The following is a 144,179-nucleotide window of genomic DNA, read 5'->3' as shown; positions in this document are numbered from 1 at the left end:
ACTGTCAATAGAGGTACTTATAGGTTACTTTCAGCTGAGTTCAGCTCAGCTCTCAAAAATCATCATTTAAGCGGTGGATAGCTTCTGCTCAATACCATTTATTTAAGTTTAATTATAATAAGTATATTCTAAGCTAAGCACTCGTTTATTACCAAGCATAATATATTGACTTCTGTGTTAATTATCACTGGTCTGTATCCTACTCATGAAGGTACGGACAGACGTGCTCATTACTAGCACGAAAGCATGCTTTTATTGAGCAAGTGCTCACTAGTAGCACGTTTGTAATGTAATGAGCATGCTTATTTAGAGCGTGCTCAAAAATCAAACGACGTTTGATTTTCGAGCATGCTACCTGAGGCGCGGGTAGGTGGGGGGCGTGCTCCGAGCACGTCTGAACATGTTTGCTTTTTAGCATGCTATTATCCATTTTGTCTCGATCTGCGGCGGACGACTGTTTATGCAATTAATAAAATTGATGTAATTAATTAAAATTAAACCCGCAATATGTCGCGTTGGGGAGAAGAAAAGATTTTGCTTTTTGTGTCACATTATAGAAGTTACGAATGTCTGTGGAACACACATTCTCCTTTATATTAAAATAATATTGCTCGTAATAATGCTTATGAGGCTTTATTAAAGGACATGAATGATTCAAGTTTAACAATGAAAATAATTAAAACTAAAATTAAAAACCTAAGATCACTATATACTTGTACTACTACATCCATTTTGGCCGAGAGCCTGGTGCCAAATAGCACGTCTGTCCGTACGTTTGCTTTGAGCATGCCTATTTAGGAGTATGCTTTAAATCAAGCATGCTTATTTCTCGCAAATGTGAACAGTTTGCAGAGCATGCTAATTTTAAGCAAGCTTATTAGCATGCTTTTTTTGAGCACGTCTGTCAGTACCTTGAATAATATTTATGTTGCTAAATCTTTTCATGGTCTGTTTTGATGTCTACACTATACGTGTCTCTGGACCCCTGACATAAGATATTTGTTATACTACCGTTAAGAGGAAAATGTATTTACAGTGTAAAATAAAATATATTTAAACTAATTAAAATAAATTTCTATGTTTTAAACGTTATTCTCTATTTACCACGTTTTTATTAGTTTGGGTTGTATGTATCTTTGAGCATAATTTTCACCAATTTCCAGAAGTTTGATTAATTTGAAACTTTGCACACGTATCAAGGACCGATGACAATGCAATAATTCAACAACAGTTTCCCAATATTCTTATTAGGACCGCCAGGATTAATAAATTCTTTCGTGGATCCTCTGTAAGGAAGTAAGATAAAGCTAGCGCGCGATGTGCGCATGCCTGCAGTTTCGGACTTACTCTTTCGCTCGGGCACTTGGCACAGCACAACAGAGGCAGATACTTTTTCAGGCTAGTTGCATTTTTACCTTGTTTATTCCTTACTAGCTGTTCCCGCCCGTTTAGCGTGGCGTAAGTTCTTGGTTTCGCTCCGCGCGTAATAGTTATTCTATTCGGATTGAAGAACTTGATTACTCTAAGTTAACAGAGTGCCTAGTGTGAGTTTTGTTTAATCCGTCTCGCAATAACGGGCGTAAATTTTAACTTCATTTTTTCCTAGTTTTCGCGTTTGCCACTAGATGACTCTGTTTCAATTGTATCGTATACTATTCTTTATCGTCTAGGCTGCACTGTTTAAATTCCTATACAAAATAGTCTTCACGTATAAACGCGTTTCTGTGAATAAAGCTCGCACTAGGCACTCAGGAAAAACCCCATGTAACAGTGAAGCTTTAGACGAAATGACTAGATTACGAAATAGTTCGTAAAGCATTTCACTATTATCACATGTCCGCAAATAATTAATTGAAAAATCGAATAATAAAATAAATATATAAAAAACCAAAAAAACCACGCTTTTATAGATATTAATACATTAAATGTAACAATTATTCTACTTACAATCTATGTGCGAGGAGTTATAAAAACATAGTAAAAAGTTATAAAAATATAGTAAAATGCACCCCACGTTTTTTTACTCTGAATTGAATTATTCTCTTAATAACTTAAATTTCATTATAATTTTATTTTGAAGTAATTAATTATGATTGATTGTTCGATTTTCTACTACTGTAATGTAAACTGTTTGTAATTAAAAAATATTTTCTACTTTTTTGTTCGATTAGCTATAAAAGCGTGGTTTTTTAGTTTTATTTTAAACTATAATTTATTATTCTATTCATTCTAAGTCATTGTAGGTACAATAATTATTTGAGAAATACTTACTATGACGTCAAAAAAAAGTTATTCAAAAACCTTATCCATGCTAGAAAATATTTTGTAACAACGCAGGTATGTACATCTTATATTTAAATTATTTATGTTTCAAAAAGGTTGAAGTATGTACTATGCTTCTTAAAACAATTGGTTGGAAGCAATTTGTAAGTCAAGTGTACGTAAAACGCAAATAGATAGACGTGACTCATAACAAAACTTGCATTAACCTAACTTGCAGATTTAAGAGTTCACACGATATTTAATCATAAAAACTTGTAAATGTTTCATTTATTAAACAAAAACAATGGAAAAATGAGTGCATTTAAAATCAACGGAAATTTTTGACGAGACTGGTTCGTTTTCATTGGAATTGAGAACTTGTCAACAATTTCATAACTAATTATTAACAATTGCTTCTAAGAAGTATACAATCGTTAAAGGAAAAAAAGTCTTAAAACGTTTCGAGACACAACTTACCTAATTATTTTCTCGTCTACGTAAACAACTCTTTCGTGTAGTCGAGTTATTTCTATCGTCATAACCCAAATCGTGAGACTCGCACGCGAGATTATGAGATAATTGTTATTTTGTTCTTTAATTATGTAAGTTAAGAAAAAATAAATAAAAATAAATAAACGAATTATTTTGCGTATTTTATCATAATAATTTAATAGTGTTGAAATAATGACAAAGTTTTTTGTGTGTCCTCATCGTTTTTCTTACCACTGAATGTTGGAGTGAGAAGCAAGAGTGATGTGTTTATTTAAGTCAAGTTTCTTTATGTGTTAAAATCTTAAAAGTGTATCAATGCTATCACGCATCATTGGTTCATCCGATTATTTTAAAAATTGTACTGTGGTACTTTTGAATCGTTATTTCGTAACTTAAAATTATAATTCTGTTTAATAGTTAAGGTTATTATTTCATTTTGTATTATAGCACAAACCTTACCCTTAACAATCAGACAAGCAGTCTTTCTGCCCCAACAAACAATTTATAAAGTCGTTTAGAGCCCAAGATTATAGCTGACAACAGTTTCACCACATGAATATTAATAAACATCAACATACGTCTGTTTTAGATAACATAGACAAATCACACTTCACTTGAGTTTGAGTCATCAAAAAAAATTTTTTTTTGATGACTCAAACTCAAGTGAAGTAAAGGTGATGACAATGAATTAAAAGGTGATGACAATGAAAAATCCAGTAGTGACGGTTTTTTGTACAGTCACAAATGTCATTTTTAGTAATAGTTGATAGTAATTTTTTTTTTAATTTAATAGTTTATTTTTGAAGAATAACAAAGCAAAACCGGCAAACAAGCAAACGGTACACCTAATAGTAAGCGGTTGCCTATGGACACCTGCAACATACAGCTTATTAGGCAAACAAGACAAAACAAACGAGTTTCTGACCATGCCCAATCTGTTAATACAGGGCTTCTTCAGTAATATTGAAAACTATACACACCGCAGGAATGCAATAGTACTTTTGGTCACTGAGCTTCGGTAAGGTTAGGGTACTTACCCATTCGGACTCCAAATCTTCAAGCAAGATCTTTCCTGCTATGCGATGCCTCATAAATATTAATGAGCCAGTAGATACTGCGAAATTGCGTTCAAACATTGCAGTGTAAACACTTTAACGACTCTAAGAACCTGGAAACATTTACTCGTAAAATATTTAGTAAAGCTTTCGGTTCAGAATCTCATTCGTTGTATTTCATCTTCATCCTCTATAAACATGTCTTTAAAAAGTAATAATTACTTTGTAATTGTATTCCCATGGAATAATAATATACGCAATATATACTTATTGCGTATATTATTATTCCATGAGTAGGTAGGTGCCAGTAAAATTAAAAAACAAAAAAAAAACAGTAAAAAGGTTATGCAAATAAGCATTGTATTTGCTATATCGACAAGTAATATACAACGTAAGTAGACGAAAAAAATTAACAAACGCACTAGTTGTCACTACGATCATTTTCGAAGATTCCGTTCTTTTTCTCTGGGATGCCATTATCAGATCCTGGTTTCCTTATTATATATAGAAAAAGGCGGTTAAAATGCATCCTAAATAAAACTAAGAAACCCTATACATATATAGCATTTTATATCAATATATGTAACTACTAGGTACCTATTAACAAAATATACAACTCAGAATTTTATTTAATAATTTACTCATTTGCATACGTTTATTTAAAAAGTAACTTTAACCGCGACTTCCATTCTAATTACAGTCCATTTGATAACACTATTAAAGATAATAAATAAAGTACCAATTAATATGCGCCAACTTAAAAATTATCTTAATTTCAAGGATAATAGCAGGTAAGGAAAGGGTTTGAAGATGTCTGGACATAATAGGCTATGTGGTTTATAAAGACCAAAAATAATTTACCAAATCGTACTGAGCGACAATGAAACATTTTGATTTTGGATCTTCTCTTTCAAAGTGACTGTGTTAAATTACATCATAAGAACTATATTCACTCACGTAGTTCATAGAAGTAACTCAATTCATATCATGTCAGATGGCTTAAGCTAACAATTGAAAATGAAGACTGAGGATAAACTGCGAGTCTTAATTAATAACATTCATAGGTGATTCCACAGGTTATCTCACGTGATGAAGCCTTTATATAATACCAAAAAATAAAGCGAACATTATGTTATTGACAATCACCAATTGCAATATTATAAGTTTATTCTTATTTCCACGAAATATTATTGTCAATTTCGCCGTCGATTTCGTATTATCGGACACCGTCTATTGATGTGAATATGAAATATCAGATTTAATATTTTCTGGAAAAGTTTTTAATCTAATTTTTTTGCGAGCAAAACTCGATTGCACGGGTTTTAGTTAGTATATCTATAATTGTGTTTGCTCATACATTAAAAACGACTTCAATTTACAGTGACAAGTAATACAACGTAGGTAGATGAAAAAATAATCAATAAAATACACATTAACTCACAAGGAATAACTCAAAAAGTACTCATGAGATCTTGATTAAATGTAATTAGGACAACACGACAAGCACTCGATACTACAGTTTTCGATTAAAAAAAGAATCATCAAAATTGGTATACCCAGTTAAAATGTATGGGGATAACACAAATATAAAGTATACAGACTAATTGAGAACCTCTTCCTTTTTTTTTTTTGAAGTCGGTTAAAAGAAATTGTAGGTCATCGCGCGTCACATTAAAATATTGTTGCGATACTACGCATTGCTTCGCGTCATATTGTATCGTCCTGCACATATACTAATGCATAACCATCATTATGACATAATCAAATGGGACATCAGAGCCATCTATTTGAACACAGTATAAATTAAGCCATAGTAAATTTATAATAACAAGAGTTTAGCTGCAAAGTTAATCTTAAAAACTAAAATGATATCTTAATAAACGCTTTTATGACACATATATCAGACTTTGTTACTCACATAAACTGCGATAAAAATACCTATTCTGTTCCAGAATATTTATATTACCTAACCAATAATAATAATAATTGCTGCATTCGTGTTAATAAAAAATTACCTTGGAGCAAGATTATATGAGCAAAATAATTATGCGCATAATAGAACCATTATGTCAAAGGAAAAAAATACAACCTTTAGATATACTTAAAATGTATTTAGGTTTGTATGTTGACATTTATTTTATATATTTATAATCAGACATGGTCCATGTGTGAAAATTAAATCAAGTTGATTTTAATGTCAGCATCTTCTATACAAATAAATAAAATTGAAGTGTTGTTGTTGTTTGTAATATTGAAATAACCGCTTTTTAATAAATGCATATGGATGTATATACACGGTACATATATCAAAATAATATTTTTTACAATTTTTTTCTAGTATTTTGTTAAAGCGGACGAAGTCGCGGGCACAGCTAGTTAAAAATATAATGAGTAACATAATGCATACACAATAAATTACAATTAATGTTAAACTCGCGCCCGAAGTGGTTGCCACAAAATTTTATTTAACGAAGTTGTATACCGTCGTTGAAAACACGTCTTTGAATTTGCTATCGAAATCACAATTAATAATTGTTTAACACCGAGTCAGATTTAGGACATAACAATTACTTTTTTTCTGAGCTAAATTGTTAAGTTATAAGTTTATACTATTAAGTTCTTTAACTGATTGTTTAATTATATTTAACACTAGCTGCGCCCGCAACTTCGTCCGCGTGGAATTTAACAAAAAAGTTATTGTTCAGTTCGCAGTGTTGTAAAATAAATAAATTTCTAAGTTAAAAGTATTCACACTGCTGGCTGGCGAGGAATCGTTTCACTGCTCGTAGTTTGTCTTTAATCGACAAAACATATGATAAAAGTACTACTCGCTCACCACTATGAAACCCTAAAACTCGCTTATAATCGAGCTTGCTAGCTTGTTTCCACATTCTAGCCCTACTTATCACACGTCCATCGTTGTCGGTTGAACAACTGCCTAATTATAGTGTAACATTACAGAACAAACATTTTAATCAACGATTGTAGACAATTGACGTGCCCCACGGTTTTATTTTAGTCTAGTCTATGCATATGTTTATAATTCCCACGACTGTATCTATTTTATTATTTTTTGGTTTTTAGTACATTTATCTTAAACATTGCAATGTATGTTTAACATAAAACCGTTTAACTTAAAAAGTTTTTTTACCTATTTTTATTTACCATCTGTACAGTAGTACAGACTACTAGTTTTTGGAAATTGAATTTCTTTTTTACAAGTGCTGTTGAAATAAATCACTGCTGACTATCTGCTTCCAATGTCTTTTGATTAAGCACTTAAACACTGTCAATAGAGGTACTTATAGGTTACTTTCAGCTGAGTTCAGCTCAGCTCTCAAAAATCATCATTTAAGCGGTGGATAGCTTCTGCTCAATACCATTTATTTAAGTTTAATTATAATAAGTATATTCTAAGCTAAGCACTCGTTTATTACCAAGCATAATATATTGACTTCTGTGTTAATTATCACTGGTCTGTATCCTACTCATGAAGGTACGGACAGACGTGCTCATTACTAGCACGAAAGCATGCTTTTATTGAGCAAGTGCTCACTAGTAGCACGTTTGTAATGTAATGAGCATGCTTATTTAGAGCGTGCTCAAAAATCAAACGACGTTTGATTTTCGAGCATGCTACCTGAGGCGCGGGTAGGTGGGGGGCGTGCTCCGAGCACGTCTGAACATGTTTGCTTTTTAGCATGCTATTATCCATTTTGTCTCGATCTGCGGCGGACGACTGTTTATGCAATTAATAAAATTGATGTAATTAATTAAAATTAAACCCGCAATATGTCGCGTTGGGGAGAAGAAAAGATTTTGCTTTTTGTGTCACATTATAGAAGTTACGAATGTCTGTGGAACACACATTCTCCTTTATATTAAAATAATATTGCTCGTAATAATGCTTATGAGGCTTTATTAAAGGACATGAATGATTCAAGTTTAACAATGAAAATAATTAAAACTAAAATTAAAAACCTAAGATCACTATATACTTGTACTACTACATCCATTTTGGCCGAGAGCCTGGTGCCAAATAGCACGTCTGTCCGTACGTTTGCTTTGAGCATGCCTATTTAGGAGTATGCTTTAAATCAAGCATGCTTATTTCTCGCAAATGTGAACAGTTTGCAGAGCATGCTAATTTTAAGCAAGCTTATTAGCATGCTTTTTTTGAGCACGTCTGTCAGTACCTTGAATAATATTTATGTTGCTAAATCTTTTCATGGTCTGTTTTGATGTCTACACTATACGTGTCTCTGGACCCCTGACATAAGATATTTGTTATACTACCGTTAAGAGGAAAATGTATTTACAGTGTAAAATAAAATATATTTAAACTAATTAAAATAAATTTCTATGTTTTAAACGTTATTCTCTATTTACCACGTTTTTATTAGTTTGGGTTGTATGTATCTTTGAGCATAATTTTCACCAATTTCCAGAAGTTTGATTAATTTGAAACTTTGCACACGTATCAAGGACCGATGACAATGCAATAATTCAACAACAGTTTCCCAATATTCTTATTAGGACCGCCAGGATTAATAAATTCTTTCGTGGATCCTCTGTAAGGAAGTAAGATAAAGCTAGCGCGCGATGTGCGCATGCCTGCAGTTTCGGACTTACTCTTTCGCTCGGGCACTTGGCACAGCACAACAGAGGCAGATACTTTTTCAGGCTAGTTGCATTTTTACCTTGTTTATTCCTTACTAGCTGTTCCCGCCCGTTTAGCGTGGCGTAAGTTCTTGGTTTCGCTCCGCGCGTAATAGTTATTCTATTCGGATTGAAGAACTTGATTACTCTAAGTTAACAGAGTGCCTAGTGTGAGTTTTGTTTAATCCGTCTCGCAATAACGGGCGTAAATTTTAACTTCATTTTTTCCTAGTTTTCGCGTTTGCCACTAGATGACTCTGTTTCAATTGTATCGTATACTATTCTTTATCGTCTAGGCTGCACTGTTTAAATTCCTATACAAAATAGTCTTCACGTATAAACGCGTTTCTGTGAATAAAGCTCGCACTAGGCACTCAGGAAAAACCCCATGTAACAGTGAAGCTTTAGACGAAATGACTAGATTACGAAATAGTTCGTAAAGCATTTCACTATTATCACATGTCCGCAAATAATTAATTGAAAAATCGAATAATAAAATAAATATATAAAAAACCAAAAAAACCACGCTTTTATAGATATTAATACATTAAATGTAACAATTATTCTACTTACAATCTATGTGCGAGGAGTTATAAAAACATAGTAAAAAGTTATAAAAATATAGTAAAATGCACCCCACGTTTTTTTACTCTGAATTGAATTATTCTCTTAATAACTTAAATTTCATTATAATTTTATTTTGAAGTAATTAATTATGATTGATTGTTCGATTTTCTACTACTGTAATGTAAACTGTTTGTAATTAAAAAATATTTTCTACTTTTTTGTTCGATTAGCTATAAAAGCGTGGTTTTTTAGTTTTATTTTAAACTATAATTTATTATTCTATTCATTCTAAGTCATTGTAGGTACAATAATTATTTGAGAAATACTTACTATGACGTCAAAAAAAAGTTATTCAAAAACCTTATCCATGCTAGAAAATATTTTGTAACAACGCAGGTATGTACATCTTATATTTAAATTATTTATGTTTCAAAAAGGTTGAAGTATGTACTATGCTTCTTAAAACAATTGGTTGGAAGCAATTTGTAAGTCAAGTGTACGTAAAACGCAAATAGATAGACGTGACTCATAACAAAACTTGCATTAACCTAACTTGCAGATTTAAGAGTTCACACGATATTTAATCATAAAAACTTGTAAATGTTTCATTTATTAAACAAAAACAATGGAAAAATGAGTGCATTTAAAATCAACGGAAATTTTTGACGAGACTGGTTCGTTTTCATTGGAATTGAGAACTTGTCAACAATTTCATAACTAATTATTAACAATTGCTTCTAAGAAGTATACAATCGTTAAAGGAAAAAAAGTCTTAAAACGTTTCGAGACACAACTTACCTAATTATTTTCTCGTCTACGTAAACAACTCTTTCGTGTAGTCGAGTTATTTCTATCGTCATAACCCAAATCGTGAGACTCGCACGCGAGATTATGAGATAATTGTTATTTTGTTCTTTAATTATGTAAGTTAAGAAAAAATAAATAAAAATAAATAAACGAATTATTTTGCGTATTTTATCATAATAATTTAATAGTGTTGAAATAATGACAAAGTTTTTTGTGTGTCCTCATCGTTTTTCTTACCACTGAATGTTGGAGTGAGAAGCAAGAGTGATGTGTTTATTTAAGTCAAGTTTCTTTATGTGTTAAAATCTTAAAAGTGTATCAATGCTATCACGCATCATTGGTTCATCCGATTATTTTAAAAATTGTACTGTGGTACTTTTGAATCGTTATTTCGTAACTTAAAATTATAATTCTGTTTAATAGTTAAGGTTATTATTTCATTTTGTATTATAGCACAAACCTTACCCTTAACAATCAGACAAGCAGTCTTTCTGCCCCAACAAACAATTTATAAAGTCGTTTAGAGCCCAAGATTATAGCTGACAACAGTTTCACCACATGAATATTAATAAACATCAACATACGTCTGTTTTAGATAACATAGACAAATCACACTTCACTTGAGTTTGAGTCATCAAAAAAAATTTTTTTTTGATGACTCAAACTCAAGTGAAGTAAAGGTGATGACAATGAATTAAAAGGTGATGACAATGAAAAATCCAGTAGTGACGGTTTTTTGTACAGTCACAAATGTCATTTTTAGTAATAGTTGATAGTAATTTTTTTTTTAATTTAATAGTTTATTTTTGAAGAATAACAAAGCAAAACCGGCAAACAAGCAAACGGTACACCTAATAGTAAGCGGTTGCCTATGGACACCTGCAACATACAGCTTATTAGGCAAACAAGACAAAACAAACGAGTTTCTGACCATGCCCAATCTGTTAATACAGGGCTTCTTCAGTAATATTGAAAACTATACACACCGCAGGAATGCAATAGTACTTTTGGTCACTGAGCTTCGGTAAGGTTAGGGTACTTACCCATTCGGACTCCAAATCTTCAAGCAAGATCTTTCCTGCTATGCGATGCCTCATAAATATTAATGAGCCAGTAGATACTGCGAAATTGCGTTCAAACATTGCAGTGTAAACACTTTAACGACTCTAAGAACCTGGAAACATTTACTCGTAAAATATTTAGTAAAGCTTTCGGTTCAGAATCTCATTCGTTGTATTTCATCTTCATCCTCTATAAACATGTCTTTAAAAAGTAATAATTACTTTGTAATTGTATTCCCATGGAATAATAATATACGCAATATATACTTATTGCGTATATTATTATTCCATGAGTAGGTAGGTGCCAGTAAAATTAAAAAACAAAAAAAAAACAGTAAAAAGGTTATGCAAATAAGCATTGTATTTGCTATATCGACAAGTAATATACAACGTAAGTAGACGAAAAAAATTAACAAACGCACTAGTTGTCACTACGATCATTTTCGAAGATTCCGTTCTTTTTCTCTGGGATGCCATTATCAGATCCTGGTTTCCTTATTATATATAGAAAAAGGCGGTTAAAATGCATCCTAAATAAAACTAAGAAACCCTATACATATATAGCATTTTATATCAATATATGTAACTACTAGGTACCTATTAACAAAATATACAACTCAGAATTTTATTTAATAATTTACTCATTTGCATACGTTTATTTAAAAAGTAACTTTAACCGCGACTTCCATTCTAATTACAGTCCATTTGATAACACTATTAAAGATAATAAATAAAGTACCAATTAATATGCGCCAACTTAAAAATTATCTTAATTTCAAGGATAATAGCAGGTAAGGAAAGGGTTTGAAGATGTCTGGACATAATAGGCTATGTGGTTTATAAAGACCAAAAATAATTTACCAAATCGTACTGAGCGACAATGAAACATTTTGATTTTGGATCTTCTCTTTCAAAGTGACTGTGTTAAATTACATCATAAGAACTATATTCACTCACGTAGTTCATAGAAGTAACTCAATTCATATCATGTCAGATGGCTTAAGCTAACAATTGAAAATGAAGACTGAGGATAAACTGCGAGTCTTAATTAATAACATTCATAGGTGATTCCACAGGTTATCTCACGTGATGAAGCCTTTATATAATACCAAAAAATAAAGCGAACATTATGTTATTGACAATCACCAATTGCAATATTATAAGTTTATTCTTATTTCCACGAAATATTATTGTCAATTTCGCCGTCGATTTCGTATTATCGGACACCGTCTATTGATGTGAATATGAAATATCAGATTTAATATTTTCTGGAAAAGTTTTTAATCTAATTTTTTTGCGAGCAAAACTCGATTGCACGGGTTTTAGTTAGTATATCTATAATTGTGTTTGCTCATACATTAAAAACGACTTCAATTTACAGTGACAAGTAATACAACGTAGGTAGATGAAAAAATAATCAATAAAATACACATTAACTCACAAGGAATAACTCAAAAAGTACTCATGAGATCTTGATTAAATGTAATTAGGACAACACGACAAGCACTCGATACTACAGTTTTCGATTAAAAAAAGAATCATCAAAATTGGTATACCCAGTTAAAATGTATGGGGATAACACAAATATAAAGTATACAGACTAATTGAGAACCTCTTCCTTTTTTTTTTTTGAAGTCGGTTAAAAGAAATTGTAGGTCATCGCGCGTCACATTAAAATATTGTTGCGATACTACGCATTGCTTCGCGTCATATTGTATCGTCCTGCACATATACTAATGCATAACCATCATTATGACATAATCAAATGGGACATCAGAGCCATCTATTTGAACACAGTATAAATTAAGCCATAGTAAATTTATAATAACAAGAGTTTAGCTGCAAAGTTAATCTTAAAAACTAAAATGATATCTTAATAAACGCTTTTATGACACATATATCAGACTTTGTTACTCACATAAACTGCGATAAAAATACCTATTCTGTTCCAGAATATTTATATTACCTAACCAATAATAATAATAATTGCTGCATTCGTGTTAATAAAAAATTACCTTGGAGCAAGATTATATGAGCAAAATAATTATGCGCATAATAGAACCATTATGTCAAAGGAAAAAAATACAACCTTTAGATATACTTAAAATGTATTTAGGTTTGTATGTTGACATTTATTTTATATATTTATAATCAGACATGGTCCATGTGTGAAAATTAAATCAAGTTGATTTTAATGTCAGCATCTTCTATACAAATAAATAAAATTGAAGTGTTGTTGTTGTTTGTAATATTGAAATAACCGCTTTTTAATAAATGCATATGGATGTATATACACGGTACATATATCAAAATAATATTTTTTACAATTTTTTTCTAGTATTTTGTTAAAGCGGACGAAGTCGCGGGCACAGCTAGTTAAAAATATAATGAGTAACATAATGCATACACAATAAATTACAATTAATGTTAAACTCGCGCCCGAAGTGGTTGCCACAAAATTTTATTTAACGAAGTTGTATACCGTCGTTGAAAACACGTCTTTGAATTTGCTATCGAAATCACAATTAATAATTGTTTAACACCGAGTCAGATTTAGGACATAACAATTACTTTTTTTCTGAGCTAAATTGTTAAGTTATAAGTTTATACTATTAAGTTCTTTAACTGATTGTTTAATTATATTTAACACTAGCTGCGCCCGCAACTTCGTCCGCGTGGAATTTAACAAAAAAGTTATTGTTCAGTTCGCAGTGTTGTAAAATAAATAAATTTCTAAGTTAAAAGTAGCCTAAGTTACTCCTTATTACATCAGTTATCTGCCAGTGAAAGTCCCGTTAAAATCGGTCCAGCCGTTTCAGAGATTAGCCGGAACAAACAGACTGACAGACAAAAATTGTGAAAAATGTTATTTTGGTATATGTAGCGTGTATACATACATATGAATTTAGTTAAAAGCGGTTATTTTAATATTACAAACAGACACTCCAATTTTATTTATTTGTATACATATTTGAATAGTACAGTTTTCCTAAATCATTATGATGCCAGTGACACTGCTGGAACAAATGTATGTCGAACATGTCAAATACAGATAGTGTGAATTTTACGGCATTTTGATATTTTTGTAATAAATAAAAATTTGCAGCATATTCTTTGGCACCACAGTAAAATAAAACGTTCTTAAACACATACTAATTACACATATTAACGTTTCCATTCATTATATGTTAGGGAAACATCGTAACATGGTTGTTACATATGTATATTCCATTGTGTATGTTTCTTTTTATTCATCATCTTTTTCGTTGACTGTTAATAAATTATCTAAGCGTTAGGTTTAAGTATGAAGTTGTAAAAAAGGTACTTAACAAAGAAAGTTATTTCTTTTTAGGTATATTAGAAACAATATTACAAATTAAAAGCTAATCTCATGAAGAAAATATATGTATTCAATGTTTCTTAACTCGATAATGATAATGTGTAATATTAATCGTTATAGTACCTACTACATTGTTCTTCTTTTAAATGTCCTATTGATATTGTCTTCGAGGATGTATCTCGGTTATCTATAATTAATTATAAAACATCTACTAAATGCGTAATATAAGATCAAAGATAATATATTCAATAAATAGATCATGACAAAGTACACTTATATTATTTGAAATCATTCGTATCATTAATGGTCGAGGTAGTTACTCACATAGGTACGTATAAAAGTTTAATGTTCTGTTATATTATTAATTTGTTCTTGCTTGCAGTACGAGCATATACTCGACGCAACTCGGAAACTTATAAGTCAATGGGAAAAAATATTCAGATTATTGTATTCGTATATTAATACTTATAGGTATAACAGTGGAACATAAATTGTAGGATAAAGGTTATGAAGCTCGAAGCTTAAATAAATGTGGCTTAAATAAATGGTAAATGTCATGTGTTATATAATTGATGTAGGGAACAGCAGAACATGTCTTTATCAAAAATTTTTGCACCCTAATTAGGGATTACCTCGACGTTGAAGATCACAGCTAAACGATATCTATATCAAGTGTTCCTGTGGCAAGCCAGCCAAAACAAGTTAGCCAAAGCTCTTGGGAGAGGATTTCTGGGGTTGCAGGTGTCATCATGCGGACCAGTGGTGTAAAAAATGCTTGATCTTATATCGAACTGTGTATGCAAATAAACTCTAGAATTCATAGTATTAGCCTTAATAAATGCTTCTGATACAGAACTATTTATAAAATATGTATCAATAGCAATTAAGCTAATATATACGGATATCCAACTTTAAGAATTACAGAATTCTGCATTATAGTTTTACATAATATTTGCATTTATTTCTTTAATTCAAAAACTAATCAATAATTCATTTTTAACTAATACGGCGTAAGACGGAAGTATTGTCATAATAGAATTCTAGTTAAAGGTTTTATTCGTAGTCTTTACAAATAGGCGCTATTCAAATCTCTTCCCGGATAATTAAACGGGATAATATTAGTATGTTATTATTGTTTATATATGGGAAAAAAAATATTGCTTTATCTTATATTGATAGTAATAAAAAACATTCTTTAGTTCCAAAACAAGTACAAGTAATATTTCAGATTTATATAAATCTTTAGGATGATGCTCCTTTTCCACACACATACATTCCACGAATCCGAGAAAGGATTATGTAGGATTTTATCCACTAAATCCGCAAAGTATCGTAAGAAGTCGTGGTCTATAAATATCTCACTCTTAACCCACAAAGTTTAACTTACAACGAGTCCATTCCTTATGAAAACAGTTGCACTCCACTATTCTCATGCTCTCTAAAACTTTAATTAGGTTATGAAAGACTTTGGATGACTTAGGAGATCTCTGAAAAATTAAGAGGATGAAAGAATTAAATGGTTATATTTCGATAAACCTATTTGAATGGTCATGTTGAATTTTTCTCAGAAGAACAAATGTTAGGTACATTTGTTCTTCTGAGCTCAAGCTCAAGTTTTTTCTACGTGTAAAAAAATTCTGCATTAGTATATAATGTATATTTAAATAGTAATAAACTGAATTCAAATACAGAATCATTTCCTCTTTAAAACGCATTTGCCATCGTTAGTTTCTACATCTGAATTTAACTGAAAAAACATGTAAACGTCGCACTGCTAAGCGAAGGTTCTTCGGAGATTCATGTCACGCTGCTTCACTGCGCATTCGTTGATACTTTTTATTTCAAGGCAACGAGAATTTTGTCCCCAAATGGAAAGCGAAACTTTAAAGCGATTAATTACCACACGACAACTATATAATTGTCAGTTGGTGTCACGTTCCTTACATGTTATGCAAACATACAAAATATTTTTTAGAAAATTCTTGCCATTTTTTCTGCTTGAAGTTTGAACCGGTAAATTTACATTACTCTTCTATGCGTATAAAAATATCGGATAATAAGGGACAGCTAAAATAGATGTGCTATTGTATTTTGTAAGCCAGATCATTTCGATGAAATTATCAATAACACTTTTTTTTCCTAGCTGTTTAATTTTTAATATTTATAACAAAATTAAATTAGCATTACGCAACAACTTTAAGTGTTTGTTTCTTTGTGTCAGAAGCAATGCATTAAATTCTATAGTACTAGTTCCGCTTACTTTATATACATAACAATGTATATGTATTATAAATTAACAAGGAACTAGCGAAGTCAATACAATTACTGAAGGGCATTAACCCAGAACGTATAAAACTAAATTACTTAGCAATGACTAATAATAATATGATGTAAGTGCAAAATTATTTTTATCTAAAACAAATGTCATTCATTCAACATCACGTCATATATCTTTATTAGTGCAATATTTTAGTACACCTAATAAGTATTAGCGTAAAATTTTGTTACTTTTTATGTGTATCATTTTATTGATTGACTGTGGCATAATTATAACTAGGTACTTGTAATGATATATTACACATTATATGTGATTTATCATTGAAAACTGGATAGCAACCCATGACATCGTAAGAAAAATATAATAAAATAGTCTATAACTTTTAATGTTGCTGTGTGGCTATGGTAGTTAAGAATATAGCCACCCCCTCTCTTTCCGTGGATGTCGTAAGAGGCGACTAAGGGATAATACAGTTTCACTATCACCTTGAAACTTAAAAAGTCAACCGATTGCGGAATAACAATCCAACTGCTGGCTTTGAAATAAATACACAGGCCAAAGACGGGCACGGTTTCGCTTGCAGATCGATCTGACAACTTCTATTGCCGTCTTTATCTGATTGTTGATAATTATTTATACCTAATAGAGTTTAAAATGTCATGTATAATAATGACGTATAAATACTTATAAATTAGATTTACGTCATTATGATATGTCTCTTTCAGTAATATATTTTAATAATGAACCTTGTTGTAATTTTCGATGACCAGGAAACTAATTCAAAACTGGCACACCACTTTCTCGGCCTACCGTACTTACTTTAATTTTTATTGTTACAGATTAAGGGTAAACATAAAACTTTATGTTAGTACTAATTTCAAAAAAAGAATGTAGTGCAACACAAACTCCTTTGTCTATTTCTCCATATAAGTAAATTGAAACGTTCATGGAGTTTGGCGTTACATCATATAAAATTAGTACTCCCTATTCTTAATTATTTAATTAATGATAATTTGTTTCTAATCTTTAGTTATTATGATTAAAATATCCAATTGTTTAATTTCATTAATGTAAATGATAATAATATGTTCTTTATTTTTGATTTTGATTATTTTGGTTATGATGATGATGGGGTGTCACTTTCTTTTTTTTTTTGAATATTGTAAGTGTTGAACTGTATTAATGTAGGTATATCTAAAGTTCAAATATTTTAATTTATTTTTGCATCGTATCGTTAATCCTAGAGATTAACGTATAGACCCATATAGCCCTTATATTGAAAGATACTAAATTGAAAAATTTTAGAGTTTCGTCTATCGCCTATGTATTTGATATTAAGTAAAACTTTTTTACGCACGCTTGACTTGGCGAGTAAGCTGGTGAATGCGTGACGAAAGTTTTACGAAAAGAGTGTGATCGGACGAGGCGAACGGGATAAGAGAGAGAGGTGCGAGCACACATTTTTTGTCTATTTCTCTCATAGCCAGTTACGTTTCGTATATCTAAGACACTGTGGAGGCCTATTGTGTAGATGTCTTACTTCAGTCGTGTGGTCTAAAGCACGCTATTTTTTTATTTGATTTTCTCACAAAATAATTTTTTTAATGAACGTCACGCATAGTTGGCATCTAATGAGCAAAAAAATAAAAAATAAAAGGTAAAAATATCAAAATTCCGCACCGAACCAGCGTGATGATTTAGTTCCTCTCCTTTTTAAACAAGGAGAAAGAGGCCGTTGTTATACTACAAAACGGTCCCTTTGTACTTACCAATCGTTCAATTTCGTTTATGTCCTGTACTTAGATGGAACGGAAAGCAAAACGAACCGTTTTCTGAATAGCAACCGGGCCTATAACGTTGGTATCAGCTACGGCATTATTTACAGGTAGCGGAGTGGTGCGAGACTCCAGCTTACGTCCGAATGGTGTCTAACTTCGATCTTCCCATCGAAATATCACTAAGATTGCTGTTCAGAATGTGACTGTGTTTTAATTTAAAAGTGTATCAAAAACTTATCTGTTGGACACCGTTACCCTTCAGATACCCATAGCAGCAGTCAGCTTGTCTATATTTTTGGGTGACAGCCGACTAACACATTTTTTTAACTGACTTCAAAAAAGGAGGAGGTTACTCAATTCGACCGTATATATATATATATATATATAAATAAATAAATATATATATATATATATATATATATATATATATATATATATATATATATATATATATATATAAATAAATAAATATATATATATATATATATATAATGTATGTTCGGGGATAACTTCGTCGTTTATGAGCCGATTTTGATAATTCTTTTTTGTTGGAAAGGAGATATCCCTGGTGCGGTACCACGATAAGGTAACCAGGTTCTGATGATGGGATCCCAGAGAAATCGAGGGAACCTCGAAAATCCGCGTAACTTTTTACTGGGTGTACCGATTTTGATAATTTTTAATGTAATTGAAAGTCGATGTTTATCATATGGTCGAGATCTGATTACAACTTTTGGAGTAATCTTTGATAATGCGTATTTACTTGAATAATTTTTCGTCTACCTATATTGTATTACTTGTCGATATAATTGAAGTCGGTTTTTTTTCGTTTACCTGCAAACACAATTATTATCATTGTATTCCAAAGTGTTACGTACACTGTATGTGACACGCATATCAGATAGGTACTTCGTTATTATATATTGTTTACTTTTAAATTTTTTATATGTATGTTGTAAGCGTGCTTTTGAAATAAATAAATAAAATAACACACTTCGACCGTAACGAGTAAATATTTATCAGATAAAAAGAGGAAGATCGTTTGGTGTTCGTACAAATTTTTATAAAAATATTTTTGTTGTTTCTTTATTTGGAAAGGCAATAAGGCTTCTAAAGTTTAGACTTTCTATGTTTCGATAACAAAAAATTAATGAATTCACTAATACTTACCTACAATAAGTTACAAACCAAAAATTCTTATTTCTTACTAGCGACCCGCTCCGGCTTCGCACGGATATAAAATATAATTATAGCCTATGTCATTCCCTGAAAAATGATTAAAATCGATCCAGTAGTTTTGATTTATTCATTACTGCCCGTGGCCCGCACGCCGGCCGGAACCGCCGCAAACGCTACGTACCGCGATTTTTAAATCTGTAATATCTTCGAAAATATTCATTTAAATCATATGCTGTAAAGGGCCATATAGATCTATATTAAATAAAAAATATATTTAAGGTATTTAATTGGATAAGGATTAATGCTGTATTGGTTAAAATCGCTTCGAAAATTAGCCATTATTTGTCGTAAAAAGTAAATGACAAAAAAATGTTATTGTGGGATATCCATAAGAGATAGGTATATACCATCGCGGAGTTTTCTGTAGACCTTTTCAATGTGTACAATACTTAGTACATTATTTTGATAAATCTCGTAGGGTTCAGCCTGCGTTTGCAATTTAAGCGAAAAAAAATATAATAATTTACGACATAACATTAGAAAACTCAAAAATAACAGTATTTCTCCACTATTTAATGGATGTTATTATACATATAAACCTTCCTCTTGAATCAATCTATCTATTAAAAAGAACCGCATCAAAATCCGTTGCGTAGTTTTAAAGATTCAAGCGTACATACATGTGCAGGGACAGAGAAAGCGACTTTGTTTTATACTATGTAGTGATTTCTCAATAGAACATGGTAAGATTATTTTGTGTACAGAAAAGTAAAAATACACAAAAATTTTCTATTATAACATAAAAGGCCTTAAGGAATTTAAAAATTATAACACAAATTCAAGAAACTTGTAGGTATAGCTTCGACGTAAACGCCTTTTGTACTTTTATAATTTATTCTCTTATTTGTTCAGACATAAAACTCTTTATAAGTTATTTTGGTTTTCAATGCTAAACTTGTTCATTTACTCATCATTTCGTTACAATGAATATATGTTTTAAAGAATATATGTTACATAATTTTGTACTACATGAAGTTAATAATTTTCTTCAAGGGATGTAGAACGTAGATGTAAACGTAATGTCTTTGTTTGAAACTAAATCAACGTTTATAAAACATAGTCTTCGGCAGCGTATTGCTTTACTGTATTATGTATGAAGAAGATAGATGGACGGCTTACAAACACATATGAGGAACACATATATCATTCAATACGATTTCAATTATAAAAAATCAAGTTGATGTTTTACATTCTGACCTATTATCCGTTATTGATATAAATCTTAAACTTACTTATCCGTTATTTCTAATAAAAATTAAAATAATTACACCTAATCAAATATTTGAATAATTAAAGACGTGTAAACTAAGTTATGGCTTAATATATTCAATTAACTCTAGTTAATTTATATCAACTTAGCACGTTTTTTTATCTCAATTGAAATTACAATTTTGAAGGATCGCAACCAGTTTCTATTAGCTTGTATGACAGGTATTTTAATGAGAATATCATTAACTAGTTTTGCAGATTGATTAAAAAATAAAAGATTTAGAAACATACTACTATACAAAAAAGTCGTTATTTATATAGCGCGATTTATTATAGAATCAGGAAATAAGGTTAGTTTTTATCGGTTGGCACGCGTTAAATGTAACTTATGATATAATATTATACCAAATAGTATTCAAACGTAGAACGGGATATAATATTCGTCGTTAAGAGCCTGTTACACCGGTTGCTAATAAATGGGTAGATATAAAAATAAACGATATATTTTTTTTTAATTTGAGAAAATTTAGTGACAAAATGGTAAACATTCCGTGTTCGCCTTGTTGTGTCCGATTACAATTCTTGATAGAGCCTGTAACTTCCCACTACTGGGCATAGGCCTTGTTGTCCATGTAGGAGACCTCGCTTTCCCTAATATGAGTAACGATCGCTATCAGGTGTATATGATAACAACCGGGACCGACAGGAGAAGAAAAAAAAAACCCGCAAGAACAGACAAAAAGACCGGAAAGAAATTTTGTACTAATACAAATAACCATTCCGAGTGGGAATCGAACCCCCAATTGAGTGCGAGTGTGTGAGCGCCTACACATTATACGCACACTACACCAGAGCGACGTCAAAATATTAGTATCCATAAAAATTTAATATGTTTTTCAAACTAACAAAAGATTGAAAAGTAGCTCATACATTGTTCTTGTACGTAACAAATTAATAAATAATTAACAATATTACTTATTGTAACCTTTTTTAATAAATGTTTTTCTGCTCTATTTTTGTTTTCCCTTACTTAAGCTATTTCTTTTATATTACCCTTGAACAAATTCTTTCACCTGAAATACTACAATCGTTGGAAGTCCAAAAAATTAGATCTAGTGATGTATCTTATAATGTGGGTTATGTCGGTTAATTTCTTTGAGAGAAATCTCAAGCACAGCCCGTCCCATTGCACGTTGAGCAACTTTAAAATTGTCGGTGTAGGCTGGATGAAGATTGTGGAAAACCGGGATGTGTGGCGTGAACTTGGGGAGGCCTATGTCCAGCAGTGGACTGCAATAGGCTGAACTAACTGGCTGAATGACATGATTATATAAATAATGCGTGCAGTGTGCTGACATCGCAAAACAATTGTATATTTAAAATTGCCGATACATTCTTAAAGTAACCCTAATTTGTTATGATTTCACGCATAAATACTGACAAATTAGGTAACAAAATGAAAATTCAATATATTACTAAATTTTATCTATACTATTGGCCTCTAGCACCGATTATAGTGACCCTGCTTTATAATTCAGGGGTTTTGTATTCGATACTCCCAACGAGTCTGGATGAAATGTATATTTATTTATACATATATTATTTTATGTAACATTATACCAAAAAATGTGTATTTCACATCCGGCCTTAAACTACGTGCAGTAATTGACTACCTTATCTAACCATCAAAATCGATCAACCCAGTAAAAAGTTATGCGGTAACACAAGGATAAAATAATACAGTCGAAATGGGAACCTCCTCCATTTTTCCTCGTTGTTTAAAAATAAGTTCAAAAAATGAATATCTTCAAATGTAAATAGGTGGTCATACTATATATATATATATATATATATATATATATATATATATATATATATATATATATATATATATATATAGTATGGCCATAAATAGTGTTACGATTAAAAATAAGTAAAATATTACATTTGAATTTGGAATATGTCATTTTTAAATGATTGTTCATTGTGTTTTCTCATTTTCGCGCCATTGCATTTTAAAATATTTTGTAATATTAAAATGGAATGGTGTGACAAAGTGATGTTTTGTCCTTTTTAAAAAAATAATATAACTAAATGTGTGGAATTTGCGTTTACTATCAATTCGTTTACTAATTGTATGAAAGAAAAAACGCAAATAAACATCGGCCAGCTATGTCCTTAGCTTAGTCAATCTTTTTAAGCATAAGAATAAGTATGTGAAAAACTTGGCGACAGGTAAGTTCAAACAGTTCGCAACATTTAATTAATGCTAATTAAAATAAATATGAGATTAAAATTTGCATTTTCTACAAGTCCAAAGCAATGTAATTGTCACTTACACGGTTCTTGTATTAACTTGACATGGCATTCGATTACCTGTTCTTGCTGAAAAACATACCAAGATATTATTTATTCCTTCAGTGGAAATTCTTTTAATAATAACATTTGCGATTCTTTACCAGTTTAGTTGGTACAACACTTTCTCATTGCATTATACATGGCAATTAGCACAGATGAAGACCTTATCCCGCGGCCAGTGCAGCTATTCATTTTAAATATTCATCTAACGATGGTATTGCATTAGTGACACACTGGTATCGGTACGCTGCTGATACTGGTCAGTATACTCAGTTATATTTTAATACAAAATAAAAGGTATTTTATTTTGGAGAATTGACACTGGAATTTACCTTGTGTATCTGTTAAATAATTATTTATTGTTTTCTACACCCCATACCTAATCCATAACCTTACACAGTAATCAAGCACTGTAACGTTAAAATAAATTAAAATTATTTAAATTAATCACGAGATTTGTCCAAATCAAAAATTAAACTCGTGAGCTCTATTAAATTAATAAAAACACGAATACAAAGTCGACGTTGTATTTTTTTTAATAATAAGCATAAACAAAAAATTCACACCGCTCATAGCACGTGACTAACTGCTCATCTTTAAAATGATGAATAAATTACATTAATGACTTTGGATAAAATTATTCATATTTATATCTATAAGTATTTTTTTATGAAACTGTTGTTGGTAATTAAAATTCGAGATAAAACGTGGAAATTAACTTGTCCAGAATAAGTATTTTTGAGTTAAATTTTATTAATCATACATTTATTTGCTAGTCTAAGATCGGAACTAGACGTGATTCCGTCTGCTTGGTGGTTAAAAAAATGTAATAATTATTTTCTTTAGTATGTTAAACGTAAATCACGAAAGGGTTGGCTCCAAAATTTCTGGCCAAGTTATATAATATTCGGCAACCACTAATAAAACCAAAATTTTAGCAGGCATTGTATTAGCAATGATACAGCTCTCATTTTTATGTAAGAAATATTTATTAAGCTCAGGGGGGGGGAAGTAACTAGAACAATATAATATATTGATATACATGTTTATACCTGCCAATCCAGTAGTTATGTCAGGAAAATAATAAACAACCCAACGTTTGCAATTTTTACAGGCTTCATACTGTTGGTAGGTATTAAATGTATTCTTTAAACTCAAATGTACATGTTGAAATTTTATTCAACTTATTAATTTTCTAATGTACTAAAATAAATACAAAGGAATTTCCATCCATTAAGCAGATGAGTGAAGTTCATTCCTAGTTCGGGTCCTTCTTTATGTAATATTAAGGATTTTTAGGAGTGTTTTTGTTTACTTATTATATTGAACGTATTAATTTGTACCTGTTTTAAAGGCTTGTTATCTAAATAGCTGATAAAACTGCCTGGTATATAACTGTATTCAACGATCTTTATCTACACTTTTTCTTATGCAGGACTTAGCGCGAGTATCATTTCGTATCTACCGATATTTCGGCATTGTTCATATCGGTACCTATATAAAACCTGTGAATCTAAAAGTTGTATTTTATTAGTTGAGTACCTCTTTCACCAGCTTAGTCAATAACTTGCGTTCAAGACAAACTTTAACGACAGCCGTGTAACAGGAGGTTCGATTAGGATTTGAATTTAAGTGTCGTGGCGCTGAACAAGCTTTAAATATTTTTTTTGGGTGTGATAGTAATAAAAAAATTGTATCTTGAACTATCGATTTTATTATTTTCTGTTTTTTTTTTTTTTCATAAAATTGTCCTTGCATATTTTTTTTTTCCTTAAGGTATTTTGATGATGATCCATTTCTTCTCCTGTAAACTAAAAACATAAACTGTGTTATTAGTGCAATATACCCATCTACGTGCCTATAACACAGGGGTTTGTGATGAAGAAGTAATGAAATAATTACGAATAATTTAATAAGAAATCGATTTTTTTGTATCCTATATTTAAAATGGGTTTTTATAATAAAGTTCTCGTGTTGAATTACAAGATAATATAAAATCTACAATAAATGTTAAAAAAATACTAAATTTTGTTTCAATTCAATTATACAAGATTTTACTCAGAACAGTACACAACAGTATAGCCACCAAGTGCGATGTATATACAGTAAAGATCATAATCAAAAATTTTAGTGTAAACAAAATCTTGTGTCACGGTGTGAAATAATAATTTAATCATCAAATGCACACTTCGTAAAATAGTCTATGTACTTACGGGTTTGTTTATCCACAATACACGGCTCAAAATTAGTTGCGCGTGCGGCCTTCTCCGCACATAAATTTTACTTTATTACGTAGTTGTGTGATTGAAGATATTAAACAAAAGTGATCTAGAAAGATCTATTTCGATAAATGAGCATGTCGCACTTAATAGTCTGGTACCTACTTTTTTTAAACAATAAATCGTAATCCAACATTTTAGTGTTTTTGAAGTTTACTACTTACCAAAACAATATAAGGCCCGTGGGACTGAAAAATAGGGGGAGTGCAATCATGTGAAACAGTGACGCCTGAGAGCAGCAAGTCCCGAGAGACTTTTTACTGCGTAACGTAACGCTCAGCACGCGGAGAGGTAATCTTAACATACCTATATAAATTACGTGTCACGTTGTTTCTCCGCGATGGATTCCTAAACTACTTGAAACCGATTTTAATCAAATTTGCACACCGTGTGCAATTTGATCCAACTTGAAATATAGGCTATATTTTATTTTGATATGTGTAATTATTCTATTTAAGAAAAACAAATAAGGCGTTACGAAGTTTTCCAGGTCACCTAGGTTATTATTATTGTTAAAAGTGAAGGTACCACTGATTCGGAATAGGGTCTTGTAATCTTGTAATACATTAGTTCGCTGTTATTTCGCTAGGTGGCATTAGTTGTCTTTTACATCGCGCCAACGTTTCGTTCAGAGCATATTATGTATATGCTACCTTGATTATCACCTCTATGGGTGTACATACCAACGTGTGTGGTTGTGTGTGTAAGTTACTAAGTTATTTGACAATTTTTGAAAACGGGTTCGGTTCACGAACCCATCTAAGTTAAAAATATAAGCGCTCCGCATAGCGCCTTCCTCCACTCCGACAACGCTCTAAGCCGAGGTCCGATCTCGCTACACCCTTAGGACGAACGTCCCCCGTGCCCTCCAAAAGGGCCCACATCTTCCTTCGCGGTCGATATCTATAGTACCCGGCTCCTCTCACCAGTGACGCTGTAACAGTCATTTCCAAAAAAAAAAAATCACCTGTTTGAGTATAACACATACAGCAGAAACTTAATATTTATTTTTGCATCGTATCGTTAATCAATTTTACAGAATTTTTAAAAACGGGTTCGATTCACGAACCCATCTAAGTTAAATATATAAGCGCCCCGCATAGCGTCTCCTCCATTCGCGTCGTGTGTTGGACCCCTAGTGGTTTTCCGAGTTTTAAATATGAATATTATTAACAACTAAACATATGCTATAAAACATTACATTAAGTTATTACTACTTTTGGATTATACTTATATGCATAAAGTAACTTACCTACTCTTGGCCGCCGAATTCCGTCGTTAAAAACAAACATCAATTTACAATAACTTTTGATATACCTTAATTAAGCAATTTTAATGAAATAGACTAAATGTTACCTGTTGTCTATGCTTTATGATTGCCATACCTACTGATTTTTACCTGCTTAGTACTTTAGTTATAATGCGTATTTAGAACAGTAAACAGAATTATATTTCTCCAATTGAACGGTGTAGGTATTTTGAGAAGTATTTTGGACTTATATAATAATTTGCATTAAGAAATTAGAATAAAAACAAAAACGTGAAATTGATTTTTTTATTATTATTATAAGTAGGTACTGATAAACATATAAAAAATATTGATAAGTAACAGAGCTAAGATTGACATAATTGCTGTAATTTTTGTTCTTCTCTTTAAATTTTGTAGGTAACAAATAGGATCCAAACTTAAATGTATTACTGTCTTATTATACATACAAGGTCGTCTGTTTCTACAGAAAGCAACGTAACGCTTGTATTATAGGTAACAGCTGTTATAGTTAGTTTTTTTTTTAAATATACATAGAAATAAAACAAATATACACATATATACAAATATTACATTTGACAACGCGTTGGCGCGGCGGTCATAGCACTGGCTATTACGCTGGCGGTCGCGGGTTCGATTCCCACTCACGACAGACATTTGTATCGGCCATATACATGTTTGTTGGGTCTGGGCATTCTGTTTGTGTATTGTGTGTGTTTCCGGACCCTCAACACAGGAGAATATCCTATTGGGGAATCCGTTGAGTGTGAAGCGTTAATAATGTTAAGCGTATTTATTTATTTATTATACACCCAGACTCATGCGGGAATCGAACTTGCGACCTACGGAGCAGAAAACAGGGTCACTAAAAATTGCGCCAACGCGTTCGTAAAAAAATGGTAACTTTTTAACTATAGAATGTCAAACAAAGATATTTTACTTACATCTAAAACTTTGACAATTTATATAAAACAAAGCCATTGTTAATACAGTAATGTTACAAGTATCTTTTATTTCTATATACCCCGTTTTACAAAAATTGCGCGGACGGAGGAATATGAAATTTCGCACAATTATAGTTTACATAGAAAAGGAGTGCAGAATGCTAATATTTTTTTTAATTATGCATAAAAATACATAAAATAAAAATATAATTATTTTAAAACTTATAATATAAATTAATTGTGGTCGAATTTCGACCACTGAGCGACCACATAGGTATACATTTCTGTATATTCTATAACAGCACTAATTTTTATAAGTTTACAATATTTAGAATTAAGTTATTCGAAATATGTGTATGTAAGTATAGTTTTGTTATTTTCGCTCACGCTAAAAGCAGATCTGCCGACATGATTTTAAGACTTTTCTTAATTTGAAATTTCGATTCTTTTGGTTATAATCTCTCCCTCCTTTTTGAAGTAGGCCAATTAAATGCCTACTTACATAATTTAGAAGCATAGCAGAGTTGTAAGTAATAAAGCAATACGTGTGTAGCCTTATTAGATACATAAAATTGATTAGTAAAAGGAAAACTATTCTGCCTGATCGAAGGACCCATCATTTAAATTACCAACATTGTCATTCATAATAAAATTGTACTTGTTTGTACTTACAAATCAATTACCTTATTCATTTGTTTTACAAGGATACTCTCATTTGTTTTTTTTTTTCTTTGTTAACCAACATTTTACGTCTCGTTTGTTCTAAATTTTAGTCCACAACATTTCTGTTTGTGTAAGTTGCAACTTTTGGTCAAGAAATCTATTACTTGTTCCACGATAAGTTTTGTCCACAAGTATTCTATTTGCTTTACCCACAATTTTTCTATTTGCCCCACTTACAAGTTTCGGTCAGCGAATTTTCAATTTGTTTCAGTGAACAAAAGTCTACAAATTTTAATTTTTTTTTTGATTTCCAAGTTTTGTTCAACAAGTTTTCTGTTTATCCCAGTTACAAGTTTTGATTCATTAGTTTTTTATGAGATAGTTACAAGTTTTTTGTCTCATTAACAAGTTTTAGTAAACAAGAATTCTATTTAGAGTACTAACAAGTTTTGGTTCTTATGTTTCCTATTTGTGCTAGATACAAGGTTTGCTCTAGAAATTTTTGTTTGTGCCAGTGGTAACTAAACAATTTTGATCCAGAAGATTTCGGTTTACCAGTTACACTTGTAACACAAATTAGTTTACAAGCTTAGTGGAGAAAAAATATAATAACAATAAACAATGTAATACTCTATTTATTTCAATAAATTGTCACAAATATATATATATATTCCTTTTGATCTAGAGGAATAAGCAATGCAGACTAATCTCCAACGTCTTTTTCTAAAATTCTTTGAAATGAAATCATTTTACGAAAAGAGATTCATTATTCAGACGATTTATATTTTTTAATAAGGTTATTTTCTTAATATTTTATAATAATCATAAATTCTTGTTTTTCAAAACTATACAAAGTATTTTACCTAACAAGGCAGGAATATCTGTAATACCCCTAATCTAATAACAATGTATCTATCTGTAGGTACTACTAATAACAATGTATCCGTTACAAAATATGACTAATAATTTGAACGATAAAATTGAAACGATACGGACATTTATGCTATTCATCTTCTATGTTATTTGTATTTTAAAATCTTGTAGACTTACGACGCTCATCGTTAGACTAATTGATTGTATTGTGCATTTATTTGTGAATTGCATAAGTAGCATCAGTGCATTTCGAATGATGAATTCACATTACCAACATAATTTTTATTACTTTTCCTTAAGCAAGGCATGTCAAAGAATTTTTGATTAGTGATCAAATTTTCAGCATCTTCAAATGATTGAGGCATTTCTATACCTGTGGTTTCAGGTAAAATTATTGCTGTTAAAGCTCCAATTAACGCTATGAATCCAATTAAAATTGAGGGTAACCATAATACAAAATTATTTAGGTAAACGACATATGGAGCTAAGATAGAACTAACAAAACCTGTGATATGGACTATTGAAACTCCAGAACCTCTAACTGCAGTTGGCATTACTTCCGCTGACCATTGCATAGTAATGTTAAAAGCCATATTTACTCCAAACCTTGCTACTACGACACACAAGACAGACAATAAACCACTGTTTATAAAAGCAGTAAGTATACTAAATATACAGCACATTAATAGTGATCCTATAGTCAACCATTTTCTACCAGTCAAGTCTAAAATAAATGACATTAAAACCAAAGAAGGTAGCTCGGTGAAAGATACAAGTGTAAACGATACAAAAATATCAAATTCTAATCCACCGATACTTCTCACTAAAGCATCAATTACTAGCATAATACACATAAATAATAAGCACATAGATAAAAACACTTTTCTTAATTTCGATGATCTAAACACATTTAAAATACTAATATTTTTTTCTTCTTTCCTGTTAGTATAGGTTAGCTTAAATTGCTCAATCAATTTCAATGGGATTTCTTTTTTGTTTACACGACCAATTGTGATAACTTTAGTTATAGCATCATCGATACGTCCCACATAAAGAAGCCATCGTGGGCTTTCTGGTATGACAAATGGAGCTAAAATAGCTAATGCCATTGGAATACTCGTAGCTAGACTCAATGTTTTCCAATGTCCACAAGCGAGAGCAATCCAAGGTAATGTTGTGGCACCTAGCGAGTAAAAGATTGCGAAAGGTAAGTTAGCAATAACAGTTCTATACTTTGGTGCAACGTATTCTAAAACAATAAGGTATGTCATCGTCATATTATTATCGTAAGCCATACCGACAAAGAAACGACAAACAGAAAAGTAAATAATGTTAGTCGCAAAAGAGCTAGCAATACCTGCCACACATCCGAATAAATTGCTTAACACTGCAGCTGGCAACCTACCAAATCGATCAGCAACCCAACCGACAACCACACCTCCGGCAATGGATCCAACGAAAAAAATTGCTTGTGCTGTCGCTTGGTAGCTATTTTTGTCACATACCCAGCCGAGTTCCGTTGAAATTGTTGGGTATGGTATTTCAGTTCGGTTGAATTCCCATCCAAATTTGCAAGATTCTATATTCCACGTCTGATTTGGCTTTTGACTTGTTAATAAAATTTCACTCCAATTAGCGACATATGCTTTACAATGGGAATATCCAAATTGTGCATTTAAATCCTGAGGTATTGCAAGATTTCTTCTTTCAATCTGCGTCAAATTTTCTAATTCGGGTATCCAACACCAATGATTAGGAGGTACTTCAGTTAAAAATAGTTGTGTGTAATATGAAAAAACGGTGAAAATATAAAATGGAAATGTTACAAAAAACAAAAACACTTGATAGCGTCCGAATACACCAGCAGATGTAAGTAATTCGTCATAATTAACTTCTTTATGTGAATTGGTTTCACCTGCATTACTTTTAACATTATCACTATCACTTTCATGTGTTTGAATTGTACAATTTCTGACTTCCATTCTTAATCCTTCGCGTTTTTATAAATCACAGAAAATATTGAAGATTATTTTACAATACTTCACGAGCAAAGTTATTATATAGTCACCACAGCCATGACGACTATTGGACTAATTTGAATATGAATAAGTTTTTATAATATCAATAGAAGAGCAGAGGGGAGAGATAATGTTTATATTTTTTTTAAGATAGCTTTTTAATAATTTCAAATATTATAATAAACAAAAGTTTAAATATGTCTCTAAGCAGGGAATTTGTGATATTATTTTTCAAACACTTTTTGTTATGATATACCTGTATAGTGATTAATTTTCATGACATACGGTACAAAAATGTTGAGCTTGATGCTAAAACTTTAAAGTGTTTAGAATATAAGAAAATAAATATATATATAGTAATATATGAATATTGTTACGAACACACAAAGAAACTAGCGCCATCTAGCGGTAACCATCGAAACCACACAAAGACAGCGATAGCATGAAACTCTCTACTCAATACTAGATGGCGTTAGAGGTACTATTGTGGAACTATATAGAAGTATAGTCTCGAAAACCGGGTACATGCGCGAACTTTCCAGAATGGTCTGGGCCTCGTCTCGGCCGATATAAATAGCCGCAGCGAGGCGAGCGAGTACAGTTCAGTTTGAGTGATCTTCGAGGCGATTTCAAGAGTGAAAACTAGTGATCAAGAGTTATACCAGCGAAACCTACGACATTGGCTACGACTGAGGACATCGTGAGTGCTTAGTGTTTGAATTTAGTGCTTAGTGTTTGAACCTAGTGCTTTGTGTTGGACCTAGTGCTAGTGAATAAAGTCTTGAAAAGAGTCAGCAGGTCTTTCTCTCCAAATCCTTCGAACCCTAGCACGTAACAACTGGTGTCAGAAGTGGGATTTGGAGATGCCATTGACTCCGAGAGAAGACTTTAAGGACATCAAGGGCGTCAGGACAAGGGCGCAACGAGCTGCGGAGGCCACAGCCAGTGGGGACCAAGCTCCGCCCACCGTGGACCAAGCCCCGCCCACTGACCCCGCCTATCATGCTCCGCCCACTGACCACGCCCACCAGGCCCCGCCCACTCGGGCTCAGGCCCCGCCCACTCGGGCTCAGGCCCCGCCCACTCAGACTCAGGCCCCGCCCACTCTGTCTCCAGCCCCGCCCACCGGACCCGCCCACCTTACCACGCCCACCAGTGACACCGTAACTTCTACAGACCCTCAAGTGGCTCTTCAATTGGGGAGTTTAATTAAATTAATTGAACAAACAAGTCTCAAATTGCAAGAATCACAAGAGCAGCAAAGGGCTGAGATTCGTAGTGCTTTGCAAGAATCACAAGAGCAGCAAAGGGCTGAGATTCGTAGTGCTTTGCAAGAATCACAAGAGCAGCAAAGGGCTGAAATCCGTGGTGCTGTGCAAGAATTACAAGAGCAAACAAGTTTCAAATTGCAAGAATTACAAGAGCAACAAAAAGAGCTCCAAGAAAAAACACTCTGGGCTGTAAAAGATGTTAGTGACGCGGTGACTAAGCTTCGAAAAGATGTCGACGTAGTGGAAGAACGAGTTACCGGGTTAGGATTGGATGTTGAAAATGTGAAAACCGGCCTCACTGAATTACAGAAGAAAGTAGTGCGCCTTGAAACCACGGGAGCCGCGATGTCAAGTGGAAGTACCGGAGTGGCGCAAGGACCAAGAGTGAAAGTGCCTCCATACGACGGTACTACTCCGTGGAACGCTTATCGTCAACAATTCCAGACGGTTGCTACTGCCAACGGATGGACGGAAGAGCAATGCCTGACCGCTCTCACTGTTGCGCTCAGAGGGCAAGCTTTGTCGGTTCTGGAAGCATTGCCACGTACAGGAAACGGGTTCCAAGACTTGATGGAGGCACTTGAATCCCGATACGGGGAGCGACACCTGGAGCACGTGTTCCGTGCCCAACTGCGTGACAGAGTCCAACGCTCAGGAGAAGGACTACAACAATGGGCGTTGGAAATTGAGAAACTCGTCAGGAAGGCACACCCAGGAGCAGACACCAAGATGGTAGACACGAATATTGTGCAAGCATTTGTCGACGGAATCAAAGACCTGGAAGTCAGAGCTGCAGTGAGGCTTCGTCACCATACCTCGTTAAAGGAAGCATTGGCGCATGCTTTGGAGGTCGAGGCTGTTCGCCATGACATACGGCAGACCTATAAGATCCGCGAGGTCTCTGAGGAAGTCAAGGAGGTTAAGGCTCCTACAAAGAAAAGCTATGGAGTCATGTGCTACAAGTGCGGCGAAAGGGGCCATCTTCAGCTCAACTGCCCGCAGAAGGAGACCCAGATAGCAAGGATGAAAAGGATCGAGGAACAAATAGAGGAGCTGAAGAAACAAGGGGCTTCGTCCCCTGCCCGGGAGCAGGGAAACGAATAAAAGCCAGGACTAAGGGGCGAGTACTGGCTGACGCGGAGGAAGCCCCAATAACTGTTATCTCCCAGGCATGCAGCGGGAATAGTCTTGCGATTCAGGGGACTATTAACGGGACGGATTGCAAAATGACTCTAGACACAGGAGCCTCTAGAACAATAGTGAACCCAAAGCTGGTAAAAGCCGCAAGGGGACACAAGAGGAGAATTAACTGTCGGCTTCTTACGGCCTCCGGTCAGCCAATACCCGTCCTAGGAGAAATGTCAGTTACGATGTATGTAGGGGGGTCCTCATACTCTCATAACGTTATCGTGGCTGAGATTATGGATGATTGCATCTTGGGTTTGGATTTTATGAAGAAACACAACTGCAGAATTAATGTCACTGACGGAGTTTTCAAGTGTGGTGAAGAAGAAATCTTCATTCTTGGTGGTGCTTGCGGGAAAGTCGCATGTGTAAAGAAAGTCATTATACCCGGAAGATCGGAAGCTCGGGTGTTGGTGAAACTACCGCCAGCTGGTAAGAAAAAGTCAAACAGATGCGTGTTGATCGAAGACACACCTACCAAGACATCGGCGCAAAAACTGATAACGGCGAGAACCCTTGTTAGTGGAAGCAGTAACGCTGTGGTCAAGGTTTTGAACCTTGATGATCGCGAGATCTGCTTGAACAAAGGTGACGTCATTGGAAAATGTGAAGAAGTTGTCTGGATGAAAAAGTGTAGTTCGATGACAGGCGCAGACTTGGCAAAGAGCAACAACTACGAATTAGTGACTGAGCTACTCGATGACTGCAAGAGTAATCTTACTTATTCGCAGAGCATAAAAGCCAAGAAGTTTTTACAGCGCTACGCGAATATCTTCTCCAGTCACGAAGGGGACCTTGGAAGAACGTCGGTGGTCCAGCACAGGATAGATACTGGAAGCGAGAGACCAATTCGTCAACGAGCAAGACGGATACCAATCGCAAAGGAAAAAGAAGTTGAAGGCCTTTTGGAGGACATGAGAAGGAATAAGATTATTGAACCGTCTGCAAGCCCGTGGTGCTCACCTGTTGTATTAGTGAAAAAGAAAGATGGTAGCACGAGATTTTGTGTGGACTATAGGCGTCTCAATGATGTCTCTAAGAAAGACAGTTACCCGTTACCTCGAATTGACGACACTTTGGATACCTTGAGTGGCATGAAATGGTTCTCAACCCTAGATCTAAAATCTGGATACTGGCAGGTGGAAATTCATCCAAAAGATAAGGAGAAGACAGCTTTCTCGACCGGTAAAGGTTTATGGCAATTTAAAGTCATGCCCTTCAGATTGTGCAACGCACCTGCCACATTTGAGCGACTCATGGAGTGTGTACTGGCAGGCTTAGTTGGAGAGGCTTGCTTAGTCTACTTAGATGACGTCATCATTGTCGGCCGTGACTTCGAGGACCATTTGCAAAACTTGGAGCGAGTTTTCGCTAAAATAGAGGGGGCCAAGTTAAAGTTAAACCCGAAAAAGTGTCGTTTATTCAGGAATAAGGTCAGTTATCTCGGACATGTTATCTCCAGTGATGGAATCCAGACAGACCCGGAGAAACTGGAAGCAGTCCAAAAATGGCCTACCCCTAAAGACAAAACCGACGTGCGAGCATTCCTCGGTCTATGCTCATACTACAGGCGTTTTGTTAAGGGATTCTCAGAGATAGCCAAGCCATTACATAGGCTGACAGAAGATAAACGACAATTTAGTTGGGATGGGAATTGTGAAGATTCTTTTCAGAAACTGAAAAAACATCTGTGTGAAACACCAATCCTGGGATATCCACAAACCGAAGGTCGGTTTATAGTCGACACGGATGCAAGCAACACGGCCATTGGAGGGGTGTTATCTCAAAAACAGGGTGAAAGAGAAGTAGTTATTGCATATTTCAGCAAATCTTTATCCAAGCCAGAGAGAAACTACTGTGTGACAAGAAGAGAACTCTTGGCTGTTGTAAAGACGCTACAACATTTCAACAAATATCTCATCGGCAGACAGTTTTTACTGCGAACTGATCACGCAGCCTTGAAGTGGCTACTGCAATTCAAGAACCCAGAAGGTCAAGTAGCTCGATGGATTGAGCAGCTTCAGGAGTACGACTTCAAGGTGGAACACCGCAGCGGAAAGATGCATGGGAATGCCGATGCACTCTCAAGAAGGCCGTGTTCGGAAGACTGCAAACATTGTGTTAAGCAAGAATCTAATGAAGTAACATTAAAGCTAACAAGAACAAGTCCTTTGGGTATCTGGGAGAGTGATGCTATGAGGGAGGCTCAAGAAAGAGATGACGACCTTCGGCAGATCATCACATGGAAGAAACGGGGTGACGTAAAACCAATCTGGAGTGAGGTTGCACCCACTGGCGCTGTCACTAAGGCGTACTGGGCTCAATGGGACAGTCTGATACTTCAAAACGGAATACTCTACCGGAAATGGGAGAAGACTAACGGCAGAGAGTTCCACCTTCAGATAATTGTCCCAAGAACGAGAGTACCAGATGTTCTCCGTGAAATACATGATGGCGTATCAGGAGGTCATCTAGGTGTCAAGAGGACGTTAACAAAAGTGCGAGAACGATTCTACTGGTTGCATTGTCGAGATGATGTACAGGATTGGTGCCGCAAATGTACTACTTGCGCTGCTGTAAAAGGACCTCAGACCAGGAGCCGTGGGAACCTGCGGTTGTATAACGTCGGTGCACCGTGGGAACGAATTGCAGTTGACATAGCGGGGCCATTCCCTGTAACGGAATCAGGAAACAAGTATTTTATGGTCGTCATGGACTACTTCACCAAATGGCCCGAAGTGTTCGCCATACCAAACCAAGAAGCTACAACAGTCGCTTCTAAGTTAGTCGAAGAAGTGATATGTCGCTTTGGTGTGCCTCTAGAAATCCATTCTGATCAGGGCAGGAACTTCGAATCGCAAGTATTCCAGGAAGTGTGCAGAATTTTGGGCATGCATAAGACGAGGACCACCGCGTACCGTCCACAGTCTGATGGAATGGTTGAGAGATTTAACCAGACCCTTGAGAGGCATTTAGCGAAATTGGTAGACGACAAACAAAAAGATTGGGACAAGTATATACCGCTCTTCCTTCTGTCGTACCGAACCGCCGAGCATGAGAGCATAAAAGCTACCCCGGCGTATGTCAATTACGGTAGAGAATTACGAATACCAGTAGACCTATTGACTGGAGGGTCACCGGAGGAACCAAATACCGTACAAGACTATGTCAGCGATTTAAGGGAAAAAATGCGCTATATACACGCCTTGGTTCGGGAAAATGGTTTACAGTCAAGTGAGAACATGAAAACCAGATACGACCGGAAATCGAACACGAGCGGCTTCAAGGAAGGGTCACTGGTGTGGCTGCATAACCCAACCCGCCGGAAAGGGAAATCTCCAAAGTTGCAGACCAAGTGGGAGGGTCCATACAAAGTGGTTACCCGACTGAATGATGTGACTTACAGGATTCAAAAGCAACCTAGAGGGACATTCAAAGTGGTACACATAGACCGTCTGGCGCGTTACCATGGCAGTAACAACGATGCTCGGGACGAGCATCTCTAAGAGGGGAGTAGTGTTACGAACACACAAAGAAACTAGCGCCATCTAGCGGTAACCATCGAAACCACACAAAGACAGCGATAGCATGAAACTCTCTACTCAATACTAGATGGCGTTAGAGGTACTATTGTGGAACTATATAGAAGTATAGTCTCGAAAACCGGGTACATGCGCGAACTTTCCAGAATGGTCTGGGCCTCGTCTCGGCCGATATAAATAGCCGCAGCGAGGCGAGCGAGTACAGTTCAGTTTGAGTGATCTTCGAGGCGATTTCAAGAGTGAAAACTAGTGATCAAGAGTTATACCAGCGAAACCTACGACATTGGCTACGACTGAGGACATCGTGAGTGCTTAGTGTTTGAATTTAGTGCTTAGTGTTTGAACCTAGTGCTTTGTGTTGGACCTAGTGCTAGTGAATAAAGTCTTGAAAAGAGTCAGCAGGTCTTTCTCTCCAAATCCTTCGAACCCTAGCACGTAACAATATCTAATACTCAATCTAACTACGTAATCTAATTATTTAATCTCTTCTAATTCTAAACTCTAACGTCTTGTGGGGGTAGATTCATGTGAAAAAAAAAGAAAAAGTTATATATTTGGTATTTCATACAGATCTAATAATGTAAATGGCTATTAATAATATAATGGTAATAATTTTTTTTTTTGTGAAATTTTGAGTAAGGTCAGCAATTTTTAGTTCATTTAAATAATATTTGTCGTACTTCTTATGTTTATAATTATATATTGCTTACAAAAAATTGTTAAACAGTGAATTATTAAATTTTTATTATTTTTTACCTAAGAACGTAACGCAAATATCTTAATTCATAAACAGATTGTGATCTAATGAAATGTACTCCGTGAAATTCCTTCCAACTCCTCTACTTGGTACACTAAATCCTTCACAGTTTGTACTGCCCAGTCCTTGAACTCCTTATTCCGCTGTCGTTACATATGGTCAAACCCTTCCAAATTTTTAGAAATCTGTAAGAGAACATTTCATTCAAATATTTGTGTAGACAAAGATTTCTTTCTTTTAAAGTAGGATGTGGCACAGGTCCCATACCGAGCATGCCAAAAGCAATTCCACCCCACCCACTGATAAATGTCCCTGTGGCGACAGATTACAGTGTAATGAGAGATAAAAAAAATGTTCTCTTGTCAGTTATACAATTATTCTTTTGTCACTTTTAATCACATACAATTATTCTTATGACTGGCCAGATGGGTGATCTTGCTTTTTGCTTTAGAGTTGTGAGTTAGATTCCCACTCCAAGTCTCAGTGTAACATTTATTTATATAGTGATATATTCGTATGTATGATCTATATGTATATTTATTTCAAAAATATATAATTATGTATATATTTAAAGAAAAAAAAAATACAGGCATCAATCTTCCTACCTTAGAAGGAAAATTGATGCCTGTATTTTTGTACCATACTTAACTTATACACACACAAAGACGAGGAGTCTTTGTGTATAAGTTAAGTGAGTTTATTTTTTATTAGAATGCATTGCAAAATTATCTAGATATTATGTATAATATATTCATTGACTAAATTGTTGTGTAAGATTTTCTGAGAGGTCAGTCTTTATAATAATAAAAAAAAAAAAAAAATAATAATAAATACATTAAATTTCTTTTTTCTTATAAAGTTTCTTTGTATAAAAGTGTAACTATGTGTGTTGGTATCTAACAGATACCAATTTATGACATGTTATTACATTTCACTGTCAAGTTCCACTATATTTATGGGATATTTCTATTTGCAATTGTGAATTGAAAATTTGTAGTTTATGAATTGAGGCAAAACAGGTCATAATGGTCTATTCAACTCTTTAATTTTATAGTCTATTAGAAACTACTGTGCAGCTTAATATACCAATAGTTATTTCTTTAATATCTTGTAGAGTTTTAACTATAACAAACAAAATATAATTATGGACCTTTTCTTTCCCTCCAAATGAAAAAGGAAAATTCCTTGCTCTTACATGAATTTTACAAAAACACTTGACTCCAGTCAATCATGCATACAATTTAAGAAGCAACGTAACATTTGTTTAAAGATACACTGACATTGTAAAACTGGACAGTAAAACAGTCTTCTAACTTCCATTTCAGATTTTGTCCAAGATCAAATATAGCAGTTCAATTCTGAACATTTTAACTAATATTATTTATTATATATTAATTTTAAACATTATTGTTTCTTCGTATTTTATATAGAAATGCAATGTACGATTTTACACAATTTATTTACATTAATTATAATATATATGTACCATTTTGTTCGTAACTTGCCGCTATATGATAGGTAGTACTTAGTGACAGGATTCTCTTGCTGTAAAAATTTTGGGACTTCTCATTAAAAAGTCGCGATAGGTATTTCTGACAGTCATCTCTTGATGTTAACTTTATGGTACGTACGTTAAGAAGAAACAGATGGAAATTGGAAATCGGAGGGTGCAAGATCGGGATTATATGGTGGATGTATTAAAACTTCCCAGTCAAACTCTCCCTATTTTTGTTGAGCAACTAAAGACGTATTTGGTCGGGCAGTACCGTGATAAAAGACTGCCCACACCTTTTCTGTTGATCAATTCTAGTACCTTATTCTCAATTTCTTGCTTAAGTCTCTTAAGGTGTTGACAGCTAGTAGAAATCCGAATCGATGGTTTTACCTGATAGTAAAGCTCATAATGAATTCCCTTCCATTAGTGTTAAACCGGGTTTCACGATAGTCCGTGCAGCTTGACCGACCTTTGACCACGATCTATTTCGTACATTCTTATTGTAGGTAATCCACACTTTTCGTAACCAGTAATAAATCTCTTCAAAAATGATTCCATATCATTACGTCATAAGTGAGAAGGTCCACTAGGTTTTTTCAGTGAGTTCATGATCGCTACATGTCTAGCTTTTTGTATAGCCAACCTTTTTCAAATGGGTAGCAACTGGTCTTTATGGTCAACTTTCAGATATTCAGCTATATCGTAACCACTAAAATGTTATTATAGCTCCCCTTTTTTAAAAATGTGTTAACGTTTATCCGTAACTGGGCGATCAGACCGAAATGCATCTTTGACATCAAAATTTCCTCACTGAAAACGCTTAAACCAATTTTGTGCTACTCTTACTGACATTGCATTAATACCACAAATTATTTTCGTGACATGAGTCCCATTTTACCTTTTTAAAGTGAAACTTTAAAGTGTAGTTACCGAATTTGGGTTCACCCCTATTGGCGAACAGAAAAATAAATAAAAAAGTGGCGGGAAACTGATTTAAACTTTTGAATTTCATTTTTAAAATGTCACATTTTCATGGTAACATAAACAGTCGGTTACAAACAACACAACCAAAAAGGTTTAATTGCGCCCTTTTACTAGAAAATACGAAAAGATTTTTTTCCCGACCTATTGATTACGCCTAATTCTTGGTTTTGAGATAGTTTATCTCCTTAATTGTAATTACTTTTCATCATATCATCATACTAGAGGGGGTGGCTAAATTCTTTAGTGCTGTGTGGCTACGGCACTAAAGAATTTAGCCACCCCCTCTCTTCCCGTGGGTGTCGTAAGAGGCGACTAAGGGATAACAAGGTTCCACAACCACCTTGGAACTTAAGAAGCCGACCGATGGCGGGATAACCATCCAACTGCTGGCTTTGAAATACACAGGCCGAAGACGGGCAGCAGCGTCTTCGGTGCGACAAAGCCAGTACTGCGGTCACCAACCCGCCTGCCCAGCGTGGTGACTATGGGCAAAACACATGAGTTCACGTTATTTTTGGCGTAAACTTGTGGAGGCCTATGTCCAGCAGTGGACTGTATAGGCTGTAATGATGATATCATCATTACATCAGCCTTCAAAAAATAAGCCTCAAAAAATAAGCCAGAATGTAATAATTTATTATATTAACCAAACTTTAATTTACTAATGTGTTTTAAATATTCATACTACGTGTATTACAACTAATACAGAAACAAAAACCGTGTCTTATAGTATCTCATAATAGATATGTTGTCAATTTGTTTCGCTCATACAATATGAGAAGCGGAAACAATGTCTTTGCTTAATAATAAATGAATCCTCTTCGGTTATATTTTGGATTTAATTGTAGGCATTTATATCAGATGTAGAGCTTAGTCATCAGTTTTTAAATATATACATGTATAATTTAAGTAAATAGTAATAAATAAAATAATACACACACACACACACCTCCTCCACCTCCACTCCTCCAACCTCACTAAACTGATCCTCCAACTCCACTAAAAATTTACGCCATATGTGGGGATCGAATTCGCGACTGCAAGCGCAACAACCACAAGTCAGTGCTGTGATCGTTACCCAAACCTGTCGCTGAATACAATAATTTATTCTCTAAATAACAGAAACATAATTACAATTCAAGATTTACTTAAGTGAATATGAAGACCGGCACTAAGTCGATAAATATTCAAAAGTCAGAAAATCGAAGAAATAAATTTCAATGTCATTACTTTACGGAATGATGTAGAATAGACTGTTTATTTTTAGACGAAGTATTGTTAATAACATTATTACGCGACTCGAATTTTTCCAAATCGATTTTAAAATAAGTAGAGTTTTTGTTTTTTTTGCCGAATAATTATTTTGAGTAGTACTTTTTTACATCAGAAAATAATAGAGTGTATTTAATGAAAATCACATAATTATGTAGAAGAAAATAAAGTGTTAATAAATAAATTTTATAGGGATGGTTCTGAATGTGTGTTTTGTTTTTGTACAACACAAGTTGATACATCCTTGTCACGGCCTAAGGTCCTAAAATACTTTTTTAGAAACAATGATTCTTTTAATTACCCTTTAATCTACATCGATACTAAGAAAAGCTAAAATATGTTCGCTGATAATACAAAATGATTAAGTCTATGTGTAATATTTTTTATGAGTATAAAATAATACATTGAAAGACGTTATGTATTATTAACTACCGGCTTTATTTTAAGTATTGAAGTTTTTAAATGCAAAAAATATATGCTTTAAACGTTCTATGATCCACAGAGTTCTATTTTTAAGGTTCTTTAATTTTTTGTTTATGTAACCACTGTAATTTCTTATAAGTCCTTATTGACTACGTTCCACTAAACGACCGCAACTATTGGAACAGCCTCTGTAGCGTTCATCCCTTCCACCTACATAGGGCCGTGGTTGTCGTGAGTGATCGCTCGTCATATGAGACGTCACTGTTCGCAACTACATCCCGCTCACTTCACCCACAAAATATTGGAAGTCATTGATATTTATTAATTAATATTTTTTGCAGTCGGTACCTACGTGATTAACGACACGGTTCCAGGAATGCTTTTGAAGGTCTCCGCTTGAAGTATCACCATGAAGGCTTGTCATCAACAAAGTTTCGATGGATCAGGAACTGTGCAAAACCTTGTTAACAAGAAGTCAAGCGTTAAGTTTCAAGGTTTCACGTTTTTAATTAGGTCGATCCGTTTTCTACTCTTTTATTTTTATTGTAATTTGAATATATTTTAGCCGTTTTTTTTCTGTTTTTTATTGTTCCTAATGTTTATTTTACTTGTGTCAGTATTTTCTGTGGGGTCTTTGAAGATTCGGCATGATAGCACCATTATCTACGTTATTACCCATTTTATTTATTTAATTACTTATCTAAATAAATTATAATATTCTCTTTACTAATTCTAAATTAATACTAGCAATACCCGTGCGAATAACTCACACTAATTAAGTATAATATAATAATTGTCAATCATGTTGACGTTATTTCAAAATTTAAGCCGTCAAATATATAATTTTAATAATTAATTAATTAATTTACAAAAACAAAAGTAATAATAGGTACATTTTTAGTTGTTGATGTCGGTAGAGCAAGCAGTCAAGCCTATAAAATGATATATAATTTATGTGGAGTAATTGTTATGTTTTTTTCTAAAATGGGAGGCAAACATTAGCGTATTTTAATGTGGGTATATGATGTACCGTAAATACCGTACCAATGTGAATGTATGACATTGAGAAATTTATTGGAAAAATGGCATTAATTTTATTCAAAATACAATAGGTATTATACCTACTTCACATTTTACATTATTAATAATGGTGTTATTTTTCTTATCGATATTTTGATTTTAGATGGTTTAAACTTGGAAATAATGATAATAATTAGTTAATCGTTAAAAATAATGATAAAAAATGGAATAAGTTAGCATTTTCATATAGATATTTTTAGTATAGAACATAAAGAATAAAATGTGACAGTAGCGTAAATCGTATTTATTATTATTTTACAGATCCTAAGCGTCATATTTCAGACTCGTGTTCGCAGCTAAAAGCATTTCTTGATTCCGTTGTCCATCCATCATCCCAGTCCGGTATTTTAGGGATTTATGGGGACGGTTTACATTTTAGTATCAATTTGACCTTAAACCAATCCACTGAACCAATAAGCCTTTTGTCATGGCTTAGATTCCATTTAATATAAGCTTAGTTAAGCGTTATTTATTTTGATATGAGCGTATTTATATCGCCAACATAAACTGAATTAGGTATTAGCCTTGTTACGTGTTTATTATTATAACCTTAAATTAGTACTAGTACTTTATAGTGTATTGTTATTATTTTTCACTAATTTACTCTACTCAAGTATAAATTGAAAACTACTATAGTCATTAGGTAGGTACAAACTACTTCTAACAATTTGTGGCCAGAACTGTTTACTATTTATGAGTATCTTAAGAAAGCATCTAGTATATAATATAAGTATAATATCTATAAAATAAGTATATATCTGTAAAAATTTCGTGTCACGATGTATGTTAGCGATAAACTTCAAAGCCACTGAACCAATTTTTTTCAAATTTTGTAAGCATCTGTAATTTGGTCCAACTAGGGAGATAGGGTAGTTTTTATCTTAATTGGACCCGGTACGTGTCGCTGCTATCAGTATATTAGATTAGACATATAATTAAAAAGTTTAAGATGTATCTAGCACCATTGGTGATAGCGTCACCATAATGCTTTTCTATTTGAAAGTATTTGTCATTTCTTGATAAAGTTGGTTAAAATGAATTGAATCTCTTTATTAATTTATTTTTGCAGCGTATTTTTGCTTTCACTTGATATTTTAAATAATGTTTAAACTTAGTCAAAAAAGTTGAAAAACTTAACCATAACTGGAACTGAATTTTTAAAGTAATATTGGACTACAGCTCTAAAATATCTCTCAGATCAGATTGAAATGGTCCACAAGGGTGAGACGATGAGGTTGAGACATAATTACAATAGGCAGGTATATAATGTACTTTCGGGGGCGTCGTGGTAGTATGCGAAAGCGATCCCATGGCGTCCCTACTAAGTTGCTGGTGGAAAACAAATGGTGGTTTCAGTGGATAGTCTGGCTGTCGGCTGGACGCCCCACACTCCCATCGCCCCCGGGTGGCGTGGGTAGTGCGTAAACAGCATTTCCTCATATTAAAAAAAAAGTAGGTATGTAACTTGAAAACTGGTTACCTATAACCTGCACATAAAAAATATTTTTATAGAAATGGATCTTGCTGAAAGTGGCATTCACACGGAATAAGAAAATCATTTCCTATTTCGTGGGCATATATAATATCTACTGATAAGTAATCTGCAAAGTCACCTCGAATTGTCAAGTGAATTCATGGCACACGTAGAAATCACTGATATATATTTCTTCACTAAAATTGTGAACAGAAAAGATTTGATTTTTGTTTGTTTGTAATGGATAAACTAAAAAACACTGGTCTACGCATGGTTTTCGTTACCACTGAGGGACGTAGTTACTTATTGTAATGGAATATTTTAACGGGAAAATTTAACAGCCCAATTCGGATAGCAAATACAATGGCTATTATGTAAATCACAGGTAGATTAATTTATGGGAGGTTAAATTTATGTTATTTTTGATTCTACAGGGAAGTGTACTCATGCTCCGTTCTGCGACTATCACGCGTTATTTTCGAACAAATTTACGTAAAAACGATCTTTATTGCAAGATTAAAATACGATACGAACTGACCTTTAACGACTGACAAATAAACTAAATAACACGTCAGACATAATATTCTAATAAAATTAGTAACATTGCGTGCTAGAATATAGGTATAGAAATTCGAAAAATACCCAAAACCGAATCGGAGCACCCCACTGTCTACGTGCGTATATTTACGCGTTTAGTATTTTTTTTAAGCCAGAGGCGCGGAGGGATGGCAGCCCTCGCCCGCCGTGGATAGGTTAGTTTTTTTCGATTTAAAAATTGAACCTCAAAACTTCAACCACGATATCTTTGTAACAACGGGGTTAACACGAAAATAGTTGTCCGGGGGGTGAAAAACCCACACTCTCTCCCACCCCCACCCCCCGTTCCGCCCAACCCCATAAATCTCTTACCGGCGATTTACCAATACAATTTTTGCAATACAATTATTAATACAATGGAATAAAATTATTTTAATCAAGTACTCACCTACCACCGCACAAGAATACACACCTACCACCGCACGAGAATACACAACAACCATATTAGATATATTAGATATATTTAGATAATTCTAACAGCTAGAGACATCTATAAGTGGCCATTAAAACACCTACCATCGCACGAGAATACACAACATTCATAAATATTAAGATAATGTGACAGGTAGAGACATCTATAAGTCACCATTAAAAGTAATAAAGCTAAATTATTTAAACGCGTTATGCAAATCGATCATATGGTTATATATCAATCAAAATTTTATTATATATAAATTAAGCGTGTAATAAATTATGTTGATAGAGTTCTGTTAAATACTAATAAAATACTACATATAATACTATTTTTTTTTATTTAATAGCGCCATCTAGTTCATACGTATAAGGACTACATTGAAAAAACTACCACTGACAAAGCGTATTTTATATTATTTGTTATTTTTGTTTGTAATCTAAATAAAATACAACTTTTAATATTGTTTTGAAATTATAGAATATTGAGTATTTTTTTAAGTATTAAGTGCATCTGTAATTTGATTTGATGGTAATAATTTGTTAATATGACAACAGCATCATCTACCGTCGAGTAGAAGAATTACATAAAATATATTCTTTTCGATAAGAGATGACTAACACGTCTAAAATATCTAATTTCACTTATTTTTATGTGATCAAAATAATTTGTAGCACTTGCACAGTAATCTAGCATATATTTTTAATAGCACGTAGTTTCGTTCCTGCTGATGTATTATAGCACAGTTATGCATTAGCGTTGCTATTTACTTTTTCTAGGCGACTGATTTAATTTTTTGGAATACCCTCGTATCGTATTACGTTGCGGTGCACCTTAGGGGGTAGTTGTGTCGCGACACACGGGGTTTTGCTGTATATAAGGCTCAGGACGTGTGTTGCGGTCTCTTTGCTCTTTTCTTTTTTGGGTTGGATTCTCTCGCCGTCTTAAGATCTGAGTGCAATTTGTTGTGGGTGAGTCATTGTAGTTCTTATGGTATGGGCTTTGCTTTGGTGTAAGTTGATTTTGTGTGTTTTGAAAAAGAAGATTAAGATTCTGTAGGATTTTTTTTTACTCTCTCTCTTGTGTCTCGTGTTGGGAAATTGTGGGTGACTCTCTAACCCAGCAAGCAATTTTTTAACACGTAGCAAACAATTGTGAATTTTATAAGAAAAAATTTGTTCTGGTGTAACGGTGTGAGTAGTCGCCTAAAACACTGACGAGTTGCGGGTTCGATTCCCGCTCGCAATGGCTATTTGAATGTGTAAAAATATTTTTTCCGGTTTGGATGTTTGTCTTTGTGGGTCTCCTCCACCGTGCCTCGCACATCACATAAAGCTATCGGTCACTGTTGTTATCATGTACACATGATAGCGATCGTTACTCATAGTAGAAATATATCCGCTAACCTGCATTGGAGCAGCGTGGTGGATTAAATAGATATAACTCGAAAAGTACTGCATAGTTCTCAAGTAAAATTAAATAGGACCAAATTCGAAAAAAAAACATCGAAATCGGTCCACCCAGTAAAAAGTTCTTAGATAACATATTATAAAAAAATACAATCGAATTAAGAACCACCTCTTTTTTTGGAAGTCGGTTAAAAATAGAAACTGTTAAAGAAATTATTTACTAGAATATTCGATGATTATCTGCGAATTAAATTATCATTTAACATAGTTTTACATATACATACACTCACACTAATAAAATATTTAATATAATATACTCGTAGATTAATGAATCAATGTTAAATACTTTTAAATAAGAAATGAGTAAGTAATAAAGCCTTATAATATAGATAAACCTTTAACTTACTCTACTAAAAGGAATAATCAAAATAAGTTCAATAAATCAGCAGAGACAATCTACTAATTAATTATATTGTTTGTTTATTCTATGCAATAACATCATTCTCGCTATCATTTATATACCTAAATGTAAGAGATAAAAATCCGTCTTTATGATTTGACTTAAATTAAACAAGCATTTTATCACAAATCTACAGGTTAAGTTAGTGAATAAACATTTATTATTTGTGTGATATAAGGGAAAATTGCAAACGGTATTTAAGATAAAGTGAAGCAAATAGTAGATTACAGAGAAATTTTGCAGATATCAATTAACACAGAACTATACCTTCAACAGCAAAGTCAGGATTGTATCCAAAAAAAAAAAAAAAAAATAATAATAATAAATAAATTAATTTTTTTTTGATTTTTTTCTAAATAATTTAATAGAATATTAAAATCTATACTAAGATTATAAAGCTGAAGAGTTTGTTTCTTTATTGAACGCGCTAATCTCAGGAACTATTATTTCAGAAATTCTTTTAGTGTTATATAGTCCATCTATCGAGGACGGCTATAGGCTATATATCATTACGCTAAGATCAATAGGAGCGGAGCACTAATGAATAATGTTTCGAAATCGTTTTTTTTTTTTCAAGTAACTATTCAATGCGGACGAAGTCGCGGACAGTAGCTAGTGTGTAAATAAAATCGACCTAACGCAGAAGTTCCATAGAAGTTTTAAAGAAAATTGTAATCGTGTATATATTAGTAGCCGTATAAATAGGCCTATTTGCGAGTTCCGACGCATTGTCCGACGGAAAAAAATTGTGTAGTAAAATGAAGTGATGTCCTTTCGGGGGTCCGAAAACAAAACAACAATATACTATGTCAGATTCTTAAACCCACCATCACTAACTCATCAACCGTTTAATTTAAACGTTTTTCATTACTGTTTCCTAGAAGAATCGGTGAATTTCGTACCGATAAATATATCTAATGTTTTTCATCAATACTTTTTTTTACTTTCAACCGACTTCAAAAAAAGGAGGTGGTTACTCAATTCGACCGTATATATATTTATGAATGTTCGGGGATAACTCCGTCGTTTATGAACGGATTTTGATAATTCTTTTTTTGTTGGAAAGGAAATATCCTTAGTTTGGTACCATGATAAGGAAACCAGGATCTGATGATGGGATCCCACAGAAATTGAGGGAAACTTTCGTAAATCCGCATAACTTTTTACTAGGTGTACCGATTTGAATGATTTTTAATTTAATCGAAAGCCGATGTTTATTATGTGGTAAAATTTAAATTTCATCGAGATCTGATAACAACTTTTAGAGTAATCTTTGACAATGCGTATTTACTTGACTATTTTTTCGTCTATACCTACGTTATATTACTTTTCGATATAATTGAAGTCGGTTTTTCTTCGTGTGCCTGCAAACACAATTATTTATTTTCATACGTACATTTTACATTATACAAACTTCGTCCTGACAATAAGGAACCCTAATGTATATATTAAGAAGATTAATTTTTACATTTTTTTTTTTAATTAATTTTAATTTTGTATTTGACAAATTGATTAAATCAGGAATAGTCTCGACATAATTTTTAAATTACTTTTTATACGAATATATTTTAATAACGGCAACATTATTATCTGTTTGTTTACCTATACTTTTCTTTTCTACCTACCCACAAGTTATTCCTATCAATATCTCTTTTGTAACGCCAACGAACAATTAATCTATGTTTAAAATTCAAATATTTGATTTCCACAATTTCAATATTAAACATTTTGGCGACCGTGACAGGACGAATACATTAATTGCAATCTAAGGAAACGATCAACGAGAAATAAGAAATACGCAATTACGTTTCGGCGGTTATTCGACGATCCAACTATTGCATCATCCGTGGCCAGAGTAACCCAGCTGAAAAAGTGATCGTATTACTGATGATAAAAGGTCACCACAGAAGTATGAGCGTAAATACAATCAACGCTTCGATCTGATCAGCTAAGTTCCCTGCTATTTTCCATTTTTTATACCTAATCCTACATCTAGTACCTAAAACCTATTTATTACCTATTACCTATACCTATAAACAGCATTATCATTTTATTTTAAGACGTTCTTTTATCTCATTGGTTTTATATATGCTAGAAAATATGATATATTTACACACACACACACGCACATATCATGCTATCACAGTCCACTGCTGGAGGCCTCCACAAGTCCGCACCAAAAATGGCGTGAACTCATGTGTTTTGCCCGTAGTCGCCACGCTGACCAGGCGGCTTGGTGACCGCAGGGCTGGGTTTATCGCATCGAAGACGCTGCTGCTTGTCTTCGGTCTGTGTATTTCAAAGTCAGCAGTTGGATGGTTATCCCGCCATTGGTCGGCTTTTAAGTTCCAGGACTGTGTGGTTACGGCATCAAAGAAAATAGCCACCCTATCTCTTCCCGTGGGTGTCGTAAGAGGCGACTAAGGGATAACACAGTTCCACTACCACCTCAGAACTTAAAAAGCCACACCATTCACGATAAATTAATATATGAGAATATACATCTACCTACATAAAAAATTAAAAAATATTTTATTAAGACGTTAATTAGTATTTTCGTTCTTTTGTTTCAACGAAGTGTAAATTTATATATATATATATATATATATATATATATATATATATATATATATATATATATATATATATATATATATATATATATATAGCTGTGCGGTCATTTTATACGAGCAATGCTGGTATTGCGATTCGTGATTCGCGGGACAGGTGACACCAAATTGAGGAGAGTGAGCGATTATTTTTTTATCTAAATTAATACGGTTTTAATATTATTACTATTTCGATTTAATATCAAAAATGCTTAGCGACAGTGATTTTAAGTATCATCATCATCATCGTCATCATTACAGCTTATACAGTCCACTGCTGGACATAGGCCTCCACAAGTTTACGCCAAAAATAATGTGAACTCATGTGTTTTGCCCATAGTCACCATGCTGGGCAGGCGGGTTGGTGACCGCAGGGCTGGCTTATTGTCGCACCGAAGACGCTGCTGCCCGTTTTCGGCCTGTGTATTTCAAAGCCAGCAGTTGGATAGTTATCCCGCCACCGGTCGGCTTTTTAAGTTCCAAGGTGGTAGTGGAACTGTGTTATCCCTTAGTCGCCTCTTACGACACCCACGGGAAGAGAGGGGGTAGCTATATTCTTTAGTACCGTAGCCACACAGTACAGTAGATTTTAAGTATGATCTAAAGATATTATTACTTACTAAGCGTTCTTCTATAAAAGGTCGTATAACTAAATTTGAAAATTATATTGATACTATTTCAATAAAGTAAGATTTATCTCCAGTCCAATTATCAGAATTACATATCAATTAAATTAAAGAAATGTCGTTCATTAGTTATTCAATACGAACAGTTGCAAGATTAAATTGATGTTTTAAATTCACATAATCTGGCATTGGAAATAATTTTTTTATTATTATTATTATTTTTTAAACTCATTTTAAATTAAAAAAATATAGTAAAAATTAAGATACACTCACATATACATACAAAATTAGCGATGCTATCGAGCAAGATTGTGCGATATGTATAGCAATTGCTCAAACAATTATTACTAATTCTAACGGTCCCAAAGACGAGCAAAATACTTTTTCCTTGTCTCGATGTCATCACGATCATTTTGAAACAGAACATAAGTTACTTCAATTACAAATTAATACATTCGATGGTGCCTACATTCGATGGTTGGAGTTTCCTTACACTTTCTTATCTTTATACACAATAACGAGATTCTTATAAATAAAATTTATTTGGCTTGGAGTTATAGGTATTGGCAACAAGTCGTCTAATTACATAACAGCTAGTTGCATTGCTCTACTTAGTTACAAATTACAATATACGAAAAATATTATGCAACGTAAGCTTGTTTTGTGTTTAAAGAGTTTTAACTGATTCGATTCCTGCTGCTCCTATTAACTTAGATAATTTAAAACTACCAAAGAATTTAAAACTTGCCGATCCCAATTACAACATTTCATTGTCCATCGATGTACTTATTGGTCCAGGTCTTATTAAACTAAGAAGTTCTAAATTTGGCTGGCTAATTACAGATGCTATTTCTACCAATTTCTGTATAACTAAGAAAATTTCAAAGTCATAATTCTGTTATAATAAGTTGTTGTAAATAGGATTGTAGATGATAAATAATAGACATGTATTGAACAGAGCGTATATTGGGAATGAGTACATTATCGAGCGCTCAGCGCTCATTCCGAATCTCCTGTCCAGTCCTGGGCGCGCGCTCGTGGGCTCCGTGGCCGGATGCACCGCGCGGCCCTCCGCCGCGTCTTCTCACTCCCCCGCCGCCGCGTCCTCTGCGTGATCTTTCTTGCCCGCCATGATTATTTTGCAGCCTATCGGATTCTTTTTTTAAACACGCTCTTCGCAAGTGTCCGATTTTTCCACAATAACTACACTCGAATCCTTTATATTTACAGGTGTATTACGATGACCGCTGCCCCGCACGCTGTACATTTTGTGATATCTAGTTTTTGTACGCTTTCGGTGATTCCTTCGTCATATTTTTGTACTCGGCTTTCATCTACGGCCTCGGCATCCCGCTCCGCCGTCTCTAGAGTATTAGCCAATGCTAGTGCTTTTTTAAAGTCCAGATTATCTTCCGCGAATAACCTCTGTCGGACGAGCTCACTGCGTAACCCGCACATAAACTAATCCCTGAGATTCTCTGCCAGGCCGGTCTTGAATTCACAATAGCGTGACAATTTTTTTAAGTCTGCCACGTAATCCGCTATAGTTTCGCCCGGCCGTTGCCGCCTTTGTCTGAACCTATACCTCTCGGCCATTTCCGACGGCTTTGGTTGTAAATGTTTCTGTAATATATCTACTACCTCCCCGAACGATAGTTCTGACGGTTTTCTTGGACTCGTTAAGGTTGACAATAACTCTTAAGCTTCTTCCCCGATTAACGCTATTAACGTCGGTAATTTCAAATCGACCATTATTTTATATTGTTTTCTAATGTTTACGCGAATTTTACTCATTTAATGAAACAACTTTTTTCGGATTTTATCGCGGTTTATTATTAATTTTTGATTCCCGACGTTTCGGATACTTTACAGCAACCATGGTCACGTGAGGACTGCGGTGTCAGACGTCCCAACGTTACAAAGTTATTCGAAACTACCCGACATACATCAATATCTTATTTAGTCCTATCTACGCAGAATGTGCTAATTGAGTCTTTAATCTGTGGTGAATTATGCTTGGTTTTTGATTTAATTATATTAATAATGGGGTCCCAAGCAGGTGGTAATTGCCAGCCATCTTCTCTATTGAAATTTGGATGTTTTTTAATTTCAATTGCCTCACGGATCATCCTTGGTTGGAATCGGTGTTCTTTTGCGAGGATCTGTGGTTTATCGAATCTAATATAATGGCTAGCTGTGTCTAGACTGTGTTCACAGATTGCGGACTTAGTATAGCGACGATGTTTTAAGTCAGCTATATGTTCCTTAACGCGAGTTTTGATCGATCGTTTTGTTTGTCCTATATAAGAGAGACCACAGTCACAATCAAGCTTGTATACTCCTGCATCTTGTAAGGGTATATGACACTTGACAGATGGTAAAAATTGACTTATCATTTTTGGCGGCTTGAAAAAAGTTTTTATAGAAGCTCGCTTTAAGATGAAGCCAATCTTGTCAGTGACCCCTTTCATAAAAGGTAGCACAGCAGGACGTGAATTAACGGTTCTTCGTGCAGATAAGGGTAATGCAACGGTTGTGATGGATACGTCAGATTACAGACTGGCTAAACATGTAACTAACTGTAGGTTGGTGAGTCGATCTGGCTTACAATTGGACGGAGTGGAGCATTAGCCTTGTGTATTTTTGGCAAACCATACAGCTTAGGTGGTTTTGGACAAGAAGGAATCAAAGATTTGACGTCTAGATTCAACGACTCGGAGTACTTTTTAATTAGATTAGTAGTTATTTTCAAAACCTTGTTAGTTGGATCGGCTTTGATATTTGTATGTTTTCATCCGATAATAGTTGTTGTATTTTATCCCTGTAATCTGACGTATCCATCACAACCGTTGCAGTACCCTTATCTGCACGAAGAACCGTTAATTCACGTCCTGCTGTGCTACCTTTTATGAAAGGGGTCACTGACAAGATTTTCTTCATCTTAAAGCGAGCTTCTATAAAAACTTTTTTCAAGCCGCCAAAAACGATAAGTCAATTTTTACCATCTGTCAAGTGTCATAGACCCTTACAAGATGCAGGAGTATACAAGCTTGATTGTGACTGTGGTCTCTCTTATATAGGACAAACAAAACGATCGATCAAAACTCGCGTTAAGGAACATATAGCTGACTTAAAACATCGTCGCTATACTAAGTCCGCAATCTGTGAACACAGTCTAGACACAGCTGGCCATTATATTAGATTCGATAAACCACAGATCCTCGCAAAAGAACACCGATTCCAACCTAGGATGATCCGTGAGGCTATTGAAATTAAAAAACATCCAAATTTCAATAGAGAAGATGGCTGGCAATTATCACCTGCTTGGGACCCCATTATTAATATAATTAAATCAAAAACCAAGCATAATTCACCACAGATTAAAGACTCAATTAGCACATTCTGCGTAGATAGGACTAAATAAGATATTGATGTATGTCGGGTAGTTTCGAATAACTTTGTAACGTTGGGACGTCTGACACTTCAGTCCTCACGTGACCATGGTTGCTGTAAAGTATCCGAAACGTCGGGAATCAAAAGTTAATAATAAACCGCGATAAAATCCGAAAAAAGTTGTTTCATTAAACGACCATTATTTTGTTCGCCACAAAATACATCTCTACGCGATCGATATACGCGGACCAATTCCCATTCTTAATATCAAATTCTCGAATTTCAGTTCGAATGTTACCACTTCACTATTAATAAAAATTTACTTCATCAAAAGCTATTAATTTACCTCGTCGCCAGTGATAAATAAAAGACATGTATCGAACAGAGCGTATATTGGGAATGAGTACATTATCGAGCGCTCGGGCGCTCATTCCGAATCTACCCTATACTAAAAATATAAAACTAATATGTAACAGTAGACATATCTGAACTAACCGAGGTCAGCTCATGGCGTTATATACCTACATTACTGAATCCTGCAGATTTAATTTCTAGGGCCTTATTACCTAGAGACATTATCACAAAGAATTCGTGGTGGTACGGCCCTGAGTTTTTATTAAAAACAGAATCGGAATGGCCTGTATTTTTTCCGCGGTACTTCAGATTATGCTAGTCCGAATGAAATCAAACTAAACTCGATATTAGCCGTAGCAGATGTAACTCAAGAACCTATTTTAATAGAATTTGTAAATATTCGAAATTTGTAAAAATTAAAAGAATTTTGGGATATGTTAAACGTTTTATTTTTAAATTACGATACAAAACAAATAAAAGGACAGGAAGTTTAAACTTAGATGAGCTGAACGATTCATTATAATCTTTGTAAAATTTCTCAAACGACATACTAAGGTAAGGTTATAAGTAATAAATCAACGATTTTATCATTAACACCATTTTTCGATCATGATGATGAAAATTCAAATATTTGATTTCCACAGCTTCAATATCGAACAATATCAAACCTTTATATAAAGACTTTCGATGATTAACAAAAATATTTTTATTTTTATTTTTATTAAACATTATACATATTTACAATTCATGTCCGCGTGGAATTGTTGAATAAATTAAATAAAAAATTGAACTCTATATAAAGAATTTCTAATTATTCAATATAAGTATACAGAAAGAATAGTATACCGATAAAACCCTAGGTACTCGTAATAACCTATGGGTATCATTTTGTAACCTTTGTATAGCATATCAGAGTAAGTACAAATTTATACCTATGTAATGCTGAAGTTAGTAAACAAGTTCTCTTATCTTTCTTTACTAATCATAGGCTAACCTAACCTCTGTATATCAAACATTATTGCAACAAATTATTTATTTGATATGACGAATAATTTAAGTTACATATTAACTATAGTACCTATAATTCCCTGCTGTGTGGTTACGGCAGTAATGAATATAGCCACCCCCTCTCTTCACGTACGATTAATGAGATATAGACTACAAAAAAATAGGCCTATGTCCAGCAGTGGGATGTAACAGGCTGAATGCGTGACAGCAATCATTACTCATATTAGAAAATATATCCGAAAACCTGCATTGGTGGATTAAGCTCGACCCTTCTCCTATATACGGAGAAAGAGACCTATGCCCAGCTTTGGAATGTTACATGCTGAATCGTGATTGTGATCTTGAATAACACTGTCCTAATTTGTATTCGTTTTCTATTCAAAAATTATTTAAAGCAAAAATTTACATTGCATGCTCATCACAGTACATTTTTTGTAATAACGTAAACAAATAAAATAATTAATTCGAGGGTAGAGTAACAATTACATTATGTTCAACCAAAATGTATAGTTTGACAACGACAACTATGAACTTAAGCACGTTTTGATGTATTATTTTTTCAATTTAATTTAACTTAAACTTGTTTTAAGGGGAGGAAGATAGAAAACTTTATCTTTATGACGAGCTCATGCTATTTCTTCTCAAAAAACTAATTTTGAGTGCTAAGCTAAAATGGGTTCTTTAATAAATAATTGCCTAACGGTGAGGACATTACAGTTAGCGTAAAAACCTTTGGTAGGGTATCTCTAACTAAACGTCATTACTTTAAGTAGCGCTCTCTGTGCACGTTCAAGTTCAATCATGTGCGTCTTACAGGTACCCCACGGTGTTATGCAATATAATAATATAGATTGTGCTAGTGCAAAGTATACAAATTTTAACAAATTGAAATCTGCTTGAGCCACAAGAGTGAAACCGTATATAGGACTCACTGTTTCCCGGAATACACATCGCTGAGATATGCCAAAATACATAACTTTGGTTTTTATAAATATAAATAGTTTAGTGTGAGAGAGTTATTATACATCCATTGGGACGCCATACCTAGTACAATTTCTGCCATCGTTGTAATCTTCCCAGATTTTGTCATAAAAAACCAGAGCAAAGTCACTTGCATATGTGATTATTTTTCAGTTTGGTAAATTAAGATTGCACAATTCATTAATATATATCAGAAATAAGCTAGAACGACGAATACTTCCCTGAGGAATCCCGTACGATATATTGGCATCAGAACTATAATAATCTCCTAGTTTAACATTTTGCTTTTGGCTACTCAAATAATCGGTGAATAATTTGTGTACAGTGCTACGAATACCGATACGCTCCAACTTCCTCAGCAGCTTGGGAATGGAAGCCGTGGCTTTGGCCAGATCCAGAAATACTTCTTCACATCTAAAGTTTTTATCCAGCTGAGCTCCTACAAATTCATAGAGTTCAAAAACTTAGTAGATTCCATCCTTAGTAGATTTCCCGGTTCTGAAACCATACTGGTTGTTTAAGAGAATGTTTGTATTATCTAAATATGGAAGAAGTTTTCTATTAATAATTTTCTCCATTATTTTAGCGAACACTGTTAAAATTGAAATTGGACGATAATTAGTAAAATAGTTTTCATCGCCATGCTTATAATATTTTAAAAGCCTGTGGAAAAACACCACTATTAACAGATTCACTATATGCGTCAAAAGATCAGCTATTATTTTTTGGTGGACTTAATTATAGTTGTAGGTTTGTTATCACATTCTACATTACAGTCGTTCTTAAGGTTGTTGATTACACTTCAGATATTCTGATCGGTGACCTCAGACATGTACATGGAATTCAGTGTCGTATTAGAAAGGATATCTGAAGTGAAATTGGTTAGATAATCGCTCGGCGTTGATATTATTTTAGCAGCTAAAGTTTTCCTACATCAACAAAGTAGAGATTAATAATAATAATAATTATTATTATTATTATATAAGTTTATTTCAGACGAAGGTCTTTACAAAGAAAAGCATACAAAATAGTTTACGTAAAACAAAGAAAATACAACAAAATATATCAATTTTAAACACAAACAAAGAATTATATAGATGACATACATTAAATATACCTAACATTCATCCCAACCATTTAGTATACCTGCATTCATTCATCATCACAAATTAGTTTTTTTTACCATTACCATTTAATTTACCATGAGCAAGATTTAATAATAATACTAGTTGACCCCGCAAACGTTGTTTTGCCATATATGTTATAAAGCCTCTAAATCCCCCCCCCCCCACCCTCTTATAACTTAGGAGTATGAAAAATAGATGTGGTTCGATTCTCAGACCTACCCAATATGCACACAAAATTTCATGAGAATCGGTCGAGCCGTTTCGGAGGAGTTTAAGTACAAACACCGCGACACGAGAATTTTATATATTAGATAGAGAAAAGCTAACGATAACACAAAGAAACAAACATATACTACGTAACTAAACAATTAAATATATCGTACAATGCCAATATTAAGCTATGTCAAACCTAATTTTTTTTATTACAGTAAAAGTCATTGTTACACACCATTTTGTATTGGATTGGAGAATCCGTTAGCATATTCAATAGATTTTTCTGGGGTTTCCTTAATTTTTAGTAAATTTATTGCAGATTGTTATTAGTTTGAGAGTTAGTATAGGTTTCAATGAGTCTCCAGGTTGTCTTTGGATCTTTTGAGCATTTTTTTAAGCGTTCTTGTTCATATAATCTTTTTATTCTCTCAAGCAATTCGTTACAGACTTTTCTATACCGATTGTATGTTATCTTTAGAATCGTGTTGATTGGGTCTTTCTCAAGCTTGAGATGCAGTATGTCCTGATTTTCAATACAGCGAATTAATCCAATAAATTACGTGGATACGTGGGGTTATCCAGGGAGTCATCGTTATCACTTTTTTACGTTTCAGTCAAGATTATCAAATAGAGGTCAAAATCATCATCATCATTTATAACAATTTGATAGATATTGATATTATTGATAAACTCTTGTTTGTAATTTTATTATTTTTATCCAGTCTTACATTGTCATTTTCGTTTACAGCGTTTAGTTTTTTGTAGATTAAGAAGTTTTTGGTTATGAGACAATGATTTTTGGTATACCATTAAAATATTTTATAATCATTTTTTTTTCTCCGTTTTCCGATCTAGTCTTAATCTCTTCAGTTAACTTTTTAAAAAATACTCGCTGCTGCAGTGTTTGGTCTGAATACCTTTATACCGCGACTTCGTATATTATTTCTATATCGAAGAATATTTTTGCAATATTCTGTAGATGTAAACATAGTTTTTATGACACGTTTTTTTTTCTGGATCATACCTCTTAAGTCGTAAAGTAGTATGTGGTGCTGGGCAATAAGGATTAATTTGTTTAAGTATTTTCATGGCTTCGTTCTTGTCTATCTCATTTCTCACTTCCTTCTTAGATGATTCTGGTTCTGAAATATCCTATGAAAATAGGATTTTTCATTCTTCTTTCTCTTTCACTTATTTCCTTCATTATTTTTTCTACCCGGCTAGTAACAGGCGAGTAAATAGCAGGATCAGTTTTAAAAAGTCTTCTTAATTCAGATTTTACGGTAACGAGTTTACTTTCTGTTACAACACAATTATCTCAATTCAAATCCTCACGTCTCCAGATCGATTATTTTTTTCCTTTTTTTTTCTAATTGCACTCATGATTTTTTATTTAAATAACCATTATTCATATTTTATCAATATGTAATTCGTATTTAAATATGATTTTCAAAATACACGATTTACTAAAAATACTGAGCTAAGCTTGGTCACCCAGGTGTTGGTAATTTATATGTAGTAGACATGGGGATTTAAACCGTGGTCTTCTCGTGGTCTTCTCGCGGGTTGATTTCTCACCTGAGCTATTACAAGTTTATTGACAATTGCAAAATTTATCTTCGTATTCTAACTATATTGTAGTAATTTTTTCATTGCCTAAAAACAGGGATAAAGCGATATTTTCTAAAAATGAATCCTAGCTATATCGATTTATCACCCCTAAAATCCCCTGCATCCTTTTTTATTATTGTTTATTTATTTTATTTAACGAAACAATAGCACAATAAATGGATAACTGTTACATACACTTTATGAGGCTAACAATCACCTATCAAAGTTTACAAAAAGTTTACTATTACTCATAACAACATAAAATACTAAATATGACAAGATAAATACACATATGTTTTATTGTGATCTATTAATAGTAGAATCACAAGAAGGTAGATTAAAAATAAAAGAAAATATCAATCAGGTCATCATCATAATATCTACATAATTGTAGGTGATCTTATCGAGCAGTATGATTTACGCGTTGCGAGCTACTTCGCCGCCCACTTCCTCTTACTGTACAGACACTTGCGGGGATGTCGATACGGCGTTCGAGGCTCGCTCAATTGATTATGCGCGTGCTCATAGCAACTACTGCTATTGGATGGCGGAAATAATTGGTAGTGATGTGGCAAACGATACGTGCCGTATTTATCGATATAAGGCAAATCTGATATTTTTATTTTACATATGTTTTAAATTAATGGGTTCTTATGATTCTGAATTTTATTGTAAAATTTATAAGTAATTTTGAGATTGAAGTTTATGAGTAACAGAAAATTGATTTTGGAATGTAGTTTCATTAGATTCGTGTATAAGCGGTTTCAAATGAAATTTTTAAACATTTATTTTGAATGACTTGAAGTATTTGGTGGTTACTTGTACATGTAGGTACTACTCCAAACGGGACAAGCATTATTTAAGCAAGGCCTAATTAGGGTACTGTAAATTCTAAGTTTGGTTGATGGAAAAAGAATACAATTTATATTAAGAATCGGGCTTAAGCTCCCAATTACCTGAGCTCCTTTAATAAGTACATTTGAAATATGTTTTGACCAATTAAGTTTACTATCCATAGTAATCCCTAGATAATAAACCAAATCACACCATGGTATATTATGCCCTGCAATTGTCAGTGTCCTTTTAGGGACCTTTCGTTGCCGAGTAAATAGGATGGCTTCGGTTTTTACCTCGTTTAATTTTAGCCTCCAGTTGAAGAAATAGCTATGAAGCCGATCCATGGATAATTGCAAGCACCCAATAATTAAATATATGTCATTTGAAGATGTGTATGAAGCTGTATCGTCGGCAAAGCACACCAGACTGGTCTTAGGTTGAATAGGTATATCGTTTAGGAAAAAGAATTGTCCTAGGATAGATTCTTGAGGAACTCCGGCCGGAATAATTTGAGGAGAAGAAGCGTAATTATGAATACAGACAAAAAAAGAACGATCCATTAGGTACGACTCAATCATTTTTACTAAATTTAAAGAAATATTTAAGTTTATAAATTTATGTAACAGCCCCTCGTGCCAAACGGTATCTAAAGCTTTTTCAATATCGAGGAGAAACATGCTCGTTGACTGCCCAAAGTTAAGATGATGGGATATATGCTTGGAAACTCTGGCAAGTTGCTGTACAGTAGAATGAGTGGCACGGAAGCCAAATTGTTCATTTATAATCAAGTTATTGGATTCTAACAGTCTGCAGTAAATTATTTTCTCAAATAGCTTACTAAGAGATGGTAGCAAACTAATGGGATGGTAACTTGTCGGTAGTTTATAGTTTTTCCCTGATTTCTTTATAGGGATCCCTTTAGCCGATTTCCACACCTTAGGGAAATAACCCAGGAAAAGGCAGCCGTTAAATCAATCAATCAATCATTAGAGCCTATACAGTCCATTGCTGGACATAGGCCTCCACAAGTTGACGCCAAAAATAACGTGCCGTTAAATATTCTAGTTAAAAACACAATCGACTTTTGAATCAGATTTTTAAGCAAGACATTATCTATACTATCACTACCTGGTGATTTATGATTTTGAAAAGTTTTTAAAATTTCATTTATTTCCAATGGCCTAACAGGTTTGCTAATATCGTTGATACGGTGTTTGCTAAGTACTGATAAAGACTTTTGGACTTCTCCGTCAGTATAAAATGTATCTCGGTTCAGAGTAAGGCTTGTTGTTGAATAGGTTGTCAAGAAATGCCCGTGGAAGTGTATCAAACTGCTCAGCAGGCGTTGAAGTAATTGTACTATCCGGTCGGGTGAGGGGAGGCAGGACAACAGTGCCACTCCGTTTACGTGAATTCGACAGACGCCAAATATTGGCACTAGTATTGTCTACCTTGGAAAGTTTGTCGTTCCATACCTTATCTGAATGTTGTTTAAAGAAGGATTGAACAACATTATGTATGCTGTGAACACTACGGCGAACAGATTTTTTAAGGCGTCCTTATAGTAAGAGATTATCCAAACGACGGAGAGAATTTTTGAACCTTATTAACCTCTTAATACGACTAGGTAATTTGAAAACTCCTGCCTGTATCTTTTTTGTTGGAACAGACAAATTTCTTGCTTTTGTTATAGTAGAATGTAGGTTTGCAACAGCTATATCTATCTCTTCTTGAGATTTAAAAGAGAGAGCAGTAAGATTGATATTATCATTAAGGATAGAGTGAAAAGTAGTCCAACCAGCATTTCCAGTCCTTTATATCCCTAACACTGAAGTATGTAGGGTAGTGGTTGGAAGAAAAAGCAACAAAGGTTTCAACGTCACTAACGTTGTGCACATTTTGGGCTAGAACAAGCTCAGGTGTAGTTGATCTAAGACTAGAAGAGTAGTTAATTTGTGTCGGTAAATTAGGTGAATGAATTATGAAGTCTTTTTGGAAAATACTGCGAAAGAGTAATCATCCGCGCGTGTTAGTATAGCTACTGTTCCAATATCCATGGTTGGTGTTGAAATCGCCAGTTAATAAAACTCGCGAGCCAATATTCAGCAGCAAGTCCAGATCATGTTGGAGCAAAAGCAAGTTAGGTGACTGGTAAACTGATACTATGATATGTTCCACTCCTGCTAGTTTTGTGTTAATAAATAGGTGTTGGCATAACGAGATACAATAAAGTATTCTAAATTATTTCGGAGAAAAAAGGCCACAACTTCACTTGTTTATAACAAGTACATCCCGGCGTGGCCAATGGTATCGATTGAGTAAGACGAGTTTCAATAATAATATTATATCGACAGATACGTCATGTTGAGAAAAATCAATTAATTCAGAGATCTTACCGCGCACACCATCAGCGTTCCACGAGAGGATACGTAGTTCGTTCCTTTTAGAATGTTGACTAAGGTGATTGAGCACGAGCATAACCTTTTCTATAGGTGATGAGCATGTTACATATTCTGACTTTACACTACGGATTTTTAATAAAATTTGGTACATCTCGATGATAGTGGGATCTTCAGATGGCGATGTGAGACTATCTGGGGTCAAAGGTTGCGAGTTGAATCTTGATGGACAACAGGTATCATTTTGTGTATCTCCGGAGGAATTAATTTGATTAGCTGCTACTTGCGCCCAAGATTTGCTATTGTCTACCTTTTTAGCAATATGTCTTTGGGTTTCAAACTTAATTCAAGCTTCCTTCTTTTGACGTGTAGGCGTTGCAAGTAAGCTGTTCTAGCACTGCATATCTTGTAATTAGCAGGATTGCTTTCATTGCAATTACAACAACGTGAATTCTTGACGATCCTTTTTGCTACATTCAGCTGTGGCGTGGGTTCCGGCACATTTTACGCAAATGGTTGGCATGTTACATTTCCTCGCTGAGTGGCCTAAATTTTTGCATCAGAAACACTGGGTAACTTCCGAGTGATTAGGCTTAAACTTGTGAATGGTAACCATGCAGTTAAAAAGATATTTGATTTGATGAAATCTGACTATATCTACTCCTGAAGATAGTTGAACTAAGAAAGGTGGACACGAAGTATTATTTTGTCTGCGAGATTTAAGGATGGTGACTCCGGAATCCCCAAATCCGAGCTTATTTAGTTCAGCTTAGGTAGGTCATTTTCAAAATAAGAAGGAATACCTTTAATTACTGCTTTAGGACTCTTCTCGTCTTTGCGTGTGTAAGCAATGAAAGCAATATCTTCCTTCCGAAGTCCTTCTTTGACAGCTTGGTATGTTTCAGTATAGCAGGTCACAGCTTCTTTATTTCCATTCCTGTAATGCAAATTGTAACGGTTGGAATACTTGTTGACGATGTCTTTTATTTTCTCGTGAGACCAACTACTCTTTAAATTCAGTATATTGGGTGAAATATGACCGATCTTCTTAGCTGTAGTGGTGGCTAATTTAAATAATTTATCACTACTATTTGCTTCTTTATCCACCGATAAACCATGAAACTGATTGTGGGTTGGTAAGTCACGATTTTCATCAAATTTATCATGACTGTTAAAAGTGGCATATCGCTTAGGCAAACGCCAATCGGTAGCCTCTTCGTCAGCTGGCTGCTTTGAATTTAGGCAACTGGTTGACGATGATCTTACGATGAACTTGTCCATAACAAGAGGCGCAGTTTATCGACAAATGTCGATAATGCTGAGTCTCACCACTATTTTTTTTCTGTTTTCTGTGTATAAAACGGCTACGAATAAGCAAGACGATACGACTGCGCTTCGCAAACGATGAATGATGAATGGCTGCATACTAAATTTCATGAAAATCGGTGGAGCCGTTTCCGAGATTTAGTTTATATATATATAAAAGAATTGCTCGTTTAATAGTATAAGATAAGTAGACTACGATAGCAAAGGCGCTTAGTGAGTTTTTGTTGCTATTTTTAGTTAAGCTTTGTATTCTGAATTTTACAAAAGATAAAAAATGAAAAAAAAACAACACGTTGGTACGTCTTGGGGTAAACGTAGCTTATCTATTGATAATCTACGTTTTGTCAAAATACCACAGCGTGTAATAAATAACTTGGCCAAAAATAGTTGGCTTTTGAAACTCTTTTAAAATTATGCTCCAATTATAAGTTCTGCTTATACACATACTTTTCATGGTGTACACCTAGATGAGAACAGACGAGACGGTTGTTCAGCTTACGCTTGTCTTGTGAACTTAGTACGAGTTTAGCCAGAATACTCATAGGCCAAATATAGTTCAATGTCAAGCCAATGCCAGTGAGGAAAAAACAATAAAAGTATATGCATCTTGTCTTGCTTATATAAAGAAATAAATAAAAAAACGTGTGGCACTCGAGGACTGCCGCGGTAAAGCTATTGCATAGCATTTTTTATCAACCTATGCAATTATAATTATTTATTTTTTATTTATGCAGTATTTTTTTTTTATCTTTGATATTAATTCAAGTTACACTTTTAAAGCGTGGTGACCGATAAGAAAACAATTTTTTTCTTTTATTGACTAAATGAGAAGTTAATATCGTTTGAAATATTTTTATTATCTTACAATACATGGAGCAGCTCGTCTCGATCCGTGCGAGTTTCGTACAGTCGTACCATATATGTTGCTCAAAGCCCGCGATAAAAGCTATGCATTAGCTTAAAAACACACATTCGTGATCACATTCACACACTTATAAAGCACAATTTGCTTACTAACAAATTTTTTGTGTTGATAAGTTTGTGACATATTGTTACTGTTTGTATGAAATCTTTGTTAAAGAACTTGGGAAGTTGCGAGTCATTCCCACAACAAGTATGTCTGATAGCCTATTGGGAAGACACAGAGAAACTTATACTGTAATCAGATTTCTTGAATACTATTATTACTATTAATAACTAGCTGACCCGGCGAACTTCGTATCGCCTAACACAAACTTTATCGTATGGTATTAAAGTTCAAATCGACTTTTAAGTATTATCACAAATCTTTTGTATAGGAGTATAGAAAAGTGACTTTTAGACTTTTTCAGGAAATTTAATTTTTTTTTTAGAATTTTTCTCTCCGTAAGAACCATCCTCGTACTTCAAGGAATATTTTAAAAAAAGAATTAGCGAAATCGGTCCAACCGTTCTCGAGTTTTGCGCTTAGCAACACATTCAGCGACTCATTTTTATATTATAAGAATACTTTACTATATTATATATTAATACTATTATTAAACGTTTCGCACTCAACAGACCACACAACACACAAGCACAAACACCCAGACCACGACAAACCTCTATACGGCCAATACAAACGCTTTTCATGTGCCGGAATGGAGGCTGCGACCGCAAGCGCAGAACAGCCAGTGCTCTGACCGCTACGCCAACGCGTCGCAAAGTGTGTCAACATAGAAGTGCTACGGTCAAACATATAAGTGCTACTCTTGCAAAAATCTGTTGTTCTGTTTATCTGTCTGTCATGCCTCTGAATAACTTTGTTATTGGACATAATTTTTTTATTTTATGTATACTAGACATTTTTCGACGACCGCTCTGGTATAATGGCGCGTGTGCCGTGTCGGCGGTGCCGAAACACCGACGGTTACGGCTTTGATTCCCGCTCGGAGTGGATATTTGTGTTTATACAACTATTTATTTCCGGTCTGGTTGTTAGTCCTTGCGGGTCTCCCCACCCTGCCTCGGAGAGCACGTTAAGCTATTGGTCCCGGTTTTTATCATGTACACCTGATAGCGATCGTTACTCATAGTAAAAAATACATCTGCCAACCCGCATTGGATCAGCATGGTAGGATTAAGCTCTGATCCTTCTCCGACATGGGGAAAGAGGCTTGATTAGGAGACATTTCTTATTTTTGTTAGAATAGATGTACCTAGGTACATCTATTCCTTTAAGTTATGAGTGGTAGTAGTAAGTATTTTTCATGGTTCTTCAGATGTGATATTTTTAAATTATTTTTAATTTTCAAAGTTTAATTTTTTAGTTATTAGACGGAGCTAGTGTTTAAAAGCCATTTAATTTCAAAGTTAAAAAATATCACGTTGGTAGCTAAATGTTAATTTTTGACATAGTTCTATGGAGAATAGGTAACTATCAAGTGCTTCACGCTAAAAATACCTAGCGTGAGGCTGATTTAACTGATATACCGCCAAATTTAATTTATATTTTCAAATAACGATTACATAGTATTTTTTTTTTATCACAAACACGTTTTAATCACTTTGACAAAGATGTCTGATACCACTAATTAATATTCATGTTTATTTCGTTTTCTAGCAAACACAATTATTGATATTCATAATAAACGTTCCAAGTGTATTTGTAGTATATTTGCGCCACAAATGTGTATTTGTAGTCTATTTTGCTCATAAATTAGTATTTAACAGTTTGTTAACGTCAAGCAAGTTAAGCAGACTCTATAAAGACGTTTTAATCTCCGTTCAAGTCGCTTCATTAAATTGCGCCGGATGTACGCCTCGGGATTTTCTCAAACGTAAGTAGGATAGTACGATCTGAACGCCGTGTACGTGAAAATACAAATGCGAAACAAATAACGTTTCATACACTACCTTAATTATAGCACAATAGAAAATTAACAATATAATAAAGTACTATTACAATTTCAACATTAATAAATTAATGACGTAATCGAGAGTTTGATGCGACTCAGCGTAGTGTGCCAAGTTAAATCTCATTTGTTGATTGCGAAAAATCTAGACAAATAACGAGTGCTTCAATGCAATTGTAATATGAAAATACATAGCAAAAAATATTAGTTTATTGATTCAATAAATTAAAGGTGCGGTCACCTCGCAGAATCTTAATAATTAGTTTGACCGCCTATCATCGGGTCAGCACTATCCAACATCTATAAGGTTATCACTCGAGCATTTCTAGTTATTTTCTTGTAATTTTCCAAAGGTCATTTCTTAATTATATGCTATTATTACTAAGCATATATAAGGTTAACATTAAAATAAATCTTAACGTAAAAAATTAAATATTGACGCAAGATAAACAGACATAAATAGTAAAACCATGAAATGAATTTGGAATTAATAAATGATTTTACTAATTTAATATAGTTGACATTGTTGCCAAAAACTTACGATTGAAGTTCAAAATGATCAAGAAATTAATTAATAGTTAATCAAAGAGAATTGCATTAAAAACTGCAGTATTTTTTTTCAGCTGTTAGACTCCGAAGTGCATTCGCGAGGCAGGCAGATAAAGGATTTGCAGTTGTTTATATCGCTACTGTGCGAGGAGGTGCGGGCGGGACGCAGTTAGTGCGCGCGCGATGTGCCGGACGATGCACGCGTGCAATGCTACGTATTAGTTCGCCAGCGACCACGAAGAATTGAACATGGCCGATTGGTTCCTTGATCTCGACTACGCCAACTGCGCGTACGATGCGTACCCATACCCGTACTACCAGGAGAAGGAAATGCAGGATGCGCCGGCGCAGTACCTACCGCTGCAAGCGCAGCCCTATCCATGTCATTCACCGAATCTGACCGTTCTACTCTCCTCGGCCCAGCAAGGGATGCAGCAACCATGCGACTACAATCCAACCCCCCCGGGGTACGTCCATTTTTTTTCTAATTGTAATTACATAACATCTCTTGTCCACCGCTATATCAATTAATATTATTGGCGTGACATGATCGGCACATGTGAGCTGTCTAATTTATCGTTTGTTTCATACATTGTAACGTAGTTAGGTTATTGGTTTTATTATGTTGTTATGATTAGATTATTAATACCGCCACTCGCTATGTAAATCACTCGGAATGTTGAAGTTTTAATTACTCGTTAGATATTGGCACTCGCTAAGTGGAATGTTTAAAAATTCTTTGATATTCTATATATTTTTCTACGTATTCAGTAAATGAGCGGTGTATTCTTATTAATTAAACTTTGTTTAATTAAAATTCGCTATGCCTTATTGTTTATTACATGAATTTGATTAATTCATAATGGAAAATTGCTGGAACTGTTTGCTAAGAACTGACACTAATGAGCTTACTACGTCTGAGATAATAGTACATAAATAAGTCATTCACAAATATTTTATTGATATCGTTTATCCAAGTATCGATAAGAAATTCAATGCCTTTCACTCGCTTAGTTTTATCGAAGCAACAGAATATTTAAATTTATCATTAAATATAATTTAGTTCACTTAAATTAAAAAACTTTTAATTTGTTTACAAAGATTTACTTATTTAACGATTACGTTTATATTTTAATGATTTAAGATTATATTGGAAAACTTTATATAGTTAATGTTAAATTTCGATTGATTTTTTTAAAGCGACATTCGTATTTCAAATTTTTAATTTAATTTAAATAGCATATTTTATTGTCGTGTAAGTTCGCTATATTACTTTTAAAATTTGACCGACATATACATAAAAAAGCAAGATATAGTTAAATTTTTTATTAAATATAGTCAATGATTATTTAAAAAATAATATATTTACGTACTAATTTGTAAAAATTAATATAATTTATAGATACATGTATGTATTTTATCGATTTTATTATTTTGTTACTTGAAAAAACTATAATAATTTCTAAGTTATTGCCACTTAACGCCTTGTATATAATAATTAAAAAACATTATACAAACTTATATAAAACATTTGAATTTAAATTTATAATAATTGTGTTTGCTCCCAAACGAAAAATCTATCGAATTCTGCCTAAAAAGTACTTACTTACTTTTCGCGTTATATATAATAATGCGTATTTATTTGACTATTTTTTCGTCGATCAATGTTTATTATAGATTTTTTTTTAATTTTATTATTAAAACCATTTAAATTGTATCGACATTGATGACTACTTTTTGAATAATATTTGATAACGTGTATTTACGTCAAGTACACGTTATCAAATATATGTATATATTTTTTTCAATTATAAATATTTTTTTGTATACCTTCGTTATATGAATATCGATGTAATTGAAGCAAACACGAGCAAATATTGTAATATTTTTATTTTATTTTTATTGGGTAATAAACAAAATCAATAGTACAGTCATACACAATACAACACTAACACATTTTCTAAACAAGTTTCTACTTATATACACATACACAAAAATAATTTGGAGTGAAATAAAAAAAAAATTTAAGATCTTTGAAAATATAAAAATACAAAACAGAATGTTTATTTATGTATCATAAAACATGACCCTACGGAGCTTTCGGTTTTATATACGACTTTTACTTTATTCATTCAATAAATAAAATCCATAAAAATTGAATATTTAATCTCTGTCTCTCTTTCTCTCACTCCCCCCCCCCTCACCCCCCTCTCACTCTCTACCGTTTCTCTCTTACCGACTGACTAGTTGAGTGATCGATTTCTTTAATTAGTGCCCTTGACGATAAGAAGTATCTCAAACGCTGCAGTTGATGTTTGCTGTTTTTTTTTTTTGCGATTTGACGAGCAATTTCTCTGCCATGAGTAACATTTTCTTTCACTTGTCTTACTGTATAATCGACGTTTGACCGACCGACTACCGATGAGTTTATGTGTTATAGTTACTGTATCTACTATATACTCGAGCGAGAATCAAACTTTCGACCACCAGCGTTTAGAACATAAGTGTTGCTGATGTCCTCGATAGTGACTGTTGTATAGTCAATTTTAGAATATATAAAAAAAACATCTTGATAATGTAGTCATGTCACATATGTCTGAAATATATTTTTATTTTATTATGTTTTTTAAAGTATAAACATTTAATCGTTCAACAAATAATGTAAGTTTTTTACTTTAATACATTAACGTTCAACAAAACAAAGTTTTTACTTTTACACTCCATGCAAACTTCAAAAATAATTGTGTTTGCTCGCAAACGAAAAAAAAACCGACTTCAATTACATCGACGAGTAATACAACGTAGATCGACGAAAAAATAGTCAAATAACTACGCGTTATCAAAGATTACTCAAAAAGTAGTTATCAGATCTCGATAAAATTTATATGTGACCACATGATAAATATCAGCCTTTGAATAAATTAAAAATTATTAAGATCGGTACACCCAGTAAAAAGTTATTACGGATTTTCGAGAGTTTCCCTCGATTTCTCTGAGATTCCATCATCAGTGCCCAGCTTCTTTATCATAGTACCAAACTAGGGATATCCCCTTTCCAACAAAAAAAGAATTATCAAAATCGGTACATCCAGTAGAAAGTTATGCGGTATAATACAACGTAGGTCGACGAAAAAAGCGTCAAGTAAAAACGCATTAATAGATATAACTCGAAAAGTAGTTGTTAGATCTCAAATAAATTTAAATGGGACCAATTGGCACACACTACCTTTCGATTAAAAAAAAAATTGTCGAAATCGGTCCACACGGTCAAAAGTTCTGATGTAACATACATTAAAAAAAAATACAGTCGAATTGAGAACCTCCTCCTTTTTTGGAAGTGGTTAAAAAATCATTTACCGCGGTTCCCAGCTAATATGTTTCTATACTTCAAGGACTACTATGACAATAAAAGACGCCGCTTAAGGTACCTCAAGATGTCTTAAAATCTAATATCATGTTTCACACAAACCTTTAGTATATATAGTTCCAATAAATATACCTCATTATGGATTTCACTCACTACATTGAAAGTCAAAACTATTTAGTAAATGAATAACTTATTGCTACCCTCCACCATTACAGCCTATACAGTCCACTGCTGGACATAGGCCTCCACAAGTTTACGCCAAAAATAACGTGAACTCATGTGTTTTGCCCATAGTCACCACGCTGGGCAGGCGGGTTGGTGACCGCAGTACTGGCTTTGTCGCACTGAAGACGCTGCTGCCCGTCTTCAGCCTGTGTATTTCGAAGCCAGCAGTTGGATGGTTATCCCGCCATCGGTCGGCTTCTTAAGTTCCAAGGTGGTTGTGGAACCTTGTTATCCCTTAGTCGCCTCTTACGACACCCACGGGAAGAGAGGGGGTGGCTAAATTCTTTAGTGCCGTAGCCACACAGCACAACTTATTGCTACATAGAGACGCAATACCTAAGGCGTATACATATCAAAAGTTATTTTTATCTTTGCAAAACTATACACGTAAACATATTTTCAATTGCTTATTTATTTAATTTCGAACTGGGTTCATAACATGGAATTTGTATGTGTGCAGTAATATTAGCCGCAGCGTTCAGTATTTAAAGCAACGGAATAATAATAACATATTTTCACGATTCGAAGTAATTGTACTAACGGTTTGATAACAAAGTACTGTTATGCATTACAAATCCTAAATGTACGAAAATGGATTGATGTTTGTTAATATTTTAGGTGAAAACAATGAAACTACATTATTGAAACAGTATGTGCTGTATGTATATATTTTTGTTATACAGTCAGCTGAATATTACAGGCATATGCTCTGATACTGTGTGACTACGGTACTAAAGAATATAGCCACCCCCTCTCTTCCCGTGGGTGTCGTAAGAGGCGACTAAGGGATAACACAGTTCCACAGCTACCACCTTGGAACTTAAAAAGCCGACCGGTGGCGGGATAACCATCCAAATGCTGGCTTTGAAATACACAGGCCGAAGACGGGCAGCAGCGTCTTCGGTGCGACAAAGCCAACCCTGCGGTCACCAACCCGCCTGCCCAGCGTGGTGACTATGGGCATAACACATGAGTTCACGTTATTTTTGGAGTAAACTTGGGAAGGCCTATGTCCAGCAGTGGACGGTATAGGCTGTAATGATGATGCTCTACAGACAGACATACAGAATCATAAGTCACAATCATAATCACAATTGAGCCTACAAAATCCACTCCAATGCGGGTTGGCGGATACCTTCTCTATTATGAGTACCGATTGTTATCAGATATCTATCATAAATATAACAACAACCGGGACCGACTGCTTAACGTGCTCAATCATTCTCCTACATGGAGAAATAGACTTATGCCCAGCATTTACAGGTGAATTGTAACTTTTAAATTATACCTACACCTTACTTCCTTAGAGTCTTCTACTTCTTTACACTCTACGTGTAAATACAGTTAACTAATATGATTTATAAATTAATAAATCTACGCAAGTGTAGCAGAGCGTTAAACTTTTAGGTAAAAATTATTAAATAACTCACAGATAACCTTTTACAAATGTTATCGACACTTCTTTTACTCCTTAAGAACGATTACTGTAATGTGTAAAAATTTAATATTTTTTTAAAATTAATATCTATATATATAAAATTTCGTGTCACGATGTATATTAGCGATAAACTCTGAAATAACTGAACCAATTTTTATCAATTTTTATAAGCATCAGTAATTTAGTCCAACTTGGGAGATAGGGTAGTTTTTATCTCAATTGGAGGTGGTGCTGGTATCGGTATGCAAGCAATCAAATTTGGTCGCGTTTTCCGTACAGGACAACGTCTGTCGGTCCGCTAGTACTCTTATAATAGTTTTATCGTTCCTTAGAAGGAATAGTAGGTAATAAATAAATAAAATGACCAAAAATTTCCTTATATTATACATATACAAATAGACTTATTTATAAAAGTAAAGTTAGTGGTTAATGAGATGTATATATGATAGATGTATCTGAATGAAAAGTTTGTAGTTTCTAGTTGATGAGAATTAAGCCATAATGGTTTATTTTACCATTTTTGAAAAAAAAAGTTTGTGTGTATTTATGTACGCACGCAAGAAGTTATACTTCATTGACTAGCTAATTTCACGTTGCTAACTTCTTTCTTATTCGTTGACTAGCTAACTTTAGGGTGTCGGATTTTTTTGAAGGTGTGCGGGTGCAGGAAAAAATTACTCTTATCATTTTTCCATAAAGCGCAAAAAGAAGTATAACTTCAAAAAGTTTTGTACTAGCTCGGACACGTGCCTGAAGTTTTCACCTCAAGAACGATTATCGTACTATTTATCTTCGCATTTATAATATTAGTATGATAAATAAATAATAATTAAAAACGCCTCACCCTCAACGGCCCTACTAGGATTTACTCCCGAGTCGGGGGATTCGGAAACACACTCATTATATAAGGACAAACGTCCAGGCCACGGCAAACACATAAATATTTAAATATATATGTGTGAAATATTAGTTTTATATCGCTTCTGCCATTAATATCCCATTGCTGGGCATAGGTCTCTTTCCCCATGTCAGTGAAGGATCAGAGCTTAATCCTACCATGCTGCTCCATTGCGGGTTGACAGATATATTATTTACTATGAGTAACGATCGCTATCAGGTGTACATGATAAAAACCGGGACCAATAGCTTAACGTGCTCTCCGAGGCAGGGTGGGGAGACCCGCAAGGACTAACAACCAGACCGGAAATAAATAGTTGTATAAACACAAATATCCACTCCGAGCGGGAATCAAAGCCGTGACCGTCGGTGTTTATGCACCGCCGACACGGCACACGCACTATTACACCAGATCGATCGTCAGTAGTCTTATATCATTGAATTAGAAATGTTAAGATATCTTTGTACAGTAAAAGAATAATTCCAGTACAGTCCATCATTTTCCACTGCGCAAATAACGTGCGTGGGAAGACATAGAATTTACTATGTACTGGAAGATTACGTTTTATACGCAAATTATTTCATATTCAACTTACCTAGCCCCAGTTTTGTTTGAATGCAATATATAAATAAAATAATAATAAAGCTAAAATAACTGACATAAGTGCACAAAAGCATGCACACACATACGCGTACACACACGCACACACACAATTTTATTCAAAATTCCATTCATACGCTTTTATTTAACCTCAATTCAGTCGGAGTCTGTGTTATTTCCAGTTTTTTCGCTCAAAAATCTATGTAACCGGTCTGGACACTACTTCAAAGCGAGAGAATTATTTGATTTAAAAAAATAATAATATAATTCTATTCTCAAGTATTGTGGCGACAAAATCAAATCATCTTCTTTTAAGTTATTATAAATGTTTACTATCTGACATTTTCAATTATATGGTTGCGATAAAATTGAAGGTGTATTTAGACGAATATAATTGAAAATAAAAAAATAATTAAAAGCCATACAAAGTTGCGTGGTACAAAATGAAATAAAAAAATTCTTAAATCAAGTAGGCTTCAAAGGCACTTTTGAATTATTATCATTCTTTAATAAATCATATTTTTTAATTAATAATCTGTAGCTACCGTCGGTCTTAAATGTATAGGTTAATAGATTCATAAAGTTTCAAGGAACTCTGCTTTAAAAAGGAAACTTACGTTAAAGACTAGGACTTTAGAAGTTCAATCAAAAATGTTTCAATAGAGCTTTTGTAACATTTCTAAAATTATATTACAAAAATAGGGGTTTATTAAGCCACTAATTAAGTTGTCTAATAGTAATTTCTTTCAAAATACCCGGTCTTTTAAAGTTGTAACATGTTGTTTATTAATACAAATAATTTGGTTAATTGCTTCTATTGCATTAGGCACTACTCTGAAGGGAATTGTAGATTTTTCTAGATACGTCAAACTTAATAGGAAACTTGAAATAAAGTCAGTCTGTAAAAAAATAATAAATGCCAGCTCAACAAAGCTTGACACGCTTATAAAATATGTAATGATTCATTCCGATTGTGAAATAGTAATTTAAAATCGAAATCGAATAAATAATTAAAGTAAAAGTTTTAAAGTAATTATTCGTCATATCGATCATTCAAGTACCTAAATTAAACTTATTTATCTATATTATATTAGTATACATTAAATGCATAATTTACTTATAATAATATATACTAGCTGACTCGGCAAACGTTGTCTTGCCACTAAACGCTATTTAAACATAGGGGTTGTTGGTAGAAGGGTGAAAATTTAGGGTTGTGTGTATTTTTCAACGCCAAATCATAATAAAATAAAAAATTAATAATTTATCTCAAAATTAAAAAAAAAATTAGGGGTGGACTACTCTTAGCATTTAGGGGAATGAAAAATAGATGTTGATAGATTCTCAGACCCACCCAATATGCACACAAAATTTCATGAGAATCGGTCAAGCCGTTTCGGAGGAGTTTAACTACAAACACCGCAACACGAGAATTTTTAAACGGTTTTATTTAGCTCACCCCGTTTGTTAAACGGTTTTATTTATTTTTTATTTATTATTTATTCTTGGGTCAAATTTAGTAATTCAAATCTCACCCTCTTCCTGTCAACCGATTAATCTGAAATTTTGTATACACTTTGGATTTTGGTGACAATACAATTATGTTTATTCATTATCATTATAAATTCAAGATGGCCGCCGCTACAAAATGGCGGATAATTCATGTTTTATTAATCCCATCAATATGGGTATCAAATGAAAGGGCTCAACAAGCAGAATACAATATACTATAAAAAATTGAAATCCAACATGGCGGCCGCTACAAAATGGCGGATAACGTAGGTTTTATCAATCCCATCAATATGGGTATCAAATGAAAGGGCTCAACAAGCAGAATACAATATACTATAAAAAATTGAAATACAAGATGGCGGCCGCTACAAAATGGCGGATAACGTAGGTTTTATTGATCCCATCAATATGGGTATCAAATGAAAGTGCTCAACCAGTATAATCAATGTACTATATAAAATTAAAATCCAAGATGGCGGCCTCTACAAAATTGCGGATAGCTTAGGTTTTATCAATCCCATCAACATGGGTATCAAATGAAAGGTCTCAACAAGTAGAATACACTTTACTATGCAAAATTGAAATCTAAGCTGGCCACCGCTACCAAATGTCTGATAACAATTTTTTATCAATCCCACCAATATGGGTATCAAATAAAAGGGCTTGATAAGAAGAATACAGTGCACTATACAACCTCAATATTTAAGATGGGCCTTGCAATAATGAAGCACTAAATGAATTAAACAGAATGCGAAATAAAAACTAAAAACTAGAAAATAAAAATAGGTAAAAAAACTTTTTAAGTTAAACGGTTTTATGTTAAACATACATTGCAATGTTTAAGATAAATGTACTAAAAACCAAAAAATAATAAAATAGATACAGTCGTGGGAATTATAAACATATGCATAGACTAGACTAAAATAAAACCGTGGGGCACGTCAATTGTCTACAAATTATCGACTTAATGTGCGATAGAAGAATCGTTTAATTCGTCGTTAAAATAGGCAGTTGGCCCGCAGACGGTGAGGAAATTACTTACTATTTTCTTGCTCATGGAAATTCCAATAGTTATACACTCCATGTAAATAAAAGAGATGTTTCAACTAGTTTATCGTTGGACATTCACACTGCTGACTGGCGAGGAATCGTTTCACTGCTCGTAGTTTGTCTTTAATCGACAAAACATATGATAAAAGTACTACTCGCTCACCACTATGAAACCCTAAAACTCGCTTATAATCGAGCTTGCTAGCTTGTTTCCACATTCTAGCCCTACTTATCACACGTCCATCGTTGTCGGTTGAACAACTGCCTAATTATAGTGTAACATTACAAAACAAACATTTTAATCAACGATTGTAGACAATTGACGTGCCCCACGGTTTTATTTTAGTCTAGTCTATGCATATGTTTATAATTCCCACGACTGTATCTATTTTATTATTTTTTGGTTTTTAGTACATTTATCTTAAACATTGCAATGTATGTTTAACATAAAACCGTTTAACTTAAAAAGTTTTTTTACCTATTTTTTATATATTAGATAAAGATTTTATGTCAATTTATTTGTTCAAAAAAATTGTTGTTCTCCCTTCAATTTTCAATAAAGCTTATAAATATTACACTAAAAATCATAGAAATGAATTTACCATAGTTCGCATGAACTGTCTAGTCCTTTGTATATAACAATCACCGTAGTTTTGAAACTATAACAAAATTAAAGTATTAATAAAAAAGATTTAAATAAAAGTTTAGACTGTTAGATTTGCTAACGGCCAATCAAGAATCAAATACAATCTGATAATTAAGACGTTGATAGGCTAAAAGCCTCAGTACTACTCAAACTCAATACTTAATTGATAAATCTGTTTATTCTGTTTGGCTTTGGGGGTAAAACTAATACAACAAACTGAACAGAAAATGGGGTGATAGGACATTAATTAATTGCTTGGTGACAACATTTACTTGGAACATTTACTCAGCTCTGCGAAGAATACGATTACCAATTTAATAATTGGAATACTTGTGATTATCAGCTATTATTTAATTGAATACTCTATCTAACTAAAAGCATTACTTAATAATAATAATAATAATAATAATCTTTATTGCCATGAAAGACTATACAATGAACTTATTTCTAACGGCATCTGCACAAAGCATAGCTTGTATCGCAGAAACCAGGCATGCAATTACCAGAAGAATAGTTTTTAGGCACAGCACGAGCCGATATAAACTATTTTATATACAATTACTAAACAAAATAAATTAAAATAAAATAATAAAACCATAATATTAAACGAAAAAATAACTTATTCTCGTTGTGTTCGTGTATTTATAAGTGTGTGTATGTGTGTGTACGTGTGCATGTGAGTGCGTGTGAGAGCGTGTACGTGTGAGTGCGTGTGTGTGGGTACAGAAGTTTTCCCCATTATTTATAGTAAGTTTTCTGTTTCTGCATAACCCAGCCCCAACAACCAGTGTTCAAGTACTTCTTTCAGTTCGTGAGTAGTGAGAGCATTTATTTTTATTTTACTGTGTACGCGGTTATATAGGCGCGGTAAAAGGTAGTGAGGATGTCGTTTTGCAAAGGTTGTTCGTGAAGAGGGAACCGGAATTCGGTATACTCGCTGCTTAAGTCTGTGCTCGTGATCTGGTAAGGCTACTGCAACTTTATGTATAGACATTACACCTCTTAGTATGAACAGTTGCCGAACTCTTAACAACTCGCAATCTTTATATAGTAGATCCGAACTATACCTAAATGGCTTGCCAAGCATGACCTTAAGAACTGATCTCTGAGCTCTCTCGACTCCGATCATAATTGACTTGGCAGCACCACCCCAGACTCCTATACAATAGAGGATAAGGGGCTGACACAGTGCCCTGTACACATACGACATAATGTTATCGGGAGCTGAGTGTTTGAGGGACTTAAACACAAAGGTAGTTTTGCGAATTCTCGATGCCATATCGGTTATGTGGTTTTTGTAAGACAGGTTTTCGTCTATTATGACACCCAAATATTTTATACTGGTTGTGCGAGCTATCGGATGACAATCACAGTATGAGGGTATTAGGCTGCAGGTATGTAATTTTAAACATGCCGTTGCGGGAGGTTGTGATTTGCGCGTTTTGTGAAAGGCTATGTGCTTAGTTTTATTAATATTTAACGTCAGCAAGTTTCTCAAAAGCCAATCAGCTACACGTGACATTCCTTGTTCTGCTGCTTTGTAGGTTTCCTCCCATGTAGTACCTTGAAAGAATATTGCTGTATCATCGGCGTAACAAATGATGTCTTTTAATCCCGACACGCCTTCAAACATGTCGCTAATATACACAAGGAACAGAATAGGTTACGTATTAACCATTTTAGCTAGTGCGTGCCTTATCTGAACTCTCTTGAGTTAGCATTCATATTGATTGGAATATTTCTGTAAGAAATAATAATTGAGAATCAATATTGACGCTGTATTTTCCAATATTGTAATGTTTACTGATGTTTCCTATGACTCGCGGAAAAATGTTAAAGAACTTACACACTGTCTAAATAAAATCCAGTTCAATTATTCTGGAAAATTGAATAAAAAAAAGACGTTTGTTAAGAGTTAAATAAAAATAAAAAGTACTGGAGAGATTTATACAATAATAGCTGTGACCACGTCTTCGACCGCGTGGAATTAAAAAAAATATTGTCCAGTTTGCAGAGTTATGAAATAAATAAATTTCTTAAATAAAAGTAGCCTAAGTTTCACTTTATTATATCAGTTCTCGGCCAGTAAAGTCCCGTCAAAATCAGTCTAGCCGTTTCAGAGATTAGCCGGAACAAACAGACAGACAGACAGACATCATCATAAGGCCTGTAACATCTTGACAGATGTCTGATGACTTGGTACGCTTTTGAGCTAGGTCTTCGAGCCAGGCGCTATCGTAGGTTTTGCAACCCATGAAGATGGTCTTCTGCCACTTATTGCGGTTCGATGCTAGGTCTTCCCAAGAGTTGCGATCAATGCTAAATACAACCATGTCTCGTTTAGCGCAATCTTTGAAACGCAGCATGGGTCGCCCCACGTTACGCTTTGCAAACGCAATTTGGCCCAATAAGGTTTGTCTGGGCAAACGCGCACTGTTCAATCGGTGCACGTGCCCCAGCCATCTCAGGCAGGTTTGAGGAGAGCGACAACGCTAGGAAGCTGTGCAATCCCCAACACTGTCTCATTTGTTACTCTGTCCTTGCACGTGATGTTTAGTATGCTACGGAGACAGCGCATGTAGAAAGTGTTACGTCGTCGCTCTTGTTTGACGTACGACGTCCAGGTTTCTGCTCCGTACAAGAGTATGCTTAATACGCAAGTTTGATATACTATCATTTTAATATTTGCGATAAGGTGTTTGTTATTCCATACTCTTGTACGCAGCTTGCCGGACGTCGTGGCCACTTTGCCGATGCGGATATCAATCTCCCCGTCGACGGAAAGATTGTTCGACACAGTTGACCCCAAGTAACAGAAGTTGTCGACTACTTTCCAGGGTTCACCTTCCAGCAAGATAGAAGGCTGGTACGTGTAGCCTTGCGCTAGAATTACGGTCTTCGTTGCATTCATCGACATGGAGAACAGCGAACATGCGTATGCAAATTTGTCCAACAAAGTCTGAAGCTTTCCGGGAGTTCTCGCCACGAAGGCTACGTTGTCGGCATAGAGCAGACTATCGATAAATCCTCTCGTTTACGGGTAGATTTCAAATGAGCGGTACCAAAAAATTTCCCATCCGCTTTTGTGTGTAGATGAACTCTCTGTTGTGCATCACCAAAGGCAACCTTCAACAGCAAGGAAAAAAATATGCCGAACAAAGTGGGTGCCAACACACAGCCCTGGCGAAACCCTCTCCGCATGTCGAAAGCGTCGGACATTTGGCCATTAAAGCCCCTCTTTATTCACCGTATCGAAAGCTTTGTTTAAATCAACAAATGCGATCAACAAGGGCGTGTTCTGTTCTCGGCACTTCTCTTGAAGATGCCGAAGGGTAAAGATCATGTTCGTGGTTGACCACTCAGAGCGAAAGCTACACTGGGCCTTAGGGTATACCCGTTCAGCAAGATTTTGCAGCTTAGTGGTAGTGGTAGTTGAGTGCAGCCTGTCACTTGGAGTCCATTAAAGGCTGAACCTGATCTAGGTTTTCGAAAAACCAGTCTGATGATTTCACTTTACAGTATCACGAAAACTTCACTAGCGGTTTTGGTGAGCAACTCCTTGATGGATTTCCATTCTACTTCAATAGGAGCATTCACATTCCAAATAGCCGTCTGATGTCGCACGGTTGAACTAAAAGACTCCACTAACTCAGGATCCCTAGTTTTGGGAAGGTTTAAGGTCTTCTGTCCAAGGGTAAAGAAATAAATAAATACTCTTTATTGTACACCACAAAGAAACATTACAAAAAAAAGTGATACATACAAAGAAAGATGTACAAAGGCGGTCTTATCGCTAAGAGTGATTTCTTCCAGACAACCTTTGGGCATAGGACATAGCATAGAAAAAGAGAAGCGGTAGAGAAGTGTACAAACAAGTGATAAAGAATTGGCATATAGTTAAGAAGCAATCCGTGCCTCGGAGAGCACGTTAAACCATCGGTCCCGGTTGTTATCATGTACACCTGATAGCGATCGTTACTCATAGTAATATATCCGCCAACCTACATTGGAGCAGCGTGATGGATTAAGCTCTGATCCTTCTCCTACATGGGGAAAGAGGCCTATGCCCAGTAGTGGGATATTACAGGCTGAAGCGAAACAAGCAATATGATATTAAAAGAAGTAAATATACATAGATATACACATACACATATACATACACATACATATATACAAATAAATATATACATATATACTACATAAACAAAATATTACATAATATTTTATGGGGATGCTAATGATATTTATGAGGTATTTAGTGACAAAAAGGGTTTTGGAGGAACGAATCTTTTTTGGCGAAAGACGAATTTTGCTAGCCACTAGAGAGTGATCTGTGTCGCATTGTGTGCGGTGGTACGTTCTCGTGTGGGCAAAAGATCCCCTCTTTTGGTTAAGACAGGGTCCAATTGATGCCAATGACCAGAACGGGGGTGCCTCCAGGAGACGCTACGCATTAGTTTTCCTTTAAAATAAGTGTTTGTAACACACGGCTGGAATTTAGAGCAAAACTCTAGTAGACGTTGGCCATTTTCGTTTTGCTTACCCACGCCATGATAGCCAAGGCATTCAGGAAAGGTGGCGTTGTCCTGTCCCACACGAGCGTTAAACTCACCTAGTATATACAATCGACCCTCGGGTGGTACTTTGCGTGCAGCGTTGCACAGATCGACGTAAAAGACGTCTTTTGATTCCGCAGTCGAGGTTAGTGTAGAAGCGTAAGCGGAAATTAAAGTGACAAAGCCGCATTTAGTGTTAAGCCGTAAGATCATTATACGCTCCGTCAGAGACCGCGGTATTTCGATGGCATTTAGTAAAGTATTGTGGACTGCAGAGCCCACGCCATGTTCACGATGTTCGTTTGAGTCCTTGCCTTTCCAAAAGAAGGTGTAGTTTTGCTCTCGCAATGAGCCCTCATCCGGAAGCCTGGTTTCTTGCAGTGCAGCAATAGAAATGCTAAGGCGCCTTAACCGATAAAAAGTATTAAAAATGTTATTTTGGTATATGTACGGTGTATAAATCCATATACATTTAGTATAAAGCGGTTATTTTAATATTACAAATGGACACTCCAATTTTATTTATTTGTATAGGTAGTAAATAAATAAATAAATATAAAAATAGATAAATTAGTTATTGTTAAAATTACATATAACAAAACCAAGTCCACTGCTGTTTCTGTCTGCTTGCCTGTTCTCGATAAGTATAAACACTACTTAATGAATTCTCATGCGGTTTTCACGAATTGACAAAGTGATTCTTATAAAAGGTTTTGGTGTATAAATTGTTAAGGTTTTGAATAAATTGATAGAAATCTTACGATAAGTGTCTATTATCTATCAAGATGTATATAAACTAAAAATTGAAATAAGCTGTGGACCTAAGTATAAGTTGCGCAGCGGTCGCAGCACTGGCTGTTGTGCTGGTGCGACCCCTGCTCGCGACAGACATTTGTATCGGCCATATTATCGTGGTAGGGGCGTTAGTGTTTGTGTATTGTATGTTTCCGGACCCCCAAAACAGAAGAAAATATTACTGATGGCCGTTGAATGTATAAAACGTTTATTTATTTATATATTTGATGGCTCGTTTGTTATAGCATTTCTAAGACAATACAATGGTAGCTAGCTATTGCGGAACTTAACGTAATGTTATACCCATAGAATGGCGAATGAGCTTAAAGTCATTAACTGTTAGCAGTTAACATATATAGATCTACATCCAGACTAGCATCCACCCCTGCAAGTCCAGGAATATCGATCGACAATATTAAATCAAGTCCTCAACAACTCACTGTGGATTTGTAGGTATACAATTATATATGTTTTATCGAGATCGCAAAATGTGATGAGAGTAAACGTGCACGTTTCCAAAAATCTGTTTCATTGATAAAAATGTTCTAAAAAAATTCAGGCATACATCCTGAATTTGAATTCTTTATTGTCTGTATCGATTCACGTTTTTTATCCATTAGGCCATCTCTCCTCGTGGATACAAAGTATCTTAAAAAAAATCTGACAGACAATGTATATTGGACAGTATTGTTCACACCGATGGAGATACAATTACGTAACAAACTGAATGCGTTCGTCATAAAAGAGTTGATTGCTGATATGCCGCACGCTGTCTGCTTCAACCAGACAGACGTGACGTTTAATATTAGAATATTCACTGTCACTCTTAACGATGCATAATGCGATAAATGGCTACAAAATATACATGCATGGCAAACAACGTGTGATACTATTAGCTTATAAAGCTATTTATAGTCAGTAAATGTTCTTTTTTTAACAAATTTTTGTCTATATCTTTTTCTGTGCTTTGTGGTTACGACAATGAAGAATATAGCCACCCCCTCTCTTCCCGTAAGTGTGGTAAGAGGCGACTAAGGGATAAGACAGTTCCACCACCACCTTGAAACTCAAAAAGCTAACCGATGGTGGGATCACCATCAAACTGCTGGCTTTGAAATACACAGGCCGAAGACGGGCAGCAGCGTCTTTGGTGCGACAAAACCAGCTAGCCTAGCGTGGTGACTATTGGCAATACACATGAGTTCACGCCATTTTTGGCGCGAACTTGTGGAGCAGTGGACTGCGATAGGCTGAAGTGATGATGATGACGATGAGTGATGATCTTTTTTTAATAAGGAGATATATAGAAGTTTTTATGAGCTACTAACAATACAAAATACGTTAATAGTCGACTACTCTGATCTAATAAACGCAAAAGTTTTATTAACGGCTTTGGTTGAAAGTTAAATTCCCGTTCGGACTTGCTATTTATATGTTTGTTTCTTTTCAGTCTTTGTTTTTGTGGGTCCTCCGACGATGTCTGAAAACTCACCCAAAGTAATCGTTTCCGGTAGGAAATTAATCCCTTGAGCTTGTGATATGATGTACTATTATTTAGGAGTGTTTTTTCATAAGAGAAACATTAACAGGTTGGTTTTGATAGAGTTCAGTTATCCTTAAAAGTCGTATTTCACAATACTTACGATTAAAATTTTCCCTTTGTGGCTCGAAATTAACGAAATATTTCTCACATAATATTTTTAAAGTAATTTTATTATTACTAAGAACAACTATCGTCGCTTTTACTTCTTTATACTCTATTTTTCTTTGATACTATGTTTTAAAAATTAACACTGAAGTGTTATTGACTAAGAAGATTAAGACACTTCTTGCGGATAATTTCGCGGCAGTCAGGTTTATTAACGTTTGAGAGTTTTTTAAAACAACAAAGAGAAAACTTTCAGTAATCGATCTAACAAAAGTCTTTATTTTTAGACTTTTAAATCAGTTAATTCCATTATATTAAATATATTATGGAATTAATTGCCTACCCTTGACTCAATATTCTATTAAGAGAAATAAAAATCAAACAAGTTATCAAAAAGCGCGCTTTTTTTCAGTTCCTTAGATAAAATAAAGAGATTCACGTTGAAAAATTCACAAATATAGCAATCAAGGCCACAATTAATTCTCATATAGACACTATCCCTGCAAATTGGTTTTAACAATAGTACGCGTGATGTCACACGTCTACTCATCATATAACCAGTCAACGGCGATTGTGTCAAACCTCGTGTAAAAGCCAACTATCATGGCGACAGATTACCGTACGTTTTATTGACAAAGTCCGTGATTTCAATACTAATAATTATAAATCAGTAAAATTTAACATCAATTAAACTAAAACAGTAGTTATTAGTGATATTTCTTAAATAATTTAATTGTTTTTAATTTTTAGTTTATGTTCTAGAGTCATTTATACTAGCTCTACCTGAGCCTTTGCAAATAAACTCTATACGAATTGTTTCACAACGTAACCTACATAATATCTTTAGAATACATAAGGTGGAATATAAACCTGTGTCTACGATTTCTATATAGATCTAGGAACCTTAATGGGGGGGGGAGGGGTACCAGAGTCAATATTTACAATTAACAAGTCAACTAAGTTCACTACTAAATTTAGCGATGTATTTCGAAAGTCTTCATAGTAAAAAGTAATTTTAAGAGGGTTTTTTCATTATTTAAAGTATTACTTTATTACGGTACTTGTAATAAATTCTAGAAATATTTTTTCTTCATTATGACTATACAATTATTAACTGTTTCATCGTACCTAAATGACAATACGTAGCTAATTGTGAAAATTAAAGAACTCACTGTAATAAGAAGAATAGTGTCGGAAAATGGTTGAAATCTGATATAATTAACTATATTGCTTTGGCTGTAACGATTTATAGCCAAAGCCGACTATGAGTGAGACGATATGACAGGAGGCGTAGTGGCATAAAATGATTTCGTGGAAAATATAACTGTACAATTTTGTACATATTCAAAACAGTTTAATATTTAACAGTACCAACAAATTCAAATATTATAAATAATAAAATTAATCAATATGTCTAGGATTCTCATTTTTCTTGGGTCACCAACTTTATATAAATTATACTATTTAATATTATATTCAATAAAAATAATTGCTTATTAGGATGATATTTTAAAACATATATTTTGCTTTTGTAATTATGTAATATAATATTTAATAACGCAACGTTTAATATCAAATCGCTTACGCAGCTCGTAACCTGTCCATTTGTACCTTAGTCGGTTTAAATTTAAAATAGTAATTAAAATATTGCATACGACTCTATTGATAAAGATATTGTGCAACTTATAAGCGGATATGTATTATATAATACGCAAATATTATACTTAGTCTTGATTTTTCATTAATGAAAAAAATAGTATGTAATCGTTTTCATATGGTTCATTTTATATAAATTTTTATAATAAAATTGCTCTAATACAAATACAATATCTGAGAAACCAAAGCCATAGGCTGTACTGTATTTAACTATAACTATCCCAATGTTCGACAAATCTCATTTTACGGTTGGACTGATCAGTATGCCTTCAAATTTTTCCTGTGGCAAGCAGAAATTTAACAACACCAGCCCATAACTACTTCACTCTTCTTTTACTTTACTATTTGCATTCTATAGTAATATCTACTGTTATTTTAAATAATAACTACCAAAGATTTTTTTATTTAAATATGTGGCAAATCTTAAGACAACGTCTAACTTCCTTAATAGTTCTGAAAATTTGATATAAATACCTCGATAAACTATGATTCAACGTAACATTTTCATAGTATTTCTATATAAATATTTTTACAGTCCTGAACCTGGATTTTACAGGTTTTCGACAGCCATTTTTATATTTGGTCCTTTTGAAAGATCTTAAAACCGAAAATAACTTAGAATCGAAAATAATTTAGACGCATTTCTGTTGTCCCTTTGTAAGTTTTAGCTTTATGATATGTATACTATTAAGTCTTAAAAGGTGTTTACTAACAAAACAAACATATCGAAAAATATCGATATGCTTCAAGAATGAAATTAGCTTAGCTCTATAAAATTATTGCAGGTACAACTGTTAATAAAATAAAGGTCCTAAAATGTTCTTAAATTATTATTAGTAACGTATAACACTCTTAATAATTGCTATCAAATAACATTGTGATTTTCTGCGTCTACCAACCATCGGATGGGCTCGTTTCCAAAATTGCGTCCCTACAACTGTATTGAACCGTATGTCTCATAACATATAAGTATTTGTCGTTTTGTTTTCTTGTTTTCAATCGGTAAACCGGTAGGTTTCAATCGGTTTTCATTAGGAAGCTTTATAATTCACAAGTCGCATAGGCTACATAATACATGACACTACTTAGTCGTAGCAAAAGAATATGTAGGCATTATTACCAACACAGGTGAAATCGTGTGCCACATCTTTTGAGTTATAGTTTGACCTATTTAAATATTACTCGTGCTATTACAAATTCATTTATGCTTTTTAAAAGTCGCTAGAGATATGACTTTTGATGTCTGGAGATTAACAAATAATGTTACGTCTATATTTACAGACGAGACTATGTATGCTAATGTATTTATTTTAAGCGTTCGAATGTTGTTGAATTTTTTAGTGTTTTAAAGAATATTTTGTTACTATTTTTGGTTGTTAATTTAATTGCAATTTCGTAATTTTCATTTCTAGTGGGTTTCGAAATCTCAAAATAAATTCTCTGTACACATTTATAGAAGAGTCATAACACAAAAATATAATTAAAGTTAGTTTTTTATGTGCTTTTACAAACTATGAATTTTTAATACAGCATAATTTTTTTTAAGGTTTAACGAAATGGAATATTATAAGCTGTATCGACATAACAGATACTTACTGTACATTATCGTATAATTATCAGTGTGACCTCTTTGCCAAAAATACAGTCTTTTGTCCGTTCTTTTGGTTCGTAACGAAAGTGTAGACGAATTTGGTTTTGAGATAATGATAACTATGATAACTCATATGTCTCGGGTGAAGAGTCTTATATTATGCAACTTTTTTTAATAGAAATATAAATTTCAAATGACATATAGGTACAATAAAATAAAAATAAGTGGATTTTTTGATTTTTAACGAAACATGTGTAGACGAATTTGGTTTTGAAATACTGTAAATGGGTTTGGAAAGTATTATAGATTATCATAAAAAATAGAAATTATTGCACTTTCATACAATATTTTTAAATTAATGCATCAATGAGTAGCTGAACTAGTCACGAGGACAGCAATTATTTGTATGGGAACGAGATCTTGTCAACTAAGCTACTGTGAAAATAATTAAAAATAATTGAATCATGATAATGAAGTTCCACAATTTATATTTACCAAAAATGTAAAAATAATAATTAGAAAAACAAAAAACCGCCTGCGTGAAGAACTACTAATAGAAAATCAACTGAAAAGGCTGGGAAAAGACAAAAATTCAATAATTATACAAAGCTAGCGAAATAAATCGAAACAATATGAAACATTATGTACTTGTACACTTAAAAATATTATAACGGTAGTCCTTCGAAATTTTCTGCATCATTGTATATAATGTGCAGTCGGAGGCAAGAAATTGAATGATAAGTCAAATCATTCTCTCTTTGTACATGTCTTGTGATTTGCTATTAGGTTATTCACGTAGGAGGCTTTTTTTAAAGTTATTATTTTATTTATATCTTTAGTCTTAGTTAGACAAATTACGTAATCAGTTCAATTCATTAAAAAAGTTTACATCATGTGGTTGAATAAGTAATTTTTTACCGACGAGGTTAGGTTAGGAGGTTCTAAAGCCTCCTTCTAAGGTCTCCTTCTGCGAGACAGTAATGTCCCAGAAGGAGAACGACGAGCGGATGAGAGAGGGGGCCGCCGACGAGGCCTCCGTCCGCAGGCGACGAACGGGGGTGCGTAGGAGGCGCTACTTAATGCGTTTCCAGTAACGCCCCTGTGCCCATGTCGGGCCGGGATGGGAACCCGGTCCTGCTCTAATCATGGCGTCGCACAGTGCAGTGAAATGTATGGCGCGATGGACAAAAATCATAACACAGTTTTAATGCTGTAATAAACTATATTTCGTACATAATTTTGTTAATTTTGTCTAGTATAATAATTTTTAGCTTCTTTAATCTAATAACAATAATAAATATAAAATTATATTTATCTTAATTAAGGTAAAAAAAATACAATATTCATTCTAACTTACTTCATCTACCAAAATAGCCAAACTAAATTATTTTAAATTAAATAATCATTTAAAATAATTTAAATTAAATTAGTTTAAATTAATTAAAACTTTCTGGCAGGCGAATCTCCAGTTGTAGCCAACCTCCGTGGCGTTGATAAAGTCTTTGGCGGCTACGACTAACTTCTTTCCACTTATTGCTCATATTTAAACAAAATAACCGACTCAGTGTCAAGAGTTCACTACAAAGAGTATCAGAGCACTCGGCTAAGTTCAAAAGAGAACAAATTCTCTCAAATACAGCTGATTCTCGACCACTTTTTTCCGTTTCAAACCATACTTCTACCAGATTACCCGGAGTTTTTGATAGATTTCCTTCTCTCTGAAAAAGATATTATAAAAAAAAAGTCGCAAACGGAAGCACTTAAACTGTACTGAAAATTAAAGTATACCAATGTAGTAATAATAAAATGTTACAAGTATGCAATGTTATGCAATATTTTTTTTAAAACTTTCTTCAAAGTTTTAAAATGCACCGAGTTATACTTATTTTCAATAGCAACTTTGGATAGATTTCATACACAGTTAAAGACAACGTATAGACTCAAAAACTATAATAATTTAAAGTACATACCTTGGCCTTTAATCTCCATAGCTGTTAGTTTATAAAAACGTTACACTTTCTTTTCACAATGCACTTTGCACAACAGACGATTTACGACTGATAAGGTAGTTAGCGGTATTCATTCAAAGTGAGACATTCAAAGTGTCATTATAAGCGAATGAAAACTATCCAGCTAATAAAAATTGGTGCTCGTTGTGTAGGAACTCATTATTTTTAAAACGGCAATACCGATTTGTAGGAAACCGAAATTTGTTTTTTTCTTTTTTTGTCCTAGACTCACAGCACTGCGTCGTCGGGATTGTTCAGAGGTGAGCCGGACAGTCCCATGGAGGAGAAGTCTGGTCTTTTCGCCGAGGCCAGCCTGTCGCTGGAGGGATCCTGTTGCCTGCAGATCCGGGACCCTCCAATTAAAGCGGCTGAAGGCTCCCGCTGGGGTTTTGGTCGGTAGTGCACCCCCAAGTGCTAAGCCGACATACGGTCTAGGAATGCCTACCCGGGCATCCTGGATATCACCCGTAAATGGGTTACCCTGCGATATCAAAAAAAAAAGGAGGTTCTAAAGCCACCACATGTATATTTTTTATGTTTGACCATGCATAACTTTTTACAGAGTAGTTCAAATTTGATTAAAAAATATATTAATAAGGAATAGCTATACCCCGAAGTTGATCGCCGCCAGAGACGAGGAAGAAGCGCGGCACGCAGCTTAAGAGCCATTTCACAAAAATCGGTAACAATCCGCGAAATTGTAATATTTTGACGTCGTTAATCTCAGTGTTGGATGCAATAATGTAATTTATATTCTTGAAATATCATAGAGCAACCTTTGTTGTAGTCCATAGTCAGATCAGAATTTTGATTTATATTATGTGTATAAAATTATTAACCTTTTCATCAGCCTCCTCCCTGGGTAAACTGTCGCAATGTATACTTTGAAGTCCTACTTTTCGTAATATGTGGAATACAATCTTGTTGCACACTATCGCAGATTTTTATTCCATTTGTATCTCTATTAAACGATAAAAATAATTTAAAGTTACGAATATTTTCCAAATAAGTACAATTTTAAAAGCGATATATTTCTTAGAAAACTAAGAAATTTTAACGAACTATCTTTATCAAAGTAAACTTACATCATTAAGGAATACAAAAAAAATAATTAAAAGATGTAATCATTTTTAAATACATTTTATATTAAATAATAAAAAGATAGTATATATTACCACGCATCAAGCCCAGTAAATCAGTCGAGCGCTAGCGCTCTTAGAGGTAAGGTCCACGCCAAATTCTGCGGAGCCGTCTCTTTCGCTCACACGCGGCAAGCGCCTGTTGTTATAGCGGATAAACCGCATTTGATACTTTTATAATAAAATATAAATAAAATAAACATATTACGAAAATGACTGTAAAATAATATAATGATAATTTCTGTAAACAAATGTATAATTTAATTTTCTTTTCTCACATTATCAATACAAATAGGCATTTCAATCTGTTTGTCTTGTTATTTGTTAATTAATATGTTTGTCGGTGTCGATGTCATAAAATGCTATTTTATTCATATCGTAAATATTAGATTCATTCGTAAACTGAAAAAACTAAATCAATTAAAAAAAATAATAATTATAAAATTGATTTTTTATTTTTATTTTGAATTTATTGACTGTTGTTATATAACATACTTGAAATTTTTAACAAATTAATTATGTAAAAAACATTTTATACTATAGTTATAATTTTTATTATACATCAGAAAATGATCAAGATGCTCTTTTGGTTGTCACACTATACTTACTAGCACAAAGATCGCGCGGCTCGTACGACTCGCGCGATGCGACCAAATTTACCTAAACTTGCAGAGCGTAAAATTGTGAAATGGCTCTTAATTGACAAAGGCATGGGAAAGCGGAAAGATCACATTTTTTAAACTTTCTTATTATAATTTTTTATTAGTATCATGGTAATAATAATCACGATATACCTTTTGAAATCCTTTTATTGAGCCGTTTAATTTTATACGAATTAAATTCATTATGTTAAATGAAATAAAATTAATAATCTATTAAAATTAATTATATTGAATGTAATAAAATACAGTTGTAAATGTGACGCCAATTATTTTAGTAAAATAGTATTTTTTAGTGTTTTTTCTTTCTATACAAACTTTTTCCTGACAATAACATACACAAAAAATTGTTATCAACCGGTGTAGTCTTTTGGAATTTATCAGGGTATATATATTTTGGCGTTTTGTTTTCTTTTATATAGATAGATAATATTAATATCAATAATGTACTCTTTATTGTATACCAGAAAAATAATTTAAATAAATTGAAATACAATAAAAAGTACAAAAGGCAATCTTATCTATTGTTCCAAGCAACCTTTGGATGGACATTGTAACTAATTGGTGTGAATAAATATAAAAAAAATAATAAATGGTATACTAGAATATCTACTCATATCGTAACATAGCTTTACATATAAAAATAATTGCAATTTAATTGAATATATAAAATATATATAGATGATATACACAGGTTAATGATTTTTAACAACGTATTTATTATTTTAATTAAAGTACCTTCTAAATAAGATAATTAAAATTTTTTTTAAATCATAATTACCGTAAGATAAATTTTTATTTACTTTGTTAGTATTTTATAACAATGTTGCTCCTGCATAGATGAAGCTGGGTACGTTCCAAATGTTTGCAATCTTTGTTTGACAATAGTTATTGATAACGCAATCGTTACTGTAATCGCCTCTTCATCGGTTAATTTAAATTGTGTCATATAAATAATTGTTATAATTTTTAACTATATATTAGTAAGTAGTACAATGTCACAGTAATTGAAGTTGGCGAAGTCATTCCGGTGTATATTGGCGTGTTGGAAAATAAAAATTTTTGGCCTATTAGTTGGCACGCGTCAATCATTGTTAGTGTTTGTCGTAAATGAAAGTACTTCCTGATACCTTATATACCAATGTGACTTGGCGATCGGCGGTAATAGATTTTAATGGCAAGATGCTGCTATATTTAATCTTGGCATTCTAACGCTGCGCTCAGTGTACCTACATACAATCCCCCGAACTTATTGCTAGAACGTCAAAATGTTGCTCTCTCTCCATATTTAAAAGATATTATTATTATTATAAGACTTTTTTAACGTGATTTTTTTAATATTTTTATATAGACTAAGTTTAAAATATTATTTAGTAATTTTTTTATTTATTAAAGTATTGGTATTGTTAATTGCAATTTGTTATAAATTAATCATTATAAACAGATATATAGCTTTCAAACATTAAAAAAAAATACTATGAATCAGTATAATTACTTTATTAAAAATATTTTAAGACTTTGTAAAAAAAAGCTAACCATATCGTAATATGATCACACACAAACACACACATACGGACACACATTAAGATAAAATGTGTGTGTTTACTAATACATTGACAAGCCAAATAATTAATACATCAATAAGTACCTAAAACTTTCGAACGTGTCAGGTCGTAAAAACAATTTAGTGTTTGGCAAATGCAATATTAGTTCGCTTTTACTTCAGATGTTTACACATATTAAAGTACATCTAAAGCACATACGTAGCTGGCTATCTTTTCAGATAAAAAATATATTAAATGTATTATTAGAGATACGAGCAAAGTCACATAGAGTTTTAATAAACAAAGTGAATATTTCGTTAAATGTGTGGATCATATATTTATCTAAATATGCCTGAGCTAACTGTTACTGATAAGCATAAATAGCGTAAACAAAACAATGATAAATTAATAGGAATTGTATTTGATCTCATACAAATTTTGTTCGATTTCAATTTATATCGACAAGTATAGTATAATAAATATTATTAGGTATAATTCAAAGGCTACTCATCATATTTCGCTCAAGTATAAATGATACCACACAACAAGCGGCAGTTTGCAAATAAGAAAAAAGAAGAATCATAAAAATACATAGGTATATCCAGTAAAAATTAAGAAACAACATAAAAAATGCAATGGGATTGAGAAACTGTTTTTTTTTTTTTCAACAGACTATATTCTATAACTTTTATCAGTACAGAAAGTCCAATCACCAGAGTTCACGTTTGATGAAACTACCACTCCGAAATTGAGCCAGGCTTGCTTGAATAGTTCTACCGATGACCGCAGGTTCGGGTTCTTCTCGAGGGTGCTGATGAATTTCGACTTTCCGATATTATAAAAAGACGATGTGGTGTCACAACTTCTGAAAATTTTTTGAGTAATAAATTTCATGTTTTTGATTTATAATTTTGCTGGTTTATTCATTTACTTCGTATAGCAATAATTCCCTTAAACAATAATTCCCTTAAGCAAATAATTCATTCATTTTTACGTTGTGGATACAACCGTGCGAGCGGCTAAATCGACACCGGGCACAGTCTTACTCACTTTGTGGCGCGCTAGAGGTCGTAATTTATCTCGAAAATGAAAAATTAAAAAACGAATTTGTAGGTCTGAACAGGCTCTACAAGTTATATTTCAAACATTTTTCGATATTTTTCACGAGAAAAAAGGAAATAGCAAAAAACAATTTTTTCTCCCAAAATTTGTGGCTTTTTTTAACGATATCTCGATAACGATGATCGATACGTGAAAAATGTATAGTACCTTAATTGTATATCGTAAAAAGAGCAACAAAAAAGTATTCTATAAAAATTTTCGTATCTCAACGGGGAACCGAGTTATGATAAAAAAAACTGAGTTTAACCCTTTTTTCAAGATGGCGGAAAACCCACAAGGTTATTTTGGTCGACAATTTGAACTTAAGCTTTTCTAGCCATCCCCCACGTAATATCCAAAATTTGGCTTTCTCGGTTCATTTGCATTTCTAACCCGATTTTTCCGACGTAATGACTGGACTATAGATTTTAAATGGAAATAATCATTGTTACAGATTAATTAAACTGATTTTATTAATAATGTAGGTATACATATTTAATTTATACATGTTATAATATTTTTTAAAAGTGTAATTGCGGGGTTTATTTGCAATTCCCCTGGGCAGATTCTATAATAATAATAAAATTAATTAATTCTTAAAAACCAATATAATTTTAATTTGTAAAATGACGATCCAAAAATGCTTTTCTCCTTGAATAAAGTACATTTCGATTTACATTTTGATTATTCTTACTATAAGTCAGTATTTTTTGTTCATTTATTTATTTGAGTTAACATTTAATAATAAAATAGTACAGCAGGCAAAAAAATGTAATAAATGTTAGATAATATAGATTGAATTCAAACTTCCGTAGATAAATTATAAACATTTGATAACAATGGGTCTCAATAGTTTAGAATTTAGATAATAACATATCAGACCTGCCCAGGTGGCAATGAGAAATCGGTTTTCTCCAAACATTTTCTTCCTTTTAGTTATCATATTAATAATATTTGCTTGATGTATTTATGACTAAAGATTCAAATAGTACGATTAAGATTTGAGTATACTATCATAAATAACTTTGCCGTATGCCGACTGATGAGGTCAGTTGTTCGTTCAACTATGCCCCTAGTCGGACATGTTCTGTTCCAACTGGAACTCATGAATCGTGAAGTTGTATTGGAAACCTCTACACATCTTGACGAGCGCCTGGATTGGTTCACCAGGGCAATTGGCGAAGTTCAGACTCTCAACAACGAAACAATCTGTAGCTTCTTGAGGCGCGATCTTCAACGGAACTGGTGGAACACCCGTCGCATACAGAAAGAGATCGATAAAAATTGGAGGTCGAAGGTTTTCACCAAGAAACTGGGCCGAAGTCATCTGATAAGGCTCAAAACTTCGAAAAGCAAATTCGTCACATTGGTTTCAGAGATACTTGCTGAAATTGAGGACTTTTACGAAAAAATGTATGCGTCGCACGTACCGAAGCCTACACCTGACGAGAACGATCAAAGAGCCCCACTTACTCGCCACTTTGCGGACTTATTTTTACTTTTTAACCGATTTCCAAAAAAGGAGGAGGTTCTCAATTCGACTGTATTTTTTTTTTTTTTTTTTATGTATGTTACATCAGAACTTTTGACCGGGTAGACCGATTTCGACAAATTTTGTTTTAATCAAAAGGTGGTGTGTGCCAATTGGTCCCATTTAAATTTATTTGAGATCTAACAACTACTTTTCGAGTTATATCTAATAATGCGTTTTTACTTGACGCTTTTTTCGTCGATCTACGTTGTATTATACCGCATAACTTTCTACTGGATATACCGATTTTGATAATTCTTTTTTTGTTGGAAAGGGGATATTGCTAGTTTAGTACCGTGATAAGGAAACCAGGATCTGATGATGGGATCCCAGAGAAATCGAGGGAAACTCTCGAAAATCCGTAATAACTTTTTACTGGGTGTACCGATTTTGATAATTTTTAATTTAATCGAAAGCTGATGTTTATCATGTGGTCACATATAAATTTTATTGAGATCTGATAATTACTTTTTGAGTAATCTTTGATAACGCGTAGTTGCTTGACTATTTTTTCATCGATCTACGTTGTATTACTTGTCGATGTAATTGAAGTCGGTTTTTTTTTTTCGTTTGCGAGCAAACACAATTATTTAATAATTGTACTGTATGTACGATTATTAAAAAATTAAATGATACCTAAATGTAAAAATAAATATGTATATTATACACAGACTCGAAATGGGAGTCGAATCCAGAACCCTAGGAGCAGGAAGCGGAGTCACCGCTGTAGAATTTGAAATGATGCTATTATAATATGTGGCGTTCATAGCCTTTCTCAAATAACAACTGAAATCGGATTGAGTACTTAGAAACTCTCGGCAAACGGTATTGTGTTTCCTGTATTCTAGTAGAGCTTAATTGTTTTGAGTTATTATGTTAAAAGGAGAGTTAGATATTATTTTATAGCTACTAATTTATTTATTTATATTTTCTAAACATACAAAATAACGCCATTAAACTGAACATGTGGAAAATGTGACGTTTAAAATAAAAGAATAATCAGTAGCGATTAATATTTTAAAACTGTCCATTAAATTGATAAATTTTAAAATTAAATTTTTATTCTTTTTAAAATTTTAAATTAAATTTTTATTCGTTTTTTATTCTTTCGCTTACGTTTATAAGACCTCTAGAAAGAATTCGAAATTCAAAAGAGATGGAGGAAACAAATGCAGATAATCAATATCATAAAATAGAAGAGTTTTTTTTTCTATATCTGTCTTAGGATCTCAGTAATACGTGTCATGTCAATATCAAAAACATATTTTGTAAGATGCGTTAAATGTTTTGTTCATATACTAGTATTACAAGAGATAAGATGACTCGATTAAAATCATGACAACACGATAATAACCATAAATATCAACTCGGATGAAACACCGCCAATTGTTTAATTAATAAACAAATGTAATGTGTTACCCGCATACCAGTGTGAGTTTCAAGTTCATATATCAAAATTCTAGCTATGCCCCGCGGTTTCAGCCGCGTTAGTTTGAGGGAAAAACGTATCAAAATATTTTGAAATCGTCACTGTGCAACACGGGCGACCTTCACGCGGCGTCGTTTCATTAGATCTTACATTATCTCCTAAATAATGCGTCCAAAAGAAATGCTATAAAAGACAAGGTTTATCTTCATAAAATTGCCTTGTTGATGAAACTGATGAAATTTATGCGCGTGGATAATGCTAATGCAATAAAATCACCTTTTCATTTTTGGTGATAATTAATTCACGAAATGGACTTTTCAATACAAAAAGTATTTTTAATTCGAACCTTGCGGATTAGCTTCTGATATTGCGCGATTTATGAGCGCGCTTAGACAAACAAACAGACAAACTCTTTAGCTTTATAATATTAGTATAGATGAATACAGTGCACAGATAAGTGTAGTATTTAAAAACCACATTACAACAACACTCATATTTCGTTTGTTGGTACGAACTAGAAACTTTATTGTTCATTCCACTTGATATGCTGGTGTAAAATATGACATGCCTAACTTTATTGTTATATCTAAATGTACTTTATATTAAGTCGTTTAAGCCCTGTAAGTTATTATCATAACTAAACAGTAACTGCAAATGTATTTTTTACAATTACAACCCTTTTTAGTATTTTCTAGTAAACTTTAAAGGCCTTCTAATTCACCGTATATGTTTGACAAACGTGAATATCATACACAAAATATAAATAGTCCTTATTTGATTTATACCTTCTCGCTTTTGCTGTCCTTAATTTCAACAATAACAACATCTTTAATTACGGATGTAACATTTTTTCGCAGGGAAACTCCGCGCGAGCTGCGTAACAAAGCTGAGAAGCAAAGGCGGGACAAACTGAATGAATCCGTCGCGAGACTGGCTGCAATCGTTCCGCCGGTGGTCAAATCTGGAAGGAAAATTAACAAGAGAAGCGTCCTCCGACTCGCTGCCCATTACTTACGTTCCCATCAACATGGTGTGTTATTTTATTATATTTACGTTAGACGTTACCCTGTTTTACAAATTATCAAAAGTGTGAATTTTAAATAATCGTTACATCTATATATCCATACATATAAATAAACTTAGTGTCCGTCTGCGATTTTTTTATAATTTTGTTTCAAGTTCATATGGTTATTTACAAGATACTAAAACCCAAACAAAAGATTTTCAACTCTGTCTGTCTGCCATTCTGTTCGGGATAATCTCCGAAACGGCTGAACCAATTTTTATAGGAATTTCAATGGTAGATAGAGGAGGTTGTAGAGCAACGCATAAACTACTTTTTATTCTTTTAAATGTTTCTTTATATGTTTGTACATCTGACTCTGGAACGGTCTGAATAGGCTAAAGGATGTCACATGGCACTATGGCCTTTTGTCCCATAATTCCCACGTGATCAGTATCACGCCGTTTAAAAAAGATTAAATATCAAGATTGAATCTCCCAACTGAACGAAGAAACGATTACATCTTAAGTCATAAAACGCGATATTTACAACTTTTGACTTCGAACAGTCAAAATAAATTACTAATAGTTTATAGTCTAAGCGCGGTCGTCTTAAAAGGCGGAGGACAAAACAAAATTTTGTACTTATGTTTTGTTGCCATGTCGCCGCTTAGACTATCTGTTAGTGGTTAGACTACCTAATTTTATCAAACGACAATACTTTGTATCCATGAGTTTCTATGAACATTAAATAAGTTTTATTAGCAACACACTTCTCTTTATACAATTATTAATACTAGTGGTAGGTACCCAATGCTCGAAATTCGACCATAGTAAAAAATTTAAATAATAAAAAAACAAAAAATTATGAAAACAGAAAACTTTTTTTTAAATTTCACTTTGAGATCAGACTGATAATCAACAAAAGAGTATATAATATGCGTGTGTGTGTCAAACACATGTTAGTGTGTGTAATGTTTTTTTTTTATTTATTTAATACATTTTGATACATAGTTTTGAAATAATGGCATTGTGCACTTCTTCTCTATATAAACTACAAGTGTACGAAATTTCATACTCCTCCGTCCACGCAATTTTCGTAAAAAGGGGTACAAAGTTTTTGCTGCACGTATTAATATATAGATATAATAAAAAAAGAAAAGTATTCAAAATCTGACCCTGACAGAGCATCTAATTGTAAATATGAATTTTAGTAAATGTAAATTCAAAAGACAAAAAACAACATTTTGGAACGCTTTTGACAATTTTGCCCAACTTCGTTAAACGTGACAAGTGTTAAAAATATCTTATTTAAAACTTTCAATTTGATTCATCACATTAGCCTTTCGCAGTCCACTATTGGACATAGGCCTCCATAAACTCACGCCAAAAATGGCGTGAACTCGTGTGTTTTGCCCATAGTCACCACGCTGGGCAGGCGGCTTGGTGACCGCAGGGCTGGCTTTGTCGCACCGAAGACGCTGCTGCCCGTCTTCGGCCTGTGTATTTCAAAGCGAACAGTTGGATGGTCATCCCGCCATTTGTCGGTTTTTTAAGTTCCAAGGCACTAGTGGAACTGTGTTATCCCTTAGTCGCCTCTTACGACACCCACGGGAAGAGAGGGAGTGGCTAAATTCTTTAATGCCGTAACCACACAGCATCAACATTAATTTGATTATATATTAAAAAAACTGCGATTAACATAGTGCGAGTGATGTTTCACATTTTTTTTACGATTTTAATTCAAATTAAGTTTCAGTATTTGTTACTTCGGTTAGTTTGCTTAAATTGTGAATGAAATGAGAGATTACATTATTATAATTATATATAATACAATAAGAATTTACATTATGAGATTATAATATCTCCTGTCTGTCACCTGCCACATCTTTTGCATATAATTTTTTTCTACTATTTAAGATACTGTATACGTACTTATCGTATAGAAAAATATCAAATTTATATCTTTCATTTACATTTTTATGATTACTTATCTAGTCACTTGTGACGCAGTATGTGATCTAGTTCATGTTTGATCTACGCTTTATTTTGCGAATAATTTTCTAGTTTCACTGCATTCCGACTTATAATTGTTATGTCTTGGAATGTACGTTCATTTCCAATTAATATAACTCGACAAAATCACGAGTTTCGCTTTGTACTTCATTATGTTATATCATTTGCAGACGGTTAAAAAAACTAGGTGCGATTTTTATTATGCTAGAGTATGTGCAACAAATACATTGTTATAAAATTAATATTCCGATTCGTGCTGTAGTATATATTTTACCATGTTAATATCGTATACGTTTAACGTATAATCTGTATTATTAATATTATTAAGAGCAACTTTGATGATGTTTCGTTTGTTTTCACACGATAAACCTCTTAATTGACAAGGATCATAAAAAGAACTATCTGAATTGACAAGGATCATAAAAAGAACCATAAAAAATTACGTGAAAAAAGATAAAGGATGTCTAGGTTAGGTGACCATAGAGTATGCATGTCTCATGCAGTCTGTTAACTTATAAATGCGTCGTTTGCTTATGCTAAAACCAATTACAACAATGTGCTTAATTTTGCATATAAAATAAAGATAACCAACGCTTGATCTCCGTGTTATTCTTTGTTTACTTTATTTTTCATTAAGAAAACTATCTCTATTAAGTAAATGCACTACTTTATACTCAAACTCTACTTAAAATTCCTTAACATATAAATCTATTCATATCAATAACGAGACCATAGTATTGCGCAGTAGTCGTAACAAGTTCGTACTATTACTTATGTGTACTAGACAACATACAATATATAAGTTATGCCGTGAGTCACGAGGTAGGTGCTAAGATCTACATTAGGTAACAATTCACAATATATTATACCAATCGTGGCATTGTTTATAACTAACTATAATTGAATTAATAATTATTGAATGAATTTTAATGAATTCAAAACAAAATAATTTTAAATAATTCAAAATAAATAATAAATTATGTACCAATTAACCCCTTAATTTTGGCTTGGCTTTAATATCTATACAGATATAATAATATTAACGATCTTTATTTATACCCGAAAAGTTTCTTGATATTAATATTATGTAATGGGTATGTATTTATTTGTATATTTAATTCTTTATATATTTATAATATATATTACCTTTTTATATATATTATTGTATTATTAGATTGTAGGATCTAATTTGTTTTTATTTTTCTGTTTTGCCTTTTTGATAACCCTACTCTTTTTATTTTAAAATCTCCTCTACCCCAAGGTTGTCTGGAAGAAATCGCTTACCTAGCGATAAGACCGCCTTTGTGAATATTGTTTTGCAAGTTTTATTTTTAAAGATATATGTTATGTTAGCTTGTAATATGCACAATAAAGTAGGTATATTCTTCTTCTTCTGCGTATGATAAATAAGAGTTAAGACAGTTTTGAACAATAGCCCTGTCACATATAGTAATTGTGCTTGTTCGCAAACGGAAAAAACCGACTTCAAGAGTAAAAAAATTGTCGACGAAATTTAATTTCTCAATTCAATTTAAATGGTACATAACAAGTATGTACCAGTGACAGATTAAATAATTCTCTTTAATCATAAACAAAAAAAAAAACGAATTCAATTGACAATAATACAATGTAGGTAGACGAAATATCAAGCAAATACGCGTTAACAAAGATTATTCAAAAAATAGATCAGTTTTCGATCAAAATATTTTATTATATTTAAATTCGATAAAAAAAATCATTAAAATCTGTTGCACTCAGTAAAAAATTATAAGATAAGATACATAAAAAAATTACAGTCGAATTAAGAACCTTCTCTTTTAAAGCCGGTTAAATATGTTATCAGAGATGCATCTATTTAGTATGTAGACGACGGCCTTAATTTAAATAGTTGACGCGTTTCGAAGTTAAATATTAATTAATTATTATTCTGATATAATCGATTTGTTAATCATTAGTGCATTTTCGGGGACATATTCTGTCAAGCAAAATCCCACGGAAATCGCTCCGATATCGCTATTATTGCTTGAATGAATCTCGCGCTTCATCTTATGGCTTAGTTAGTAGCTTGTTTATTTGTTCAAGCATGTTAATAATAGTTAAAGCTCATAAACCAACCACTAAATAACTAATTAATGTGATTATCATGATTATTTAGTCTGTAATATCCTGGCTTGTCATATGCCTTTCTACATGAAGAAGAAGGTTTGGAGCTTAGTCCACCACGTTGATCCAGGTCAGGTTCAAGGAAGTGTTTAATTTGCAGTAATGAGTAAGCTCTTCATTTAAGTAAATATTTTTTTAATTATAACATATGTACATATAAAGTATTAATTTCCTTTCATTACAATAGACTGAACTATAATAAGAATTTTGAGAACACACGCTTAAAAAATGTCAGAAAACACATATGTATTTTATTATACAGTATTTTTGTTGTTTTGGTTTAAAATTATGGTAGTTTGCAAATAGTATGACCACGTAAGATATTTTGATCCCTTAAAGCTTGGGTGTATTATTGCTAAGTGAATTGTTACATTTACAAAGAAACACTCGGTTCTAAAACTAATTTTACATACACAAATATAAAACGCCAAACGGAAATCAGGCCTGCGAATGTTATTGAATAAAAATTTAGCTTTACTCAGCATTAGATGACGGCTTTCGGTACTCAAATGTTATCATATAATTTTAATTAAAGCAAACGTACTTAACATTGCTTAAAACTTAAGACAAAAATAATAAAATTGCATATAGGTTGTGTGCACATATAAAACAAAGCTTTAGCCAGTTCATCTGTAGATGAGAAATATTTAACAAGAACGAATTATGTGTATTCTTGTAAATACATTTTGAAGTCAAACATCTTTTCATACGCGTGACTTGGGGTGTAAGGTGGTGAATGCGTGACGAAAGCATTATGAAAAGTGAGATCTGGAGAGGCAGACAAAAGTTCAGAGGGAGATTTAAGTTACATGGAAACAAATAAGTTTTACTTTAGTCGTGTAGTATATAGCACACTCGTTTTAATTATTATGTGATCAAACTTCCATAAAGTATATATTAATGGGACGCTTCCTATTTTTTTTGTACATAAGCCGCCGTAGTCTTTACCTTAATATAAAAACCAAGCCAAACCAAAAAGCAAGGTATTCTAGTAGGTTTTAAAGCACTTCCAAACAATTTTTAACCGGCTTACAAAAAAGGAGGACGTTCTCATTGCTATTGATTTTTTATTCAAAATGAAAATAAAAAACAGCTTTATTCAAATAGCACTTTTGAATCGTCATTTTACAAATTAAAACTTTAAAATTAAATTATTATTTTTGTTTTTTTGTATTTTACCTCAGAATTTTTGACTAGGTGGACTGTGGTGATACGCCCCTATCAAAATATTGTGGATAAGTATGTATATCTTGTCGATTCGAAACCTTTATTTAAATACGTTCTTTAATTTTAGGGGAGAGTTTACGTCTATACATATATATATATATATATATATATGTGTGTGTGTGTATGTGTGTGTATGTGTGTGTCTGTGTAACAATTGAAGTTTGGATTATATGTTTCTCTTGAACTTATTATTTATTTGATAGCAATAATTAGATATAAAATACAAACATGCACAACTCATTCCTTTAAGAAGTGTCCTCGCACAACTCATTCCTTTACGAGTGTCCTCCATCTGGCCTACTTGATTTTTTCTTATGCAATACATACATTTAAATATTCTTTTATTGCCGTGTAAGTGTATAATATATACAAATAAAGAAAGTCTACTTCACACAAGAATATTCTTAAATAAATAACGCTAGTGGTAAATGTGATAATTAGTATGCCTTCTGTATATTGTGTGAATCACAACAAATAATACTCAATATATTCATAGTTCTTAGCATAGATTGTTCGTGAACTATTACGCTATTCGTTTATTTAGTATTCAATTCTTAATCATATCTTTGTGTTGAGTTATCTATACGAGCGTCCATTGCATTCTTTGGAAATGCAATTTTATTAATGCACCAGGTTGCATTGAGTTAGTTTGTGAAAAATGCTTCTGTGGCCATGATACCCCACCAACCACAACCACCAGTTATTAATCACGTTATTTGTAAGGTATTAACTATACACAACAAATAAATATTTTATTTTATTTTTATTTTAATAGATACTAGTCATAAAAAAATGAATATAAAAAAATTAAAATATTTTATTAATGTAACGATAAGGATTTACCTATCAATTCGAAATGGAGCATTAGTATAGAGGCACCCTCGTCATTCGTAATGCCTTGTCAGTATGTATTATATATCGTGTACTTCACCGGAGTAGGAGCCAGCATCTCGTCGAAGGATCGAGACGCTGGCACAGCTAATGCTCGCGTCATGCACCTACATACAGAATTTGTTTTTGTAGGTTAAACGAGAATCTTGTAAAATAATCATTTACATTATTATCTTACACATTTTTTATAATCCTTAATATAACCATATTTATCTAAACCAGAAAAAAATACTTAGATATATATCCATATATATAAAAATGGATGTTTGTCTGTATGGAAGAGATCGCTGTATTAGCGATAAGGCCGCCTGTTGCAACGAATGCAAATTCTATTTTTATATATCATTTGTAATACTGTTAAAAGCTTGTATTGGTGTGCGAAAGTGTAAATAAATACATAAATAGATATGTCCTTTATAGAATTTTAAACTATGCATGTGATCATGTCATAAACCAAAGTGCTGTGCATGAGCCCACAAAGGTTTTTGAATAAGTGCGACCAAAAAAAGCGTAGCAACGCCCGCAGGGTACAGCTTAATAAAACCAAATGGGAAATCCTAAACGAATATCGTGTACATAAATAATTTTATACCGCATGTTTATATGCCAGTGTCAATAATCTTAAAATTAGATTACAAACAATATTAGCAGTAACTCTATACAAAATGTGTCAAAACTGTATCTACATTAGGCATCAAAGTCAGAGATAATATAAAAATATGAGATATAAGTTAATATAATCACCTTACAATGACCGTACTATGAATCGTGTAGAATGTGCAGATTTTTAAACTATTAATAGAGTTATTGTAACGTAAGTAGTGAAAAGCATCTAAATATTTATTTTAATTCAAAAATAACAAAATGATTCAAACCTTATTATTAAACAATGTTTAAATTGTTTCAGTCATTTTAAATATTGCATTAAAGAAAAAATTAAATGTTTAAAACTGGTAATTAGTTTAATAAACTCTTATTAACTTGAGGAAACATAAAAAAACGGTACTGATTAGTCAATTTGTAGAGAACTCAATACATATTTTGTCATTCAGAACCAGCATAAAAAGATATATCGACAACAATATGGAACTCTTTCATTATTCAAATATTTTCTACGAATAGATTTTAATATTTATTATTAACAGTGGTCGGCTAGTGGTTGAAATCCGATCAGAATTAATTTCAATTATAACTTTGAACATTAAACAAAAAAGTATATATACGTGTATGTACTAAATACAAGTGTACATGTGTGTAATGTTTTTTTTTTTTTTATTGATTTAGTGTATTTTTTGCATAATTAAGAAATATATGAGCACTCTGCACACCTTCTATATAAAAATTCTCTATAATAAGTGTGTGAAATATCATACTCCTCCACGTCCACGCAATTTTCGTAAAAAGGGTTACAAAGTTTTTGCTTCACGTATATATATAGATTAACTATTTTACATTTTTATTCAAAAAGTTAAATAACAAAAAAAATATTCCTAAAGTAATTCTACAGCCATTTATTTTCAAATTTAACAACCAATAACAGAAAAGTCCTAACACAAAACTAACGAAAGCTGCAAACGAACACATAGAAAACTAAAATTCTATTGGTTACTCGTTTTAACACATGCAACGTAACGAAGTTACGAGATTATTTGTAAGCGGATAAACGATACAACAAAGGCAGCTCTGTAAATTTTAACTAAAACTCGAAACTTTTAAAATCAGACGTCTGTAAACATGAAATATATATATGTGTGTGTGTGTGTGTGTGCGTAATACAGTCGAAATTTATAATTTTAAGAAATGATGCAACATTGTGGGTGATGTTTATTGGTTTATTGGTTATAACACACACATATTTCAACACAACACTGATTAATTATTCTTTTGTTAAAAATCATTTTACGTTCAATATTCAAAATATTTCATCGAAAATCTTTGACTTCCGATTTTTATTTTACTATCATGTATAAAATATCTTTTTACCATCATTGTTCGTGATTAAGAAAACGTGCCTATTTAACAATAGTTTAAAATTTAGAAGAGTGAAGGAAATATATTAATTTTCAGTCCGTTAACGAATCTTTATCGATGGCTACAAGAATACAAAAACGTTTTTGTATTGTTTATAAACTTATCCGATTACGTTTGACCCTTATTTCAACACAGCCCGAGATCGAATAGCGTAACCGAGATATCCGGAGTAGATGTTTCCCGTAGATGTAGATCACAGTACACCGTTACCAGTAAAGAGTAACAAAAGAGTGTGGGATGCTTATCATATTAAACATATGTAGATTATTAAAACATTAGAAATATATAATAATAAAGAAAACGAGTGTGCTTTAGACCACACGACTGATGTAAATCTTACGAAACGTAACTCTCTCTCTCTCTTCCTATTTTCAACTTCCTTTCACACTTTTAGTAACGCTCTCGTTACGCATTCACCAGAATACTTCCCTTATTTCAAAAGTGCTCAAAGTCAGTCTCTTGTGCCATGAAATGAAGTTCTACGAACTAGTTTACAGCTATCTGGACGAATTTCTAAATTAAATTCTGCAGCATTAAAAACCATTAATGAATACATCAAAGAAGAAGAGTTAAATACCCCTTAACTTATATTCATTTTTTTAATATTTTACTGAGCAATCCAATTTAAGCATATGAAAAATAATCACGTTTGTTACAGTATTTGGGAACAGCATAGACCGCGGACCCGAATTCAGTGCTGGGTTCACGAGTGCTTTGTTGAAAAATCTTAAAGGTTTTCTCATTACTACTACGTATAAAGGGCTCATCGTGGTCGTCTCGCCTAATATACAAGAGTACTTGGGTTATACTGAGGTAATATATAATAAGTATCCTACTAATATTATAAACGCGAAAGTTTGTATGTATGGATGTATGGACCCACGCAAAAACTACCGAATGGATTTTAATGAAAGCTTACAATAATATAGCTTGTACATTAGAATAACACATAGGCTATAATTTTTAAAGATCTTGTGTGAATTTTCCACAATATAACGATAATTGTCAAGTAAGTCGGAAAAAAATCTGCCATCTGCGAGCTATTCTAGCGTGCGCTAAACTGTAGAGTTTATCTTAATTAGTCCTACAAAAAAGTCAGCATATAGGGTAAAACCGGGATAGATGCCTCACTTTTTGAAATAGCCACCTAATTTTAAAAATATGATTTTATACGAATATTTTTTATTAATATAGCTAGCTCAATCCTTTATGTTGAATTATTATTATTTTCTTTTAACCTATCCAATGCAGATTTAGCAGAAATTAGATTTTCGTGAACCTTTTTTTTGAGGATAGATGCCTACCTATATGGATAGTTGCCCCAGCATGAAAATAGTGAGTAGGATAGATGCCCTTTAAGCCGTGTAAACGAAAAACCCAAACCAAATGTTAGGTAGTTCTACTCTTAAAACATCGATTGTCTTTATGGGCCATAGTAATGAAAAACATTTTTGGGTTTTTTAAATCTTTTAATTGTTATAATCAGAATATAATTGCATATCACACAAATTACTATACCTAATTAAATTTTGAAAGCGTTTGTTTAACTAAAATATAAATTCTTAAGTTTCAACATGATATATATATATATATCTCATGTTGAAACTCTATATATATTTACTTAAATTTTACAAGCATTGGTTCAACAAAAGTATAAATTGTTAATTGTTGGTATAAAATATTTATATCAAGTGTCAACATGCACATTGCACAATCACACTTTCTCATCGAAAGCTGACTGTAGGTTTTCTATAGTCCAAGAACATACTCGAGCTCGCATTCCTTCCTTTCTTTTATATTTTCGTGGCATAGTTCTGCTAGAATCAGTAAAACATCCAAACATAAATACACGTAAATACATAAAAAATATAACAGACACAAAAAAAATTAAACATATAAACTTACTCTGTATACGGTGAATGGAAGGAAAGGAATAGATGCCGCTAAGGGCACCTATACCTCAAAAAATCATGGCAACTATCCTTTGTGATTGGGATAGATGCCCACGTATTTTTTAAATAAATTATAAACAAAATAGCATCTATTTACAACTATATGCAGACTTAATGACCTAATATATAGACGTGATAAAAAATATAGCGGAACTTATTACTATATATAAAATTATACAACCTTAAATACTAACCTTTAAAACTTTGACGTGTTTGTAAATTTCGCCACGGAGACAATTACACACACGAGCCAAACGGGTCCTTACCACACGAATATCTGTGGATATCCGAGATACGGGATGACTTCGACTCCTACTTATGCGATTAATTTTTATTTTTGAGTTCGGGATGTTAGGTTTTTAGAACATGAATCATCTATCTCACTGCGGCATCTCTCCCGGTTTTACCATATCTATATTTTATGAGTAAGCCATTATCGCCAAAACAGTGAACCATAAATACAGTAAAAATTGATAGTAGGTATATTTCTAATACACATTTGGTACTAACAAATTGATTTTTATATTGTAAAACTAATTTTGATGAATTTTTGTGTAAATATAGAAATTGAGAAGATAATAAGCTACTCGAAGTACTTACTATTCTTGCGCAGACGAAGTCGCGGGTACCAGCTAGTGTAGTTATAAATACGGGTACTCAATATTTAATCTTATTGACATTTTCATGCTTGGGTGATGAAATTGGATTTTTAGACTGTTCATTTTTTTTCAGACAGCATTATTGTTTTAAAAGTTTTACGAAATAAATTATTCTCGTACATATTTTAATTATTTTATGAGAAATAAATATTTGATCTATTTTCTCAGAAAATTCTTAACAAAAGCTAATCCAGACGTCAAGCATGATTCGTAGCAAACTGCTACGATTCGATTTATGAACAAGTCACGTGAGCCGTAGCTTAACTCGGCACCACTGAGATTCGGCACTCGCAATCGTCTGTTTCTAAGATAGTCACCTTAAAACGTTATAAATAACCGCTGACTGATATAATATATTATTAAAGAACACACACACACACATATATATATATATATATATATATATATATATATATATATATATATATATATATATATATATATATTTGATAAAAAGCGCTCAGATTCAAAGCGTTAATCGAAACCATATCGCTATAGCGCAAAGTATAATCACTGCCAACTACATCTACAGGTTTGTTCGAGACAGACAAAAATTACATAATATAAGATAAGTCGAATAATGATTATAATTAATCGGTAATGATTATACGAATAAATTTTTTGAAAAACAAATAGTATTCTATTCTACACTAGGCTTAGGAAAAATGTTATTTTTTCTGCTATATACAATAAGCAAATACCCCTTTTGATATATCTCCAAACTATTGAGAAATTTTATCTGATAGAACTTTGAAAATAAATGTAGAGAGAACATAAACTTACACCTTAAAGACAACAATCAATCTCCATAAGAACGATATTGATCGTTAAAACAGTAGTCCTCGTGCCACGGTTTCAGGAACATCATTTACACTTAGAGTTACATCAAAAAAAAAAATCGTTAGTATTGAATAGAAACTTAAGAAAAAATTCGTAAGTTGTCGTGTTTGCGTCGTGCCCACGGCTGCTTATTGTGGCTAAAACATTGTCTTTGTTTTTATTTTGAATAAAAACTCTTTTGGCATACAGCTGTACAAACCAAAACAAAAAAATATATATATCAAAATTCTATTTCATATTATGTGTAAAATGTAACGTGTGTGTAAAATGTAACATGTACAGTGTTATAGAGTAGTGAAAAAAAAATATAGTCTAGATTAGACTTAGACTTTTCCATTATCCTAGGTGAACGATAATAATCTGATCAACATTAACAAAGTATTGTTTTTTATGTTGTACCTACACAGTGTGCTGTGTGGTTACGGCAGTAAGAATATAGCCAACCCCTCTCTTCCCGTGGGTGTCATAAGAGGCGAAGAAGGGATAACATAGTTCCACTACCACCTTGGAACTTAAAAAGCCGACTAATGGCGGGATAACCAACCAACTGCTAGCTTTAAAATACACAGGCCGAAGATGGGCAGCAGCGTCTTCGGTGCGACAAAGGCAGTTCTGCGGTCACAGACCCGCATGCCCAGCGTGGTGACTATGGGATACATGAGTTCAAGTCCTTTTGGCGTGAACTTGTGGAGGGCTATGTCCAGCAGTGGACTGCGATAGGCTGAAGTGATGATGATGAATGACCTAAACAGCTACGTACCCTAAGAGAATTATAGTTAATTTACTTCGAATAAACTTTTATTCAAAATCTTTTGCAGCTATTTTATTACCTTAAATTGCCTTAAATTGAAATTGTACATTGTCATTATAAGTTTTAAATGACTTCAAAAAAAAAAAAAAAAAAGAGGAGGATCGTTTTATTAAGTTTTTATTCGGTGTACCGATTTTAATAATTTCTTTCTTATTTAGATTTTTTTATTCGATATCTGGCGCTTGGCGTATGGTTGGTCCCACTTAAATTTGAACGGGACCTGACTAGCAGTTCTCGAGTTATCCTTAATTATCTAAAGCAGTTTTTTTTTTTTGAGAACAATACAATTATTAAGAATAACGGTCCTTTTCTTAAAGTTTTATAGGGAGTAATGGAAATCGAACAACCCCCAAACAGTTTAGTTGTATATGTACACATTTTTCTGACCAGATTGTATTTAATTCTGAAAAACAAACCTTGCAATGTAATATGTAATGTATAATGTTACTGACGGCTGTATTTACGTCGCATAACGGTAATGTATAAATGAACTAACAAAGGATGTCAACCGGGACTAAAGCTTCGATTTCGAAAGGTCGCTTTGCTTCTAGGCTACACTAATTAGGTGTCAATTTCAATAACAACCGATGTCGAATTTGGCAGTGCTTTTCATTACAAGCGGTTTTCGTGGTTCGATTCCCGTCAATAAATCAAATCAAGGAATGAATACCGTCTGTTACAAGCAGGTCTTTATATAATCCGTTTTTACAAAAATCAAAAAGCTAACATATACTGTATCAGTCTTACTTTAGGAAGCTAACGTGGTCATTTATTTTAATTATTTTTTACGCTAACGCTACATAAATGTAATTATTTTGCATGTACAGAGTAATCTAATATATAAAATTCTCGTGTTACAGTTTTCGTTGCCATACTCCTCCGAAACGGCTTGACCGATTTTGATGAAATTTTTTGTGCTTATCCGGTATCTATGAGAATCGGCCAACATCTATTTTTCATCCCCCTAAATGTTAGGGGTAGTCCACCCCTAATTTTTTTTTTTTTTTTGACAAAATTTTTAATTTCTATTTTTTTATGATACAACATTAAAAAATTCATACAACCCTAAATTTTCAACCCTCTACCATCAGCCCCTATTTTTAATAGTGTTTAGCGGCAAGACAACGATTGCCGGGTCAGCTAGATAAATATACTTACGTTTATATGTGTTTATCAATATTGGCTTTAAGGTAGTTACTTATATAAATAAAATTGTAATCAATTATAAAAAAAAAACTAGTAAAATGTGTCTGTTTTGTGGCTCTATATGTATATGTATTTTATATTAAATGTACACATAATTGGATAATTATTCTTTTGTACAGCTCGAGTTACTTGGTCAAAACGTGTTTAGTATCATTCACAAAGACGATCATCAGCTCCTCGCGGAGCAACTGTTCCCAAAATCTTGCACTTTGTCATCAAACGGACAACTTATGATACCTAAAGAAAATGGCGCAGAAAAGAAGGTCGCAGAAGATCTTGCGAACGAAAAACGCAGCTTTACTATACGGTACAAGTTTAATTAATTAAACGTAGATGTCATATGTAAAAATTATATGTATAGCTGTTTTAGTTAATATTTCTCTTATAATTTAGATTCAAAAAGTTGAATCAACGCTCCGAGCCTGCACAATACGTCACCTGTCATGTCGAAGGCTCACTCCGTAAATCGGACGCTGCAGGCGCAACAGGTGAAGTAATCCAAATGAGGCGCCGTGTGCGATCCAGAAGACAAAATCCATTTTCGAGCGGAAATGACATTGTAAGTAAATCTATATAAATAATTGAAATGTGTGTAAGAGTAACATACACATACGTAAATTACTATCACACTAGCACAGAAGTTGTTGTGGATATGGAGAAACATATATTTACGAATACGTAACCGGTTTATCAGTACCGACTATAGGTTTACAATTTGATTTTAGAAAATAACATAAACTTCTTTTAGCTCAGATAAAAACATCGTCCTTAGAAAGGAGATTAGACTTTATAGTGTATAATGTGAATGTTGCTCGTTTTCAATGCTTTCCTGTTAATTATTTACCTATCAAGCTTGAAAAATAATAACTGTCACGACCGGTGGCTCTTCATACTCTCCAATGCAAGACTAAGATATCCGGAAGAGCAAATACACTGATCAGAAACAAATACAAATATTTACTCCCAGTTAATCAGACATGAATCTACGCCGAAGCATACACCACATACAAAAACTTTATTATCATTACACCTCAGTAAACGTAAATTTTTGAATTTTTACACTTTGTCAGTTTAACAATATTTTTGTGACAAGTTGCAACGGAAAATAAACAAGTCTTATGGTGATAAATTTTTTTTATAGAAAAACAAGATTTAACTCGGAACTTTAATCGGAAAGTAATCCTCACTAATTAGCGCTTAAAATATATTTCTACTAAAGAGGCAAAATCATTTTTCTGATTTTTAATAGGATTAAATATAGCATAAAAATATTCCTTGAGTATATATTTTACTTTAAAAGACGTTAAAATTATAAGAGGCTTTATGTTATTGAAGAGAAAATCGACTTATTCATTAGGATCAAAATAAGGGAATAAAATGTTACACGTGTTTCTGTAAATACATTTCGTAAATGTGTAAACAAAAAGAGTAAGTTCTTGAGCATCGTAAACAACTTAAATAGAGATATTTTCATTATAGCTATTGACGTACCGTGGGGGATGCCAGGGGTGACCATGGCCCCGGGGAACACACGAAAGTGGGCCGCAAAATCACAAGGATTTTTTTCAATTACAAAAAAAATAATTTCAAATCACGTCAGCAATGTAATACACTTAAAAATAAAGTAGATTGAGAAGCTCTTCCTATATAATTGATATATTAATAAAGTCGGTTAGTAAACATAATGAAAGTTGTGCTTGCAATGAGTTGTTAAATTGATTTTCTTGAAAAAAAATTAAACATCACATCACTTCAGCCTATTACAGTTCACTGCTGGACATGGGCACAAGTTCACGACAAAAATGGCGTGTACTAATATGTTTTGCCCATAGTCACCACGCTGGGCAGGCGGGTTGGTGACCGCAGGATGGCTTTGTCGCACCGAAGACGCTGCTGCCCGTCTTCGGCCTGTGTATTTCAAAGCCAGCAGTTTGATGGTTATCCCGCCATCGGTCGGTCGGCTTTATAAGTTCCAAGGTGGTAGTGGAACTGTGGTATCCCTTAGTCGTATTTTACGATACCCACGAGAAGAGAGGGGGTCGCTATATTCTTTACTGCTGTAGACACACAGAAGGCACAAAATTTTTGTCGACGAATATTTCGTAAACATAGGAAGGACTAAGGACTACTAAAGTATCTAACTTTAGCCTATTAAGGTCATAACGATTTTGTAAGACATCCGATCTGCTGGATTTTTTATAATTGATCTGATAAGCTTTCTCGGTTTTTCTTTTATGTAAGAATATTGTGCTAAAAAATTTTAAAATGTGTAAACTCATTACGTATTAGTCGGTGAGACGAAAACTGTACCCGCACACACCACTTGTATTCAATTTTTAATACAGCTTGACGTGTTTTGTACATTCCGTAATACATAAACTCAAAGTACTTGGCATAACTAATTAAAGGAGAATTACTTGTAAGAGTTCTTACAACATTAATAAAGTCAAGCTCATCATAAAAGCCTTAACATTATTCTAATTCTTAAATACTATGAAAAAGAAAATATATTAACTCCGAACACTAAATTTTTTATAATTTTTTATTGATACTAATATGTTTGTTTGAGCGCACTAATTTCAGTAAGTACTGGATCGAATTGAAAATAATTTTTATGTTGGATAAGTTCATTTACTATGAGTGAAACCGTAGGACACAGCTAGGCATTTATTAAAAATAATCACTAAAGAAATAAATTTTCGGTTGGTAAGAATCCAATAAATTTAATACTTTAAATTAATTTTTCTGGTTCGTTATCTTTATAATAACTATAATTTTTAGTCGTTATAATTTTCCATCATCATCTTCCTGCCCTTATCCCACTTATGTAGGGTCGGCACAACATGTTTTCCTCTTCCATTCCTCTATATTATTCGTCACTTCAGCGCTTACTCCTTTCTTACTCATATCCTCACTCACACAATCCATCCATCGCTTTTTTGGTCTGCTGATCGTGCTTCATCCTTCGACAGTCGTTATAATTTTCCATGAGTTATGCTTTTACGCTAACAATTTTAAGTAGGTTACATAGAACTTAAAGGGATTATTATTTGGAATTTTCCGATATTTCAGCGTGGGTTTCAGATGCTCCGGTCACGGACGAAATATTAAAAGTGATCGTGAAAGATCAAAAACATGAAATTGTTTTCTTTATTAATATAATTCTTTCCAAACAGAAATTCAGGAGAAGGTATTTAGGAAATGTGTAAGGAGATAGTCTAATAAGTAGATATACTTTTCTATGGACCGAGTATTAAATACTCCTACTTTGAATAGAAGAATGCCTTTGTCCATTTTTGGATCATTTATACTAATCTTTTAAGATATCATCCATAGACCGGCTGAAGATGAGCTTTAAGCTCGAAAAAAAATATTCGCTTATTATTAGAATTTATTCCTGTAAAGCGGGCCAAAACACACACAATTTACAAGCACAAACGTCCAGATCCTTGGTCTGATCTATACAAATATTTGCCTTGAGCGGGAACTCGGAACTGCTAATGACAGCTAGTGTTGTGACCGCTGCGGCAACACGGCGTTGATTGTCCGTATATTCCGAGTTTCAAGGTATTTGGAACTACAATGGTGGTTTGTATCAAAAAATATCTTGAAATATTGACAGGACTACCTTTCAACCATACATATTTATATTGTATAGCTAACAAAAAAAAAATACAAGTATCTTGTAAATTGTAAAATAATGTTTTAAGTTCCTTGCAATATTTTTAAGATGACACATCAAATACATCGGATGTATTAAAATTAACTTTCGCTTTTCATCTACATCTTCCTTTCTTGTACGAAATATGTCCGTCGAGTTATTGGTACATAATTTGAAAGGCAATTTCCTAATCTCATAGACGTAAATCCTAATCAAACTCAGAACACAGTGACAAGCAATTAATACTATCAAACGTATATCACTGACTGGTATAATTCAAATTGGTATATTTGTTACATATACATACACTGTAAACACTTCTAGCTCAAAGGTATACGACCTTATGTTTTGCTTTATGGAAACGTGTACGATTTCAAAACAGTTTGTTTTATTTGAACGGGTATCAAACGACGGGGGAGTTGGGAGACGACGTCCCCTCAGTTAGGCGCATCTTTACCGAACAGTACAAATGCACTTAAATAACACGAACTTTGTAAAAATTTATTTTTAAATGTATGTAAATATATTCAATGATACATATATTTAATTGTTTCGTAATATTTCGATTTATTGCAAGGAAAAATCTGGCTATTTAACTGTTTATACTGGAAACGTTTAAGGATCTTACATCCATCTATTATTTTGATTGGTTTTATGAGAATTAAATTATACTTTTTTTTTATATTATTATTATATAACACAGGAAACGTTGTTTTGCCATATATATATATTATTAACCCCCTTAATCCCCCCTTTTGTAACTTAGGTGTATGAGATGGTGGCCAATTCTCAGACCCATCCGATACGCACACAAAATTTCATAAAAATCGGTCCAGCTGTTGCGGAGGAGTATGTTAACTAACATTGTGACATGAGAATTTTATAAATAAGAATAAGAAAGAAAATAAAATTAATATGGACATACAAATCATATACTTTATCGAAACTAAACTGTTAATCATAAATTTCTTATAGTTTATTCTATAGTAAAACAGAAAACTATTCGACCTTGATTACAAAATGTACATTTTTTTTTTTTTGTTATAGGTGTTCGTAGGTATGGTACGACCCAATGTCGACACTTTCTTAAGCGAGAGTGGACTTGAATCCTTTAAAATGGAATACCGTACGCGTCATTCCATCGATGGAGAAATAATACAGTGTGAGCAACGGATCGCTCTCGTCACCGGCTACATGACGCACGAGGTGAAAGGAGTCAACGCTATGAATTTCATGCATCGCGACGATGTACGATGGGTGATCATCGCTTTACGAGAAAGTAAGTAACAGACTGCAATAATATTATACAGCATTACGATTCTTTTCGTCTGTATATTGGAACAGCATTTTGTATCTTTTTCAAATATATATATTATTCTAAACACATATTACGTATTAGTAACAGGATCTTAAAAGCTGCTTTGCTAAAGTTAGCGGAGCGCAATTATTATTTAAACTTTATGCGTAATATTTAATAAAGCATATTTATCTTAGAATTTTTCTTCCTCACTGCTTCTTTTACTTTAGAGATAATTTGAATCTCAGTCTTAGTTTAATTTTGTGATAATTTCGACACACATAATTGTAGTCACATTAATTTGCTTCAAATTAACAAATATTTCCCTCTAAAGAGTAAATAATAAATGTTCTAAAGTGCGTATGATAACACTCAGAAATGAACTCAAAATTTTACGCAGTGAAACGCTTTAGGGATACTCAAAATAATGTAATTGTTAAATTGTAATACAACTCTTGTTGTAGCGAAGCAAAATGAATGAAACTTGACGTTAAGGGAAATTTACAAACTAATTTTTGAGAAACGTCTGTTGACTAATTGCTTTGTGAAGCTCCTGCGATTGATGTTCACTTTTGAACTTTAATCGAATGCTATCGTATCAATATGAAGCCAAGTGAAAATTGTTTTTTTTTTTTGTTAATATATTTTGTTAAGCGTAAAGGACAAAACGCTTAGCACCTGTAATATTTAGATTACTGGCTAGTAGTTAAAATGCGATAGTTATACATAAGTTACTATTAATGCTGAAAACTGTTTTCAGTTGCAATACCTGGTAATATTTAACCTCTAACTAACAATTCGAAATGTGAGCTTTACTCAATATTCCCAGGAAATACATTTTCTAGTTGCATATTTCGAGTATTGGCTTTCAAAACAATTTGCAATACGGCTCGACACGCTTTGTTTTCCGCGAAGTTTAAATGAAATTTCAGCTAGCTATTGTTAATAACAGAAACTACCAATTAAAATTTAAATCGTTGCGATGCGAATAACAACAAAAAATCGTCAAATATACTACGGCAATGCCATTTCAAACGTTCGATGTAATCTTAAATTAAAATCTAGACTTTTCAATATAGATTTATTACTGACGATGCGAAAGATCATATCATGTTAATCATGATCATATAAGTTATAAATTATATTGTGGATCAAGTGTAAGATTTAACAAATAAACATAATCGTGGAAAAGAGAAAGATGAGGGCATAATGCTTGTGCGGAACGAAACTATTATATTCAAATTCATTCACATACACCTGTACTCTATCAATATTGAATGTTTTTTGTCACATATTTCACAAACATAACTAATAATACAAATAATTTACACAACATAAATCATTACAAATGACAAATAAGTGAGTTTGTGTCATTCTCTTTATCTTATTTGTTCTCAGGCTCAATATCACCATGCAAATTGTTATCATATCTCTCACATTTCCATTCTTCACGTGTTTTATTACAAACTCGCTGTGAACACGACTTCGTCCGCATGGAAATTAACAAAAAACTTATCGTTCAGTTCGCAGAGCTATAAAATAAATAAATTTCTAAAATAAAAGTAGCCTAAGTTCCTCCTTGTTACATTAGCTACCTGCTAGTGAAAGTCCCGTCAAAATTAGTTCAACTATTTCAGAAATTAGCCGAAACAAACAAACAGATAGATAGACAGACAAAAATTTTAAAACATGTTGTTTTTATACATGTACCGTGTATACCTATATGCATTTAGAAAAAAGCATTTTTTTAATATTACAAACAGACACTCCAATTTTATTTATTTGTTTAGAATATTCCGGAAAAAAACTGCAATTTTGTAATTTAACGGGATAAAAAGTATTCTATGTCCGTCTCCTGGTTCTAAGCTATCTCCCCACTTAATTTCAGACAAATCGATTCAGCCGTTCTTGAGTTATAAATAGTGTAACTAGCACAACTTTCTTTTATATAAAGATATAATTTGCGAAAAATCATGCAGTTCGCTTGCGATTAATTATTTATTAATGAAATTAGTAATTAGACTAGTATTCAATTCATGATCTGGATATTTTTTTAATAAGTTTGATCGTCCTCAGTTCGTAAGGCACTATATTTTAGATAACAACTGGCTGATATGGCATTTCTTCTTTTATAAATGTATTACTAAACAAAACAATACATATTAATTATATAATATTACACTGTGACTTAGGGCGACAATCCAACTCACAAATCCTGGAGCAGAAAGCAGGGTCATTGCCAACTACGCAAACATGCGGTTGAACAGATCCATCGGCATTAGTAACCATTTTACCATTAGTTTTTGCTGTCTGTTCGTTAGAATCCCATTTTTTTATAAATGAAATATTTTTTTATAATAGGATGCGAAATTTTATTAAGAGTGTGTGTACTAAAGCTTGTTATAATTCAATTATGTTTTGTGATATAAGTTGATTGATAGCTGGAGATTTAGAATGTCACAGTATATTATTCATTTAAAATTTTAAAAAATATCATATGTTATTATATTATAGGAAATTATCATATAGAGTTTTATAAAATTATGAAATTATGATAATAAAGGAACACTTGAGTAAACAAAAACTATTTTCTTTTGAAGGTTTTAGTGCAAAATAATTTGTAAAAAATAGAGTTACACATAACATGGATAAAAAAAAAAAACAAATTCGAATTTGAGCTACCTGAAATTAGTTTTCAGAATTTTTTTTTTTTTTTTGTTTTTGAAAGAATTTTCGGGCACATAAAATACTGTTTCAAATAAATAAATAATAAATTATTTATTTGGACCAAATACTTTACCAATTCATAATCCGCCAAACTGCGTGACAGTTAATCGGCGAAGTATATAATAAATAGTAATTCATTATAATTATATACATTAATATATGGTTTTATGCACATGTATAAAAGAACCTCTTATTGATAGTCCATCAGTGAAAGTCGCAACGAAGTCTCAAAAACTTTAAAATGTCTCAGTTCCTCGTTTAAAATTGTTTGTACCTTCTTTACCAGTCACTGCCGCCGTGAAAAATATAAAAAACATAGCTGTCAGTCCTCAACTTAACGCTGTAATAGCGAAAGTTCGAGGAAAAAATAAATTTTGGTAACTTCATATTATTTGTACTGATAATTTTATTTTATTCCTATTCCTATTATATTCTATTACTGGAAATTTCCAGAGTCCATCAATAGTTGATTAAAGGTAAATCGATAAACATGTGCATACGTAGACATATAAAAAATAAAATTTGTTTATTAACTTCAACAGTACGTAAATACTTATCTGTTTACCATGATGCGTTATATAAGTTGACAAAGTAGACAAGTTGTTTATTAAATAGAAGTAATTTATATATTTTGCAATAATTTAGTAATTATGAAGAAGCTAATAGACAAAGTATTTGTACCTAACTTAAAGTATGTTTAGTAATTTAGCCTTGCCAACAACATAGTCAATTGAAAATTCGTGCTTTGAGTACCTAACTGTATTTTGATTAAACTCTCTTTTTGTTTAAATAATTAAAAAACAGAAATTCAGCCTGTAATATCTCACAGCTATATGTCCCTTTCTCTCTTAAAAATGGTTTTGTTTAAATAAAATATTAAAGTCTATATGATTATTATGATTAGTGATCTTCCTGGAATAATGTATTTTGATATCAATCATTACAAATACATTGAATTGCGCTATTATCTTATGAAAACTTTCTACAAGATGAGATAAGATAACATATTTAGTTAATGACTCATGCAGTTCAAATATTTATTTGAAAACCAAACAAACACGGTAACACCAGGTTAACACGGTTTGGATCAAACTGCACACGGTGTGCAAATTTGACTAAAATCGGTTAAGTAGTTTAGGAGTCCATTGAGGACATTGTGACACGAGATTTATATATATTAAGATAAACAGTCAATAAATTTTTAAAAGAAGTAGCCTAAGTTATTCTTTACCTATGCTTGCCTAGGCTTCCTTGTTGATATCTGCCAGTGAAAGTCCCGTCAATATCGGTCCAGCCGTTTCAGAGATTTAGAGAGATCAGCAGTTTAGTATCAGCAGTATCGTTTCAGAGAGATTAGCAGTTACAAACAGTCAGACAGACAAAAATGGAAAAAAATGTTATTTTGGTATATGTACCGTGTATTCATCCATATGCATTTAGTAAAAAGCGGTTATTTTAATATGACAAACAGACATTCCAATTTTAACAATATTTTTGGAGATTTTATTCATACCTTAATATCAAAATTTTATATTTTGAATTATAATTGATCATAAATATAATTTCAGTTGAATGTAAACTCTGCGCTAACTTTGTCATCCTCGAATTAACAAAATCTATAATATACTAGCTGACCCGGCGAACTTCGTATCGCCTAACACAAACTTTATCGTATGGTATTAAAGTTCAAATTGACTTTTAAGTATTATCACAAATCTTTTGTATGGGAGTATAGAAAAGTGTTATTTTTAGACTTTTTCAGGAAATTTAATTTTTTTTTTTTTAGAATTTTTCTCTCCGTAAGAACCATCCTCGTACTTCAAGGAATATTTTAAAAAAAGAATTAGCGAAATCGGTCCAACCGTTCTCGAGTTTTGCGCTTAGCAACACATTCAGCGACTCATTTTTATATTATAGACTAGCTGACCCGGCGAACTTCGTATCGCCTAACACAAACTTTATCGTATGGTATTAAAGTTTAAATTGACTTTTAAGTATTATCACAAATCTTTTGTATGGGAGTATAGAAAAGTGTTGTTTTTAGACTTTTTCAGGAAATTTTTTTTTTTTTTTTTAGAATTTTTCTCTCCGTAAGAACCATCCTCGTACTTCAAGGAATATTTTAAAAAAAGAATTAGCGAAATCGGTACAACCGTTCTCGAGTTTTGCGCTTAGCAACACATTTTGCGATTCATTTTTATATATAAGATTAATACGTGAAGCAAAAACTTTGTACCATTTTTTACGAAAAAAGCGCGGAGGGAGGAGTATGAGATTTCGTAGACTTATAGTTTATATAGAGAAGAAATGCAGAATGCTAATTCTTTTTAAAAATTATGCATAAAAATATATAAAAGCATTAAAAAAAAACATTACATTCACTTCCATGTATTTGACACACACACTCTTTTGTTGATTGTCAGTCTGTAGTCAAATTGAAAATTTTTAAAAAGGGTTCTCTATTTTCATAATTTTTTGGTTTTTTTTTTTAATTTTTTAATTGTGATCGAATTTCGATCTCTGGGCCACCACTACTTTTAATAAAAAGCCCTTCCTATCTGTATCTTTCATAATAATTGTCTATCATGTCGTTTTTTTACAATATTATACATGTTTACAATTCACATCTAAATAATAATACACTTAATTATTTTTAATACCTTTTGAAATAAGCTTCCTTAACTTTTTCCTTGTTTTTAACATTATATTCCAATTGAAAGATGAACTGCTTATTTAATTTTTATTTACAATTTCAACCCACAAAACTATAACTTTTAAAAACACTAAATCACATATTAACATATTTCTAATCAATAGCTTTGATATAATGATTGACACTTTTAAAACGACAGTATATACATAAAAATAAATTTTTCCTGCTTTCCCCTTCTTTATAATAGGATATTCCTATTGAAATATAATTCATTATGAACAAAATATATTGATTAATCGTCTCGTTTTTAGCTATACTTAGAACGATCAATACGTTTTGTGTAGGTCTTATTTATTTTTCTCACTTAATTATTTTTTTTCTATATGTTTTTTTAATTAATTAATTATAGTTATTATAAATCAAAAACCGATTTGGAATGTAGATACTCTAGAACTCAACAGTTACTTTAGTCATATCTTGCATGAAATACAATGTCAATGTACACATATATCTTTATCTTAGTATTATCTTGCTCCGAAATATACGCTTTAGCTATTAATTTATTCTTAACACAATATTCTGAAACTATTTTAAAACTTACAAATTTATATTCTGACAATTGTAAAATCGTTTGAGGGATTTCGTTATACACGTGAACACATATAACCTTGAAAAGCGTTTACTTTAAGGAGTCTGAAACTTGGAGTTTCAATTTTGTCGTTACTTCTTGTTTTATAATTTATACAGTTATAGTTGTTATATTTTTAGAATTGAATATATCATGTTTGTTGAATATTCCCAGTGTACGACCAACGTCGCCTGTTTGGAGAATCCTGTTACCGTCTAATGACGAAAAACGGAGAATTTATATACATGAGGACACTTGGTCAACTTGACGTAGATAAGGACACGAAAGCAGTGACGAGTTTCGTGTGCACGAACACTGTGGTCCAAGAAGAAGAAGGAAAACACCTGATAAATTTGATGAAGAGAAAGTTTACTTTGATGATTAACAATGGGGAACCACGAGATTTCCATGATGATACGACTCAGGTATCTAAATTTTATTTATTTAATAATTCATTTGAATACATGTTGTCCTTTTTTACCACTATGATGGAAAACTTTAAGATTGGTTTGGTCTACATGATGGTATGCAGTTACCGTAGTCTATAAGCGTAACTAGCACTATACTCTTCTTTTTAATCTAGAAGAAGATAAATTATTTATAGTCTTTAGACTAGAAAATTTATCTAAAGAACTTTGTCAATCAATTCAGTATCAGCTCAGCCTATTGCAGTCCACTGCTGGACATAGGCCTCCACAAGTTCGCACCAAAAATGGAGTGAACTCATGTGTTTTGCCTATAGTCACCACGCTGGGCAGGCGGGTTGGTGACCGTAGGGCTGGCTTTGTCGCACCGAAGACGCTGCTGCGCATCTCTGGCCTATGTATTTCAAAGCCAGCAGTTGGGTGGTTATTCCTCCATCGGTCGGCTTTTTAAGTTCCAAGGTGGAAGTGGAACTGTGTTATCCCTTAGTCGCCTCTTAAGACACTCACGGGAAGTGAGGGGGTGGCTATATTCTTAATGCCATAACCACACAGCAAGGTGACTCATGATTATTAACAGTTTGAGTAATATGTTTGTCATTGTCAGTAATGTCACCATTGTTAGCTAATGATATTACTGAAGTTATAACTGGCATAGTTAGGTTATACCTTATACATTTTACCATATTATGTATCGCATATATGTTACCATATACATTTTTATCAAACAAGTTTTGAAGCATTGTTTGTTTTTGTTTTTTTTTTCTGGTGTCTTAAAATGTAGCACTGAGTTTGAATTTTTAACATTGTCTATTTCAGCAGTAGCAGTGTTTTCCACTTTACTTATAATGACTGTAGTCACTAGTTCTCACCTCTGGCTTTATTCAAATTTGTTAGCACGACACTCGACCGATCCGATACCGATACCGATCCGACTCGTAAACAGTAGGTATTAAGTTGAAGGTTTAGTGAATAGCATTAGCATTTCTTTAGCAAGTTCATAAACAATATTACAATTTTCTGTTAGCTTATATTTCGAGTTTTGGTTTTTTTACTAGATTTTATATTGCTGAATTTTCAATCTATAGTTTCGACTAGTAAACTTTTCTTTGATGTCTAACCGTCAGATAAACAAGCACTATCTCAAACATAATAAATTATTGGATCTATTTGACAAGCACTAAACACAATTAAAAAAGAATCATTGAAATCGGCCTACCCAGTCAAAAGTTCTGAGATAACATGCTTTTTTTTTAATCAGTCAAATTGAGAACCTCCTCTGTTTGTTGTTGTTTTTTATGTCATTTAAAAAGTACGCAGTAGTAATGACCTCGTGACGTTTTTGTTAACGCCATCAATCGGAACCCAAGATGGCTTAATGTATATATTTCACGCCATCACAAAATAGAGATTTCAAAGAACAAAATACCTACCGACTTTTTGAAAAAAGATGATATTTTGACATGAGAATTTTCAATTGAAAATTAGGGTGCTTTTTCGATATTGACGTTAAAATAAGGTAAAAAAATTAATATTTTTAATCAAAAATATTAGTGTGTTTGGGACGTAAAGAGGTAAGTTTCAGTCACTAAATTTCATTAAAAAAAATTTCTTGTGAAAGATAAAAACAAAAAAAATACAAAAGTTGTGTCTTTTTAGTACCTATTTACTTTGTCACTGAACTTTTTTCCATAGGACTTGTAGTTTAGCCAGAAATCGTGATAAGCCATATTTTTACCCTTAAATTATTTTTCCTCTCATTTTCATTTGTATTCTCTTTCTTTTATAATGGGTTTCATTAGCTACTATATATTTTTTTAGTTACAAAAGCTATCTTGCACTGGGTCTGTAAATATACATGAGTTGAACACTATGACTATAATAATAGCAAATGTAAAAATAAACATAATTTAATTTGTTTACAAAAATCCCTTCTCACTCAAAGTAACATCATTTTTTAGGCTCATTAAGTAGAATATTCATCTGTGATATTTATTGTTAATATTGCAATATTGTTTCAATTATAAAGTTACTTAATACAAAAAAAAATAGTAGTAAAAATAACGGTAAGAATTACGACTCGATTCTCGAAAAATCGATTAAAAAATTCAGCCATGTTGATATTGTCAGTTTCTCTATTACTGGCAAGAGGGCAGGTACCGACGGCGAACCGCCTACCGCCTATCTAGATTATAGTAGTACGTGTAAATCCTATTAAGCTTTTCATGGGTGCATTATGAAAGCTCATGTCTGGTCGACCTAATTATGTTTGCCTTGCCATTTTATTACTAACGTTCATTACATAGGGTTTCAATTGTACTAGCGCAAGCTGTTTCACACTACCTTATTGGAATATTATGGACTATATGTTTGATTTATTTGTTTATGTATGAGTGACTAGAATATAATTGATGGTGAAATGTATAAACGCCTCATCAGTCAGATTGTAGGCGATAGTCAACGTCGATGGTGAATTATTACGTTCCATGCGCGATAATTTTCATTTAATTTAAAAGATACCCTAACTTACTTTATGTGAAATAATAGTGATTTCGTGATTACTGAAATTTATTAGCTATTATATTATTACTTATTAGTGTTTTTATAAGTTTATAAGTTTAAAAGTTTAACTTTTATGTACGTGCTTGGTGCGATACTGATGTGATCCATTTCTTCGGAGGATATAGGGTATGAATAATTTTTGTATTGTTATGCTTTTTGTTTTTGTGCTTAGTTTTTTCGTATAACAATATTATTGAATATATTTAAATAACTGCTATAAACGACAATTTAACTTAAATTATTAACTAATTATATTAACTTTCCCAGTTGATAACGTTAATTAAAACGGTATTTTAAAACTTTAAAAGTATCTGTAATCTTATATAAAAAAATCGTTACTATCTGACGACAGATTGATCCTTTTATTGTTTTTTTTTTCCAAGCATACCTTTTTAGATCTATAATGTTTATATAAAAATAGTCAGGGCCACGAAAAGCGGCCTCTATCTAGTATATTTATCATTGCGTTCTATTGTCAACAGGTGTTTGTTGTGGTGTAGTTAGTTGTGTTAAAGTTGTGTCTGTTTTACGAAAATTTACTGTAATCTCAAATAATTAGCGTCGATATAACAATTCTTTTTCCATTACATTTGGATAATAAAATTAAAAAAGTAATTTCAAATACTTATAAGAAATTCCAAAGACTTTTTAATAACATAAATTTTAAAACGACACTAAAAAGAAGGAGGATCTCAAGTCGAATGCATTTTTATGTGTGTTATCTTATAATTTTTTCTGCTTTTACCGATATTTATGTTTTTTTTTTTTAATTCTAAAGGTGGCGTTTGTCTTGTGGTCCAGTTTACATTTGGGTGTGATCTGACGTAGTTTTTGAATTATCCTGAATAATATTATTATATGAATTGTATTATTATATCGATGTAAATCAAAATCTGTGTTTATTGTTTAAAATCAAACACAATAATTGTAAAAATAACATTACAACAATTTTGTTAATTAATTAATTCTTGGGCTTAATGCCTTTCAGTTGTGCTAGGAGGCACTGTCGATTTCGCCAATGTCACGTAGGAAACAATTTCGTTTCTATAGTCACAAAATTTAATAGGCCCGTCTTGACATTTGTCATCGCGATGTAAATAGTGAAGTAACCATACGACTTGGTACTCGATACTCACGATAAATCGATTCAAGCTTGTATGAGTATTTGATCGATTTGATTACGTTATGTAAGTGCATTGGTTTAAAAAATTTATTAGATAAAGTTTAATATTGAAGGTAATTCGAAATAATTCAATCAAGTCAATTTGACTTTATTGTATTTTTTATATTATTTTCTAATGTTTACACGAATTTTACTCATTATAATGAAACAACTTTTGCGCATTTTATCGCAGTTTATTAGCCAATTTAAAATGTTATTTACGGCTTTGAGCGCCAAGCTGTTTCTTTTCATTAAATATCACTACACAACTTTTAATTACTATTAAAATCGAATGAAGCTGGTAAAATTCAGTAATTAATTAGTTACAACAGTATTTAACAAATACTTAGAACCTGACTATTTTTGAGACGTTTCGTAATAATTAGAAATTGTATCCTACTATGAAGTAAGCGCAAACAGAATACTCCCAATATACTCATACATATTATTTAACGCGCCAAAAAATGTATGTATTTTTTAAAAACAATGTAATAAATAATTCTTTTTTTTTTGTTTCTTAGTTTCGTTCCAAGCTAAATTCTAGGGTCTTTCTCAAGTGTCAAAAACGGGCCTATTATATTGTGGTGGCTATAGTGCCCGTGACTTCGCTTCTGAAAAATAAATATTTAGTGCGTTGTATTTCTTAGGTCAAATGGTATTTTTTTTAACAATAATATTAAAATAGTCAATTTTTTCTACGTAAAAATAGTATTGATTTTTATATCCAAAACGTAAACAACTAAATAATAATAAATCTCTATACAAATTTTCAATCCGTACCCAAGCAATATTTTGTCCTTAGTCCTAAAACCGAAAATCAATCTCTACAACATATTTCATATTTCTCTATAACTATATTTGTCAAAATTTGTTCAAAATGTAACATATACATATATGCATATAGTAGGCGCAACGATCATAGTACTGGTTTGTGCCTGGTGCGCTGGCGGTTGCGGGTTCGATCCCCCCACATGACAAACGTTTGTATTGCCAATACAGGTGTTTGCCGTGGTCTGAGTGTTTGTGCAGTCCTTGTGGTTCTCCCCACCGTGCCTAGTAGAGCACGTTAAGCACGTCGGTCCCGGTTGTTATCATGTACACCTGATAGCGATCGTTACTCATAGTAGCGAATATATCCGCCAACGCGCATTCGAGCAGCGTGGTAGTTAATCTATCCTCTCTCTGATCCTTCTCCTACATGGGGAAAGAGGCCTATGCCCTGCAGTGGGATATTACAGGCTGAAGCGATATATAGTAGGTTGACTCACTGACAAATTAACATACAATTATACTGAAGGATCACGTTTTGTCATCGGTTTCCCGAGATCATACGCTAACTACATTTGCAGACAGGGGGGTGAAGGGAGATAGTTTTGTCTGGCGTGACGATTATGTCGCAACTCATCCTGGGGAGTGGGTGGTTCTTCACAAGTACAATTATATATACCCTTAATTAATATAAGCGTAATAAGCTCCATACGAAGCTATCAGATATTTAAAACAAAATTCTTCATACAAACCTATTACACCCACTTTTATTCGATTCAGCTTTGATAGTTGATATTTTAAGCCGAATATAACCCGAATATTCAAATGTAAAATATAAAAATAATAGCAGACAAATATAACATTTCTTACATATTATTGAACGAAACGCGGTTTTGTATCTGATTTATATGTTAGTATATATAATAATTAATATACGCACTAGTTTTTGATGGTATTGTTGCTTCGCTTGCGGAGAAATTGACTATATTTCCAAAGAGGTACTAAAGCAGTACCTGATTATTATATTAAAATAACTTCAGACCTCTTTGTATTACATTCATTCATGGTTCAATATGTTACAATTTTTACACACACACATACACAAACACACACACACACACACAAACACACACACACACACAAACACACACACAAACACACACACACACACACAAACACACACACACACACACACACACACACACTCACATGCATACCATTAATCTTTTTATCATGAGTCTATCTGAAATCAGACATAGCATAGTTGTTTAATGTACATTTTAAAGAGCTTGGTCACCATAAGCGAGTACGACTGTCACCACACCTTACTTATATATAGTTTGGTCTTAATCTCAAACCCTTTCTTACATTTATACACAGCTATGATCCTTTCGGATAAAGGAAATGACTTAAGATGCAATCTAATTCACTAACTTCTCTTATGACACCTACTTGAAACATAAAAATTTCATCTCACAGAGGTCCATTCCGGGTATCTAACATTGTAGACAATTAACATCCTCAAATTTTTTACTTTCCTCACCACGAATATTTAGTATTTTTATATAAGAATAGAGAGGCAAACAAGCCTACGGCCCATCTGATGTTAAGCGGTTGCCGTAGCTTAGAGTTAGTTTTAGTTTAGATACCTGTAACTCCAGAAGCATATCAAGCGCTTATACGGACCCTACCATTGACCCTCCTTATGAGCTCTGCCTATCTTACTCAGCGCAGGAACACAACATTATTCGAGTCATGTGTGGGATGGTGGGACCGGAGTGAACAGGTTGACAAAAATAACAACTAAAAGTATTGCTGAAACTATAATGTCAATGACCAGAGGTAAGTCACCTGGTCACGATGGTCTTAGCATTGAACATTTGCAGTCGGCTGGTCCTCACTTACCCCGTGTTTTATGTATGTTATTTAACTTGTGTTTAAATCATAGTTATATGCCGGATGATATGATGCGTACGGTGGTGGTTCCTATAATCAAAAATAAAACGGGCGACAACGCTGATAAGAATAACTATAGGCCCATTTCGTTAGCAACTGTAATTTTGAAAGTATTTGACAGCATTCTTAATACACAGCTTAACGTGTACGTCCAACAGCACGACAATCAGTTTGGTTTTAAGCCGGGTTTATCAACAGAAACCGCAGTGCTGTGTCTTAAGAGTGCTGTCACCTACTACGTAGAGAGGGAAACGCCAGTTGTTGCTTGCTTCCTTGATCTCTCCAAGGCTTTCGACCTGGTCTCATACAATATTTTATGGAAGAAACTACAGAAGAGCGGGTTACCTGTAGATCTTATTAATATTCTTAAGTATTGGTATGGGAACCAGGTCAATAATGTACGATGGGAAGAAGCGTTGTCTCGGCCGTATGGCCTGGAGTGTGGCGTGAGACAAGGGGGTTTGACTTCGCCAACGCTTTTTAACATCTATATAAATGAGTTGATAGCGGAGCTCAGCAGTACCAGAGTTGGCTGTTACATAGATGGTGTATGTGTGAACAACATTAGCTACGCTGACGATATGGTGCTGCTGAGTGCGTCCGTCTGTGGCATAAGAAAATTATTGTCAGTATGTGAGTCGTATGCTAAGTCACACGGCTTAATTTATAATGTAAAAAAGAGCCAAATAATGGTGTTTAACGTCCGAGGCAAGTGTACGAAGGAACTACCACCGGTATTTCTAAATAATTGTATCCTAGACAGAGTGGATAAATTTAAATATCTCGGACACTATCTGTCTTCCGATCTCAAAGATGATGCTGACATTGAACGACAGCGGAGAGCATTGTCGGTGAGAGCGAATATGTTTGCTCGTAGGTTTGCACGTAGTTCACCCAATGTTAAGATAACATTATTTAAAGCATATTGTACATCTTTTTACACGTGCAGCCTATGGGCGAGATATACTCAAAAATCTTATAGTGCTCTCCGCGTTCAATACAATAACGCGTTCAGGGTGTTGTTGGAGCTATCTCGATACTGCAGCGCCTCAGGGATGTTCGCAGAAGCGCGTGTTGATTGTTTTTACGCTCTCATAAGAAAAAGATGTGGGTCTCTGGTGCGTAGAGTGCGGGGTAGTGCCAACAGAATTCTGGGCATGATATCCACTAGACTGGATTGCATATGCATGAATCATTGCCGTGTGGTTACGGCACTAAAGAATTTAGCCACCCCATCTCTTCCCGTGGGTGTCGTAAGAGGCGACTAAGGGATAGCACAGTTCCACTACCACCTTGGAGCTTAAAAGGCCGACCGATGGCGGGATAGCCATCCAACTGCTGGCTTTTTAAATGCACAGACCGAGGACGGGCAGCAGCGTCTTCGGTGCGACAAAGTCAGCCCTGCGGTCACCAACCCGCCTGCCCAGCGTGGTGACTATGGGCAAAAACGCCCATGAGTTCGAACCTAAAAATAAGGCCCTCAGTTCCCGGCAGCCCCACTATTCCCGGCTACGGCAGCGGCCGTGGTAACGGTGGGGTAGAGGGTGCTAAGAATCACCGGGGTACGGGAGGCTGCCATAGAAAAATATTCCTGGCTACGTATAATGGACGCACGCTACGGTTGGACCATCACCTCACCGAACTTGAGGTAGAACTTAGTCACATTAAGTGGAGCATACTGGGGTTGTCTGAAGTCCGAAGAGAGGGAGAGGACACGATGATCCTGGACTCCGGGCACTTGTTCTACTTCCGTGAAGGTGATGGGCTTTCCCAAGGTGGCGTCGGTTTTCTGGTTCACAAGACTCTCACTAACAACGTTGTGGAAGTCAGTAGTGTGTCGACCCGGGTAGCGTACCTTGTACTTAAGCTCACCGACAGGTACTCCCTGAAAGTGATACAGGTATATGCGCCGACCTCGGCACACTCTGACGATGAAGTCGAAGCCTTGTATGAAGATATTACAAGGGCCATACATGGCACTACTTCGACCTTCTACAGCGTTGTTATGGGAGACTTCAACGCTAAAGTGGGAGTACAAGGCCGCGACGGATCGAGCATCGGACCACACGGATTGGGGCACAGGAATCACAGGGGGCAGACGCTTGTCAACTTCCTCGAATCGGAGGGGCTCTTCTTGATGAACTCATTTTTTGAGAAGAAGCCCCAAAGGAGGTAGACATGGCAAAGCCCCGATACTGTGACGAGGAACGAGATAGATTTCATCATAGCGGATAAAAGGCATATATTCAGAGATGTCTCAGTGGTTAACAGGTTTAACACCGGCAGCGACCACCGGCTAGTACGGGGCACTCTGAATATATGTCTCCGAAAGGAGCGGACCCGCTTGATGAAATCTACTCTCCGACCTACGCTGCCCCAAATACTATGTGGCTCCGAGCAGTTTCAGTTGGAACTCCAAAACCGATTCGATTCGCTGGAAACTACTAGCGACGTGGACAAGATAACCGACAACGTGGTGAAGACGGTGTGTACACTGGGTCGCAGGCACTTTCCACCAACAAAGCCAACGAAGCAGTCCAAACTTTCTCCCGAAGCCTTGGATCTGATGCGGCAGAGGCGCGAGTTGCCGGCTGCTTCGCCAGAACAGAGGGCTCTTTCCAAGAGGGTACGGAAAATTATTCGCCGAGACCTCCGCTGCTCAAATACGAGAGAGGTTGCTACTCTGATTGAGCAGAATAGGGGGTCCAAAGTTTTCCAAAGACCATTGGGGAGAAGCCTTCTTGCGAAGCTTAAAACAGCAGATGGCAGAACCGTCTGCTCTCGCCCTCAGGTCCGAGAAGAGGTTGAGAATTTTTATGGACAGCTGTACTCGTCGAGCGCACGCAAGCCTGCGACTTGGGACACCGAAGATCCACGGGCACCATTGTTGCGCCATTATTCGGAGTGTATCCCGGACTTCGAAGAGGATGAGATTGGTGCAGCGCTCGGGCAGCTTAAAAACGGAAGGGCCCCGGGGGATGACGGAGTTACCACTGAACTCCTTAAAGCCGCAGGGCGACCTGTCCTGAAAGCCTTGGCAAGACTATTTAACGCCGTCATCCACCGAGGTACCACGCCGGAGGCGTGGTCCAGGAGTGTGGTGGTGCTGTTCTTTAAGAGAGGCGATAAGTCTCTGTTAAAGAATTACAGACCGATCTCACTTCTGAGCCACGTCTATAAGCTGTTTTCGAGGGTTGTTACGAATCGTCTCGCCAGAAGACTCGACGAATTCCAACCACCAGAGCAGGCTGGGTTTCGAAATGGCTACAGCACCGTGGACCACATCCATACTGTTCGGCAGATTATCCAAAAGACGAAAGAATATAATCAACCGCTGTGTATGGCATTTGTGGACTACGAGAAAGCCTTCGACTCCGTCGAGACCTGGGCTGTCCTGGACTCTCTGCAGAGATGTCATATCGACTGGCGATATATCGAGGTACTAAAATCTATGTACGACGCGGCGACGATGACCGTTCATGTCAATGACCAAAGAACAAGACCTATTTCCCTCCGGCGCGGGGTAAGACAGGGGGATGTAATATCACCGAAACTGTTTACCACTGTGCTAGAGGATGTTTTTAAGACCTTGGATTGGGGGGAACGGGGCATCAACGTCAACGGTGAATTCATCTCTCACCTTCGTTTCGCCGACGATATTGTCATCTTTGCGGAGACGCTGGATGAGTTAGGCCAAATGCTGGCCGGCCTAAACGAGTCCTCCCGACGTGTCGGTCTCTGTATGAACTTGGATAAGACGAAAGTTATGTTTAACAACCAAGTCATACCGATACCGGTATCGGTCGATGGTACCCTTCTCGAAGTTGTTCAGGATTATATTTACCTAGGCCATACTATCCAACTAGGCCGCAACAACTTCGAGAAGGAGGCCGATAGGAGGATTCGGTTGGGCTGGGCGGCGTTTGGCAGACTCCGTCGAGTCTTCACTTCGAAGATTCCGCAATGCTTGAAGACAAAAGTTTTCGAGCAATGCGTCCTGCCTGTGTTAACATACGGAGCCGAGACGTGGACACTGACCAAGGGACTGGTCCACAAGTTTAAAGTCGCTCAACGTGCAATGGAACGGGCTATGCTTGGGGTCTCTCTCAAAGACAGGATTAGAAATGAGACTATCCGCGAGAGAACGAAAGTAACCGACATAGCCCACAGAATTAGCAAGTTGAAGTGGCAGTGGGCTGGTCATCTGTGTCGCAGGACCGATGGCCGTTGGAGTAGACGGGTCCTAGAGTGGAGACCGCGTCTTGGCAAACGCAGTGTGGGACGTCCTCCGGCCCGTTGGACCGACGATCTACGTAAGATTGCCGGTGTAGGCTGGATGAGGATTGCGGAAGACCGGGATGTGTGGCGCGAACTTGGGGAGGCCTATGTCCAGCAGTGGACTGCGATAGGCTGAAGTGAATCATTGCTGTGCCGTTGCAAATGGAACGGTGCAGCGGTGATTCATGTGTTCTGTAACATTTATTTATTTAAAAAAATGTAATAACTAAACTAACATAGTATGTAAGAAATATTGTTAACTAACCAAAATGAGTCACTGGTCACTTTAATAAAGAATATTATTATATTATTATTTGAGAGCAGTATTATTTAGCTGCGATCTTCTAGAAGCTATTTTTGATCAAAGGAGAACATATATATCGCATATACATTCACGTTGAAATCTAAATTGAATTCATGTCGAATGTTATTTTTATATGTAATGTACTAAAATAAGTTTTATTTGTTGCAGGACAATCTCAAAAAATCTTTACCGGTAGAAGATCCTAGACAATTGGAAAAGGTCATTTTCCACCTGGTAACAAACTTACCTTCGCCCCAGCCTGAAGACAACAACCATAATGCATATCCAAATTCAGAACCCTCACCATCACACTTAGCTATAATACCTCCACAGAGAGAACAAATCCAGAAAGCCATAGAAAAAAGTTATAGTATTATTAAATATATAGATATGGCTTCTAACCGAGAGTGGAATAAAACATCGAATTTCCGTTCTCCAACACAACCGCTATTACCAGAGGAGGACGATATTTCTATAATGGATGCTCTGTGCCTAGGGAGTTGCGATGGACCCCCATGCACATGCCTGGTTGGCGAGTTAGCTTCTAGCGGCGTTTCAATATCTCCGACAGAGGCAGACCTCTACTTAAGTCTATTTTCGGAAGCAGCTACAGCGACGGCCTCTGAAAACGCTCTATTAGCCGAAACAACTAAAGCCACGGCCTCTACTAACGGTCTAATGGAAACACATAAAAATAAACGACCGTACATTCGACCCCGAAAAATATACGATGTTATTCCTGAACAATCCACTGTAAAGAGACAGTTTGAAAGTGAGGATAATATAAGCGGAGATACATATTGGAGTTGCATGCTAAATAATACAAGTGAGTGGATATTTTAAATTAAAAAAAAATGTGAGAGATATTTTTATACAAAATATAACGAAAAGAAAGCTTTCACCTATCAAATCACACAGATCAAAGATAGCCGTGACCAACCTTTGATATCTTGCTTTGCTCAAAATGATATCTTACTTTGTGTCATATAAGTATTATATCTTCGCACCCAGTCTATATCAAAAGTATGAGAAGTCTAAACGAATGTGAAGTTACTATTATGAATTAGGTTACTAACTGTACCCGCGACTTCGTTCGCGTGGGAGATTCGATTGGATAACTGGACACTCATTATTTTTTTAACAGGGTGATCCTGATGTCATGGGAGTTATGGAATAAAATTTATATGACCATGTGATCTCATTTATTTTGTTTTGGAGTGTTTATGGGTAAATGCGATTTCAAATTTTAAATAAAAAGTAGCCTGTATGTTTTGGAGAAAGAAGAGGCGTACAGTGTAAGTCTCATAAAAATCGGTTCAGCGTTCCGAAGCGCCTGGGCAAACAGAAAGAAAGACAAACAGATAGACAAAAATTTTAAACTTGTTTGTTTGTATACAGTAGTATACAAACAAACAAGTTTAAAATTTTAGTATCGTGTAAATAACCATATTCTCTTGAAAAATTACAGTTATTTTGAAAACATAAAAAAACACTAATTCTATTTATGTTACACTAATTCTATTTTTGTACTAATTCTGTTTAGATGTATAGATTAAAAATATATACATTTAATGTGTACTGATAGCTTACAGTCCTTAATTAAGTACATTAAATTTATGCAATTTACAAAAGAAACAAGCGTGGATTAAAAAGATAATATTACATTTTCGTAATTGAATCTTGCCCATTGAATAAATGGCCGCTTGGGTTCACTATTACTACTACTTCGCATAAATCACACGATTGCTCAGACTCTACGTGTTTATTAGACAACATTTTTTTTATCGTGCGCACTATAAAAAAATATATAATGGAAAATAATATGCATTGTTACAGTCAAGGAAAGCAACAACCTCGAATGTGGGCGATTAGACTCTTCCAACCGTATCCTGGTAAGTTTATGATTTTTATATCGGCTATTGCATTCGTGAAGACTGGGGTAAACTTTAAATACAAACACGTGTATTTAACCATCCTGAAAGTTTTAATTTAGGGACGAAAACTCCACTAAAATTAGCTCAAATAACAGAAGTAGTATTCAAAATTTAAAAAATTACATTACAACTGCATCATTTTTATTAGGTGTACATATGTCGTGTTTATGGCATGGCTTATATTATAAGAAATTAAAATAGAAACAGTTTTTTCAATATCATTCTTTTTAGAAAATATTTTTAGTGTTTTTTTATAAATTAATGGTAGCTGCCTAATGCGATACAGCGTAGAATTAGTACCCCATAGAATATAGAAGTATTACTATGACAACTTAAGCTATAGACTTTTACAAGCTAATCAAGTATATTACTAATGTAGCTCATAATATTAGTAGCAGATAGCAAATAGCTTATAAATCTTATTTAATAATTTTAAATCGATTTAATTTCAAGACTATTTTGTGGACTTTTTTTCATGAGTAAAAACAAAAACTAAAGTTGACATTATTGTACGTTCTCAAAAAAAGTTTTCAGTTGACAGTTATAATAAAAATAATAATAAAAAAAACTTTATAAAAAATAAAGTAATTTCGAGAAAGAATTATAATGGTTAAAGTCGGCAAATTAATTTATGGCACTTCACCTACAATACCTAAAAAACTAAATATTGCAAGACTGAGATGTCTTCACTAGAATAAAAAACAAATTACACAGTATTTTTCTCTGTCTCATCGAACATATTGTCATTTTATATTGTGCATATTTATACGTAAACCTACAGAAGTACAGTTCAGCGTGACAATCTAAGTTTAAGCCAAATGCTCAAACTTTTCTTCTCCCAAAGTCCACAAACAATCGAAGAGTCACAAACGAATATGCTTTTAGATTTTTAGTAATATATTTATTATTTATTTCATGCAGACTCTATTTTTAGAGGTAATTGAATTTAAATTTTAAATGTTTTTAAATGCTTATCCGTTGCGGCATTAACTGTTATAGTTATATTAACGACCTCAGAACATTATAACCTCAAAATAGTAAGTAAACCACAATAAATATAATTATTATTTATAATAAACAAACAAATTTAAAAATTAATGCTTAACTGTTACATTAATGCCAATTTGGACGCCGCAAAGATATTACATTACTCATTATCAGTCAAACCATCGTGAATCCCTAAAAAGCTTTCATATATTTGTTTATTTTTACAAATTATTCGTGTATCCATTAATTTTGTGTATAAAATAATTTTATAAATCAAGTAATTCAAGTTGGCTAGCGTGCACTGTGATATAACGAATTGCGCGTTATATTGAAAAATACTGCTTTTCGTTGACAAGAGGAACTCATAAACCCACAGTACTTAAGCGTTCGGCATTACCATTTCCATATAGTTTTGTATCGCTATGTTCGCACTTGTACTGTTTGTTTCCTACATTTTAAATTCCATATATTTAATAATTCTTTTGCTTAGTATTAACCTTTTGCCAAAATGACTCTATTCTTAGCTTTTATGCTAAAACATCCAATTATTATGAACTTCTAGCTCAAAGATTTTAGAAGCGTCGTACGACAATGTTTGTTTTAACACCCGTAAAATATACACCCTGAAGAACATCGACCAAGCTATCGTATATGTTGTATGTTCATGCTACTTCACAATCTAATATTTTATATTAATGTTTAACTGTTACTTCTTTACGTTTATTAAAACACCTGCGCCAAACTTTACTTTCATGGCAATGCGATATTTTTTTAATTTCACTATTTGGCTATTGCGAAATATGAATACATGTATTATGCTGCTTTTGCTTTGACCTCGTTACTATTATTACTTATGTAAAGTTGAAATAAATGTGTTGTATTGTTCGTGATTGGTGGGATACCTATATCTGAATCATTCTTCTGATGTGCTTAACATTGATCTAAGACTGATTGCTTTGACCTGAGCTTTTTATTTTGCGAACATAAACTATTTCACCAAAATTAAATATACCTACATACATTTTGCGACAATTCCGCGATTAATTAAATGAACATTCTGATGATTCATCCTGATCATCCTAATGATTCAATGATTTAATATCCCTTTAAATTCAAAATTATGTATTTTTTTAAATTATAAACTTGTTTGAATCAAGTAAACTTCATTAAATGATAATTATATCAGTTTTTGTTTTGTCATTTGTCTAAGTGACGCAGTTAGTATTAATCATACGATGCAGCGCATGTGTATCTCTACAGACGCGAGACACGCATTTACCATTACACGCTTGTATAAATCGTTAAAAACGCAATAAACTATTGTCAACGTATGTTATGTTTCTTTGCGTGACAACGGCAATTATAAAAAAAGAGGTGTACAGAGTCTATAGACACCTTTCAAAATGTTGCATTTAAAAAGTAGAGGCATATTTGTCTATCTATTTGTTATAAATTAGATCAGCTTACATCAGCTTCTTAGATAGATTTTAATAAATTATATACTATGAAAACGGGACACTTGAACTGTTTTCTCAATATACTCGTAGTTTGAGCAAGCATATTATCAGTATAAGCAATTTCGTCTACATAATTAGTGGAATTTAGATATTGATTATTTTCCTAGTTGAAGATCCGAACCTAAGTCGATCTTCACCGAGGTGATAGTAGAATCAAACATACCTACTTTATAATAAATTTAATATTTTAGATAATAACATATTTAAAAATAGGTGTATTTTATACGTTTCATACTATCAAGTCAGATTAAAATTTTCTTATTATCTTGATGTTGCAATTTTCAATTAAAAAACAAAAATATTTTTTTGTAAATAATTAAAAACTGTCAGTCCAGGATTTTTTTAGGCAACTCATTTTTAATATATTATCTAATATGCTAAATTTATTATAAAGTATGTTTCATTCTATTATCAGCTCGCTGAAGATCGACATAGGTTCGGATCTTAGACCAAGAATACAATTTAGTCATTGCCCGCTGTTAATTGATGTTTAGATTGCATTGTTAATCTGTCTCTGTTGTGCCTTTGATGTTTGCTTTCTGCCTGCCAGTGTATTCAAATAGTTTTTTTGGTAAACAGTTGTAACTCGTTGCAGGAGGGCAATGGTCTTATAAAAGCTATAGACAAAATCGAAGCCGAAGATTGTATTGACAGCAATTCTTTGATGGAAATGATCGAAATTAGTGAAGCCGAAAAAGCTCTAGAAAAGAAAAAGGCTGATAGAGCTGCAGCTGAAAGCGTGTATGACTTTAAAATTGACGATAGTGATGTAGATAAGTGCTAAAGTTTTTAAGTGTCGATGAAATTATTCTTAATGTAAATTTAAAAAAAAAATATTCGTGACACTTAATGTGAAATTATAGTGAGTGTTTATAAATTTTGTGGTAAAGCATATCAAGCGAACGTTAATTTTAAAACTTTCATTGTGAAAGTGTAATTTAGTTTTAACTGACGTTTCCAATAGAGAATTAGATTTAATGGTAATATGATTCCTCAATCAATAACCTATCAGTAATTAGTAGGATCTGGGTTAATTTCCGAATAACCAAATAATATAAAACAAGACGTTATCATCAGATGCGAACACAGCAGAGTACACAATCTAAGAATGATTAATTTCAAAGTTATTGCTGGTTCAAATCAAGCGGGTAATTCGTTTCAAATACAATTATAAGAGAATAGAAACATCAAAAGCGAGATAATAACTAAAAGCTATATAAGATTAATACTGTCCTCGATTACCATCTACGGATTTGAGTCTGAAATAATATTTACACATACTTAAAAACCTAGCCGACTAGGCTACATAGGAAAAACTCCAGGCCTTTATGGTGTGGACTTTCACGTAAAAAAAACACCTGAAAGTCCACATCGTGAGCTTTATTGGTCTTTCAGAAAGAGTGGCTCTACTGACGCTAAATATTAATAATTACAAAATCAGTTTCATACAAGCGTATGTTTCTACAGATGCTGCAAAGGATGAAAAAAATAGAGCATTTCCATGATACTGTTGACTAAGCCCTGAAAATATCAGAGAAGAACGTAATAGTCACAGGGTACTTTACGCCAAGATTGGTCAACCAAATCGGAAGAAAATATGATCATGAAAATCTACGACTATATATATAAAAATAAAATAGGCTGTTTGGCGGATTATTGTATAGTGTTTGGTAAAATAAAGAATTTATTATTATTATTATTATGAGGCTTGATGTCACTCCACCCGCTTATTATATAATAGACACATACATATTGTAATAAATACTTATATAAATAATATAGTGAATTTACTTATACTTACATATATAAATATAAGCGGGTGGAGGAATACGCCCCGGCAGGGAGACCAAACAGCCGAGGGTTAGGGCTGTAGGCTGAGAAACCGGCGGAAAATCCTAACCGAATCAAGTAACACCACCTTCTGCATTCTTATTATTACTATTATTATTATCATTATTATTATTATATGTAAACTAATTTAAAGAACAATGTGCAGAATATACAAATCATCAACCTGAATTACGATACAGACCACAGATTCCTAAGAGCAACATTTCTTATTCAAAAACTAAAAGTAACGAGAATGAACTACGCTAGCAACCCAAGAAGTTCACTAAGAAATGAGGAAGAAATGTCGAGGTTTAAACAGTCACTCACTGAATGTAACGACGACCTTAGCCACTGCCAACTAATCAACTCTGTACAGGAGTGCTATAACAAAATAGTTAATATTTTAGACACTAGCTTAAGGAAAAGTCTTATATACAACAGAGATAGAATAAGTCGCAGTGCGATATTTGCCCATACTACAGAGCTAATAGAACTAGAAGGGCTCTTCAAAAAATCAAACCAAAGACGCGAGCTATGAAAAATGAATTGAGAGCACTGTACAAACTATTACATTCGAGGAGACTACGCGAGTCATCGTAAGATTACTATTGAAAAGCATATTAACTCGACAGGTAGCCTTAAAAAAAGGCTTGCGAGGAACTGCGATCTCACAAAGTACGGATAGAAGGACTTCGCGACGCTCAAAGTACAACGCATGACCGTAAAGGTATACTAAACATAGCAATCAGCTTTTATGAAAAGTTGTACAGTGCCCCAGTACGTCAATGTGTTGATCAAAATGAATTAAAGTTTGATGACAACAGATAGATAGATTGTAGACCCTTTGACTCATTTATTCAAACTAATATTAAGTCCCTCTACAATACCTACACAGTGGTCAGAGTCTGATTTATTATTGCTGTTTAATAGGGGCGGCCCACTAAACATAGGCAATTATAGGCCAATTATCCTTCCTACTCTTTATAAGCTATTCGCTTTGACTATAGTGTTCTACATTAGAGAAAAGTCAGCCAGTCGAACAAACTGGATACCGAAGAGGCTCTTCAACTATAGACCACATCCACTCTTTAGAACTGATTATAGAGAAATATCAAGAATTTCAACGTTCACTCTACATATAATTCGTTGAAGCTTTACAATCACAAAAAGTGGAGGAAAGGACCGTACAAGTCTTGCAATACTTATATGAACACAACACTAGTAGAGTAAAACTGGAGAGCACAGGACGAGCCATCCTCATCAAAAGAGGTGTAAGAAAAAGGCGACCTCCTATCACCTCGAACAGGACACGTGGCGATAATAAGCGATGATCGCTGGACAATCCACACGACATCATGGCCAGGCCCAGCCGGTACCCGGAAAAGAGCCTATAACAAGATGGGTAGACGACATCACACAAGTAGCAGGCAAAGACTAGCAAACAGAAGCCAATGACCGAGACCACTGGAGTTCTTTGGAGGAGACATTTACATTCACATCTTGAATTCATGCATATTTTTTATTAGAAACTTTTCTTTTCTTTACTTTGAAATAATGAATAAAACGCTTTTTTATTATATTTTATTTTTTACAATATAAAGTCATAAAACTAAAATACGTAGTTAAACAAAATGAGAAAAAATATCACATATTTGATATCAAACATATTATTTATGACTGGTATAACACAGCGCACATAAGAAATATTTAAAGGAAGAATTAATAACTCTTTATAGCCGAAGTTATATACAATACATTATACCTACACTGCATATGAAAATAATAGTGTGACGCTGTCATAAGTTTCCTGGATCGGCTTATGATGGAACTTCAAGATTATATAGTGCAGAAAGAAATAGTTGCAGAAAAAAGAGAAAATATATAATGGTTTTATTTAAAAAAAAACTTATTTAAAACCATTACTTAACCGTTATAACCATTAGGTTAAGTCTTCAAAAAATGAGTGCTTAGCTCTATTAAATAATATTAAGATAAAATAACTTGTAAAAATTTTTTACAGGAGTTTAACGTGAACGTAAACGTGTCTTTATAACCGTGATTAGTGACACTGTATGATTGAATTATTTGGTGAAATAGTGGCAATGGGTTTGACATTGACGGTGTAAATAAAACTGTGTCTATACCTATGGTGAATTTTACAAATATAATTAAACATGTAACAAAAACAATGAATATAATATATATCATATAATACATGTATAAAATAATTTTAAGTGTTTTTATAATAGTGTAATTTATATTGTATACGCATAACTCTTTCTTTGCAACATCATCATCACTTATAATACCATATGTATGAATTTCGCTGTGTACAGTGCTATACACATGCTTTTCAATATAACGTAATTATGTATATACAATTATTGATATTCATCAAAATTTTCGTAGTATAAAAATAATTAGGGCACATAATAATAATAATAGTAATAATAATAATCATTTATTTCAGAAATAAATCCATATTCAAAATTAAATTAAATTAAATTATGTGTGAGTAATAAATACACTTATAATAAAATAAAACAAAAAGAGGTTTAGTAACAATAACATTATATAAATTAAATAAAATTAAAATTTGGGGCTTCCGGTGAGACTACCGTGCTAAAAAAAAGTAGTTCGCAGCGGGAGCATTGAGCTGTATCCATCGATAAATCAATGGGGAGTCCCATCGGTCGGCCAACACACTCATTATAATAATTATATTATCATTGATCTTTGTTTAAAAATAATTAGACTTAAATTGTTACAACCTCGTGGAACAATCGACGATTACGTCCGAGGAAATGTTCCATCCTCTGATGTCACCTTAAAAAACGTCTAAACACATTTTAATATCGTCACAACATTACATGAATAAGAATAAACATTTTTGTTTAAGAGAATGTAATATAACAAATCGAAACTCTAGGTAATTCGTTGAGAGCTCGAGTTGAGCTTCTTGAATCGATGATAGCGTCACTTTAAGCTATTTGTAAATATTATCCGCAGACTTGAATGGCCAGTCCAAATGTACATAGTTATAAAAAATTTACACTACGTCTTTTTTAAATATTTATAATCCTTACAATAACTATTACAATAAAATTTGAAATAAAACTATTTTGTAGTAATAAAAAAACAAACTAAAACTAAAAATGTTCAATTACATTGTCACAAAATTGCCTTTAAAATTATATTTATAATAAATAATATCTCAATATCTATCTAATCTAATATCTATCTAATACTATTAAACGAGCAATTCTTGTATCTTGAATGACATACAGTGCCAATATACACACATATCTTTATCTTGCACTGAAATATACGCTTTAGTCATTAATCTTATATTATTAAACGAGCTTATATTATTAATTCTTGTATATACAAACAGAATATCGGAAACGGCTCCAACGATTTTCATGAAATTTAGTATGCAGTCGTTTCAGAGGCGATAAATTTATTTAGCTAGGATTCATTTTTAGTAAATTTTGTTCTATCTCTGTTTTTAGGCAATGAAAAAATGGCTACAATATCGTTAGAATACGAAGGTAAATTTCGCAATTATCATAAAGTTGTAATGTATAGCTCAGGTGAGAAATCGGCCGGCCGGAATCGACCAAGAAGACCGCGGTTCAAACCCCGATGTCTCCAGATCGATTATTTTTTCCTTTTTTTTTCTAATTGCAATCATGATTTTTTTTATAATAACCAGTTCATATTCTTTATTGTTATGTCGGTAAAATCGAGAAATATTATTCATATTTTATCAATATGTAATTCGTTAATTTAAATATAATTTTCAAAAAACACGATTTACTAAAAAAACGGACTAAGCTCGATCACCCAGGTACAAGCTATATATATACAAGCTGACCCCGTAAA

The 144,179-nt window shown here is 33.4% G+C and overlaps 3 protein-coding genes and 1 long non-coding RNA gene across 4 annotated transcripts; 3 read left to right on the top strand and 1 right to left on the bottom strand.

Moving 5' to 3' along the window:
- Positions 1-29,370: 29,370 nt before the first annotated feature.
- On the bottom strand, positions 29,371-31,113 carry LOC123668882 (carcinine transporter-like). Its single transcript, XM_045602573.1, has one exon. The coding sequence runs from the start codon at positions 31,111-31,113 to the stop codon at positions 29,371-29,373; it is 1,743 nt and encodes a 580-aa protein (XP_045458529.1).
- Positions 31,114-33,871: 2,758 nt separating this feature from the next.
- LOC123668881 lies at positions 33,872-37,952 on the top strand. Its single transcript, XM_045602572.1, has 3 exons — positions 33,872-34,505; positions 34,881-35,491; positions 37,941-37,952. Exons 1-3 carry the CDS (start codon positions 33,872-33,874, stop codon positions 37,950-37,952), a joined length of 1,257 nt encoding a protein of 418 aa, XP_045458528.1.
- Positions 37,953-67,552: 29,600 nt separating this feature from the next.
- On the top strand, positions 67,553-139,448 carry LOC123668453 (circadian locomoter output cycles protein kaput-like). The gene is made up of 10 exons (XM_045602187.1): positions 67,553-67,883; positions 97,668-97,840; positions 106,799-106,953; positions 111,728-111,915; positions 112,002-112,167; positions 116,317-116,548; positions 122,749-122,999; positions 134,195-134,852; positions 135,863-135,918; positions 139,060-139,448. Exons 1-10 carry the CDS (start codon positions 67,666-67,668, stop codon positions 139,246-139,248), a joined length of 2,286 nt encoding a protein of 761 aa, XP_045458143.1. The 5' UTR covers positions 67,553-67,665; the 3' UTR covers positions 139,249-139,448.
- Positions 92,716-93,658, top strand: LOC123668455. The gene is made up of 2 exons (XR_006745583.1): positions 92,716-93,344; positions 93,421-93,658. It is a non-coding gene; the product is annotated as an uncharacterized LOC123668455 (long non-coding RNA).
- Positions 139,449-144,179: the final 4,731 nt, after the last annotated feature.

Source organism: Melitaea cinxia, chromosome Z, assembly GCF_905220565.1.
Source record: "Melitaea cinxia chromosome Z, ilMelCinx1.1, whole genome shotgun sequence".
In the NCBI taxonomy this organism is placed as follows: Eukaryota; Metazoa; Arthropoda; class Insecta; order Lepidoptera; family Nymphalidae; genus Melitaea; species Melitaea cinxia.
The sequence above is the reverse complement of the archived record's forward strand: the minus strand, read 5'-3'. Positions and strand labels throughout refer to the sequence as shown.

Coding starts and splice junctions, on each gene's coding strand:
- LOC123668882 (XM_045602573.1), bottom strand. CDS start 31,113: ATGGAAGTCAGAAATTGTACAATTCAAACACATGAAAGTGATAGTGAT.
- LOC123668881 (XM_045602572.1), top strand. CDS start 33,872: ATGAAGAAACACAACTGCAGAATTAATGTCACTGACGGAGTTTTCAAG. Junction 34,506..34,880: donor AAAGGAAAAAGAAGTTGAAG/GCCTTTTGGAGG, acceptor GTGTACTGGCAG/GCTTAGTTGGAGAGGCTTGC.
- LOC123668453 (XM_045602187.1), top strand. CDS start 67,666: ATGGCCGATTGGTTCCTTGATCTCGACTACGCCAACTGCGCGTACGAT. Junction 67,884..97,667: donor TACAATCCAACCCCCCCGGG/GTACGTCCATTT, acceptor ATTTTTTCGCAG/GGAAACTCCGCGCGAGCTGC. Junction 123,000..134,194: donor TCCATGATGATACGACTCAG/GTATCTAAATTT, acceptor TATTTGTTGCAG/GACAATCTCAAAAAATCTTT.